The sequence below is a fragment of the Aegilops tauschii genome, chromosome 3 (assembly GCF_002575655.3).
Source record: "Aegilops tauschii subsp. strangulata cultivar AL8/78 chromosome 3, Aet v6.0, whole genome shotgun sequence".
Classification (NCBI taxonomy): Eukaryota; Viridiplantae; Streptophyta; class Magnoliopsida; order Poales; family Poaceae; genus Aegilops; species Aegilops tauschii.
The window spans coordinates 629,518,472-629,661,215 of record NC_053037.3 but is presented as its reverse complement, the minus strand read 5'-3'; the positions used below and the strand labels follow the sequence as shown (position 1 = coordinate 629,661,215).

General features: G+C 45.8%; 11 protein-coding genes across 12 annotated transcripts; 6 read left to right on the top strand and 5 right to left on the bottom strand.

The window, feature by feature from the left end:
• Positions 1 to 20,141: 20,141 nt before the first annotated feature.
• On the bottom strand, positions 20,142 to 23,690 carry LOC141020873 (uncharacterized). Its single transcript, XM_073495829.1, has 7 exons — positions 23,428 to 23,690; positions 22,775 to 23,345; positions 21,569 to 22,326; positions 21,162 to 21,279; positions 20,773 to 21,075; positions 20,369 to 20,667; positions 20,142 to 20,166 (listed from the first exon to the last, which is right to left on the bottom strand). The coding sequence occupies exons 1-7, from the start codon at positions 23,688 to 23,690 to the stop codon at positions 20,142 to 20,144; spliced, it is 2,337 nt and encodes a 778-aa protein (XP_073351930.1).
• Positions 23,691 to 60,434: 36,744 nt separating this feature from the next.
• LOC141020872 (protein FAR1-RELATED SEQUENCE 1-like) lies at positions 60,435 to 62,836 on the top strand. The gene is made up of 4 exons (XM_073495828.1): positions 60,435 to 60,963; positions 61,341 to 61,498; positions 62,096 to 62,365; positions 62,444 to 62,836. Exons 1-4 carry the CDS (start codon positions 60,435 to 60,437, stop codon positions 62,834 to 62,836), a joined length of 1,350 nt encoding a protein of 449 aa, XP_073351929.1.
• A 25,330-nt stretch (positions 62,837 to 88,166) lies between these two features.
• On the bottom strand, positions 88,167 to 90,098 carry LOC109777505 (uncharacterized). Its single transcript, XM_020336362.4, has one exon. The coding sequence runs from the start codon at positions 90,096 to 90,098 to the stop codon at positions 88,386 to 88,388; it is 1,713 nt and encodes a 570-aa protein (XP_020191951.3). The 3' UTR covers positions 88,167 to 88,385.
• A 2,849-nt stretch (positions 90,099 to 92,947) lies between these two features.
• LOC109736188 (dirigent protein 15-like) lies at positions 92,948 to 93,499 on the top strand. The gene has a single exon (XM_020295700.4). It carries the CDS (start codon positions 92,948 to 92,950, stop codon positions 93,497 to 93,499), a length of 552 nt encoding a protein of 183 aa, XP_020151289.1.
• Positions 93,500 to 96,841: 3,342 nt separating this feature from the next.
• LOC109744565 (gibberellin 2-beta-dioxygenase 8) lies at positions 96,842 to 98,098 on the bottom strand. Its single transcript, XM_020304008.4, has one exon. It carries the CDS (start codon positions 98,018 to 98,020, stop codon positions 97,004 to 97,006), a length of 1,017 nt encoding a protein of 338 aa, XP_020159597.1. The 5' UTR covers positions 98,021 to 98,098; the 3' UTR covers positions 96,842 to 97,003.
• A 2,757-nt stretch (positions 98,099 to 100,855) lies between these two features.
• Positions 100,856 to 101,510, top strand: LOC109735295 (dirigent protein 4-like). Its single transcript, XM_020294813.4, has one exon. The coding sequence runs from the start codon at positions 100,892 to 100,894 to the stop codon at positions 101,438 to 101,440; it is 549 nt and encodes a 182-aa protein (XP_020150402.1). The 5' UTR covers positions 100,856 to 100,891; the 3' UTR covers positions 101,441 to 101,510.
• A 2,569-nt stretch (positions 101,511 to 104,079) lies between these two features.
• Positions 104,080 to 104,607, bottom strand: LOC109734393 (uncharacterized). The gene has a single exon (XM_020293902.1). The coding sequence runs from the start codon at positions 104,605 to 104,607 to the stop codon at positions 104,080 to 104,082; it is 528 nt and encodes a 175-aa protein (XP_020149491.1).
• A 2,007-nt stretch (positions 104,608 to 106,614) lies between these two features.
• LOC109776618 (uncharacterized) lies at positions 106,615 to 112,089 on the top strand. Its single transcript, XM_045234015.2, has 3 exons — positions 106,615 to 106,759; positions 107,371 to 109,553; positions 111,757 to 112,089. Exons 1-3 carry the CDS (start codon positions 106,651 to 106,653, stop codon positions 111,775 to 111,777), a joined length of 2,313 nt encoding a protein of 770 aa, XP_045089950.2. The 5' UTR covers positions 106,615 to 106,650; the 3' UTR covers positions 111,778 to 112,089.
• A 4,771-nt stretch (positions 112,090 to 116,860) lies between these two features.
• Positions 116,861 to 121,541, top strand: LOC109775728 (dnaJ protein P58IPK homolog B). 2 transcript variants are annotated; one of them, XM_020334721.4, is made up of 9 exons: positions 116,861 to 117,237; positions 117,890 to 118,052; positions 118,453 to 118,654; positions 118,771 to 118,931; positions 119,037 to 119,130; positions 119,221 to 119,433; positions 120,105 to 120,185; positions 120,818 to 121,036; positions 121,160 to 121,541. In XM_020334721.4, exons 1-9 carry the CDS (start codon positions 117,171 to 117,173, stop codon positions 121,334 to 121,336), a joined length of 1,377 nt encoding a protein of 458 aa, XP_020190310.1. In that variant the 5' UTR covers positions 116,861 to 117,170; the 3' UTR covers positions 121,337 to 121,541. The 2 variants fall into 2 exon arrangements, with proteins under 2 accessions (XP_020190310.1, XP_073367512.1); XM_073511411.1 differs by having other exon boundaries at positions 117,042 to 117,336; positions 117,810 to 118,052.
• Positions 121,542 to 122,752: 1,211 nt separating this feature from the next.
• On the top strand, positions 122,753 to 124,799 carry LOC109774802 (zinc finger CCCH domain-containing protein 33). The gene has a single exon (XM_020333867.4). The coding sequence runs from the start codon at positions 123,055 to 123,057 to the stop codon at positions 124,615 to 124,617; it is 1,563 nt and encodes a 520-aa protein (XP_020189456.1). The 5' UTR covers positions 122,753 to 123,054; the 3' UTR covers positions 124,618 to 124,799.
• A 6,505-nt stretch (positions 124,800 to 131,304) lies between these two features.
• Positions 131,305 to 133,272, bottom strand: LOC141020871 (uncharacterized). Its single transcript, XM_073495827.1, has 5 exons — positions 132,970 to 133,272; positions 132,506 to 132,788; positions 132,164 to 132,378; positions 131,905 to 132,042; positions 131,305 to 131,310 (listed from the first exon to the last, which is right to left on the bottom strand). Exons 1-5 carry the CDS (start codon positions 133,270 to 133,272, stop codon positions 131,305 to 131,307), a joined length of 945 nt encoding a protein of 314 aa, XP_073351928.1.
• Between the last annotated feature and the right edge of the window lie 9,472 nt (positions 133,273 to 142,744).

The following is a 142,744-nucleotide window of genomic DNA, read 5'->3' as shown; positions in this document are numbered from 1 at the left end:
CTTTGCAACGGACGCCGGGTTGTTGGGTGGAGGAGTTGCCCTCCGTGTTATGGAGCATCAACACTACTCCTAACAGGTCTACGGGTTTTACGCCTTTTTCATGGTTTATGCGGCGGAAGCAGTCCTCCCCAGTGACATCCGTCATGATTCACCTCGAGTGGCGGCTTACGTTGAGGCGGATAATGAACAGGCGCGCCAAAATGCTCTTGACTTGTTGGACGAACAGCGTGATGTGGCGGCAGCCCGATCAGCGATTTACCAACAAGACCTGCGCCGTTATCATAGCCGCCGGGTTAAATCCCGGGTCTTCCAGGAAGGCGATCTCGTGCTCCGGCTCATCCAGGATCAAACAGATGCACACAAGCTATCCCCGCCTTGGGAAGGGCCCTTTTGTGGTCAGCAAGAACTTACACAACGGGTCATATTACCTCATTGACATTCGGGAGCACAAAGATTCACGTAAGTCGGAGGAAGAGACCCGTCGGCCGTGGAACATAGCTCAGCTTCGGCCTTACTACACTTGAGCCACCGGCTCTCATAATGTACATATTTCTCTCAGCCATGTATATATTATGATAAGCAATAAAGCAGGACCTCTGTCCTTTTTTCTCCTCCAAATATGCACGTGTTGTTTTCATTGCAAGATTACATGATGACTTGAAGGAGCATCCGGCTTATGATCGTATTCGAATCTAGCCGTAAGCAATAAGGTCACTTGGGGGCTTCCTGTTCAAACATGGGTCGTATTCGAACCAAAGAGAACATAGCTGTCGATACCCATTTGATTGGCAAGGTGCCGAGCTCATTGGGGAGTTCTCCTTGATCATATTTGAATCATGGTTTCACCCCTTTGGGAACCGACGTGGATCATATTCGAATCAGCGTCGTTAAACAATTCTTAAAATCACTTGGGGGCTTCCTGTTCAAACATGGGTCGTATTCGAACCAAAGAGAACATAGCTGTCGATACCCTCTTGATTGGCATCGCCACACCCACTGGGGGCTATATGATCGTATTCGAATCTTAGCATAACCCCTTTGGGCCGGGTCTCTGGTCGTATTCGAACCGGAAGCCCCTAAGTTCTTCTACTTTGTAGTCAGTCTTTGTCTGATTATTTCAACGTGTGTACGGCCGGGTCTCACTTTGCCGGCTTTGGCTTACAGTATTAGCTGAACACAATGGGTGTTATTAAGACAGGTAAACCGTACTTGCGGTACCCACCTTACCACCCGGGTTATTTGAGCCGGAAGTATGCTTGCAGGCCGCTAAGTATGTTCTTACGGCTGTATTAAGGATATAATTGAAGACCCGTCTTTTTTGATTCATATTCCGGGTTATATATCTAAAACTTATGATTCTCAGGGCAGTAAGCCGCCTCGAGACTTGTGATTTGCCCTTCTATGCAGGATAGTTAACGGCAACTATGTTGAGATTAAGGGAAACAAAGGATTGATTATGACCCAGAGAAACATAAAGGAGACAACTTCATCAGACTTTAACATTCAAGGTGTGCACGATGGCACGGCAAAGATAAGTGTTGGTCCTAATCTAATACAAAGACTCATTGAGTCCAAAAAGGTGAGGCATTGATTGATAAGCCGCCAGCTGAGTTACAACGCTTGCTGAGTTGAGGTCTCCGGCTCGTTCCTCTCTTCTCCTCCGGCTGATCCCAAGACCTGGAAAGTTGATGACTTCCAGTCGATGCCGCTGAGAGCTTCGAATTGGGCTTCCTCGTCAATTAACCCGGCCGGGTCAATCTCCGGGGCGAAAGTGTGCTGACGAGTTGGCGGGATCAAGTTGAGGGCTTCATAGCGCGGAGTAGGGATCCTCTGATTTTATGCGTCGTAGCCCGGCTGATACTTGGACAAATCTGTATCGTTGCCAATAAGAGTGGCCACCGGGCGTACGGCCTTCACACAAGCTGCGAAGTCCTTCTGATCAAAGGCGGTGCCGTCTTCCTTCAGACTTGGATAGCCGAGGGCGATGTCCGCCGGGTCTAACTCTGGCAAGAACGCCTTGGCCCGGCTCAGCGCAGTGATCGCTCCGGCTCTTGCAGAGGCCCGTCGCAGCTCTTGGATCCGTTGAGGCAGAACGGCGAGCCGGCGAAGGACTTCCGCCAGGTGAGTCGGCACCTCGTTGGAGAGGGCCACCACAGCCAAGGCACGTTGTGACCCGGTGTAGAGTTGCTCCACCAGGGTATATACGGCCTTCAGCTTGGTCACCACACTCTGATTCAGGTTGGCACTTCTGGGACCTGTTTAAACAAAGTCAGATAAGCCGCCGACAAGGATGAAATTATGAGATATAAACATTCTAAACTTGATGAAAGCCGGTGAGACGACTTACCGAAGATTGCGGCCACCATCTGGGACACTTGGCGCTTTAGGCCGGAGAGCTCGGCGATCTTCTCGGAGAGAGCCTTCTCCGCCTGTTCAGCCCGGTTCACCAATGCGGCCTTTTCTTCGGCCCACGCCTTCCGCTCAGCATCGAACTCCGTCTTCAGCTTCTCTTGCGCGGCGATGCTGGACACAAACTTGGCGTTTGCCTTCCGGGTCTCCATCTCTTGCATTTTCAGCCGGTTCTTGAGATCAGCAAGGTCAGCCTCAAGCCTCTTGCCAGCAGCCTGTATCAATTTCCGGGTTATGGCATGAACAATTACCCTACAAATTTAAAGTCCCAAGCGTTTTCCAAGCAAAGACACTTGGCACTTGGGGGCTAATGCATATTGAACGTTTCTATCTACACATATGGAGTAAGCCGGAACCTAAGTCTACAACATACTCAATCATAAGTCGTCGACTTGGGGGCTAGCATGGTACAGGTAACTAAGCAGTGAGTAAGAGGACAGAAGAATATTACCTCAGATTTCTGCTGGATCTGGGTCACCATAGCAATCTCTGCGTCCCGGCTCTTGTGCACTTGGCTGACAAAGCCGGAGACGATCTCTCCAATGTTCAAATTGGAGTAGTCGGTAAGATCCAGGTTAACCCGGCGCGACTCTAGCAGCCCCCCTTTGGCGGAGCACTTGGCCAGCACGGTAGGTCTCCCCGGCTCAACGAACTCCGTCCGGGCGATTACCACGTCCGGGTCATCAGCTGGGGGAGCCGAGCTGGAGGCCTCCGGGTTAACAGCAGCTTCTGTAGTTGTCTTGGTGGTTGGGGCAGCGGCCTCAGGTGCAGAGGCAGCTGGCGGCTCTTGAGCGGCTGCCTCTGGTTCAGGCAAATCCGGCTCTCCGGCTGACTTGGTCTTCTTCGCTCTCTTAGTGAGCTTTGCCTGGGCACTGAAAGGACAGAAACGTTAAGCACAAAAAGGGTAAGTAAAGACAAGTATAATACGAGATGGTTGTCATTACCCGGGCGCGGTCTTGAAAGCCGGCAGACTCGACTGCATAGAGTCGCCCGAAGAGGGGGAGGTCTCCTGATAATTTGAGTCAGAAGAATTGAGTGGCTGACGGATAACACCCGCCAACGGATGAAAAGGGTACAAGTGGGAAATAACCTCAGTTCGGCGCTTCCTCGATGCGTCAGGTAGCCCGGAGGAGAGGTCGGTGTCCTTATTGGTCCGGGTGTGACGCCGGCTCTCATGAACCTGTCGCTTCAAAATAAATTGAGGATCTTGATAAGCTAAAGGATGTGAAAAGCTTACTTTCCGGGTTACCCTTCGGACTTTCAGCCTTGGCAAGGGCTCCGAGTCGGAGGAAAGTGACATTACCTCTTCAACCACCGGGTTACTGGCTCCGGTGTCATCATGTTGATGAACAAGTATTGGTAAGGCGGACAAGAAATAAACAATAAGCACAATAAAGAGCTTACAGGTTCAGGGGTTACCTCTGACTCGGAGCTGTCGCTTAATTGCATCAGCTCCGAAGCAGTTGGCTTACTCCCCTTCTTACGGGGAGCGGCTTTCTTGGCGGCTTTCTTCGCCTTTCTGGCCTTCTTGGCCGCCTCATGGTCATATTTGACCCGCCAGAACTTATCATCAGCCTGAAAAATACAATGATGATTTCTTAAAATGATTCAGATGACAGTTATATACAGATAAGAGGTTTAGATCAGCGGCTTACCGCTGGGCCTGGGTTGGTCTTGCAGAAGGGGGCTAACCCGGTCCTTCCGCAGTCTGCCAGGCTCTCGTTCAAGAGAGCCTTGGTCATCTCTTCTGCAACATCTTCAGGAAGATCGTTGCAGCTGTGTCTCTGGGGGTCGTCCTTTCGGCCCGTATACTCACACATTAAGCCGGGGTGGCGGCTCAATGGGATCACCCGCCACGAGATCTAGACCCGGACCAGATCGATTCCGTTCAGACCATTGCCCAGGAGAGCCTTGATCTTGTTGATGGTGGGGAGCAGAGGTTGGCGCTCCGCTTGAGTCAGCCTGTCTGACAGTGGGTGAGTCGGCTCCAGACGCGAGGGGCGAAAGCCGGGCAACGGACTCTTATCAGCCGGTGACGTGTCTTGGCAGTAAAACCACGTCAGATTCCAGTCCTTGGGGTGGCTGGGCAGCTCTGCGTAAGGGAAAAGGCAGTCCCTCCGCCGCTGGATGGAGATGCCACCTAGCTCCAGACTTGGCCCATTGGCACACTCATTCTGACGGTTTAAATAGAAAAGCTCTTTGAAGAGCAGCAGACTGGGTTCTTCTCCAAGGTAAACCTCGCAGAACACTTGGAAGTTGCAGATATTGGACACTGAGTTGGGTCCTATGTCTTGAGGCCGCAGATCGAAGAAGTTCAGAACGTCTCTGAAAAACTTTGAGCCAGGCGGTGCGAAGCCCCGGCTCATATGATCCGCAAAAATCTACTTCCCCGTCCTTTAGCTGTGGTCTCTCTTCTGACGGGTCAGGGGCACGGTAGGACATGATGTCTTTCTTGGGCAGATAGCCGGACTTGACAAAATCTGCTAAGGTTTCATTGGTGACATTGGACCTCATCCAGTTGCAAGTGATGGAGACTTTAGGAGCCTTGGGAGGCATGGTGACTGTTGGAAACCTATGATACAGGGAAGAATATCCGGTTTAATAATGAGCCGGAAGAGACTTACAAAGTTAAGGTTTAAGGTGGTGGCTTATGGAGGGGACTAATGATATATGTCTAAGTACATCGGGTTATCTAAGCCGCTGATGTGCTTGAGGGTAATTCAAATTGTCTACAGCCTTGTTATAAGTGAGCCAGAAAAGTTCTACGGTGCGTGGCTTCTCTTAAGTCGAAAGGTTCTACGGCGCGTATTTTCTTTAAGCCGGAAATGTAAACCGCCATGGCTCAATGAGGGCAGTTTTTTTACTAAGTGTGGTAAAACAGATTTCACACATGGCAGTAACTATTTTGGATCAAAATGGTCGGGCAAAAGAAAAGTTTCTAGACCTAGAAACAGACGCTGGAGAAGTTCTTGGGCTCGAACAAGGTTCTTATGCAGTAAAAAGAGAGCTGCTTGCATGAAAAATGAATGCTAAACAGCCGCCGCACTAGTTCTACCCTATACTAAGATCAAAAAGAGGCAGTAAAATTCAAATCTACTGCGGGCCGCGAGGAACTACGAAGAACAGAGGAAGAACTATGAAGCCCTAGTGCGGATCTGCCCTATGGAGTGGTGAGGACTCACCGGAGCCGAAGAGGAGCGGAGGTTGCCGCCGTTTGTCTGGACCGAGTCAGGGTGATGCAGCGGCCAAGGTTGACGAAGTCCGGGGGCGCGACGGCGGTGGCAGTGGCAGAGCTCGGGCAGGGAAGCAGTAGCGCGAGGAAGAAGATGAAGGAGAGAGAAGTGGCTGAAAGCCCATCGGGCCGGCCTATTTATAAGGCGAGTTCATAAGTGGGCGCGAGAATCAAGGAGACCACGGCGTGATTATCTCCCCATGAAACGCCTCGATTCTCGGGATGACAGTAAAGAAAAAGATCCGTTGCGGATCTGGCGGAGTAAAAAACGGGCTTAATGGAAGATGATGTCACGGCGGATTATCCGGAGTCCAGAGGATGACGTCACGCCGGGTTATGGCCTTCACGCGATTGTAAGCCGGAGGTTTTCTGTCGAAGGAATGGAAGATTGACATGAGCCGGCTCAAATCAATCTGGGGCCTAATGTTGAGGATATAGACCTTAGAGTCACCCGCCAGGAGGGGCCGGGTTACTCGTATGGTCAATGCCAGAAGCCCGGTGTCAAGCTTGAAGACGGTGGGCCAAAGATGGGCTTAAGACCCGGATATAGCTTAAGGCCCGTAGTTGCAATCATTATCATGGTAGAACTTGTAGTGCAAGGCAAGGATAGCTGAGAGTCCGAGCCGGACACTCTTATGAGCCGGCCGGGACTCTCAGAGCTGCTGGGCGTCAGCCTCCCTACATAAAGGGACGACCCGGCAGCGGTTTAGGGACAAGAACAATCTCATCGAGAGCCGGGCATAGCGGTTTAGCTCCCTGGTTATCGAAACCCTAATCAATACCACCTCAAACTGGACGTAGGCTTTTACCTTCACCGTAAGGGGCCGAACCAGTATAAACCCTCGTATTCCTTGTCCCGCTTAACCCCTTTAAGCTTCCTAGCTGCAATGGCTCCACGACTAAGTCCTAGCTCGAGGACATCTGCCGTGACAATTCCACGACAGATCTTGACCGTAGTCGGTCTATGTGTGTATTTTGGATGATGTATGAATTATATTTATGTATTGTGTGAAGTGGCGATTGTAAGCCAACTCTTTATCCCATTCTTGTTCATTACATGGGATTGTGTGAAGATGACCCTTCTTGCGACAAAACCACTATGCGGTTATGCCTCTAAGTCATGCCTCGACACGTGGGAGATATAGCCGCATCGTGGGCGTTACACCCTCCCCCGTATATAAAGGAGTGGAGGAGGGGGAGGGCTGGCCCTCTACTATGGCGCGCCCTAGGGAGTCCTACTCCCACCGGGAGTAGGATTCCCCCCCCCCCCCTTCCAAGTAGGAGTAGGAGAGAAGGAAGGGGAGGAGAGAAGAGAAGGAAGGAGGGGGCGCCGCCCCTCCCCCCTAGTCCAATTCGGACTAGGCCTTGGGGGGCGCGCAGCCTGCCCTAGGCAGCCCCTCTCTCTTTCCCCTAAAGCCCAATAAGGCCCATATACTCCCCGGGGGGTTCCCGTAACTTCCCGGTACTCCGGAAAATGCCCGAACTCATCCGGAACCATTCTGATGTCCAAACATAGGCTTCCAATATATCAATCTTTACGTCTCGACCATTTCGAGGCTCCTCGTCATGTCCGTGATCAAATCCGGGACTCTGAACTACCTTTGGTTCATCAAAACACATAAACTCATAATACCGATCATCACCGAACGTTAAGCGTGCGGACCCTACGGGTTCGAGAACTATGTAGACATGACCGAGACATGTCTTCGGTCAATAACCAATAGCGGAACCTGGATGTTCATATTGGCTCCCACATATTCTACGAAGATCTTTATCGGTCAAATGATACGTCCATTTTGCATCATGCTTTTATATCAATATTTATTGCATTATGGGCTGTTATTACACATTGTATCACAATACTTATGACTATTCTCTCCTATTTTACAAGGTTTACATGAAGAGGGAGAATGCCGGTAGCTGGAATTCTGGGCTGGAAAAGGTGCAAATGTTAGAGACATATTCTGCACAGCTCCAAAAGTCCTGAAACTCCACGGAAGTCAGTTTTGGAATTAATAAAAAATACTGGTGAAAGAAACTACCAGAGGGGGGCCACACCCTGGCCATGAGGGTGGGAGGCGCGCCCTACCCACCTGGGCGCGCCCCCTGCCTCGTGGGCCCCCTGGCAGGCCTCCGGTGCCCATCTCAAGCTATATGAAGTCTTTCGTCCGAGAAAAAATCATAAGCAAGCTTTCAGGAAGAAACTCCGCCGCCACGAGGCGGAACCTTGGCGGAACCAATCTAGGGCTCCGGCAGAGCTGTTCTGCCGGGGACACTTCCCCCGGGAGGGGGAAATCATCACCATCGTCATCACCAAGGATCCTCTCATCGGGAGGGGGTCAATCTTCATCAACATCTTCACCAGCACCATCTCCTCTCAACCCCTGGTTCATCTCTTGTATCCAATCTTTGTTCTAAAACCTCAGATTGGTACCTGTAGGTTGCTAGTAGTGTTGATTACTCCTTGTAGTTGATGCTAGTTGGTTTACTTGGTGGAAGATTATATGTTCAGATCCATTATGCATATTAATACCCCTCTGATTATGAACATGAATATGATTTGTGAGTAGTTACGTTTGTTCCTGAGGACATGGGAGAAGTCTTGCTATAAGTAGTCATGTGAATTTGGTATTCGTTCGATATTTTGCTGAGATGTATGTTGTCTTTCCTCTAGTGGTGTTATGTGAACGTCGACTACATGACAGTTCACCATTGTTTGGGCCTAGAGGGCATTGGGAAGTAATAAGTAGATGATGGGTTGCTAGAGTGACAGAAGCTTAAACCCTAGTTTATGCGTTGCTTCGTAAGGGGCTGATTTGGATCCATATGTTTCATGCTATGGTTAGGTTTACCTTAATACTTCTTTTGTAGTTGCGGATGCTTGCAATAGGAGTTAATCATAAGTGGGATGCTAGTCCAAGTAAGGACAGTACCCAAGCACCGGTCCACCCACATATCAAATTATCAAAGTACCGAATGCGAATCACATGAGCGTGATGAAAACTAGCTTGACGATAATTCCCATGTGTCCTCGGGAGCGCTTTTCTCTATATAAGAGTTTGCAGGCTTGTCCTTTGCTACAAAAAGGATTGGGCCACCTTGCTGCACTTTATTTACACTCTTTACTTGTTACCCGTTACAAATTACCTTATCACAAAACTATTTGTTACCGATAATTTCAGTGCTTGCAGAGAATACCTTACTGAAAACCGCTTGTCATTTCCTTCTGCTCCTCGTTGGGTTCGACACTCTTACTTATCGAAAGACTATGATAGATCCCCTACACTTGTGGGTCATCAAGACTCTTTTCTGGCGCCTTTGCCGGGGAGTGAAGCGCCTTTGGTAAGTGGAATTTGGTAAGGAAATTTTTTTATAGTGTGCTGAAATTTATTGTCACTTGTCACTATGAAAAGTAATCCTTTGAGGGGCTTGTTCGGGGTATCTTCACCCCGACCAGTAGAGCAAATAGTTGCTCCTCAACCTACTGAATCTACTGAAAATGTCTACTTTGAAATTCCTTCGGGTATGATAGAGAAACTGCTGGCTAATCCTTTTACAGGAGATGGAACATTGCATCCCGATTTACACCTAATCTATGTGGATGAAGTTTGTGGATTATTTAAGTTTACAGATATGCCCGATGATGTTATCAAGAAGAAGGTTTTCCCTTTATCTTTGAAGGGAGAGGCATTGACATGGTATAGGCTATGTGATGATATGGGATCATGGAACTACAAACGATTGAAATTGGAATTTCATCAGAAGTTTTACCCTATGCATCTTGTTCATCGTGATCGTAATTATATATATAATTTTTGGCCTCGCGGAGGAGAAATCATCGCTCAAGCTTCGGGGAGGCTTAAGTCAATGTTATATTCATGCCCCAATCATGCCGTCTATTCTGCTCTTTGCCGTCAGCATTTCGTCGGGGCAGACGGCAAAGACCAACTTTGCCGACATCTGCAGACGGCAAAGAATGGCTGATGGCAAAGTATCTTTGCCATCTGTGATTTTTCTTACAAACGGCAAAGAGCTTATGTTGCTGTCCCTTAAAAAAATGCAGATGGCAAAATCTTTGCCGTCTACGTTTTTGTTTTACAGACGGCAAAGTGAGCTCTTTGCTGTCTGTAAGGAAAATCGCAGACGGCAAAGAGAAAACACAGCCCATGGTTAACTGTATAGACTTTTTAATTTTTTTGAAAATGTAAACAAGGTCTAAATGATATGAAATTTGGCGTGGTGCAACTTTACAAGTCCTAGAACGTGTGGAACAAATTTGGGAAATTTTACTATATTTTAACATGTTTATTTGGTTAACATTAATAGGCTGAACAAACACAAATGTTTTGCTGTGTTCCTATTGGCTGGAACCAACATCCCCTGGATCGATGACGTGGCGGGGCAGCAGCCCCCACCACGCATCGCATGCACCAGCTAGCCCCAACCAACCCCACGTGCACGTACAGCCCAACCCACTCCTCGACCTCTTTTTCTTCTCCACAGAAGCACTGCAGCGCCCCTCGTCGCTGCCTTGCCGGACTCCCACACCGCTGCCTCGCTGGACTCCCACGCTGCCGCCCCTCGTCGGGTCCCCGTTGAAGCCCCTTGCCGGACCCTGCCATGCATCTCCCCTCCTCCCTCTCTTTCTACCATCTCCTCTGTCTCCCTCTCTCCCTTCAGCGCCACCGAAGTAGCAACGGCACCGTCGGAGAAGTAGCAGTGTAGCACCCCTAGAGCAGCGGCGGCCGGCGATGACGACGGCTTCAGGTGCGGGTCCGGAGGCGACGCCGACGAGCTCCTGATGTTGTACATCCTCCTCTCCGCCCCTCGTCAGACTATGCCGCGGCCGTCACTCGCCGGACCCTGCCATGGACGCCCCTCGCCGATACACGCCGTGGCCGCCCCTCGCCGGACCCCGTCGCGCCTGAGCCTCCCCAGCCTCCTCCTCTCTTCCCCGAGTGCCAGAGCTCCTCCGCCAGAGGCAGCGGTTGCCGGAGTTGGCAACTCCGGCGACCACCGAAGCAGCAGCTGCCCTCCTCTCTGGTTCCCTTCTTCTCGAGCTCACCGGAGCAGCAACCGACCACCGAACACTTTGACTGGCGTCATTTTTCTTAAAAAAAATAAAAAAAACTATCTTTGCCGTCTGTGGGTTAGTCCGGATGACGGCGACAAACCCCGCATTCGAATGCTGTATGGTATTTTCACGCCAACCGGCAAATTTGTAGTTGGCTAACGACAAAGATTTTGCCGTCTTACCGATGAAAAGCTGACGGCAAAGTATTCTTTGCCGACTTATCTTTGCCGTCTGAGTTTGCCGTCTGCTTCCTGACGGCAAAATCCTTGCCGTCTGGATTTAGGTCTTTGCCGTCTGTGATCCACAGACAGCAAATTACCTGTTTCCTGTAGTGTATATAGGCTATGTGATGATATGGGATCATGGAACTACAAACGATTGAAATTGAAATTTCATTAGAAGTTTTTACCCTATGCATCTTGTTCATCGTGATCGTAATTATGTGTATAATTTTTGGCCTCGCGAAGGAGAAAGCATCGCTCAAGCTTCGGGGAGGCTTAAGTCAATGTTATATTCATGCCCCAATCATGAGCTCTCAAGAGAAATGATTATTCAAAAATTTTATGCTCGGCTTTCTCTCAATAATCGCTCCATGCTCGATACTTCTTATACTGTCTCTTTTATGATGAAGACTATTGAATTCAAATGGGATTTATTGGAAACATTAAATGCAACTCTGAAGATTGGGATCTCGACGAAAGTAAAGAGTCAGGTATAACACCTAAGTTTGATTGTGTTAAATCTTTTATGGATACCGATGCTTTCCGTGAATTTAGCACTAAATATGGACTTGACTCTGAGATAGTAGCTTCTTTCTGTGAATCATTTGCTACTCATGTTGATCTCCCTAAGGAGAAGTGGTTTAAATATAATCCTCCCATTAAAGTAAAAGTAGTTGCACCTATCAAAGTTGAAGAAAAGACTATCACTTACAATGATCCTATTGTTCCTACTGCCTATGTTGAGAAACCACATTTCCCTGTTAGAATAAAGGATCGTGCTAAAGCTTCACCTGTAGTCAACAAAAGTAATATTAGGACACACAAACCCCCTGAGCAAGTTAAAGTTGAACCTAATATTGATATGGTTAAAGATTTCTTGGCTGATAATATTGATGGGCATGTTATTTATTTCTGTGAGGAAACTGCTAGAATTGCTAAACCTAGTGCTAAAGATAAACATAGACCTGTTGTAGGCATGCCTGTTATTTCTGTCAAAATAGGAAATCATTGTTATCATGGCTTATGCGATATGGGTGCTAGTGCTAGTGCAATACCTCAATCTTTATATCAAGAAATTATGCATGATATTGCACCTGCTGAGATAGAAGAAATCGATGTTACCATTAAGCTTGCCAATAGAGATACTATTTCACCAATTGGGATTGTTAGAGATGTTGAAGTCTTGTGTGGGAAGGTTAAATATCCTGCTGATTTTCTTGTTCTTGGTTCCCCACAAGATAACTTTGTCCCATTATATTTGGTAGACCCTTCTTGAACACTGTTAATGCTAGGATAGACTGTGAAAAGGATATTGTTACTATTGGTTTGGGAGATATGTCTCATGAATTTAACTTTGCTAAATTTCGTAGACAACCCCACAATGAGGAATTGCCTAATAAGGATGAAATTATTGGTCTTGCTTCTATTGCCGTGCCTCCTAATGATCCTTTAGAACAATATTTGCTTGATCATGAAAATGATATGTTTATGAATGAAAGAAGGGAAATAGATGAAGTATTCTTTAAACAGGGGCCTATTCCGAAACACAACTTGCCTGTGGAAATCCTAGGGGATCCTCCTCCACCCAAGGGTGATCCCGTGTTCGAGCTTAAACCATTACTAGATACTCTTAAATATGCTTATCTTGATGAAAAGAAGATATATCCTGTTATTATTAGTGCTAACCTTTCAGAGAAGGAGGAAGAGAAATTATTGAAAACTCTGAAGAAGCACCGTGCTGCTATTGGATATACTCTTGATGATCTTAAGGGCATTAGTCCCACTCTGCGTCAACACAAAATAAATTTGGAGAAAGATGCCAAACCGGTTATTGATCACCAACGACGGCTAAATCCTAAGATGAAAGAAGTGGTAAGAAAGGAAGTATTAAAGCTCCTTGAGGCAGGTATAATTTATCCTGTTGCTGATAGTCAGTGGGTAAGTCCTGTCCATTGTGTCCCTAAGAAGGGAGGTATTACTGTCGTTCCTAATGATAAAGATGAATTGATCCGCAAAGAATTATCACAGGTTATAGGATGGTAATTGATTTCCGCAAATTTAATAAAGCTACTAAAAAAGATCAGTACCCTTTGCCTTTTATTGATCAAATGCTAGAAAGATTATCCAAACATACACATTTTTGCTTTCTAGATGGTTACTCTGGTTTGTCTCAAATACCTGTGTCAGCTGAGGATCAAGGAAAAACCACTTTTACTTGCCCTTTCGGTACTTTTGCTTATAGACGTATGCCTTTTGGATTATGTAATGCACCTGCTACCTTTCAAAGATGCATGATGGCTATATTCTCTGATTTTTGTGAAAAAATTTGTGAGGTTTTCATAGATGATTTCTCTGTTTATGGATCCTCTTTGGATGATTGCTTGAGCAACCTTGATCGAGTTTTGCAGAGATGTGAAGAAACTAATCTTGTCTTGAATTGGGAGAAATGCCACTTTATGGTTAATGAAGGTATTGTCTTGGGGCATAAAATTTCTGAAAGAGGTATTGAAGTTGATAAAGCTAAAGTTGATGCTATTGAAAAGATGTCGTGTCCTAAGGAGATCAAAGGTATAAGAAGTTTCCTTGGTCATGCCAGTTTTTATAGGAGGTTCATTAAGGACTTCTCAAAAATTTCTCGGCCTCTGACTAATCTATTACAAAAAGATATCCCTTTTGTCTTTGATGATGATTGTGTAGAAGCATTTGAAATACTTAAGAAAGCTTTGATTTCTGCACCTATCGTTCAGCCACCTGATTGGAATTTACCCTTCGAAATTATGTGTGATGCTAGTGATTATGCTGTAGGTGCTGTTCTAGGACAAAGAGTTGATAAGAAGCTAAATGTTATTCAATATGCTAGTAAAACTCTAGACAATGCCCAGAGAAATTATGCTACTACTGAAAAAGAATTCTTAGCAGTTGTATTTGCTTGTGATAAGTTCAGACCTTATATTGTTGATTCTAAAGTAACTATTCACACTGATCATGCTGCTATTAAATATCTTATGGAAAAGAAAGATGCTAAACCTATACTTATTAGATGGGTTCTCTTGCTACAAGAATTTGATTTACATATTATTGATACAAAGGGAGCTGAGAACCCAGTTGCAGACAACTTGTCTAGGTTAGAGAATGTTCTTGATGACCCACTACCTATTGATGATAGCTTTCGTGATGAACAATTAGCTGTCACAAATGCTTCTCGTACTGCTCCATGGTATGCTGACTATGCCAATTACATTGTTGCTCAACTTATACCACCTAGTTTCACATACCAGCAAAAGAAAAGGTTTTTCTATGATCTAAGACATTACTTCTGGGATGACCCGCATCTTTATAAAGAAGGAGTAGGTGGTGTTATTAGACGTTGTGTACCTGAGCATGAACAGGAACAGATCCTACGCAAGTGTCACTCCGAGGCTTATGGAGGGCACCACGCTGGAGACAGAACTGCACATAAGGCATTGCAATCCGGTTTTCATTGGCCTACTCTCTTCAAGGATGCTCGTAAGTTTGTCTTATCTTGTGATGAATGTCAAAGAATTGGTAATATCAGTAGACGTCAGGAAATGCCTATGAATTATTCACTTGTTATTGAACCATTTGATGTTTGGGGCTTTGATTATATGGGACCGTTTCCTTCCTCTAATGGGTATACACATATTTTAGTTGTTGTTGATTACGTTACTAAGTGGGTAGAAGCTATTCCAACTAGTAGTGCCGATCACAACACCTCTATTAAGATGCTTAAAGAAGTTATTTTTCTGAGGTTTGGAGTCCCTAGATATTTAATGACTGATGGCGGTTCACATTTTATTCATGGTGCTTTCCATAAAATGCTTGCTAAGTATGACGTTAATCATAGAATTGCATCTCCTTATCACCCACAGTCTAGTGGTCAAGTAGAATTGAGTAATAGAGAGCTCAAATTAATTTTGCAAAAGACTGTTAATAGATCTAGGAAGAATTGGTCTAAGAAACTTGATGATGCATTATGGGCCTATAGAACTGCGTATAAAAATCCTATGGGTATGTCTCCGTATAAAATGGTTTATGGAAAAGCATGTCGATCACTTACCTCTCGAACTAGAACATAAGGCATATTGAGCTATTAAAGAGCTCAATTATGATTTCAAACTTGCCGGTGAGAAGAGGTTTTTTGACATTAGCTCACTTGATGAATGGAGAACCCAGGCCTATGAGAATGCCAAGTTGTTCAAAGAAAAAGTTAAAAGATGGCATGACAAAAGGATACAAAAGCGTGAGTTTAATGTAGGTGATTATGTGTTGCTACTCAACTCTCATTTAAGATTTTTTGCAGGAAAGCTTCTCTCTAAATGGGAAGGTCCTTACATTATCGAGGAGGTCTATCGTTTCGATGCCATAAAAAATCAACAACTTCGAAGGCACAAATCCGAAGGTGGTAAACGGTCAAAGAATCAAACATTATATCTCAGGTATCCAATAAATGTTAAAACTAATGTTATCGAAACCGTAACCCCAGAGGAATACATAAGGGACACTTTCCAAAACGTTTCAGACTATGAAAAGGAATAGGTATGTGGTACGGTAAGTAAACCAACTCCGAAACAGTCCTAATGGCAATTTTTATCCGTTTTGGAATATTTAAGAAAATAGGAAAATAAGAAGCAGTCCGGGAAGGACACGAGGATTCCACGAGGGTGGCAGGCGCGCGCTACCCCCCTGGGCGCGCCCCCTGCCTCATGGGCACCTCGTGCGCTCTCCGGACTCCGTTTTCTTGCACGATACTTCTTTTGGTTGGTAAAAATTCATTATATAATCTCCCGAAGGTTTTTACCAACGTATCACGCACCTCTGTTTTTGTTTCGAGCTGTTTTCTGCCAGAGTTGTCAAGGCCAGGCATCATGTCGTCTCCCTCCTCCAACAATGAGGGTAAATATGCTTGGCTAATGAAGATAGAGTTGAAGAGAGAAGAATCCAAGGAGATCAATAAGGAGGATGGGATCAAGAAGGCCATGGAGGACCAAGCTCTAGGAACAGAAGAAGAAGACATCCTTCCACCTCATCAAAATCTTCTTACCCCAACTGAGGTTGAAGCTTTCAAGATGATTGAATTAGCTCGTATACAAAACAAGTATCTCACACGTGAAAATATTTTGTTGAAGGAGCATATTGTCGCACTCAAGGGCATTATCCGCAAGTTGGAAGATCTCCTACGCTCGATGTGCGATTATCCATCATCACCACCTTCTTCACCAGCAAAGGAGATATAATCACATGGGTATGGGCACTCCCCTTGGCAACTGCCAAGCTTGGGGGAGGTGCCCCGGTATCGTATCACCATCACACTCCTATCTTTACCGTTTTTCTTAGTTCGATCCTTTTGGTAATATCTTGATCTAGTGGAATAAAGTTTTAGTATGATTTAGTTTTGAGTTTTGTCTTATGATCCTTCTATGTAATCGAGTCTGTGAGCTATATATAATAAAGATTAGTGTTGAGTCAAGGGCTTGATTATCTTACTATGATCTTGAGGGAATAAAAGAAAAATAAAGAATAAAAAGAAACAAAGAGATCATATTGATCTTATGGAGAGTAATGACTTCACATATATTCTATGATGATTAAAAGTTGTTGACAGTTGACAAACATAGTTTTGGTCATCGTTGCAATTAATAGGAAGTAATAAAGGAAGAGAGGTTTCACATATAAATATACTATCTTGGACATCTTTTATGATTGTGAGCACTCATTAAAATATGACATGCTAAAGAGTTGATGTTGGACAAGGAAGACAACGTAATGGGTTATGTTTTCTTATATCCGAAATAAAGTATATTGTCATGGATCATCCAACATGTTGAGCTTGCCTTTCTCTCTCATGCTAGCCAAATTCTTTGCACCAAGTAGAGATACTACTTGTGCTTCCAATTACCCTTAAACCCAGTTTTGCCATGAGAGTCCACCATATCTACCTATGGATTGAGTAAGATCCTTCAAGTAAGTTGTCATCGGTGCAAGCAATAAAAATTGCTCTCTAAATATGTATGATTTATTAGTGTGGAGAAAATAAGCTTTATACGATTTTGTGATGTGGAAGAAATAAAAGCGACGGACTGCATAATAAAGGTTCATATCACAAGTGGCAATATAAAGTGATGTTCTTTTGCATTAAGATTTCGTGAATCCAACCATGAAAGCGCATGACAACCTCTGCTTCCCTCTGCGAAGGGCCTATCTTTCACTTTTATCTTCTACCCCTATGCAAAGAGTCAAGGTGATCTTCACCTTTCCTTTTCATTTTATCCTTTGGCAAGCACATTGTGTTGGAAAGATCCTGATATATATATCCAATTGGATGTAAGCTAGCATTAGCTATTATTGTTGACATTACCCTTGAGGTAAAAGGTTGGAAGGCGAAACTATAAGCCCCTATCTTTCTCTGTGTCCGATTAAAACTCCATACCCATAAGTATTGTGTGAGTGTTAGAAATTGTGAAAGACTAAATGATAGTTGAGTATGTGGACTTGCTGACAAGCTCTTACATAGACTCTTTCTGATGTTATGATAAATTGCAATTGCTTGAATGACTGAGATTATAGTTTGTTGGTTTTCAATGAAGTTTCTGATTCATACTTGACATTGTGAATAGATTGTTACTTTATCATAAGAAATCATATGACAATATTTATATATGTTGCTGTTATAAGAATGATCATGATGCCCTCATGTCCGTATTTTATTTTATCGACACCTCTATCTCTAAACATGCGGACATATTTTTCGTTATCGGCTACCGCTTGAGGACAAGCGAGGTCTAAGCTTGGGGGAGTTGATACGTCCATTTTGCATCATGCTTTTATATCAATATTTATTGCATCATGGGATGTTATTACACATTGTGTCACAATACTTATGCATATTCTCTCTTATTTTAAAAGGTTTACATGAAGAGGGAGAATGCCGGCAGCTGGAATTCTGGGCCGGAAAAGTAGCAAATATTATAGACCTATTCTGCACAGCTCCAAAAGTCCTGAAACTCCACGGAAGTCATTTTTGGAATTAATAAAAAATACCGGCGAAAGAAACTACCAGAGGGGGGCCACACCCTAGCCACGAGGGTGGGAGGCACGCCCTACCCCCTGGGCGCGCCCCCTGCCTCGTGGGCCCCCTGGCAGGCCTCTGGTGCCCATCTTCTGCTATATGAAGTCTTTTGTCCGAGAAAAAATCATAATCAAGCTTTCGGGAAGAAACTCCGCCGCCACGAGGCGGAACCTTGGTGGAACCAATCTAGGGCTCCGGCAGAGCTGTTCTGCCGGGGACACTTCCCTCCGAGAGGGGGAAATCGTCACCATCGTCATCACCAAGGATCCTCTCATCGGGAGGGGGTCAATCTTCATCAACATCTTCACCAGCACCATCTCCTCTCATACCCTAGTTCATCTCTTGTATCCAATCTTTGTTCTAAAACCTCAGATTGGTACCTGTAGGTTGCTAGTAGTGTTGATTACTCCTTGTAGTTGATGCTAGTTGGTTTACTTGGTGGAAGATTATATGTTTAGATCCATTATGCATATTAATACCCCTCTGATTATGAACATGAATATGATTTGTGAGTACTTACGTTTGTTCCTGAGGACATGGGAGAAGTCTTGCTATAAGTAGTCATGTGAATTTGGTATCCGTTCAATATTTTGATGAGATGTATGTTGTCTTTCCTCTAGTGGTATTATGTGAACATCGACTACATGACACTTCACCATTGTTTGGGCCTAGAGGAAGGCATTGGGAAGTAATAAGTAGATGATGGATTGCTAGAGTGACAGAAGCTTAAACCTAGTTTATGCGTTGCTTCGTAAGGGGCTGATTTGGATCCATATGTTTCATGCTATGGTTAGGTTTACCTTAATACTTCTTTTGTAGTTGTGGATGCTTGCAATAGGAGTTAATCATAAGTGGGATGCTTGTCCAAGTAAGGACAGCACCCAAGCACCGGTCCACCCACATATCAAATTATCAAAGTACCGAACGCGAATCATATGAGCGTGATGAAAACTAGCTTGACGATAATTCCCATGTGTCCTCGGGAGCTCTTTTCTCTATATAAGAGTTTGTCCAGGCTTGTCCTTTGCTACAAAAAGGATTGGGCCACCTTGCTGCACTTTATTACACTCGTTACTTATTACCCGTTACAAATTACCTTATCACAAAACTATTTGTTACCGATAATTTCAGTGCTTGCAGAGAATACCTTACTGAAAACCGCTTGTCATTTCCTTCTGCTCCTCGTTGGGTTCGACACTCTTACTTCTCGAAAGGAGTACGATAGATCCCCTACACTTGTGGGTCATCATCAAACCGCATAACGATATACGTTGTTCCCTTTGTCATCGGTATGTTACTTGCCCGAGATTCGATCGTCGGTATCTCAATACCTAGTTCAATCTCGTTACCGGCAAGTCTCTTTACTCGTTTCGTAATGCTACATCCCGTAACTAACTCATTAGCTACATTGCTTGCAAGGCTTATATTGATGTGCATTACAGAGAGGGCCTAGAGATACCTCTCCGACAATCGGAGTGACAAATCCTAATCTCGATCTATGCCAACTCAACAAACACCATCGGAGACACCTGTAGAGCACCTTTATAATCACCCAGTTACGTTGTGACATTTGGTAGCACACAAAGTGTTCCTCCAGTATTCGGGAGTTGCATGATCTCATAGTCATAGGAACATGTATAAGTTATGGAGAAAGCAATAGCAACAAACTAAACGATCATCGTGCTAAGCTAACAGATGGGTCAAGTCAATCACATCATTCTCTAATGATGTGATCCCGTTAATCAAATGACAACTCATGTCTATGGTTAGGAAACATAACCATCATTGATTCAATGAGCTAGTCAAGTAGAGGCAAACTAGTGACTCTCTGTTTGTCTATGTATTCACACATGTACTAAGTTTCCGGTTAATACAATTCTAGCATGAATAATAAACATTTATCATGATATGAGAAATATAAATAACAACTTTATTATTGCCTCTAGGGCATATTTCCTTCACTCCCCCCACCCCCTCCTCCTCTAGGGTCTCCTCCCCAGATCCCTCGGCCTCCCTATGAGGTGTCATCATCGCGTAGTCCGGGGGGGGGGGGGGGGAACCTTCTGGGCTCGTCCACTCCGAGTAAGTGATTTGAATTTGTTGAGGAAACCGGCGCCGCTAGACTTGCCCATGATTAGCAAACCTGAATTAACAAGAGAATAAACAATTAGTAAGGATATCAAATAAACAATCATATGGAAAAGAACATTAATAACAGAAGAGCACATACGAATCATCATTAAAAGAACTTACATTTTCTAGAACCCATATGAATCATCACTATTGTAATCTATTTGTCGACCGGTCTCATCATCACTATCACGCATATATTCTTCATGTCTGACGGAAGTGGAGGCTCTTCCTCATCGTCAGCGTCTTCATTTAAATTTTCAATCATAATTATGTCTCTTTGATTCACAACTGCCTCACCATCAAGCCGTGCGTCGTCGTCGTTTGGGTCCAGGTCAACATAACCCAAGTCATCATCCTCCTTGTTTCGGACCACATCATCATGTTCCTCTTGAAAGAACACTCCCTCATATGTCATGGGGTTTATGTTGTAGTAATCATCATCGTTCGGGTCCGGTAGCTTACCATGTGGCGACACCTTGAACACAACTTCCCAACCCTTTAGGTACTCTTTCTGGCATGGGTAAGGCAGATATTATACTTGTGTGGCCTGGGTAGCGGCGATAAAGAGATCAGCTCCGGCATAGACGGTTGATGGTTTAACTTCAACTAAACAGACAGAAGGCATATGTCTCAGACCATTTTTGGGGTCGAACCATCGGCATTTGAACACATTGAAACTTAGGTGTTCGCGGCCACATTTGAATGTAAGCTCTACCCTTCCGTAGTAATCTACTTTATTATCTCCTTCGGTGAAGACTCCGGTATTTATAGTTTTGGGATCAGGCCGACTGTTCTGGTGCTCCTCTGTATGGAAGCGATACCCATTCACATCATACTTTTCACATGTCATAACGGCAGGGTCAAAACCCATGGAAACCCATCTCAATTCTTCATCAATTGATTCGTTCGGATCATTTCCCTACAAGTTTAATTGAAATTATAGGGTGCATGAGTTTAATTGGAATTGTAGGGTGAAATGGGTAATAGGGAAGTGTGAAAATTTACTTTCTCCATGAACCACGCAATGAAATTTTTCCTTCCATCAGCACCCTTTCGGAGAAGAGCAAGTGCCTCCGCTTTAGTAGCAGGCAGCATTCCCGTCCACTCTTCATCAACGAATCGACTACAATAAGAAAAGCGGTATAAGAACTAGGCAAAGTGAACATAACGAATTGACTAAAAGAATGGTGCAAAGGTATTACCTCATCCACTCATCCTCAACTTCCTTGATGTTGTGCAAGATATAGAACATGACATCCTCCCACTCATCTCGTGGCATGATATAAGGTGTCAAGCATCCAGCACTGCCACCTTGCCCGATGAATAGAGGCAGCTTGGGTTTATACTTGGGTTCTTCTGTATTGTATCGAGACACCTTATTGTGCAGCGTGGGAAAATGGTCCGGATATTACGTTGTCCTGAGGTCTGCCACCTCCTCTAGGATAACTGCCTCAGCTAAGGAAGCTTCAATCTTAGCTTTGTTTCCACATTTCTGTCTCAGATGCTTGTTCTGTCTCTCAGGGCCGTATTGCCAATGATTCTGCACAGGGGCCCCCAACAATACCTCGTTCGCGAGGTGCAAAATGAGATGTGTCATCGGAGTAAAGAAGCCTGGCGGGAAGATCTTCTCTAGCTTGCATATCAACTCCGGCGCATTCTTATGCATTTCTTTTATCATCTCAGGACATACTTCTTTAGCACAAAGCGTGTGGAAGAAATGTCTTAACTCCGCAAGCACACGCCAGACACGCTTGGGAACATAGCCCCGAACCATCACCGGCATAATCCGCTCAATCCATACATGATAGTCATGACTCTTGAGACCGGTCACTTTGCCCGTTGAAAGATTGACCCCCTTACTTATATTCGGCGCATAACCATCAGTGAACTTCACGACGTGTTTCAGCCACTTGAATGCCTCCATCTTATGATCCTTTTTAAGTACGAAGTCAGCATCTGGCTTGAACCAAGATTTTTGACTGCCTGTGGGAGGCTGCATGTGTAGACGTGGTCTATCACAAATATTCTGTTGATCGACTCTAGCATTAACATTATCCTTTGTCTTATCAGGAATGTTGAGGATCGTGCGAAAAAGGGACTCTGCGACATTCTTTTCAGTGTGCATCACGTCGATGTTGTATTGAAGTTTGAAGTCCTTAAAATAAGGAAGCTACGTGAAGGGGGTAATGTGAGTCCAGTTGTGCGTCTCACCATATCCTTCAAAACATTTTCCCTTTACCTTTTCCTTTGCCATCGCCCTCGCCCTCGTCTTCGCCTATGGATTTGCCTTTGCCTTTGCCTTTACCTTTGCCTTTGCCTTCGCCAGCAGGCTTAAGAGCTTTCAGCTGAGCAAGCACATACGCACCATGAAACGTTGGAATCTCGTTTACTTCATGGACAACTTTGCCTTTTGTGAAGTTCTTCTTGTCTTCCCTATCAGGATGGTCTGGAGGGAGGAACTGTCGATGCAGGTCAAAGGCAACATACTTGCCACCCTTCTTCAGCCAAATGAAAATCAAGACCTGCATGCACACTGGGCAAGGCATCTTCCCACTTGTACACCATCCGCAGAACAAGGCATAGCCGAGAAAGTCATGCATGCAATACTGTAGCCAAACTTTCATCAAGAAATTTTTCTGCAGATGCCGGTCGTATGTCAACCTCGGGAAGTACCAAGAATGGTGCAAATCATCCACCAACGGCTGCATAAACATACTCAAATTCTTCCCCAGATATTCAGGCCCCGGAATTATAAGCGACAGGAACATGGTCTTGCGTTGCATTATGGCGCCGGGAGGGAGATTGAGCGGAATAACAAATACGGGCCAGCAGCTGTATGGACCAGACGACATACCATATGGATTGAACCCATCAATTGATATAGCAATTCTGACATTCCCAGCCTCGGCTGCTTCCTCCGGGTATTCTATATCGAATGACTTCCATGCTTCACCTTCTGATGGATGTACAATTTTATTTGGATTGTTCCTTTTCCCTTCCTTGTGCCACTTCATCATTTTGGCAGACTCCTCGGTGATGAAAAGGCGCTGCAGTCTTTTTATAAAATCAAGATAGCGAAGAACCTTCATAGGGATTTTTAGTTGCTGCTTCTGACCCTGCTCATCGACTACCTCAATATACCGAGAGGAACCGCACTTCCTACAGTAGTTGTCATTCGCATACTCATGCCTAAAAAAGGGAATTCTTTGGACAAACATTTATTTTCTCATAATCCATGGAGAGCGCCTTCATGATTTTCTTCGTAGCGTACATGGTTTTCTGCAGTTCATGGCCCTTAGGCAGGCTGTTAGCCCATACTCCCAGAAATGCTTCGGAGCAACCTCTGCTACAGCCGTACCCAGCCTTGACTGCCATCAGTTGCAAGATGGCATCCAACACAGACAGCTTGGCACCCTCATAAAGAGGTTTCTTTGACAAGGCCAAGATATCCAGGAAGGCCTTTCCGGTTTCCTCCGGTTCATTCGCTGAATGTGACGGAGGTGTCGGCTGTGCAGCAAAGACATCATCTAGCATGTCTCTAACCCCATCGTCCTCATAACCAGCAACGCGTTGTCGTATCACCTCCTCTCTACCACGGTCCCACTCGGCAAAGTTTATCGGCATATTAAAGTTGGGCATAAATCCATGCGTGTGAAGGTGTTTAGTCATCTCACTCTTATCTCTGCGCATACGTCTCTTACATTTGGCACACGGGCATTCTGGCACAATCCTCATTGGACTACGAAATATCTCTTTCAAAAACACATCGGTTTTCTCGACCCACTATATATGTTGTTACTTGATTCTGACGGAAAAACCCACTATACATCCACTGATTATCTGCCATCTCTGCTTTATTGGAGGCCAGACAACAAAATTAAGGATTCATTTAAATTACTCACATCAATATTTTATTTTTAAGGGTTGACTAGAAATGACATTTAATCCACCTACATCTCTAATAGGTAAAGATGGGTCCTAATATCACCCGAGAATGTGTAGATTGAGTACGTTGTCCATGCTCTATCCCATTCCGAGACAAAATTTCGGCAGCACCTCCCCGCTGTTCTCCAAATACACGTCTCGGCAAAATGCCGAGAGAATGTGCGTCTATTCATCTATATTTATCAAACTAAGTGTCTAAAACATTTGTTAACTTGACTAACATCCATTCACAAACTTAATAAAAAAACTATCTACTATGCATCTAAAAACCTAGCATACGCATCTAATATCCATTCATGCATCTAACAGTGGCATTCATCTAACAAATGAAATAAGTTAAAAAAACATATTTTCACCTCGCCGAAGAAGGAGCAAGCAGGGATTCGGGGGCGGGGCAGGGCGTCTGGGGCCGGGGCAGGGCGGCGGCAGGGGACGAGGTGGCAGGGCGGCCGCAGGGCGGCCGGCGCGTGCTGGTGGGGGCGAGTGGGGCGGCAGCGACGCAGGTGGGAGTCGGCGATGGTGAGGGGGCAGGGTGGAGTGGGCGGCGGCAGGGGGCGGGGGCGAGTGCGGCGGCGGCGGCAAGGGGCGGGGAGTCAGGGGAGTGGGGTTGTGGTGGGGTGGGGCGGCGGCGGTGGCAGGGGACGAGGTGGAGTGGGATGGGGCGGCGGCGACGCGGGTGGGGGCGGCAGGGGGCGGGGGCGAGTGCGGCGGCGACGAGTGGGCGGCGGCAGGGGGCGGGGGGCAGTGCGGCAGCGGCGACAAGGGGCGGGGAGTCGGCGGCGGCGGCGAGCAATTGGGGAAGTCGGGGTCGGGCGCTAGGGGATCGAAACGAGTGGACACGGGCAGCGGCGATAGGATAAGGCGATCTATGCCGACGACTGCCGTCGGCATACACGCCACGTCATCGATCCGCGTAACAACGTACCACTAGCCGCAGCTATGCCGATGGCTATGCCATCGGCATATTTTTGTTTTTCCTTTTTTTATTTCATATATAATTTTTTATGTTTTTATGTATTATTATTTTATTAACTTACATATAGCATGTGTAAATATAAATATACGGCGTCTCTGGAGTGTGCAAACGCCCGGCAGGCGTCTTCGGAGTGTGACCCCCTCACGTTCGGGGTTACCGCAGAATGTCTACTACTGTGTAGACCCGACGCGTCCGTTTCCCCTTCCAGGTGCCGGCAGCAACGCCGTCCGTGAGGGGGGGCACAACCCGGAGACGTGTGTCGCCTCTTCAGACATGCCACAACACCACCCCGCATGTATGAGGGGCCGGTGCGACGCTCCGGTGGCATTGCTACCCCCAGGGCCCCCGTCCGGCCTAACCGTGGAGCGGCTGACCACGAGATCTAGCCCTTTGACTTTCCACAGACGGGCTTTGACCAGTGGACCTCTCCACCCGATTGTGTTAGGTCAGCCCAGAGGGACACCTGGAAGCAACATGCGGGCGAAACCCACAGCTACATCCCCTCCGTGTAGACCCGACGCATCCGTTTCTGATGTCTACTACACAACCTTCTTCTTGTAGACGTTGTTGGGCCTCCAAGTGCAGAGGTTTGTAGGACAGTAGCAAATTTCCCTCAAGTGGACGACCTAAGGTTTATCAATCCGTGGGAGGCGTAGGATGAAGATGGTCTCTCTCAAGCAACCCTGCAACCAAATAACAAAGAGTCTCTTGTGTCCCCAACACACCCAATACAATGGTAAATTGTATAGGTGCACTAGTTCGGCAAAGAGATGGTGATACAAGTGCAATATGGATGATAGATATAGGTTTTTATAATCTGAAAATATAAAAACAGCAAGGTAACTAATGATAAAAGTGAGCGTAAACGGTATTGCAATGCTAGGAAACAAGGCCTAGGGTTCATACTTTCACTAGTGCAAGTTCTCTCAACAATAATAACATAATTGGATCATATAACTATCCCTCAACATGCAACAAAGAGTCACTCCAAAGTCACTAATAGCGGAGAACAAACGAAGAGATTATGGTAGGGTACGAAACCACCTCAAAGTTATTCTTTCTGATCAATCCATTAGGTTATTCCTATAAGTGTCACAAACAGCCCCAGAGTTCGTAGTAAAATAACACCTTAAGACACACATCAACCAAAACCCTAATGTCACCTAGATACTCCAATGTCACCTCAAGTATCCGTGGGAATGATTATACGATATGCATCACACAATCTCAGATTCATCTATTCAACGAACACATAGAACCTCAAAGACTGCCCCAAAGTTTCTACCGGAGAATAAAGACGAAAACGTGTGCCAACCCCTATGCATAGGTTCATGGGCGGAACCCGCAAGTTGATCACCAAAACATACATCAAGTGGATCAATAAAATACCCCATTGTCACCACGGGTATCCCACGCAAGACATACATCAAGTGTTCTCAAATCATTAAAAGACTCAATCCGATAAGATAACTTCGAAGGGGAAACTCAATCCATTACAAGAGAGTAGAGGGGGAGAAACATCATAAGATCCAACTATAATAGCAAGGCTCGCGATACATCAAGATCGTATCACCTCAAGAACACGAGAGAGAGAGAGAGATCAAACACATAGCTACTGGTACATACCCTCAGCCCCGAGGGTGAACTACTCCCTCCTCGTCATGGAGAGCGCCGGGATGATGAAGATGGCCACCGGTGAGGGATCCCCCCCTCCGGCAGGGTGCCGGAACAGGGTCCCGATTGGTTTTTGGTGGCTACAGAGGCTTGCGGCGGCGGAACTCCCGATCTATTCTGTTCCCCGATGGTTTTAGGGTATATGGATATATATAGGTGGAAGAAATACGTCAGGGGAGCCACGAGGGGCCCATGAGGGTGGAGGGCACGCCCAGGGGGGTGGGCGCCCCCTGCCTTGTGCCTCCCTTGTTGCTTTCCTGACGTGCACTCCAAGTCTCCCAGGTTGCTTTCTTTCCAAAACTTCTCCAGAAGGTTTCATTCCGTTTCGAATCCGTTTGATATTCCTTTTCTTCGAAACACTGAAACAAGGGAAAAACAGGAACTGGCACTGGGCTCTGGGTCAATAGGTTAGTCCCAAAAATAATATAAAAGTGTTTAATAAAGCCCATAATCATCCAAAACAGATAATATAATAGCATGGAACAATAAAAAATTATAGATAAGTTGGAGACGTATCAGCATCCCCAAGCTTAATTCCTGCTCGTCCTCGAGTAGGTAAATGACAAAAACAGAATTTTTGATGTGGAATGCTACTTGGAATAATTTCAATGTAATTCTTCGTATTTGTGGTATGAACATTCAGATCCGAAAGATTCAAGATAAAAGTTCATATTGACATAAAAATAATAATACTTCAAGCGTACTAACTAAGCAATTATGTCCTCTCAAAATAACATGGCCAAAGAAAGTTCATCCCTACAAAATCATATAGTTTAGTCATGCTCCATTTTCGTCACACAAGAATGCTCTCATCATGCACAACCCCGATGACAAGCCAAGCAATTGTTTCATACTTTAGTAATCTCAAACTTTTTCAACCTTCACGCAATACATGAGCGTGAGCCATGGATATAGCACTATGGGTGGAATAGAATATGATGATGGGGGTTATGTGGAGAAGACAAAAAGGGAGAAAGTCTCGCATCAACGAGGCTAATCAATGAGCTATGGAAATGCCCATCAATTGATGTTAATGCAAGGAGTAGGGATTGCCATGCAACGGATGCACTAGAGCTATAAATATATGAAAGCTCAACAAAAGAAACTAAGTGGGTGTGCATCCAACTTGCTTGCTCACGAAGACCTAGGGCACTTGAGGAAGCCCATTCTTGGAATATACAAGCCAAGTTCTATAATGAAAAATTCCCACTAGTATATGAAAGTGACAAAACAAGAGACTCTCTATCATGAAGATTATGGTGCTACTTTGAAGCACAGGTGTGGTAGAAAGGATAGTAACATTGTCCCTTCTCTCTTTTTCTCTCATATTTTTGGGCCTTCTTCTTTTTCTATGGCCTTTCTCTTTTTTTTATTCCTCACTTGGGACAATGCTCTAGAAAATGATGATCATCACACTTCTATTTATTTACAACTCAATGATTACAACTCGATACTAGAACAAAGTATGACTCAATATGAATGCCTCCGGCGGTGTACCGGGATATGCAATGAACCAAGAGTGACATGTATGAAAGAATTATGAATGGTGGCTTTGCCACAAATACTATGTCAACTACATGATCATGCAAAGTAATATGACAATGATGAGCGTGTCATGATAAACGGAACGGTGGAAAGTTGCATGGCAATATATCTCGGAATGGCTATGGAAATGCCATAATAGGTAGGTATGGTGGCTGTTTTGAGGAAGATATAAGGAGGTTTATGTGTGAAAGAGTGTATCATATCACGGGGTTTGGATGCACCGGCGAAGTTTGCACCAACTCTCAATGTGAGAAAGGGCAAGCACGGTACCGAAGAGGCTAGCAATGACGGAAAGGTGAGAGTGCGTATAATCCATGGACTCACCATTAGTCATAAAGAACTCACATAATTATTGCAAAAATCTACAAGTCATCAAAAACCAAGCATTATGCACATGCTCCTAGGGGGATAGATTGGTAGGAAAAGACCATCGCTCGTCCCCGACCGCCACTCATAAGGAAGACAATCAAATAACACCTCATGTTTCAAATTTGTTACACAACGTTTACCATACGTGCATGCTACGGGACTTGCAAAGTTCAACACAAGTATTTCTCAAATTCACAACTACTCAACTAGCACACCTTTAATATCACTATCTCCATATCTCAAAACAATCATCAAGTATCAAACTTCTCTTAGTATTCAATGCACTTATATGAAAGTTTTTATTATACCCATCTTGGATGCCCATCATATTAGGACTAGTTTCAAAACCAAAGCACACTACCAAGCTGTTCTAAAGACTCTCAAAATAATATAAGTGAAGCATGAGAGTTCATCTATTTCTTCAAAATAAAACCACCATTGTGCTCTAAAAGATATAAGTGAAGCACTAGAGCAAATGACAAACTACTCCGAAAGATATAAGTAAAGATCAATGAGTAGTCGAATAATTATACAACTATGTGAAGACTCTAACATTTAAGAATTTCAGATCTTGGGATTTTATTCAAACAGCAAGCAAAGCTAAAGAAAATGAAATGACGCTCCAAGCAAAACACATATCATGTGGTGAATAAAAATATAGCTCGAAGTAAAGTTACCGATGAACGAAGACGAAAGAGGGGATGCCTTCCGGGGCATCCCCAAGCATAGACGCTTGGTTATCCTTGAATTTTACCTTGGGGTGCCTTGGGCATCCCCAAGCTTAGGCTCTTTCCACTCCTTATTCCATAGTCCATCGAATCTTTACCCAAAACATGAAAACTTCACAACACAAAACTTAACAGAAAACTCGTGAGCTCCGTTAGCGAAAGAAAACAAAACACCTCTTCAAGGTATTGTAATGAACTCATTATTTATTTATATTGGTGTTAAACCTACTGTATTCCAACTTATCTATGGTTTATAAACTATTTTACTAACCATAGATTCATCAAAATAAGCAAACAACACACGAAAAACAGAATCTGTCAAAAACAGAACAGTCTGTAGTAATCTGTAACTAATGCATACTTCTGGAACTCAAACAAATTCTACCAAAATGGGAAGACCTAGATAATTTTATTATTGATCTGCTGCAATTGGAATCAGTATTTTATCACGTTCTGGTGATTTTAAACAATTGTTTTCGTGAACAGAAAGTTTCTGGAATTTTCAGCAAGATCAAATAACTATCATCCAAGAAGATCCTATAGGTCTTACTTGGCACAAACACTAATTAAACCACATCTAAACAGAAGCTAGATGGATTATTTATTCCTAAACAGAACCAAAAAGCAAGAAACTAAAATAAAATTGGGTTGCCTCCCAACAAGCGCTATTGTTTAATGCCCCTAGCTAGACATGATGATTTCAATGATGCTCACTTAAAAGATAAGAATTGAAACATAAAGGGAGCATCATGAAGAATATGACTAGCACATTTAAGTCTAACCCACTTCCTATGCATAGGTATTTTGTGAGCAAACAACTTATGGGAACAATAATCAACTAGCATAGGAAGGCAAAACAAGCAAAACTTTAAAACTTTAAGCACATAGAGAGGAAACTTGATATTATTGCAATTCCTACAAGCATATATTCCTCCCTCATAATAATTTTCAGTAGCATCATGAATGAATTCAACAATATAACCAGCACCTAAAGCATTCTTTTCATGATCTACTTGCATAGAAAATTTACTACTCTTCATATAAGCAAAATTCTTCTCATGAATAATAGTGGGAGCAAACTCAACAAAATAACTATCATGTGAGGCATAATCCAATCGAAAACTAAAATCATGATGACAAGTTTCATTGTTATCATTATTCTTTATAGCATACATGTCATCACAATAATCATCATAGATAGCAACTTTGTTCTCATAATCAATTGGAACCTCTTCCGAAATAGTGGATTCATCACTAAATAAAGTCATGACCTCTCCAAATCCACTTTCATAAATATAATCACCATAAATAGGAGGCATGCTATCATAATAATATATTTTCTCATCAAAACTTGGGGGACTAAAAATATCATCTTCATAAAACATAGCATCCCCAAGCTTGTGGCTTTGCATATCCTTAGCATCATGGGTATTCAAAGAATTCATACTAACAACATTGCAATCATGCTCATCATTCAAATATTTAGTGCCAAACATTCTAATGCATTCTTCTTCTAGCACTTGAGCACAATTTTCCTTCCCATCATTTTCATGAAAGACATTAAAAAAATGAAGCATATGAGGCAACCTTAATTCCATTTTTTTGTAGTTTTCTTTTATAGACTAAACTAGTGATAAAACAAGAAACAAAAAGATTCAATTGCAAGATCTAAAGATATACCTTCAAGCACTCACCTCCCCGGCAACGGCGCCAGAAAAGAGCTTAGTCGACGGGGTGTGAGTGCCGCTTACCTAGCCTCCCCGGCAACGGCGCCAGAAAAGAGCTTGATGTGTACTACACAACCTTCTTCTTGTAGACGTTGTTGGGCCTCCAAGTGCAGAGGTTTGTAGGACAGTAGCAAATTTCCCTCAAGTGGATGACCTAAGGTTTATCAATCCGTGGGAGGCATAGGATGAAGATGGTCTCTCTCAAGCAACCCTGCAACCAAATAAAAAAGAGTCTCTTGTGTCCTCAACACACCCAATACAATGGTAAATTGTATAGGCGCACTAGTTCGGCGAAGAGATGGTGATACAAGTGCAATATGGATGATAGATATAGGTTTTTGTAATCTGAAAATATAAAAACAGCAAGGTAACTAATGATAAAAGTGAGCGTAAACGGTATTGCAATGCTAGGAAACAAGGCCTAGGGTTCATACTTTCACTAGTGCAAGTTCTCTCAACAATAATAACATAATTGGATCATATAACTATCCCTCAACATGCAACAAAGAGTCACTCCAAAGTCACTAATAACGGAGAACAAACGAAGAGATTATGGTAGGGTATGAAACCACCTCAAAGTTATTCTTTCCGATCAATCCATCGGGCTATTCCTATAAGTGTCACAAACAGCCCTAGAGTTCGTAGTAAAATAACACCTTAAGACACACATCAACCAAAACCCTAATGTCACCTAGATACTCCAGTGTCACCTCAGGTATCCGTGGGAATGATTATACGATATGCATCACACAATTTCAGATTCATCTATTCAACCAACACATAGAACCTCAAAGAGTGCCCCAAAGTTTCTACCGGAGAATCAAGACGAAAACGTGTGCCAACCCCTATGCATAGGTTCATGGGCGGAACCCGCAAGTTGATCACCAAAACATACATCAAGTGGATCAATAAAATACCCCATTGTCACCACGGGTATCCCACGCAAGACATACATCAAGTGTTCTCAAATCATTAAAAGACTCAATCTGATAAGATAACTTCAAAGGGGAAACTCAATCCATTACAAGAGAGTAGAGGGGGAGAAACATCATAAGATCCAACTATAATAGCAAGGCTCGCGATACATCAAGATCGTATCACCTCAAGAACACGAGAGAGAGAGAGAGAGAGAGATCAAACACATAGCTATTGGTACATACCCTCAGCCCCGAGGGTGAACTACTCCCTCCTCGTCATGGAGAGCGCCGGGATGATGAAGATGGCCACCGGTGAGGGATCCCCCCCCCTCCGGCTGGGTGCCGGAGCAGGGTCCCCATTGGTTTTTGGTGGGTACAGAGGCTTGCGGCGGCGGAACTCCCGATCTATTCTGTTCCCCGATGGTTTTAGGGTATATGGATATATACAGGCGGAAGAAATACGTCAGGGGATTCACGAGGGGCCCACGTGGGTGGAGGGCGCGCCCAGGGGGGTGGGCGCGCCCCCTGCCTCGTGCCTCCCTTGTTGCTTTCCTGACGTGCACTCCAAGTCTCCTGGGTTGCTTTCTTTCCAAAAATAACTTCTCCAGAAGGTTTCATTCCATTTCGACTCCGTTTGATATTCCTTTTCTTCGAAACACTGAAACAAGGAAAAAACAGGAACTGGCACTGGGCTCTGGGTCAATAGGTTAGTCCCAAAAATAATATAAAAGTGTTTAATAAAGCCCATAGACATCAAAACAGATAATATAATAGCATGGAACAATCAAAAATTATAGATACATTGGAGACGTATCAGTTTCCCCCCTCCAGGTGCCGGCGGCGGCGCCGTCCGTGAGGGGGCCACACCCCGGAGACGCGTGCCGCCTCTTCAGACATGCCACCACACCACCCCGCATGTATGAGGGCCCGGTGCGACACTCCGGTGGCATTGCTATCCCCCCAGGGCCCCCATCCCGCCTAACCCTGGAGCGGTTGATCACGAGATCTAGCCCTTTGACTTCCCACGGACGGGCTTTGACCAGTGGACCTCTCCACCCGGTTGTCTTAGGTCATCCCATAGGAAAACCTGGGAGCAACATCCGGGCCAAACCCACAGCTACATCTCCTCTGTGTAGACCCAACGCATCCGTTTCCCCCCTCCAGGTGCCGGCGGCGGCGCTGTACGTGAGGGGGGGGACACACCCCGGAGACGCGTGCCACCTCTTCAGACATGCCACAACACAACCCCGCATGTATGAGGAGCCGGTGCAACGCGCCGGTGGCATTGCTACCCCCAGGGCCCCCGTCCCGCCAAACCCTGGAGCGGTTGACCATGAGATCTAGCCCTTTGACTTTCCACGGACGGGCTTTGACTAGTGGACCTCTCCACCCGGTTGTGTTAGGTCAGCCCAGAGGGACACCTGGGAGCAACATTCGGGCCAAACCCACAGCTACATCCCCTCCGTGTAGACCCGACGCGTCTGTCAGTGTCGAAGCTGGCGGATCTCGGGTAGGGGGTCCCGAACTGTGCGTCTAGGATCGATGGTAACAGGAGACGGGGGACACAATGTTTACCCAGGTTCGGGCCCTCTCTATGGAGGTAATACCCTACTTCCTGCTTGATTGATCTTTATGAATATGAGTGTTACAAGAGTTGATCTACCACGAGATCGTAATGGCTAAACCCTAGGAGTCTATGAGTATACGGTAATGAATCTGTCCTATCCGGACTATGCTCTCCGGTTTATATAGACACCGGAGAGATCTAGGGTTACATGAGGTCGGTTACATAGGAGGAAATCTTCATAATAGGTCGCCTAGCTTGCCTTCCACGCCAAGTAGAGTCCAACCCGGACAAGGGTGTTGTCTTCGGCCTTCGTATCTTCACAGCCCATCAGTCCGGCCCATGGATAACAGGTCGGACGCCCGTGGACCCCTTAGTCCAGGACTCCCTCAGTAGCCCTGAACCTGGCTTCAATGACGAGGAGTCCGGCGCGCAGATTGTCTTCGGCATTGCAAGGCGGGTTCCCTTCTTCCGAACTCCAGGATAGTCTTCGGATGTGATTATTGTATCCGGACCTGTAACGCACTGCACACACAACCGCAGAGAGAATATAATATTTGCACGAGTCTGATCTGCTGATAGCTTTTTACAACACGACGTATGCATGTCCGGCCATAATCGAACCGTTTTTTTATCTGCCATCCCACATTTCAAAACGCGGTTGCTACTGGCACATCTTGTGGAAGCAAAGATCGTGTCCCCCTATCGCGGGATTCTCATTAATGCGGGCATGGGTAACCCAACCGTGCCATTTGCACGGCCCTTGGGAATAGGCGAGTTTAAGGCGAGCGGGGAGGCGCTTGACATTCGCGGCCTCTATAAGGGGGTAAGGATTCCCCTCTTTTACCCACGCCCCTTTTCTTTCTCAGCCCTTTCGTCCTCAAGCTCCATCGCCCAAGCTTTAGCTTTTCCCTCGTTCGAGAAAGTACTCCAAAGATGTTCGGATCTGGAGCTGGAGGTAAGTGGATGGCCTCTTCCGTCAAGAAGAAGGATATCAGGGAGCTCCGAGAGGCCGGATATCTGGCCAAAGAGATCGCTCATCGACTCCCGGCCAAGGGACAGGTCGTCCCCACTCCCGAGCCCCATGAGAGGGTTCTGTTTCTCACACACTTCATCCGCGGGCTTGGGTTCCCTCTTCACCCATTCGTCCGTGGGTTAATGTTTTACTACGGGCTAGATTTCCATGACCTAGCCCCCAACTTCATCCTCAACATTTCGGCGTTTATCGTCGTTTGTGAGGCTTTTCTTCGCATCCCGCCTCACTTCGCCCTGTGGCTGAAGACCTTCAATGTGAGGCCAACAGTAGTGCGCAGTCAACAAGCCGAATGCGGAGGCGCTATGGTGGGCAAGATGCCCAACATCACCTGGCCCGAAGGTTCATTTGTGGAGACGGTAAAGGGGTAGCAATCGGGGTGGTTCTACATCACCGAGCTGCGCGACGCTGACTGGTTGGCGGCCCCCGAATTCCGATCCGGAATCCCGATGTGGCTCACCTCCTTGCAAGAGAGGGGCCTAACCTGGGCTTCCTCGGACGAGCTGATTGGGCTCCAGACGTGCATCCAAAACATGACAGAAAGGAAAATCAAGCTCGTCAACGTGGTCCAGGTCATGCTTGTTCTTCAGGTCCTTCCATGCCAACGCCGAACTTGTAATTTGTGGGAGTTCGAGCCGGCCAAGAACCAAACGCTACTGGAGCTCTTCGGCACGACGCACGAAGAAATCTGGAAGGTGCTCTTCAAGGCCGGCGAGGCGCCACCGCCTACGACCGAAGACCGCGGGCTTAGCTCGAAGCGCCAGCCCAACCCGGTAAGTTCCTTTAAAGTTTTTCAAGGAGTATCCCCTATTAGCACATTTTGAGAGGAATTTTAAGCTTCCTTCCCCTGTTTTCAGGCCTGGATTAATTTGGCCGAGGAGATTAACTGTCCGGCTCCGCTGCCCGAGGACCAAGAATTTCCATTACTGGAGAAGATGTTTTTCCCTGCACCTTATGAGGTGCCAGAGAAGACGGCTAAGAAGGCGGCCCAAGGGGCCAAGAAGAGCCTTCGCCGAAGACGCACTCCGGACGCGACGTCCGGAAGCGAGACTTCCTCCTCGTCCGCTGACGACGATGATGAAGAGGAAGAGGAAAATGACTCCCCACCCGAAGCGGGGAGGAAGAAGAGAGCGGCCCCCAGAAGCCCGGAGGCGAAAGCACCTAAGAGGGTTAAAGGCTCCCTCGCGGATAACTCCGCGTGGGATATTGACAGCAGTCCGGAACGACCTCGCCGGACCAAGCCTCGGGTCGCTTCGTAAGTACCAGAATTTGCAAATGTCTGGCTTTTCCAGTTTGTAATATTGACATATTGTAAACCTTGTCCTTGCAGTCCGGCGCGTGATAACTCCCCGCAAGCCACGACAGAGGATTCGCTGGACACAGAGGAGATGGCTAGCATATCTCCGCCGCCTGCTCATTCCGTCTCACCCAGGGGTGATGACGAGGTGGTGTCCTAAAAGGCCTTCCTGGGCCGGGGGGAGGTTCCGGAGATCATCGGGGTGACTTCCCAGGATGACCCCTCGGACGCCGGACACATGGGGGAAAAAGCCCCCATGGGGACTGATGATGGGGCCCGAATTCCCTTCGGCCCTCAGCCGGATACCATTCCGGAAATCTATACAGCTCCGGGGTCCAGCGAACGGCATTCCCCACCCGGAGGGGGTGTGCCTGTTCCACCGGTGACCTCTGTCCAACCAGAGGGACCGGATAATCTGCTGGAGGCGCTACGAGGCGCCTCTATCGTGGATGAACATCGTGTCCTTATGGACACGGTAATAGAGAAGGTTCAGTCTGTTAAAAGAGGACTGACCGAAGCCTGCACTAGCCTTCTAACGGGCTTTGAGGTAAGTAATGTGATTATGGGAAAAAATATCACAGTATAGACAGTAGCCCCTGATGCTCTGTTTGGTGTTCGGGAAGAAAAGTCGAACAAAGGATCAAAAAATCACAGGAGTCTAACATGAGTTGTCTATGTGAATAAGCAGGTATCGCTACAGGCTGCCACTGCTCATGCTGCGGAGGTTTCCGGACTAAAGCAGAAATTGGAGCGAGCCAAGGAGGAGCTCGGCCGCGTGAAGAAGCAGTTGGAGGATAGCCGAGGTATGCAATAACCTGTGTGTACATTTCGAAAAGAAATTAATAGTCCGACTGGACTAAAGTGTCATAAACTTTATTAGGGGCCATGGCCGAGGTGGCAGCCCTGAAGAAGGTGCTAGCCGAGGCCGAGGATAAAGCGGCCAAAGAGCATGTCTCACGCGAGAAACATGAGGCCCGGGTTTGCGAGGTGCGGTAACAGCTCCAGGGCGCGATAGAGAGCTTTGAGGCCCTGGAGCGCGATTGTAAGGCGCAAGAGTACGAATTGGTGAAGCCTCGCCAGAGCGCTCAGGATGCGCGAGCCGAAGCCCAGAGCGCCCTCCAGGAAGTCGAGATGGCCAAGAAGATTGCGGCAGGTAAGTTCTTCACCATGCAGAGCAAGCGTGTAGAGGCAACGTCCTTTGTACTTATCCTGAATTTTGGTTTTTCAGGGGCATTTACAGGTCTGCCGCACAGTGTGTTGGATGCGGCTGAGCATTATAGCGTCGAGGAAGGGATGTCTACGGAGAAGTTGTTCTGGTCCCAATATCTGGGATCCGAACATCCGGTGCCCTTCAGCGACCAGCTGAAGCAGTTGGTCGAGCTGCACAGGTTGGCGGAGTTAGCCATGAAGGACTTTATAGTCCGGCTGTGGCCTGCCGATCCTATACCGAGCAGCTACTTCAGACTTGTGCAGCGACTTGTGAGTGCTTGTCCGCGGCTCGAAGCCGTGAAGCGGTCAGTCTGTATTGAAGGTGCGCATATGGCCTTTGCCCGCGTCAAGACCCATTGGGCGAAGCTGGATGCCAAGAAGCTGATGACCGAGGGACCGCCGGAGGGCAAGGAGCATCGTCGACCCGAACACTATTTTGATGGTGTCCTGGAGGGGTCCCGTCTTGCGGCGGAGCAATGTTCAAAGGATATTATATTCCCATAAGAACATGTGTACTATCTTGCCCTGTAATATGGAACAAAGCTGTTATGTAGTATAATGTTTATGATTTGAAATTTTACCTCCTGTGCGGCCGTTTATTAAATCTGAGGGATGACCAGTCGTCGGCTTCTGCCCCCACGTAGATAGTACGGGGGTGTTCGGGATAAATCTAAACACCCTTTACTCCACATTCTGGTCCTTAAAGGAGGTGTTTAGCGCAACGAACGAGGCAATCCGACTATGCGGCCTTTACCACCCCCACTTAGCCATAGGAGTTTGACAATTAATAAAGTTGACGAAGCCCCTGGTGTTCGGAAGGCCAAATTAGGGGTGCTATACACGCCTAATCGGAAGAACCGATTCTTCGTAAGAAGCGGGAAAAATCTCCAACGATTTAGAACCTCACGAACAGCTGACCGGCTCTCGCCGCATCATGACAGTCAGTTTTCGGCTTTCTCTACTGAGTTGCTCGTCCGGAAGAACCGGGAAACAATCGCAGTAGTTCTCCCTTTACTACCCTAGCCGATATAGGGGAACGTAAGGTAGTAAGCACAGGAGCCGGGCAACCCAACTATTGACCAAAGACATGATTCGGAGCCGATGCATATAATGCTATAAGTTCGGGGTGCCGAACTATACTATAAAAGTGTTTGGACTTTTATTACCGTGATGCAGGGTGTTATTAAGCCCCTGGCGTATTAGTACGTACCATGGTGTACGTGTGCAATGAGTAATAAATACTGAGGTGAGGAAACAGAAAAAATGAAGTAATGGGCTGACGCCACCATTTATTCACCGTTGTGGTGTAATCAGTACGTTAAGGCGTACTTTGTACAAGTAATGCGATAAGCAAGTAAGGCTATTGGAAATGCTGTAACCAAGGGCGAGCTGTGTGCGGGTATGTAAAACAAGTATAGTAATCGTTTATTAGAAACCACCTGGGGGGTTCCCTTGTACGCCAGAGCTCCTTGCCTCCTTGGTGTGTTCTGCCAGCAGGTTGTCCGTATAGCCCTTGAAAAGAGAGGAAGACCTGTACAAAGAAAAAGCAGAAACGTGCGAATCCCAGGGTCTATCAAGCCGTACTGTGGATTGCGAGAGAGTTGTGCCTCCGTCAGCACCCCATGAGTGTGTAGTTTAAATGTGCGCGGTACTAATACCATTGCCTCGTCGGGGCTGGGACGGAGGCCGAATTTGCTAGACTAGCTCATGACGAGCCGAGCTATCCTGCTGCAGTGTAGTCCGGACCCTCTTAATGATGTCCAGGGGCTCGGCAACCGGATTATAGTTTTGCTTGAGAAGGCCACTTTGTACTTCTGCTGCTAGGGCGGTGGTGCGTTCCTCTATACGGATGGAGCATTCCGTGTTTCCATTTACTGTGATGACTCCATGTGGAGCGGGCATTTTTAGCTTGAGATAAGCATAATGTGGCACCGCGTTGAATCTAGCGAATGCGGTTCGTCCGAGCAGCGCATGATAGCCGCTGCGGAATGGGACGACACCGAAGATTAATTCTTCACTTCGGAAGTTATCCGGGGAACCGAATACTACCTCCAGCGTTATTGAGCCCGTACAACGGGGCTCTACGCCTGGTATGACTCCTTTAAAGGTAGTCTTCGTGGGCTTGACTCATGAGGGGTCAATGCTCATTTTACGTATTGTATCCTGATAGAGCAGGTTGAGGCTGCTACCGCCGTCCATTAGGACTCGAGTCAGGTGGAATCCGTCGATGATTGGGTCGAGGACCAGTGCGGCTGAACCGCCATGCCGGATGCTAATTGGATGGTCTCGGCGGTCGAATGTGATTGGGAATGATGACCATGGAGTAAATTTCGGGGCGACGGGCTCTACCGCATAGACGTCCCTGAGTGCGTGCTTGCGCTCCCTTTTGGGAATATGTGTAGCGTATATCATGTTTACCATTTTGACTTGAGGGGGAAATTTCTTTTGCCCCCCGGTGTCCGGCTGCCGGGGCTCTTCGTCATCATCCTCGCCCTGTGATTCCCCTTCTTTGTTTCTGTTATTTACCTTGCTGGCTTGTTTAAAGACCCGGCAATCTCTGTTAGTATGGTTGGCCGGTTTGTCTGGGGTGCCATGTATTTGGCAAGGACGATCGAGTATGCGGTCCAAGCTGGATGGTTTTCCACTGCTCCTTTTATAGGGCTTCTTTCGCTGGCCGGACTTGGAGCCACTGAATCCGGCATGAACTGTTGTGTCATCGGTGTTATCGCCATTGCTTCGGCGTTTGTTTCTGTTGCGCCGGAGTTTGCCGGTGCTATTTTTGGCCTTGGAGGGGCTTGTTTCGTTGGCCGTGTTTATACTTCAAGCCAGCCAACTATCTTCTCCCGTGCAAAAGCGGGTCATAAGTGCCATGAGGGCTGCCATGGACCTCGGCTTTTCTTGGCCGAGGTGGCGGGCGAGCCATTCGTCCCGGATGCTATGCTTGAAGGCTGCTAAGGCCTCGGCATCTGGACAGTCAACGATCTGGTTCATTTTGGTTAGGAACCTAGTCCAGAATTTTCTGGCTGATTCTCTAGGTTGTTGAACTATGTGGCTTAGATCATCGGCGTCTGGTGGCCGGACATATGTTCCTTCGAAGTTGTCTAGGAAAGCTTCTTCCAAGTCTTCCCAGCTGCCGATAGAATTTTCAGGCAGGCTGTTAAGCCATTGCCGAGCTGGCCCTTTGAGCTTGAGTGGGAGGTATTTAATGGCGTGGAGGTCATCTCCTCGAGCCATGTGGATGTGGAGGATGAAATCCTCGATCCACACTGCGGGATCGGTTGTGCCGTCGTATGATTCGATATTGACGGGCTTGAATCCCTCGGGGAATTCGTGATCCGGTACCTTGTCCGTGAAGCAGAGAGGGTGTGCGGCACCTCTGTATCGGGTCCGACTGCGGTGTTCGGCCCGGGCGTGGTTAGGTTTGTCACGTCCGAATAGGTAGCCGTCCTCGTGCCTTGAGGCACGTCCGCGCGATCCGTAGATCGATCTTGTATGTCCTGCTTTATTGTCCAGGGTCTGCCGAAGGTCGTACGTGTGACCCCAAACTCTTTCGTCTTTATTTTTTTGGGGCGGTGGGGCAGGCTGCTGTTCGGCCTGAGTTGCCGCTTTATCCCGACCACGGGGTGGCCGGTCGGCCACCCTGTCTCGACCACGCGGTGGTCATTCCGCATTACGCGAGGGAGATGTGTGCTCCGGTGCTTCCTCGTCGAATTGAGGTAGCAGTCTGCGTTTTGGGTAGCTCTTAGCTGGGCGCTTGAGGCCGTATTCTTTGGCAGTTAGGACGTCAGTCCATCTATCTACGAGCAGATCTTGTTCGGCTTGAAGCTGCTGCTGTTTCTTTTTCAGGCTCCTTGCAGTGGCTATGAAGCTTAAAGCGCTCCTGCTCCACAGGGTCCTCCGGCACGATGAAGTCTTCGTTGCCGAGGCTTGTCTCTTCCTTGGAGGGTGGATGGTAACTATCGTCCTCCGAGTTATCTTCTGTGGCCTGTTCATCAGGGTTGTCTTGCATGTTGTCATGTTCTTCCTGTTCGGATGCCGCACCGACGGGGTCTTCATTGTTTTCGGCATCACCCGGAGTGCTATTTTCTCCGGTACCAGTGTTTCCATCCTTTGAGCGACGAGGCGTAGAACGGCGTTTGGGGCGCTGACGCTTGGACTGCATCTCAGAGGGTTTGTTCTTATCTGGCTCTTCTTTGTCATCGCCAGATCCTTTGGGTGTATCAACCATGTACACGTCGTATGAGGAGGTGGCCGTCCAACGTCCAGTGAATGGCGGGTATTGGCCTTGCTCATTGTCGGCATCGTCGTCCATACCGGTGATGTCTTCGGAGCTGTAGTCAAGCACGTCGGTTAAGTCGTCGACGGTGGCTATGAAGTGGGTGGCGGGTGGGAAGCAAAACTCCTCGTCGTCCGTCTCTAGCTCAAACCGAATATAGTTCGGTTGTGAGTCTTCCTCCAAGGTCAAGTTCTTCAAAGAATTTAGTACGTCACCCAAAGGCGAATACTGGAAGGTGTCTGCGGTGCTAAATTCGAAAATCGACAACCGATCTAGCTCGGTGTCCGCAGGTGTATCCGGTCTGGAACGTGTAGTCGGAGACGAGTCCGGGGTTCCGTTGACGCAAGCATTGCAGGATGTCGAGTCCGTGTGCGGCTCCAACGCCGCGGACTTTATGGCCTCAGAGGGCGCGATCTGCTTCAGTTCTAAGGCCGTTACAGCAACAGGATCCATCTCCTGGATGTGCTCCGATGACAGATTTAAGTCATGTTCATCGGAGAGAAGGGGAGCGATCGCCGCGGTCTCAAATCCATCGAAGATCAAGTCTCTACGGATATCCACGACGTAGTTCGAGCTTCCAAATCCGACCTGATGGCCAGGGGCGTAGCTATCGACCTGCTTAAGATGGCCAAGTGAGTTGGCCCGCAGTACGAAGCCGCCGAACACAAAGATTTGTCCGGGGAGAAAGGTTTCTCCCTGGACCACGTCATGACTGACGATCGAAGGAGCCATCGGACCTTTCGTCGACGGCACAGCGGAACTCTCAATGAAAGCACCAATGTCGGTGTCAAAACCGGCGGATCTCGGGTAGGGGGTCCTGAACTGTGCGTCTAGGATCGATGGTAACAGGAGACAGGGACACAATGTTTACCCAGGTTCGGGCCCTCTCTATGGAGGTAATACCCTACTTCCTACTTGATTGATCTTGATGAATATGAGTGTTACAAGAGTTGATCTACCACGAGATCGTAATGGCTAAACCCTAGGAGACTAGCCTATGAGTATACCGTAATGAATATGCCCTATCCGGACTATGCTCTCCGGTTTATATAGACACCGGAGAGATTTAGGGTTACACGAGGTCGGTTACATAGGAGGAAATCTTCATAATAGGTCGCCTAGCTTGCCTTCCACGCCAAGTAGAGTCCAACCCGTACAAGGGTATTGTCTTCGGCCTTCGTATCTTCACAGCCCATCAGTCCGGCCCATGGATAACAGGCCAGACGCCCGAGGACCCCTTAGTCTAGGACTCCCTCAGTGTTCGTTTCCCCCCTCCAGGTGCCGGCGGCGGCGCCGTCCGTGCGGGGGGCCACACCCTGGAGACGCGTGCCACCTCTTCAGACATGCCACCACACCACCCCGCATGTATGAGGGGCCGGTGCGACGCTCCGGTGGCATTGCTACCCCCAGGGCCCCCGTCCCGCCTAACCTTGGAGCGGTTGACCACAAGATCTAGCCCTTTGACTTTCCAAATACGGGCTTTGACCAGTGGACCTCTCCACCCGGTTGTGATAGGTCAGCCCAGAGGGACACCTGGAGGCAACATCCGGGCCAAACCCACAACAAGATCCCCTCTGTGTAGACCTGACGCGTCCGTTTCCCCCCTCTAGGTGTCGGCGGTGCCGCCGTCCTTGAGTGGGGCCACACCCTGAAGACGCGTGCTGCCTCTTCAGACATACCACAACACCACCCCGCATGTATGAGGGCCCGGTGCGACGCTCCGGTGGCATTGCTTCCCCCCAGGGCCCCTGTCCGGCCTAACCCTGGAGCGGTTGACCACGAGATCTAGCCCTTTGACTTCCCACGGACGGGCTATGACCAGTGGACCTCTCCACCCGGTTGTGTTAGGTCATCCCATAGGAAAACCTGGGAGCAACATCCGGGCCAAACCCACAGCTACATCATCTCCGTGTAGACCCGACCCATCCGTTTCCCCCCTCCTAGTGCCGGCGGCGGCGCCGTCCATGAGGGGGGCTACACCCCGGAGACGCGTGCCGCCTCTTCAGACATGCCACAACACCACCCCGCATGTATGAGGGGCCGGTGCAACGTGCCGGTTGATAACCCACAAGTATAGGGGATCGCAACAGTTTTCGAGGGTAGAGTATTCAACCCAAATTTATTGATTCGGCACAAGGGGAGCCAAAGAATATTCTTAAGTATTAGCAGTTGAGTTGTCAATTCAACCACACCTGGATAACTTAATATCTGCAGCAAAGTATTTAGTAGCAAAGTAGTATGGAAGTAACGGTAACAGTGGCAAAGGCAACAGTAGCAGTTTTGTAGTTATTGTAACCGTGGCAACGGTAAAGTAACTAAGCAAAGATCAATATCTGAAAAGCTCGTAGGCATTGGATCGGTGATGGATAATTATGTCAAATGCGATTATTCATGCAATAGTTATAACATAGGGTGACACAGAACTAGCTCCAATTCATCAATGAAATGTAGGCATGTATTCCGAATATAGTCATGTGTGCTTATGGAAAAGAACTTGCATGACATCTTTTGTCCTACCCTCCCGTGGCAACGGGGTCCTATTGGAAACTAAGGGATATTAAGGCCTCCTTTTAATAGAGTACCAGACCAAAGCATTAACATAGTGAATACATGAACTCATCAAACTACGATCATCACCGGTAAGTATCCCGATTATTGTCACTTCGGGGTTAACGGATCATAACACATAATAGGTGACTATAGACTTGCAAGATAGGATCAAGAACTCACATATATTCATGAAAACATAAAGGTCCAGATCTGAAATCATGGCACTCGGGCCCTAGTGACAAGCATTAAGCATAGCAAAGTCATAGCAACATCAATCTCAGAATATAGTGGATACTAGGGATCAAACCCTAACAAAACTAACTCGATTACATGATAAATCTCATCCAACCCATCACCGTCCAGCAAGCCTACGATGGAATCACTCACGCACGGCGGTGAGCATCATGAAATTGGTGATGGAGGAAGGTTGATGATGATGACGGCGACAGATTCCCCTCTCTGGAGCCCCGAACGGACTCCAGATCAGCCCTCCCGACAGAGTTTAGGGCTTGGCGGCGGCTCCGTATCGTAAAACGCGATGAATCCTTCTCTCTGATTTTTTTTCTCCCCAGACGTGAATATATGGAGTTGGAGTTGAGGTCGGTGGAGCAACATGGGGCCCACGAGGCAGGGGGCGCGCCTCCCACCCTCGTGGACAGGGTGTGGGCCCCCTGGCCTTGATTCTTTCGCCAGTATTTTTTATATATTCCAAAAATATTCTCCGTGAAGTTTCAGGTCATTCCGAGAACTTTTATTTCTGCACAAAAATAACACCATGGCAATTCTGCTGAAAACACCGTCAGTCCGGGTTAGTTCCATTCAAATCATGCATGTTAGAGTCCAAAACAAGGGCAAAAGTGTTTGGAAAAGTAGATACGATGGAGACGTATCAACTCCCCCAAGCTTAAACCTTTGCTTGTCCTCAAGCAATTCAGTTGACAAACTGAAAGTGATAAAGAAAAACTTTTACAAACTCTGTTTGCTCTTGTAGTTGCAAATATGTAAAGCCAGCATTCAAGTTTTCAGCAAAGATTATGAACTAACCATATTCACAATAACACTTTCTCAAAACAATCATAATGTGATATAACAAGATAGTATGTCGCTAGCCCTTTCTGAGACCGCAAAACATAAATGCAAAGAACCTTTGAAGATCGAGGACTGACTAGACATTGTAATTCACGGTACAAGAGATCCAGTCACGGTCATACTCAATATAGATCAATAGTAATGGATGCAAATGACAGTGGTGCTCTCTAACTGGTGCTTTTTTAATAAGAGGATGATGACTCAACATAAAAGTAAATAGATAGGCCCTTCGCAGAGGGAAGCAGGGATTTGTAGAGGTGCCGGAGCTCGATTTTGAAATAGAGATAAATAATATTTTGAGTGGTATTCTTTCATTATCAACATAACAACTGAGAGATCTCGATATCTTCCATGCTACACACATTATAGGCGGTTCCCAAGCAGAATGGTAAAGTTTATACTCCCCCACCACCAACAAGCATCAATACATGGCTTGCTCGAAACAACGAGTGCCTCCAAATAGCAACAGCCCTGGGGGAGTTTTGTTTGCAATTATTTCGATTTGATTTTCTTATAGCATGGGACTGGGCATCCTGGTGACCAGCCATTTTCTCGTGAGTGAGGAGTGGAGTCCACTCCTCTTGAGAATAACCCACCTAGCATGGAAGATACAGACAGCCCTAGTTGATACATGAGCTATTCGAGCATACAAAACAGAATTTCATTTGAATGATTAGAGTTTGGCACATACAAATTTACTTGGAATGGCATGTAGATACTGCATATACGAAGGTATGGTGGACTCATATGGAATAACTTTGGGGTTTATGGAAGTGCATGCACAAGCAGTATTCCCGCTTAGTACAAGTGAAGGCTAGAAAAAGACTGGGAAGCAACCAACTAGAGAGCGACAACAGTCATGAACATGCATTAAGATTAATAAACATTGAGTGCAAGCATGAGTAGGATATAATCCACCATGAACATAAATATCATGGAGGTTATGTTGATTTTGTTTCAACTACATGTGTGAACATGTGCCAAGTCAAGTCATTCGAATCGTTCAAAGGAGGATACCACCCTATCATACCACATCACAACCATTCTAATAACATGTTGGCATGCAAGCTAAACCATTATAAGCTCCTAGCTAATTAAGCATGGCATAAGCAACTATAATCTCTTATTGACATTGCAAACATGTTTATTCATAATAGGCTGAATCAGGAATGATGAACTAATCATATTTACAAAAACAAGAGAGGTCGAGTTCATACCAGCTTCTCTCATCTCAATCAGTCCATCATATATCATCATTATTGCCTTTCACTTGCACGACCGAACGATGTGAATAATTATAATAGTAAACGTGCATTGGACTAAGCTAGAATCTGCAAGCATTCAATACAAAGGAGAAGACAAAGTAATATGGGCTCTTTGTTAAATCAACAATAATGCATATAAGAGCCACTTCAACATTTTCAATATGGTCTTCTCCTCTCGGCCCCCAAAGAAAAGAAATAAAATAAAACTATTTACACGGGAAAGCTCCCAACAAGCAAAAGAAGAACAAGAAATCTTTTTGGGTTTTCTTTAATTACTACTACAGGCATGAAAAGTAAACTAGCTAAAAGCTACAACTAATTTTTTCTGTTTTTTCTTAAGGTTTATCAAACACACAAGAAGAAAGCAAGAAAAAGAAAATAAACTAGCATGGATAGTACAATGAAAAAGTATGAGCACCGACAACTAGAATGAGTGTGTGAACATGAATGTAATGTCGGTGAGAAATACGTACTCCCCCAAGCTTAGGCTTTTGGTTGTCCTTGAATTTTACCTTAGGTGCCTTGGGCATCCCCAAGCTTAGGCTCTTGCCACTCCTTATTCCAAAATCCATCAAATCTTTACCCAAGGACTTGAAAACTTCACAACACAAAACTTTAACAGAAAATCTTATGAGCTCCGTTAGTATAAGAAAATAAATCACCACTTTTGGTACTGTTGTGAACTCATTCTAAATTCATATTGGTGTAATATCTACTGTATTCCAACTTCTCTATGGTTCATACCCTCCGATACTACTCATAGATTCATCAAAATAAGCAAACAACACATAGAAAACAGAATCTGTCAAAAACAGAATAGTCTGTAGTAATCTGTATCATTCTAATACTTCTGTAACTCCAAAAATTCTGAAAAACTAGGGCAACCTAGATAATTTGTATATTAATCTTCTGCAAAAATAATCAGTATTTTATCACGTTCTGGTGATTTTTAACAATTGTTTTCGTGAGCGCAAAGTTTCTGTCTTTTTCAGCAAGATCAAACAACTATCACCCAAGAAGATCCTATCGGTTCTACTTGGCACAAACACTAATTAAAACATAAAACCACATCTAACCAGAGGCTAGATAGATTATTTAGTACTAAACAGGAGCAAAAAGCAAGGAACAAAAATAAAATTGGGTTGCCTCCCAACAAGCGCTATCGTTTAACGCCCCTAGCTAGGCACTTGCTTTATTTAATCTAAATAACAGAAAGTAAAAAGGAGGGTACAGAGAGTTGTGCTTTCTAACTTCATCCATCTCATGCTCATCAAAAGGAATCCACTAACAAGGTTGATCAAGTCTTGTTAACAAACTCATTCCGAATCGCATGAAACCGGAGAATTTTCGAATGGCACTAGGTTAACTCAATGGGGATATGCACGTCCCCAACAATAAGAATATCATATTTCTTCTTGACAGTAGGAAGAGGAAATTCAAAACCTCCAAAAATAATCGATGGAATTTTTCCAATAGAATTGATACTGTGGACTTGAACTTGTTTCCTCGGAAAGTGTACCATATGCTCATTACCATTAACATTGAAAAGTGACGTTGCCTTTGTTGCAATCAATAACAGCCCTTGCAGTATTCAAAAAGGGTCTTCCAAGAATAATAGACATATTATCGTCCTTGGGAATATCAAGAATAACAAAGTCCTTTAAAATAGTAACATTTGCAACTACAACAGGCACATCCTCACAAATACCGACAGGTATAGCAGTTGATTTATCGGCCATTTGCAAAGATATTTCAATAGGTGTCAACTTATTCAAATCAAGTCTACGATATAAAGAGAGAGGCATAACACTAACACCGGCTCGAAGATCACATAAAGCAGTTTTAACATAGTTTGTTTTAATGGAGCATGGTATAGTTGGTACTCCTGGATCTCCTAGTTTCTTTGGTATTCCACCCTTAAAAGTATAATTAGCAAGCATGGTGGAAATTTCAGCTTTCGGTATCTTTCTTTTATTTGTAACAATTTCCTTCATATACTTAGCATAAGGATTCATTTTAAGCATATCAGTCAAATGCATATGCAAAAAGATAGGTCTAATCATTTCAGCAAAGCGCTCAAATTCCTCATCATCCTTTTCTTGGATGGTTTAGGAGGAAAAGGCATGGGTTTCTGAACCCATGGCTCCCTTTCTTTACCGTGCTTCAACGAAGTCTCTCTTATCATAACGTTGATTCTTTGATTGTGGGTTATCAAGATCAACAGCAGGTTCAATCTCCACATCATTGTTATTGCTAGGTTGAGCATCAACATGAACATCATCATTAACATTATCACTAGGTTCATGTTCATTACCAGATTGTGTTTCAGCATCAGAAATAGAAATATCATTGGGATTCTCAGGTGTGTCATCAACAAGTTCACTAGAAGCATGCAAAGTCTTATCATTTTTCTTTTTCTTCCTCTTAGAAGGACTAGGTGCATCAACATTAGTTCTCCGAGAATCTTGCTCAATTCCCTTAGGGTGGCCCTCAGGATACAAAGGTTCTTGAGTCATTTTACCCCCTCTAGTCATAACTCTAACAATATTATCATTCTTCTTATTATTTAATTCATTGAGCAAGTCATTTTGAGCTATAAGCACTTGTTCTACTTGAGTGGTAACCATAGAAGCATGTTTACTAATGACTTTAAGTTCACCTTTAACTCTAGACATATTATCACTCAAGTGTTCAATCATATAAGCATTATGTGTCAATTGTCTACCAACATAAGCATTGAAGTTTTCTTGTTTAATAATAAAATTATCAAGCTCATCTAAGCATTGGCTGGCAGACTTATAACGAGGAATATCACCTTCATCGAATCTATAGAGAGAAATTACCTTTACTACCTGTGTCGGGTTATCAAGACCATGTATTTCTTCAATAGGTGGAAAATTCTTAACATCTTCAGCTTTATTACCTTTTTCATTCATAGATTTCTTTGCCTCTTGCATATCTTCAGGACTGAGAAATAGAATACCCCTTTTCTTCGGAGTTGGTTTAGGAGTTGGTTCAGGAAGTGTCCAATTGTTTTCATTAGTGAACATATTATTCAATAGCAATTCAGCTTGATCAACAGTCCTTTCCCTGAAAACACAACCAGCACAACTATCCAGGTGGTCTCTGGAAGCACCAGTTAGTCCATTATAAAAGATATCAAGTATTTCATTTTTCTTGAGAGGATGATCAGGCAAAGCATTAAGTAATTGGAGAAGCCTCCCCCAAGCTTGTGGGAGACTCTCTTCTTCAATTTGCAAAAAATTATATATTTCCCTTAAAGCAGCTTGTTTCTTATGAGCGGGGAAATATTTAGCAGAGAAATAATAAATCATATCCTGGGGACTACGCACACAACCAGGATCAAGAGAATTAAACCATGTTTTAGCATCACCCTTTAGTGAGAACGGAAATAATTTAAGGATATAGTAGTAGTGAGTTTTCTCATCATTAGTGAATAGGGTGGCTATATCATTTAATTTAGTAAGATATGCCACAACAGTTTCAGATTCGTAGCCATAAAAAGGATCAGATTCAACCAAAGTAATTATCTCAGGATCGATAGAGAAATCATAATCCTTATCGGTAATACAGATAGGTGAAGTAGCAAAAGCAGGGTCATATTTCATTCTAGCATTCAGAGATTTTTCTTTCAGCTTAGCTAATAATTTCTTAAGATCATTTCTATCATTGCAAGCAAGAAAATCTCTAGCCGTTTCTTCATCCATAACATAACCCTCAGGCACAATAGGCAATTCATATCTAGGGGGAGAATCTTCATCATCACTTTCATCAATATTATCAGTTTCAATAATTTCATTCTCTCTAGCCCTAGCAAGTTGTTCATCAAGAAATTCACCTAATGGCACAATATTATCAAGCATAGAAGTAGTTTCATCATAAGTATCATGCATAGCTGAAGTGGCATCATCAATAACATGCGACATATCAGAATTAATAGCAGAAGCAGTTTAGGTGTCGCAAGTTTACTCAAAACAGAAAGAGAATCAAGTGCAGAGCTAGATGGCAGTTCCTTACCTCCCCTCGTAGTTGAGGGATAAATTTTGGTTTTCTCGTCTTTCAAGTTCCTCATAGTGACCAGCAGATATAAATCCCAAGTGACTCAAAGAATAGAGCTATGCTCCCCGGCAACGGCGCCAGAAAATAGTCTTGATAACCCACAAGTATAGGGGATCGCAATAGTTTTCGAGGGTAGAGTATTCAACCCAAAGTTATTGATTCGACACAAGGGGAACCAAAGAATATTCTCAAGTATTAGCAGTTGAGTTGTCAATTCAACCACACCTGGATAACTTAATATCTGCAGCAAAGTATTTAGTAGTAAAGTAGTATGGAAGTAACGGTAACAGTGGCAAAGGCAACAGTAGCAGTAGCAGTTTTGTAGTAATTGTAACAGTGGCAACGGTAAAGTAACTAAGCAAAGATCAATATGAGAAAAGCTCGTAGGCATTGGATCAGTGATGGATAATTATGTCGGATGCGATTATTCATGCAACAGTTATAACATAGGGTGACACAGAACTAGCTCCAATTCATCAATGTAATGTAGGCATGTATTCCGAATATAGTCATACGTGCTTATGGAAAAGAACTTGCATGACATATTTTGTCCTACCCTCCCATGGCAGCAGGGTCCTATTGGAAACTAAGGGATATTAAGGCCTCCTTTTAATTAGAGTACCGGACAAAAGCATTAACACATAGTGAATACATGAAGTCCTCAAACTACGGTCATCACCGGTAAGTGTCACGATTATTGTCACTTCAGGGTTAACGGATCATAAAACATAATAGGTGACTATAGACTTGCAAGATAGGATCAAGAACTCACATATATTCATGAAAACATAATAGGTTCAGATCTGAAATCATGGCACTCGGGCCCTAGTGACAAGCATTAAGCATAGCAAAGTCATAGCAACATCAATCTCAGAACATAGTGGATACTAGGGATCAAACCCTAACAAAACTAACTCAATTACATGATAAATCTCATCCAACCCATCACCGTCCAGCAAGCCTACGATGGAATTACTCACGCATGGCTGTGAGCATCATGAAATTGGTGATGGAGGAAGGTTGATGATGACGACGGCGACGGATTCCCCTCTCCAGAGCCCCGAACGGACTCTAGATCAGCCCTCCCGAGAGAGTTTAGGGCTTGGCGGCGGCTTCGTATCGTAAAACGCGATGAATCCTTCTCTCTGATTTTTTCTCCTCGAACGTGAATATATGGAGTTGGAGTTGAGGTCGGTGGAGCAACAGGGGGCCCACGAGGCAGGGGGCGCGCCTCCCACCCTCATGGACAGGGTGTGGGCCCCCTGGCCATGATTCTTTCGCCAGTATTTTTATATATTCCAAAAATATTCTCCGTGAAGTTTCAGGTCATTCCGAGAACTTTCATTTCTGCACAAAAATAACACCATGGCAATTCTGCTGAAAACAGCGTCAGTCAGGGTTAGTTCCATTCAAATCATGCAAGTTAGAGTCCAAAACAAGGGCAAAAGTGTTTGGAAAAGTAGATACGATGGAGACGTATCACCGGTGGCATTGCTACCCCCAGGGCCCCCATCCCGCCTAACCCTGGAGCGGTTGAGCACGAGATCTAGCCCTTTGACTTTCCACGGACGGGCTTTGACCAGTAGACCTCTCCACCCGGTTGTGTTAGGTCAGGCTAGAGGAACACCTGGGAGCAACATCCGGGCCAAACCCACAGCTACATCCCCTCCGTCTAGACCCGACGCGTCAGTTTCCCCCCTCCAGGTGCCGGCGGAGGCACCGTCCGTGAGGGGGGCCACACCCCGGAGATGCGTGCCGCCTCTTCAGACATGCCACCACACCACCCCTCATGTATGAGGGGCCGGTGCGACGCTCCGGTGGCATTGCTACCCCCCCAGGGCCCCCGTCCCGCCTAACCCTGGAGCGGTTGACCACAAGATCTAGCCCTTTGACTTTCGACGGACGGGCTTTGACTAGTGGACCTCTCCACCCGGTTGTGTTAGGTAAACCCAGAGGGACACCTGGAAGCAACATCCGGGCCAAACCCACAGCAAGATCCCCTCTGTGTAGACCCGACGCGTCCGTTTCCCCCCTCCAGGTGTCGGCGATGGCGCCGTCCTTGAGGGGGGCCACACCCCGGAGACACGTGCCGACTCTTCAGACATGCCACTACACCACCCGGCATGTATGAGGGCCCGGTGCAATGCTCCGGTGGCATTTCTTCCCCCCAGGGCCCCCGTCCCGCCTAACCCTGGAGCGGTTGACCACGAGATCTAGCCCTTTGACTTCCCACGGACGGGCTTTGACTAGTGGACCTCTCCACCCGGTTGTGTTAGGTCAGCCCAGAAGCAACATCCGGGCCAAACCCACAGCAAGATCCCCTCCGTGTAGACCCGACGCGTCCGTTTCCCCCCTCCAGGTGCCAGCGACGGCGCCGTCCTTGAGGGGGGCCACACCCCGGAGACGCGTGCCGCCTCTTTAGACATGCCACAACACCACCCCGCATGTATGAGGGCCCGGTGCGACGCTCCGGTGTCAGTGCTTCCCCCCAGGGCCCCCGTCCCGCCTAACCCTAGAACGGTTGACCACGAGATCTAGCCCTTTGACTTTCCACGGATGGGCTTTGACCAGTGGACCTCTCCACCCGGTTGTGTTAGGTCAGCCCAGAGGGACACCTGGAAGCAACATCCGGGCGAAACCCACAACTACATCCCCTCCGTGTAGTCCCGACACGGTCGTTTCCCCCCTCCAGGTGCCGGTGGTTGCGCCGTCCTTGAGGGGGGCACACCCCGAAGACGCGTGACACCTCTTCAGACATGCCACAACACCACCCCGCATGTATGAGGGCCCGGTGCGACGCTCCGGTGGCATTGCTTCACCCCAGGGCCCCCGTCCCGCCTAACCCTGGAGCGGTTGACCACGAGATATAGCCCTTTGACTTCCCACGGACGGGCATTGACCAGTGGACCTCTCCACCCGGTTGTGTTAGGTCATCCCATAGGAAAATCTGGGAGCAACGTTCGGGCCAAACTCACAGCTACATCCCCTCCGTGTAGACCTGACGCGGCCGTTTCCCCCCTCCAGGTGCCGGCGGCGACGCCGTCCGCGAGGGGGGCCACACCCCGGAGATGCGTGTCGCCTCTTCAGACATGCCACCACACCACCCGGTTGTGGTAGGTCATCCCATATATAGAAACACTTGGGAGCAACGTCCCCTTCGTATAGACCAGATGCAGCTGTTCCCCACTCCAGGTGCCGGCCAGCGGTGGCGCCGTCCGGGAGGGGGGTCACACCCCTTGTATAGAACCGAAAAATAATGTATGTATGCTTATATTAACACATGCTACATGTAAGTTAGTCAAATAATAATATGTAAGAAAACATAAAAATATAGCTATGAAAAAAAGGCAAAAAAAAGATATGCCGACGGCAAAGCTGCGGCCAGGGCGGATGGACGGCGTGCCGCGGATCGATGACGTGTCATCTATGCCGACGGTGGCCGTCGGCATAGGTCTTGGTCGGTGTGCTTTGGATCGATGACGTTTCACCCGTATCTATGCCGACGGCCGCCCCTCTCTGCCGTCGGCATAGATCCGACGCCGTTAGCCGCCCGTCACGAGCGTGGTCGGCGGGCCCACATCTATGCCGACGGCCCGTATATGCCGACGGCAGCTGTAGGCGTAGTCTGGGCTAAGCCGACGGCTATTCTTTGCCGATGGGGGCCGTCGGCTTAGACAGGGATAGCCCGACGGCCGTCGTACGCCGACGGCCTGGACCCAGCTGTCGGCATAGCGTGGAGTAGGCCGACGGGGGCCGTCGGCATACATTTGGCTATCGGCATCGAGCCCTGTTCCGGTAGTGTCTGTTCATGGCCAAGATGTCGAAGATATCGATCTGGTTGCTGATGCGGAACCGCTTGCCCTGATAGAGGTAATAAATCAATGATGAAAATTTCACCCCCCATTCGCTTTCTAAATGCACAAAATTCAACCAGAGTTTGCCCCACCAGGGTGCCCGACTTATAAACCCAACCAAAAGGGTAGCTAAAATGGCACCAACATCTTCTCAAATAATACTTCAACGTGTGTTGTTGACTTGTTAGTGATTGATTAATGTGGAGTCGATATGCTCCTAATCTTTATGACAACTCCTTGTTTTTCCTAACCCTAGCCGCTAGTAGGGGGTCTCTCAAGGCTACTGGGGAGTAAAGGCCTCTAACGGCTAAATCCGTCGGCCTCCCTCGCCTTGGATGGTGAGAGCAATATCGAAGTTTATTGAAAAGGAAAACTGAACAGGATAATAATGTCCGTATACACTGAACCATCCATTGTCTAGTGATAATAATAGCAATTGATGGGTTACATCTCCGAGAGAAACAAGTTGAGATGTACTATATGAAGTTGCTGATGATTTCAGAATAAAAAATGGACAAGTGGATGAGATGTACTATATGCAGTTGATGCAGGTGATTTCAGAATACAAAATGACAGCTGCACGAGAACATACGATGCCCTCTGTCCAGCTGAATGATAATTTTCCTTACTGTTCTGTGTTGGTCAGTTTTTACTATTAGTTTCTCGCAAAAAAAAGTTTTTACTATTAGTTAACAGTGGTGTAAAATGACCAACCACACAATCTAAAATATTAATGGGCAGTGCACAGGGACCTTTTCATTTCTTGACCACGTCGATTTTAAAGTTGTATAACCCAACAAATCGTATGCATCTATATATGATAAGTGCAAAAAACAGAAGCCTGTATAAACCCAATAGGATGAAGAAAAAAAACAAGTTAACATAGGTATATGCCCGATGGCAGCATACTAGCATACCAGTACGTACTCTCTATGTAAATAAAGAAATATAATAGCGTTTAGACCTACATGGTATGGCTAGCTAGTGATAACATAACACAAACTCAATTGCAGCATACATGAGCTAATTAATTAAGGAAACAAAAAAGATTGGGAGAGGAGAGACATTCAGACATAGCGGGTGAAAAAGCTTAGAGAGAGAGAGGGGATTAAGTGCGCACGCCCATGTGCAGCCCTCTGGCTCTTGCAGCGCGCTCTGGTCGGCGTGCCCGCGGCGCAGTCAGGGAGGACTGAGCCTTTCTCGTAGCCTGTGAAAATTAGTACTACGTAGTACATCGTGACATGTATCCTAGTACATGTTGTGTACAGTATTAGTTAATATTCCACTCTGACAGACTGCATATATATAACCGCAAAAAAAAACAGACTGCATATATATGTTGAGATACCACACCTTTATATATTATATGCAGAGATACAGGTGCAGGCCATGTGTGATTTGTCTGAACCGATGGATATGGCAGGGCATCCAAAGACTTCACGACAGGCCATTCATGCACATATTCTATATTTGCAACAGGTTTCACATTCAGAACCCAACTTGGTAGATCTATCATCGAAATCAAAATCTTCTTTCCCTCGAATTTATTTTTTCTTCTGTCCGGCTACACATCCACGCCCTAACTTTCTAGAATTGTCTCCCTAAAAAAAGGACTTTCTAGAATTGTCATGAGCTGATCAGTTAGTATGTAGATAAGGCCCACGCTTTGTGCAGTGGAATGAGAATATTGGAGGACCATATTTTAAATACTTTTAAAATCACATTTAATGTTTGAAAAAACTCGAAAATAATTGTACGTGATCATATGGATGTATATTACATATGTGTAAAGTTTGGTCATGAAATAAGTAAAGATGTAAGCTATACAAAAATGACAACAATGGTGATTTCTAAATAGTGAATAATACATGCACTATTCATCTTTCCAAATTAATGATTTTTTTTTCATTTTCGTGTAACTCACATGGTTACTTATTTCATCATCAAAATTTGCACATGTGCAATATAAGTAAAGATGTAAGCTATACAAAAATGACAAAAATGGTGATTTCTAAATAGTCAATAATACATGCACTATTCATCTTTCCATATAAACATGTTGATTTATTTTCAGAATTTGTTGAAACCCCAAAATAGCATTTTGGCACTACAGGGTTTTAGGAAGGTTCCTGGCCGTTCTTGGGAACCTTCCAGAACCAGTATCTTTTTAATTTTAACCTTCGGTACCTGTATCTTTCTTATTTTACTGTTTTATCTAAGGTTTCTTTTTTGCTTTTTTTTTCATAGTTTTGGTTTATTTTAATTTAATTATATTTTTTAATTTACAAGTTTCAAAAAATGATCTAAATCTTCAAAATTTGTTCATATTTTCAAGGGAGACTCTCTACTTAGCCGGCCCAGTAGAAAGTTCCACCCGTGTTGTTTGGTTATGTATCTCTATTTTGTTCGTTCTTTTTTCCTTTCTGTTTTTTTACACCTTTTTACTTTATTTATATTACAAAGTATTTCAACTGTACATATTTAGAAACGTTACTTACTCAATTACGAAAAATGTCACCACACATTGAGAAATGTGTACGAATTTTTTTTTTACAATTTTACAGAATATTCTTACCATTCAAAACTAATATGCATGACATCTACAATTTATTTCACACGATCAAAAACATGTCCATCATATATACGTAATTTTTTTTCATAATTGTTTTTAACTTTCAGGCCTCTTAAATAAATTTCACATGTTCAATAAATATGTTTAGGACGTTTCTGAAAAATGTTCAATGTGTGTTTAAAATTTGATCACCATGTATTTAAAAAATGTACTATGTGCTAAAAATTGAATGTGTATATGACAAACGTTCAACTTGAATACAAAAAAAATTCAAATTATATTAAAAAAAGTTGACATGTGTTTGAAAATAGAAAATAGGGAAAACAATGAAAAATGAAAGAGAAGAAAATTAAAAACAAATAGGGAAAAGCTAGGAAAAGCAATAAAACCATAGAGAAAAACACAGAAAGAAGTGGAAATTTAAAAAACGGTCAGAACCTTTTTAAAATAGGGTGAAATGTTCCCAAAAATGGGTGCCTAAATTTTCCTAGAATCAACGCTATCCGGCCAGCCTATTGGAGCCAACAATTTAGGCGAGTAATAAACAAAGGGAGAGGTTATACCTCGCTTGTAGCGTTGTGGATGATGTGCCCAAATCCTATTACGCGCCCTCAATGCTAGTTAAAGTACAATCCACGAACTGACGTACCCCCCCCCCCCCCTCCCACTTGGGCTCAGGCCCAATTACTTTTTTTTTGTTCTTTCTCGACCGCATATCTTCACTTGATGTCTTCCTTCTTAACAAGCCACCCCATATAGGAACCATTGGAGTTCAGTTTTTTAGAAGCCCCACCGGCTCTGGGATGCTTCTAGAGGTTTCCCAAGTGCTTTTTTCTTTTATGTGTTTTTGGCTTTTTGGTTTAAGTCGGTTTTTTCATTTTTTTTTTGTTTTTTTTCTTTTTTTTCTTTTTTCTCTCCTTTTTATTTTTATTTATTTTAATAATATTTATTTTATTTTTTTCAAACTCATTATCTTTTTCAAATTTTAGAATATTTCTTAATTTGTGGAGTTTTTTCTTAAATTCATGAACTTTTTCCAAATTCATGAAATTTTTCTTATATTCATAAAGTTTTTCGAATTCATTTTTTAATTCGTGAATTTATTTTCAAAATCATGCACTTTTTCCTTAAGTTAGTGAACTTTTTCAAATTCATCAACTTTTTCTCAAACTCATGAACTTTTTTTAACAAAAGAGGTGGAAGATTCCACTTGAAAACAACTCCAGCACATGTTCTATCTTATATGATTTCACATGAAAAAAAAGAAACATCACGAGCCATTGCCCACTAGTGCAACCGAGCGGCCGGCCGAAAAGGGTAACCCCCTGTCCCCAGCGGAAGAGAAAAGGAAGGGGCCACCAAACAGACCGATCGAGCGGCCACCAAACCGACCGATCGAGCGGCCACCAACAGAATCGCCCACCCACCCCCCCCCCCACGTGGCCAGCTATCCCCAGCTCGCCCCCACGCCCGCTCGCACCCACGCCCCAGCCCCTCCCACGCTGCCGGCTTCTTCTTCTGCACGCCAGAAGGAGATCCAACAAAATCGCCCCCAGCCCTTCTTCCTCCTCCTACACAGCCACCATGGGAGCCCCAAAGTAGAAGAAGGAACTGCTTCAAAAAAGAAGATCTAAGGACAGGGTGGTCAGAACCATACCAGGCAGCAACATCAAGTAGGTAAGCCCCCTCTGCCCCTCTTCACTTCCCTCTATATGTAGGCATATGTAAACCGCCTTCTCCATGGATCTAGCACAAATCCATGGAGAAGCTGCTTCAGAAAAGAGGTGAATCTGGCACATCACACCACCCTACCCCCCCCCCCCCCCATGAATGACATATCTGCAACTGAAAACAAGTACCACAAATTACTGTGCAACTAACCATGGATGGAAGCCTACTATTTCCTGGTTTGTGCAACTAAACACAAGTCATTTAAGTTTAGTTGCACAGCTGCCTAGTTGCACACTAAACATGGTTTGGGACCAACTTTACTGAATATGATGCATGCCAAACAAGTTTCTACCGCCTGGATGTGTTAAACAAGCCAACTAAAACAAGTTCTCTGGCCAATTAAAACATGATTAAAGCCAACTCAACAAGCATTGTAGCCAAAAACTAAACATGCATTCTACCAACTTGTAGTTATTGTTTGCAAATGAACAAATTGACTATCCAAAAGATATGTGCAACGAAAAATTCATAAATGTGCAACTGAAACATGCATCCCAGCCAACTGAACCTATATTCTGGCAACTCAGCATGCATGCTAGCCAAAACTAAAACATGCATTGTACCCCACGTGTACTGGATATTTGTGAGTGAATACTTTAGAAAACCTGTAGTATATGTGCAATACAAACATGTTTTCTGGCCAACTAAACATGCATGTTGGCCAAAACTAAAAAAATGTATCTTGGCCAGCTGAAACATCTATTCTAGCCAACTGAACACATTAACTGTCCAACTGAACATGCATGTTGGCCAAAACTGAAATAAATGCAACCTGGCCAACTGAGACATCTATTCTAGCCAACTAAACACATTGACTATCCAACTGAATATGTATGCTGGCCAACTGAAAAAATGCATCCTGGCAATTGAGACATCTATTCTAGCGAAAACCAGAAATCTGTAGTGCGACAGCAAAAACACAAGAACTTTTGTCCATAGCTAATGAAGCCACAAACCATATTAAAATATTCACGCATATAATCTTGTCCCACACATATATTCTGGTCCCACACCTATTGCAAAGCTATAGTGTAAAAATATGTTCAATATACCAGAACTAAAAACATAAACGGCGATAAAAACATATAACTATAATCTGTCATCCAATTCGTCTTTCTTCTTTCACCTGGATTTTCGTCTCAAATGTAACATCAAATTATGTGCAGAAAAATCTGAAACAGCTCCTTGCCAAACAGAAAACCTGCTGATCATTGCAACAAACAAAGGGAAAATGTCAGAAAACTCTTTAGTAAAAAGAAGTCATGTTCTTGCCAGCTATTTACTGCAAACTATGCAACTAACATAACAACTCTGTGCAAACAAAAAATGCATAACTGTTATAATAAAGATTATGGCACAGTCATGTTGCTTTTGGAACTAAGATTGTCATAAAATGGTGTGCAACTGCCTATTTACTAAAATTTTAGGTTGTTTGAAACACTCTTTTCTGTGGTTAACAACTAATGACATCACTTTCTTCTTTTTATATATGTGCAGGGAGTGTGTGGCAGCATCCAAAAAAGGAAAAAAAAATGCTTGATCTCAATGAGTTGCCTCCTGATCTCAATGAGCTTCCTCATGATATGGATCAGCAGCAACCCAGCATACAACAAGGAAATTGGACAGAAAATGGACAATCTATTTACTACACGCAGGCAAGTCGTGGTGGTAACCCTATGGGCCATGACAATGTGGCAGGCCAGTCATCAACCCGTGGTGCCCCTGTAGTGGTGTCTTTGCAGTCAGAGAGCCATACTCTTGATGACACGGGAACCGCGGCAAATGTTCCTGGTCCAACCAGGACTGAGCTAGGAGCTGGGGCTGTTGACGGAGCTGTGTAACTAGAAGAAGGAGAGGATGAGGCTGGTTCTCAACCTATGGAACCATATGTTGGCATGAGGTTTGACAGCCTTCAAATTGCTAAGGATCACTACAACAGTTACGCACTACGGATGGGTTTCTCTGTCAAGATGAACACCTCTAGGCGGACACCCCACACCAATGTATTGGTAAAACAACAGTTTTGCTGCAACAAGTTCAAGAAGCCCAAAGCTGATGATGGAGGAGCTGAGGCTCCTCCTATCCTGGACACTATTCCAGATCCAAAAACTGTTGACAGTGATGAGGAAATGGAAGATGAACCTCCAATCTTTGCTGAAGAGGAGGCTGGTCCAAGTAAGAAGAAGAAGAAACGGAAACGCGAGACAATAAAGCAGACTCAATGCAAGGCGAAAATGTTGGTGAAGCTGATAGATGGGCGATGGGAGGTGACACACTTTGTTCGTGACCACAATCATCCGCTCGTGAACAAACCTTCATTGTCCAAATACTTGAGATCCCACCAAGGCATCTCACCTGATGAAAAAGAGCTTTTGCGCATCTTGTATAACTGCAACTTGACTACAGGTGTGGTGTTTTCTATATCCCTTAAAGAATTAAGTTTCCCTCTAGGTAGTCCAGTGTGCAACTATTATGGTACTACTGTGCAACTGAAATGACTTAACTGTGCAACTGGTGTCCAACTTCCCATGTTGTTTGTATATCACTTTGGTGCTTGTTGTGCAACTAGATTGTCTTTACTGTGCAACTACACAATGTCCTGTATGCAAAAAGTGCAAAGTGTTTTTAAAAAGGTGCAGCTAGGTGTCCATTTCCTGCAATTATCTTATGTGCCAACACATGTCCTATTACTGTGCAGCTGGATGTGCGCATTCGTGCAACTAAAAAAAGGATATACTGTTTGTTTTTGTATTATGCATGACGTATGATGCATGTAATGGCAGAGTTCTACGGATCTGAGATGATGGTGCCGTTCGGACCAAAGGCAATAACAAATGTGTGTACAAGCTTCCGTAGAGATGACACAAAGGAGGGTGACATGATTGAGACAATTGCGCACTTCAAGGATATACAGAAAACCGATCCAGACTTCTTCTATAAGGTAAAATATGATGAAGAGGACAGAGTTGTCAACATATTTTGGGTGGATGGCTTAGCTCGAAAAGCTTATGCTGAGGCGTACCACGATTGCATATCGTTTGACACTACCTACATGACCAACATGTATAATATGCCGTTCGCACCCTTCATTGGAATAAACCGACATGGCCAATCTTTCATGCTCGGTTGCGCGTTTGTGAGGCAGGAGTTGGCATCAAGCTTTGATTGGGTCTTCCAAGCATTCCTAGAGGCTATGGGTGGCAAACCTCTTGACAACTTCATAACCGATCAAGATGGTCCAATGAGGCAGTCAATACAGAGCATCTTTCCAACCACCGTGCATCGATGTTGTCGATGGCACATCATGAAGAAGGCCCAGGAAAAAGTTGGTTGGCTGTTGTGCCGGAATCCAGGGCTCTCTGATGATTTCAACTACTATGTTGACTTCAGCTTCACTCCAGACGAGTTTGAACAGAATTGGGCTGGGTTAATGGTGAAGTACGAGGCTATGACATAGACACACTTTGAGAAGTTGTACGAATACATGTCAACTTGGGTGTCGTGCTACTTCAAACACAGGTTCTTCCCCTTTCTGCAGTCTACACAGCGTAGTGAGGGATTCAACGTTGTCCTAAAAAGATATGTGAACCCACACAACTCGATGCTGAACTTCGTCAAACAATATGAAAAAATTCAGAACCACATCCTTGCCAAGGAAGGCTGCAATGATTACAGGACAGAACACCTTGAGATTGAGATGTGGTCCAACTTCCCAATAGAGAAGCAAGCTTACAAAACCTACACTAGGGACCTTTACCGCAAGTTCAGAGAAGAGTTTGAGCTGATTGGACGTTATAATGCATTCCAAGTTGGTGCTTATATATTTGAGCTCAGACCAAACTAGGAATTTGTTGCCAAATATGGTTCTCGAAACTACTTGGTGCAGGCAAGGGTGGAGGAGGGTTCCTATTTGTGTGAGTGCTGTAAAATGGACAAGGACGACATCCTCTGTTGCCACATCCTCAAGGTGTTCACCCATATTGGAGTTGATGTCATACCGGAAAGGTACCTGCTAAGATGGTGGACACCTACTGCTCTACCTAGTGCGCCAGGGACTGGTTATGAGCAACCAAATGAAATGCCTCCTCAATCAAAGAAGCAGATAAGGGAGAGGATCATGATATACGATTTTCGGAAACTAGCAAAGTTTGCGAGTGGTTCTGATCTAGCACAAGCAATTGTATACAAGCATATGCGCGCAACACGTACCGAGATCGGCCACCTGAACAAGTCCAAGAAAAAGAAAAAAACCGACTGCTGCCACGGGGCCATCAAATGATGGCAACCCTCGAGGACCTCCTCCACCTCCAGGCCCTACACGGCATGGTCCTCCACCTCCTCCCCCGCCTGGCCCGACAAGCAGTGCCCCGCATGCTCCTCCCAATGGCCCTACAGGGAGTACTCACGGGCCTCACCATCCAGGTAATTACATGCCCAACACCCCCATCTAACTAGGTGTGTGATTTCAGTTGCACACATCATGGTGCCCAGTTGCACACATCATGGTGCCCAGTTGCACAGAACATGCTACCCAGTTGCGCACGCTATGAGCATCAAAATAAAACAACTAACTGGTTTTTCCTGTTCTAACTATAGCTGATGGCAACCCTCGAGGACCTCCTCCACCTCCAGGCCCTACACAACATGGTCCTCCACCTCCTCCCCCGCCTGGCCCAACAAGCAGTGCCCCGCGTGCTCCTCCTAATGGCCCTACAGGGAATACTCAGAGGGTTCATCATCCAGGTAATTACCTGCCCAACACCCCATCTAACTAGGTGTGTGATTTCAGTTGTGCACATCATGGTTCCCAGTTGCTCAGAACAGGCTACCCAGTTGCGCGCGCTCTGTTAGTTCAAGCATCAAGACAAACAAACTAACTTGCTCTTTCCTGTTCTGGCTATAGGTGATTACCGACCAAGTGGCATTACAGGCCGTGCTACTACAGATTTTTTTAACTTAATTTGCACAAAGCAACAAATTAGTTGCACAACATAAGCTGTGTGGTTGCAGAGAACATCAGTCATGGTTGCGTGAAAAAAAAACTAAACTTTTTATATGATTATTCCACAGGTGATCAAACACAAGCTCGTGATGGTCCTGCCAGTTGGAGGCTCCATCCCCAGCACAAGCCTATGATGATTTTGTGCCTAGGGATCCTCCAAGGTCTACTACAAAGGGTAGGGCAAAGAGTCGACGGTAAAAATCGGCGCTGGAGCTACACCCAAAGAAGAAAAACAAATACAGCCAATGCCAATCTACAGAGCACACTGCTGGTGTGTGTCCACTCAGGCTGCTGTGATTCTCTTGAATTGTCTGTATCAAAAATGGGAAAAAAGAAAAGAATGATGGTTTTTGAGCAATTTAGGGGGCAAAAAGTGGACAAATACAACAACTATGCTTTCTCCTCTCTAAGTTGTTTTCCTTGAATTAGTTAATGCACTGTGTAAAAATGGTTGCTATTTGTGCCTTTGTTGGCAAATCATTTAATATTTACTTGTCGAACAATTGTATGCCCAGTTCTCGTAATGTGTGAACAAAAGTGATGACATTTAGTTGCAAAAGAAATACTACTAGTATGCAACTACAAAATGTTTATAAAAATTGTGCAAACCTGCAAGGCATCGGAAAAAATGGCAAAAAAATAAAAAAAAAGTGTACCGACCTAGTCCTTTTCAAATCTCAGCACCTTCCCCCATGGGGCAGAGTTGTGCGGGCTGGTGACCCAATCATATGCCAGCTTCTTCCTAAGGTTGAGATCTTCCTTGGGCTCATAGTTGGGCAGTAGGCTCCCATTCCACTCAGTGGCGTTAAACAGTGCGAACAGACCACACTCATTGCTGCAGTGGGGAAAAAGAAAAAATGTTGGAGGCTTTTAAAACCAATAAGACAATATACTCTGTGGCACTGGGCAACTAATTATGTGTTCCTGTGCAACTACTTATGTGGCACTGTGCAACTAATTATGTGGCACTGTGCAACTACTGATGTTCAACTGAGAAAGTCATAAAAATGAAAAACAGATTGCAAACTAGTTTTGTGTCTTTAAAAACTAAATATTGTACAAGTAGGAAATTTTAAAAGACTACAGATTGATTGAAAAAAATAAAGAACAATGTAATGCTTCTTGTCTTACTTGCTAATCTGCTTTGGTACGTCGATGTCAATAAGCTGGAAGTGCTCGTGCTTTGGGTAATGCTTCCTCCATAGCTGGCATACTGCCCCCGCAATTGTAGAGGCGGTGTCCATCAACTCAATGTCTTCTACCTTTCTGTTTGAATCAAGGACTTCGAAATGTCCGTCCCTCAGGTTGATGTTGAAGAACCAATAATGCCTGCCTCCTTCGCGGTCGTTTACATTATCGCACTCAAGCACTGGCAGCATGACCTGCACGCGTGAACGATTCAGATACAGATACACCATAGGTAAGAAAAAACACTACAAAAATGAGATGTGAAAGTTGAAACAGGTTGGCAGAAGGTATTTGCCAACTAATAGATGTGTCATGTGCAAATGAACATGCTGTAGTGCCAAATATGAGATGGATCATGTGGGCACAGCACTCACCAAATCTTTCTTGTCGAGACGGTTCTTGTGTTCAAACTTCTTGTTTATCTCATTCGTATTGTAGATACCCTGCTGTAAATTGATCTGCATAAAAATTATAAACATGGCTCAAGCACTAGGGTATGAAAAGAATTCCTTGTTGGTCAACAAAAGTGGTACAAAAAAGGAACAGGGTATAAAGTTTTTGAAAAACTTACAGAAAATCTCAGTGGCATGACAACTTTCTTTGACCCTTCTGGTAAGTTATCCATGATGTGTATGATTCCAGTCTCAATAACAATTTTTGAAAGCCACTGCTTTGGCTTCATTGAATCAACTAACTCCTTCAAAGAAATGAAGAAATTACCATACCTGATTATCTCAGGGCTGCATAAAGAAAGACAAAGTTAGCTTGAAGGGTCACATAAAGAAAGAAAAAATGTGCAATTAAAAAAAACAATACTCTGCAATTTAAAGCACTGTTATGTGCAACATGCTCTGCTTGCTGTCCAACTAAGTGGGTGGTACTGTGCAAATGAAAAAAGATATGAATATAGGCTGTGGGGAGTTGGCTTGCCTGGTGTTCTCATCATCTAGTAGACTAAATAGACAGCCAACCCCCAACTAAGCAGAATAATAGACAAACGAACCTGGTACAAACAAGAAGCCAACTAGACAAACAGGAAACCAACCTAGTACTAATAGACAAACCAACTAGTGCAAAAAAGCAAAACATGTGGACAACCAACTAGTACATGGATGCAGCCAACTAATCAGGCAACTTGTGCAAACTGAACGACGCGTAGACAGCCAACCTAGCACAAAACAGCAAGCAAACTAAGCAGGGCAACTAGTGTCCAGTGTAGAACACATGGACAGCCAACTAGTATAGTGATGCAGCCAACTCAGTAGGCAAACTTGTGCGCCTGAACAGCGTGTAGACAACCGACTAGTACAAACAGTAAGACAACTAGTGCAACAGTAGAGCATATGGACAACCAACTTATATATGGTTGCAGCCAACTGGGAAGAACAACATAGAACTTGAACTCGACATAGAACTTGAAGAAGAACTAGGAGAAATCATGAACATATCTCAAACCCCCTGCCCTTGACAGCAACAGCCCTGGACAATGAACAACCGCTCTCCATCGCCCTTAAATGCCACAACGGGCGCCCTGGACGTGCATCACCTGCTAGCTTTCGAATACTGTAGCAATACAAGTGCCCGTGCCCTACCAAACTACACCACTCTGCTTTGCAATTAAAAAAACAAAAAGTGTGCAATTTAAAGCACTATTCTGTGCAACATGCTCTGCTTGCTGTGCAACTAAGTGGGTTGTACTGTGCAACTGAAAAAGATATGTACATAGGTTGTGGGGAGTTGGCTTGCCTAGTATTCTCATCATCTGCTCCTGGGATATGCTTGACCCAATACAACATGGCAGCGTAAAGCTTGTTGACTGCCTCGTTTGAGTTGAAGGTCTTCTTTTTGTTGTAATAAATGAAAGGAGACCTTTGAGATGCTCCGGGCCTTATTACCCTCCTCTGTCTTCTTGCAACAGGTGGTCCTGAAGAACTGCTCGTGCCAACTGCTGGTTCTCCGCATATCGGGGTGTGGCAGTTGTCTGGTGATCCAACATCTGGCTGGTGAGCTAATCCCTTGCCAGCATCAGCAGCAACGCATCCTTCATTCGTTGTTGCTGGGTCCAACTCATCCTCGTCTATGACAACCACATTTGCTTCCCCTGTTTGTGCTGCTGGAGCAAGTGCTGCAGCATGCCCAACATTATTCATCTATGCCCAGGTCGAAAGTTGGTGCATCGCAGTACCCGTCACCATGATAGCTGCAAGAATTTGATCTGCGTATGGGTTGAAGGCCAGGGGCATCTTCTTGCGGCACATTCACAGGTGCATCGTTCGCTGACTTGGTTCGCAGTAATGTTGTAGTTGGCGGCCTGGGAGGCTTGCACCTGCTTACAATGTTGAACACCTCCTCTTGTGTTAATCTGTTCTGAAAATCAGCTCTTGGTGATGCAGACTTGCTTGGATGCTCTGTGGTAGCTCTTGGACACGGCAGTTTGACAGATTGACAACCTCCTTCGGTGTTTGGCATTGAAGAATCTGTATGAATTGTCACCTTGGGGCTTGCGGTTGCAGTTGAGTCTTCCTTAACAACTCTGCTAGTTTTGACTGTGACCACTTCAGTTGGCACACTGGTATCTGCAGTTGGCACCTTTGCAGCCTGAGTTGGCACCAAACTAGCAGAACTTGGCAGTCCTGCAGAGTTGGATGTGGCACATTATTATGTCTCGTGTCTGGACCCCACACCTTCCCTGCCCTGTTCCTCCTTTGTGCACTTGGCAAACTTGACAATCTTTTGCTGCTTAGCTGGTTTAGGTGGGGCTGTTGACAGAGGAATCTTCCCCTTGATCTGTTGAACTCCTGTGATGGTTGTAGGCTCAATAGGTATTTCTGACACATCTTCAATGGTGGTTGGCTCTCTGATCACTACAGTTGGCACAACAGTTTGCGCCACAACTTCCTTGTCCACATTTATTTCTGCATCTACCCTCGGCGTCTGTTGCTTGGTTTGAGGCAACTTCAGATTCTTCTTCATTGTAACTCCTTTGCTCTTTTGGACCACATGAGGGTTTGCCACAGATGCTGCCTTGCTCTTGCTAGAGCTGATATCTGGAAGCTGCTTCAAATATTCCTTGTATTTCTCCTTCGAATGAACCCAATCAAGACCCTTCCCTGCTTCCTCCATGTCAATTGTATTCTTTTCAGCCTCACTCAAGAAGAACAGATTGTGGTCAACAGCAAAATCAATCTTGTCGCACATCTCTTGCTAGTGGAAATCTGGCACAGGGAAGGTGGTTGGCAAAGCTGGCTTCATGTTGCACAGCTTGAACATGTCAATGCTGCCCCGAGACTCCGCTTCATCATTTTTCTTTGACTTTGGTAGATTCTTGTCTTTCCAGCAAGTTTTGTCAATCAACATCTGTAGTGTGCTCCTGCTGCTCATTGAGTTGCTACTGCTGGCAGGGTTGGCAGATCTGGTTGTGTTGCCGCCTGTACCACCAGAACCAGGGGCATTGTCATCATCATCATCTGAACTGTCACTGCCTCCATTGGATCCCTCTTGATCATCAGGATCGGCATCCTCGTATTCCTCCCCGTCCTCTCCTTCCCCCTCACTACCATCGATTGCTGCAGCTTTGTTTCCATCTCCTTCTTTGGCTTCATTTTCTTGTTCCTCCTCCTCTGCCTCACTATCTTCTTCCTTGCCCTCCTCCTCTCCTTTGTCCTCCTCCTCCTCTTCCTCCTCTTCCTTCTCCTCTTCCTTCTCCTCCTCCTCCTCCTCATCATCCTCCTCCTCATCATCATCATCCTCTCCTTCTTTGTCCTCCTCCTCTGATTCATCCTCATCTGACTCCCCGTCGTCTTCAACATCTTGTGGTACTTCCATTTCATCATCTTCGTCTGACTCCTCCTCAATGAACTCTTCTTCTTCTGGTATAGGTGAAACCCGTCTCTTCCTTTTTGGAGCACGGCGTGACGGAGCGGTTCCCGTTGATGTCTACTGTACATATGGATCAACATCTGGTTCCTCATCATCGATCTTGGCAACTGCTTCAATGAAGGTGCCAACCTGTTCAGTTACTGCCTTGCACAAGTCATTGACCACTTTGGCAATCTTTGTCTTTTTCTGCATCAAAAAATTGAGTACTCATTCAATTATAAATAGTTTAAAAAAAAGAAATGTTGGTAAATGATCGAAACTGATTTATGCAAAAGACTTACCTGGGGATTGTACGTTAGTGGTAATTTGGATGCAACGAATGCTTGAGCTTGCAAAAGACCACCAAACAGCGGTGTCTGCTCCATGCCCCTATACTCCTCTTTAAGCTGGTGTGAAAAGGAGAAAAAGAAAAGGACAAGGTTATCAAAGCAGATATTGTGTTGAAGGAAAAACAGAATGTTATAACTTGTGCAACTACAACAAAATGTTGGGCAGACAGGATTCTACATGAATGCAACTGCACAAAACCAAAAAAAAAGAGCACCCCCAAGAGGTCACCTGAAAAGAATGTTTCTGCCAACTGTTGTCACACATCTGTGCAACAAGATAAGTAAAATTGTGCAACTTGAAACATATGATGTCTCATACAAAAATGAACATGTGACCACATGCCAAAAACTAGAGCTACAAGATGTGCAACTACAGGCATTATTGTGCCATCTAATTACAGTTTTTGCGCAACTACCAAAAAGTGTCTACCTAAATTTCTACCAACTTGTGCAACTGAACAACATACGCAAACAACTGAAGAGCATAAAGACAGCCAACCCCCAACTAAGCAGACTAATAGACAACCAACCTAGTATAAACAGGAAGACAACTAATGCAAAGTGCAGAACATGTGAACAGCCAACTAAAAAAAGGGATGCAACCAACTGGGTAGAATTTTGTTCAACTAAACCAAAAACTAGTTCAATCAGCAATTGAATTTTCTGCGAACTGTTGTCACACATCTGTGCAACAAAGATAAGTAAAACTGATTATAGTTTTACTTATGACCACATGCAACTTGAAACATGTGACCACATGCCAAACTAGAGCTACAAGCTGTGCAACTACAGGCATTATTGTGCCAACTGATTACAGTTTTTGCGCAACTCCAAGTGTCGAAAAGTTGGTCTCCAAATCGTATATGCACCTACCAAGGAATTAAAACTGGGCAGAAATGAATAGAACATAAAAATAGCCACTGTTGAAAAAAAACAAAAGGGAACTCACTTGTAATTTGCCGAACACACCAGGAGAGATCGTGTCCTTCTTGATCACCTTGGCAATTAGGTTACTGTCCCATGCATTCGATCGTATAGCACAGTTGCTTACTGGGATGTCATGAACGAGCACGTCAAGGTACAGGATCTGCCGCAGAACCAAAAAAGAAAAACCAAATTTCAGTTATTATGAGGGGTATTTTTCAGAAACTATGACTGCACAAAAAGAAGAAAAACACATTGAAGTGCTAGTTTCCACTCACCATCAAGTGATACAAGCAGCAGCAAACAGTTTGCTTCGCCTGGTCCATGTTCCGGAAAGCTTCATTGATGTGTTCTGCTACAAAAAGGCAGATGTTGAAGTTCTTGAGGTTTTCATGATCTAGCATGAGTCCGTAGCACTTTGGGCTCAGCCTCAGGGCCGTGGTTGGTGCTAGGAAAGTGCTGAATGCAACCGCAAGCCAAGCCATAAAGAATGTGTCATCCGTTCTTCCCCCATATCCTTAATCATCTTGGTCCATGTAATGATCTGGGGATGAGAACTTCCAGTTATGTTGAAAGTCTCTCTGAATCTCCTAGTTGTATCCTTGTCAATTTTATAACTGACTTTTAGACCCCTGTTAGGAAGATCAAATACCCTTTGAACACTGTCAGCATCGACACGGATACTTCCCCTGCTTGGGAACACCATTTCAGATGTCTTTGGCTGGTAGGACTGCACCAGGAATTTACTGAAGTCCCCTGGAAGTGTATCTCATAAGTTCAATAGGCCCCCAAACAACCTTGAAACTAGCTCTGACTTCTGTAGCGGGGATAGCGAGTTGTTGAACTTCGCAAACCGCCCTGGTGATGCCCTTAACCTGCCAGCTTGTGATGGTCGCTCCACATCTTCCCGGGCGGCCACCTTAACTCCTTCAATGCTGGTCTGATGATGAAAAAATAAAAAATAAAAACACAGGACAGAAAACTAAACTTTGAAAAAACTAGCAATGATCGTGTGGATCAGTATTGCAAAAATTGTATAAACATAAAATGGATCATGCCAACTGATATGGTGTTTTTGTGCAACTAAGAAAGCTCATCATGGCAACTGAAGACTACCAGTGTGCAAACAGCAGAAAACTAGGAAAACATACTAGACCTGACAACTACAGAAAGTTCTAGGGGATGTGCAATGATAAAGCATGATGTTGGAAAGAAGATAATAGCAACTAAAAAACGGTTTGCAAGAAACAGTTCAATAGCTCCTAAACACACGCAAAAAAACCACATACCTCAGCATCTGCTGCGGAAGATGAGGCAGCTCCTCCACCAACTACTGCCTGCACAAAAATGGTGAAAAATGATGTCAACTACAAGGATGTCAACTTCTGTGAAAACTATATGTACATCAAGATGACCAGTGATGTCAACTACAAGATGGTAATTGAGCAACTGGAACAAAAATAGTTGTGCCAAGAGCATCATAAATTCATCAGCCCCTAAAAACCCGAGAAACATTGATATTCAAAGATTTACTTACCCTAGTAGATGATTCAGCTCGCCTTGCTGCTACTGCACGTTTAGTCCGCTTTACAACCCGAAACCGATCAACATCCTAAGAAAATAAAAAAACATGGGTGTGGGAAAAAATTATTATATGACCCAAAATAAGGTGAATGTGTAATCAGCATGCCCTTACCTCAACTTCCTCTCCCTGCTCAACACTACGTTTTGGGCGTGGCTGGCGATTAGCAGCACGCTTTGTCCTCCGGCGAAGGGACTGACTTCCAGAACACTAATTATGCAACCAAAAAAACATGAAAAAAAGGACATAAGCATACATGGATAAGTTGAAAACAACTCAAATATGCAGAAAAAAATGAGAAAAATACATCTCCTTCATTGCCATCAGCTTCTCCTCCTATTATAACCATTTTTAGCCTGTGGGAAAATACAAGAAAAGAAAACATAGTTAGAAGATGCGCAAAATGAAGTACAGAACCAACTAGTACATGGATGCAGCCAACTAATCAGGCAACTTGTGCAACTGGACGACGCGTAGACAGACAACCTAGCACAAAACAGCACGCAAACTAAGCAGGGCAACTAGTATCCATTGTAAAACACATGGATAGCCAACTAGTATAGTGATGCAGCCAAATCAGTAGGCAACTTGTGCAACTGAACAGCATGTAGACAACCAACTAGTACAAACAGTTAGGAACAGTAAACCAACTAACCAAGACAACTAGTGCAACTGCAGAGCATATGGACAACCAACTAATATATGGATGCAGCCAACTGGGGAGAATTTTGTGCAACTACAAACATATACAACAAGTTCAATCAGCCATTGCATTGCACACAGCATGCGCACATCTAACGAACAGCAACATGAACTCAACATAAAACTTGAAGAAGGACTAGGAGAAATCATATAAACCAACTAAAGTTTAATTGTGGCAAAGTAATGACTAGGCAGAAAATAGTTAACTAAAGGCAACAAGCTCATTATGATAACTTGTGCAACTAGGACAAAACAGAACTTGTGCAACAAGAATAAACAATATTGGAAAATTGGTAGGCATTGTAACTAATTTGCATAAATAATGGACCCTGGTTGCACACAACAGGGGGAACACACATGAACAACCACATACACAACAAGACTGACAGATTGGGTAGACCATATTAGCAACTTGACCACGAAAGCAAAGCAACTTGTGCAACTGGGACAAAACAGAACTTGTGCAACAAGAATAAACAATATTGGAAAATTGGCAGGCATTGTAACTAATTTGCACAAATAATGGACCCTGGTTGCACACAGCAGGGGAAACACACATGAACAACCACATACACAACAAGACTGACAGATTGGGTAGACCATATTAGCAACTTGACCACGAAAGCAGAGCAACTTGTGCAACTCAAAAACAGCATATATACAGCCAACTAGTATATGGATGCAGCCAACTAATTGTGCAAATGAACAACATATAGACGGTCAACCTAGTGCAAAACAGCAAACCAACTAAGCGGGACAACTAGTGCAGGTGTAGAACATATGGACAGCCAACTAGTAAAAGTGATGCAGCCAACTGAGCAGGCAACTTGTGCAACTGAACAGTGTGTAGACACCCAACTAGCACAAACTGGTGCAACTGCAGAACATAGGGACAGCCAACTACTATATGAATGAAGCCAACTGGATAGAATTTTGTGCAACAAACAGAAAATCCTCTCTGCCTATATCTTTGTACAACAACTTCAAATCAGCCAATACATTGCGCACAGCATTACGCACATCTAACAATATCTGTGCAACAACTTCAAAATCAGCCAACTGGGTACATCAACTTGTGCAACCGGACTAACAATGAATACCAACTAGTTCAAACATATATCCAACTAAGAACGAACAACTTGTGCAACTGGAACACAAGTGTCTACCAACTACACATCAACTCTTGCAAACTCGAACACAACTAAGAGACAACAAGTTCACAGAATCGCAAATGCATAGCCAACCAGTTCATAAACTTCCCGCAGCGGCCATGAACAACGAATCAAGGACGAATCACGGGACAAAAACCACCACCACCACTACCGCACAAAAACGAAGCAAAACACAGCAAGGGCTCCCCCTCTATGCAGCCCGCCACATCCGCCACCCGTTGACCTAGACACCACCTCGCCACCGGCGACGAGACAGAGAGAGAGGGAGGATAGCAGAGGGCAGTCGCAGACGTCTGCCTCGAGCGCAAATCCAACAACCACCTGCACCAACAACAAACGCATTCCCCCCACGAATCCCCACCATTACAGATCCAATGACACTGTGACTAGTCGAACGGAAGCACACCCTTCCCACCCGAAAAGCGTCTACACCAAAACAACCGTGCGAGGAAGTTGATGCCACAGAAACCCTAGGAATCCCAGCCCGCCATTTCCGCCGCCGACGACCTCGAGACGACCTAGACCCCCGGCGATGAGACAGAGAAAGGAGAGATGCACTGGGTACCTGCAACGCCGACGAGGGCCAGCAGCGAATCCCCGCGCGGTCCACCGGAGATTTGGAGAGGCGCGGCACGATTTCGCCGCGGAGCGAGAGCGAGGGTGGAGGAGAGGAGCGGAGAATAGGGGAGGAACAGGAAAGAAAGGGGGAGAAAGGGCGAGAACGGCTCGCGTTTCGAAAACGGCCGCCCACGATCTAGACATGTGGGTACACGCTCGTCCGGATGAGGACAAACCGGCCACAAGCGCGCGGTTGGACGAAACCGACCAGGCGACACCTGGCGCTCGCGCGAGGCCGATTGCAAGCGATCGTGCGGTCGCGGGCCGACCGCCCGGTTCGTTTAGTTGGTGCGCGGCCATTTTTTAGATTTTAGGAAATAAAAACGCCTTTGTAGGAACCCAACCGCCGTGATGAAACTTCACTGCGCCTACCGCCGCCACCGGAAGCCGATCGATTCCGATAGTTTCTCATCACGCTCCTAGCCCCGCCATCGGCCCTCCAGCTGACACGTCCACCGCCGATTCTGGTGGCTAACCCACCCATCCAACGGCTGAAATGTTCATCGTCGCACCACCATCACGCAGAGGTCGAGACCTCCATTCCAATGAATTGGTAGGACCATAGCCTTGCCGATCAACTGGGCTGCACCCGTCGGGCCTCCGCCAGCTGGAAGTGAGCTTACTGTCCAACGACTGTTGGATCCACCCGTCAGCGACTGAGGCTAAACTTTTAGGGCACCTGTTTTTTGGTAGGAGATAATCTCTCTTTTGGTGCCCAAGAACGTCTCTGTTGGAAATGCTTTTGTAGGGTTTGAAGAAGCGCTCTAAGAAAAGAGTAAAAAGGCCCCAAAAAAGGCAAGCATTGCGCCGTTGGCCCTTCCTAGCCTAGTCTAGCCTAGCCAATTGAATCATTTCGTTTCATTCTTCAGGCATCGTGCTGCTGATCCATCATGATCATCTTTTTATTCTCATTTTCTGCAGGTGCTCTTCTCTCTGTGGTGAAGCTTCTTCATGCACTGATTTTGATTTGGTGGGAGAAAGCATATCTAATCATATCAAGAAGAAAAGAAGGAGTAAAACTGGAGTGATTATTAACACGCAGAATCTGCCATGCAGTTAAAGTTGTTGATTCTTAGCCTTTTCTCCTCCATTTGTTCCCGTTGGATGATCTACATACATAAAAGTAAGAACAGCACTGGTTAGCGAGTAACAAGTACAGGATGACTACATTTTTGGAAACAGGGTACACATTCAGTTATCATCAACATGTCACCCTGCAGCAAATTTTACTGGAAATTTTTTCAGAGAGTGGATGGAAACACGAGTACAGCAATCTGGAACGATACATTAAAAGTGTTCCGCTCGGAATAATTACCATATCAATTTTCCTTTTTCACAAGCCTCTCCATGGAGGCTGCTCCATGTCCTCCATATCAATTTTATTTTATCAATAGTCCACCGATTGACACTAGGTCTGGACATTTCGCAATTGACAGTTGCTCCAGTGATTTGAGACAACTTCTCCATACTTCTCCTGGAATGAATGTTATGCCCGGAAATGCCTCCGGCATCAGTGAGACAAGGAATGTCAGGTTCTTCAGGCAGTTGGGAACACATGCTCACATCTCCTCCATCTATGCGGACCACCAGTGGAAATATGAAGACACATAGCAACCTTTGTACAGAAGGTGAATACTAAAATCCTCTCTTCGATTACAAATAGTTTGACGGATCTCGAATCGACATGAGATCCCTAGGTTTAACCTGCTGTTGACTAGTAGTGGAAGAGGATTTCTCATCAATATGAGCCTCAGGATTGTGGAAACTTGGTTGTGTGGCTTCCTCTGCTCTGACATAAGATGAGATTGATTTGACGAAGACCATATGGAGAAGGGTCCTTAGTTGTTCTCGAGCTTCGTAAACCTACAAGCTTACAACAGATAATGCACAAATTTACATGGTCGCATCCTAATGCCCTCACAACCGTGAACCTTTTTTTTTTTGCAGGAGGTGCAAAATTTAAGTTGTTCAACAATAAGTCACTAGGTTGCTGTCCAGCTTTGATCTCCTTCAACAAGCATGAGTGCTAAAACTTGTCCCAAGAATGAGCTTTTAGTGTGGAGTTACTCGTCATGATCTAGAATCTCTCTCAATCACACGAATATATATGGCTCCTATTCCTAAAATGTATATGCATGTGTAGTGGCTTATGTGTGGTTTGGTGGGGTAATGGACTAAGCAAACCTGAAATTCAGTTATTGCAAAGTTAATTAAGTATCCAAAACTAGTACAATGAAGCCTTGTCATTCCAGTCACAGGGGAGAAATATCTCAAAAGAAAAAAGTGATGTCAAAAGGAAAAAGTGATCTGCGCGGGAGAATGATCTGATATCTAGAAATAATGATGCCATCATTATCGGATATCGGATACTGGGCAGCAGCTGATGATTGCACAAGGATATGAAGTATACGCTAATTGACTCCCCCCGCTAAAAAAAAATCAGAGCCTCTTAATTTTTGATTGCCAGCACTCTTTTTTTCTTTTTCTTTTGCCTCTTGATTGCGAGCGCACTCTTTTTCCTTTTTTTTCCTTTTCCCTTTTCCCTTTTTCTTTTTTGGCTCTAGATTGCCAGCACTCATTCTACCTCTTTCCAATAAGTATTTTCTTAAGACTTGCCCACTAGATGGATGGCTCTGTTTACAAAGGATTGTGGGGAGTAAATCAATGCACGCTGACCACCCTAAATATGAAAGAGCGGTATGCAAACTTTACATAACGACACACGGCGGGAAGAAGTGGCTTATACAAGGTGAACGAATACACTGATGGAGTACGCAAGATCGCGGTGTATGAATTCCAGTGCAAAGATACACAAACGGATGAAGTGGCTTATTGAAGGTGAATGGATACACCAACCAAGAATGCAAGATTGCACTGAAAAGTGTCGAAGAGGGTAGCAATCGAAGTAAAGAAAGAGAGTGACTGGCTTTCAAGAGCTTCTGACTAGATGGATACAGAGTTAACAAAGCTCACCAAATATTTAGATTGCACAAACGGTGGTTCAGTTTTTATTATGTATGGCTCTGGTGGGACAAAATAATAATCTAAACCAATCGAAGTGACACCAACTTATTGCACTCAACTCTTGGGATTTTGATTAGGAGTCATTCAGAAAAATAGCTACCTAGCTAGGTCAATCTTGGGATTATGTGAGGGCTAGAATGTGACCAAATAAATTATATGCACGATCCAAGGTAAACTAGCATTTGAATAAAGCGAGAAAACTGTATACCATACCTTGTCCCAGCATTCTTTCATTAACTTCATGCCCGCATTCTGCTCTTCAGCTCTTTCCTAACCTGCGTTGGTACAACATAATTTAAGTTTTAGTAATTTGCATTTTGTACATGACACCCAGACCTGACTCCAGGAATTAGTATAGAATTTTATTTTTACACTTTATCCTTGTGCCGTTTGGTTTAAAATCAACAAGATAGGAACGAACGATTACCTTAGCGGAAAATTTTGTTAGTTTGGAAATGGAAGCCTTTCTATTGATTCTTTGTCAACTGTCTAGGTTATACAAGCACCAAAGGGGAAGGCGTCTCGTTGTGGCGTCCACCAACATGCAAATCACCAAGTGACAATGCAGCTCTGAGAATTTCAGGTTCAGGACAAACGGCAGATTCATATAGCTTCCTTGACTGCAAATAAGCCAAAGGCCAATATTATTGACAGAAAGCATGCAAAGTAAAATCATGAGACAACCTTTGCAGAAAGCTTACCTTGTGCATCGTCGAGACAATTGACTAACTTGAGATCCGTTGAAGACTAGTCCATATATAACTTTCATTGCTTCGCGTGCAGTGAATAATACAATTTTGAATTTATGAAGTGCTAGATAACCAGGAACAAAAACTGAGAATATATTATGTTAGGACTTAATTAGGATCAATTAACAAAGTAGAAAATGATTTTAACATATATTTCTTTGGCAGGAATTCCCAAGGCTCCCAAGTCTATAGCAGGTCATTTACCATCTTAAAGTTCCTGACTGATCCATTACTCCTGCCTATGATGGCTTCAGGGTAAGGCGGCAAAAGACTAGCATTAATTCACATCTGTTGGAATAAGTATACCCAGGACGTACTGCATGACATTTTCTGCAAAGTTAAATTAGTAAGATTTGAAAAGATAAATGAAAAATGAGATGTGATTCTGAAATAAATGGTGAATACATGACAGAATTCCATGATTTCCTCAGAACATTTCTTTGTGGGGGTAAAGTTCCATTTTGGACGTACGTACTTACCAGATATATAGATTTATGTAGAGGGAGAAGATACCACACATGTCGTGTGCATGGCTAGAAGAATGTACATTGGAATCCCAAGAAGCCCTGTACGTGCAGTAGATGGAATGTACATACTGTTAAGATTAAAAGGTAACAACGAGGTAATTAAACCAAGCGAAAGAAAGTAGTAGCTTATTGTGTGTGTGGTCTTGGATCAGGAAAAGCAAGGAAGTGGTTGTTAATTACCTTGGATCAGGAAAAGTAGTCTATAGTCTGATTAATGGGATGCCCCCGATTAACCGTCTGCATTGCTGTGTTAGCTCCTCATTTTTGCAATCGCGGACATCTAACTCTTGCAGCGAGGTGGGAAGGCCATTCTTTGGCAGCGACCTCATGGCTGGACAGTACCAGATCTTCAGTATCCTGAGGTTGGTGAGCTTGTGCAGCCCTTCTGGGAGACACCGGAGGTTGGTGCATCTGAAGACCTCTAACTCTTGCAGCGAGGTGGGGAGGCCATTCTTTGGCAGCGACCTCATGGCTGGACAGTACCAGATCTTCAGTATCCTGAGGTTGGTGAGCTTGTGCAGCGACTTCATGGCTGGGAGGCACCGCAGCTTGGTGCACCACCCAAATTTGAGCCCCTGGAGGGAGGTGAGGAGAGAAAGAGCCTCCTCTTGCTCCTTGCTGAAGCGATCCACCTCTTTATCATGAAAGGATAATTTGGTGAGGGAGGAAGAGAGGAGGCGGCAGATGGGCGTAGTTAAGATTGTTGCGATATCATCCGTCATGAGTTCCTGCAGTTTGGAGACCGCCTGTGCGGGAGCGGGACCCTGAATGCCAGCAAAGAATTTGGGGCTGTCGCTGACACTTAATGCGGTGAGCTGACCATGGGTAAGGAGAGGCAGTGCTTATGCCGTAATTTCTTTATTGTGTAGAATAGGTTTGTTCTTAATGCCTACTAGTTACTGCCATCATTCGCTATCTGAACAAAAATCAGATGTAGTCGACCGGGCCGAAACATTTGCCTCTAACAGGCTTGGTTTTTAGCGGGCCACAATTGGGCCGGCCTGCATCTTTCTTGGGCCCGAATGGTTGGGGCCTTCACACTTTGCGCGAGGCCCACAACTTACACCGGCCTATATTTTAGTTGGGCCTTGTGTGGACCCAGCGCTTAGTTTGGCCCAGGTAGCGTTGGGCCATTAACAGGCTGAATATTGTACTGGCCTGTTACGGCCTAGATGAAACCATGGGCCTTTAGCAGGCCGAAATGCATGTTGGGCCTCAATTTTCACTAGTCGTCGATGGGCCTTTAGCACGCTGAAATGTAGACCGGGCCTTTTGGGCCCAGTTATATCACAGGCAGTTACCAGGCTGAAACATATCTCGGGTCTTAGTTGGCCCACTAATATCATGGGCCTTTAAGAGGCCGAAAGCTTAGTACAGACATCAACAGGCCGAATTATGCGATAGGCCTTTAACAGGCCCAAAGTCACGTTGGGCTTAACTGTTGCCACCTTTATCACGGGCCGTTAGTGGGCAGGATGTCCCGTCGGACCATATATGGCCCATGGGCAGCACGGGCCATTCCCAGGCCGAAAGTCACACCGGGCTGAAATGGGCCCATGTATACATCGGGCCTCTAACAGGCCGAAAGTCACTGGGCTGTAATTGGGCCCAAATATTCGGCGAACAATTAACGGGCCAGATCTGGCTTCGGGCCGTAAATGGGCCCAAATATTCGGCGAACAATTAACGGGTCAGATCTGGCTTCGGGCCGTAAATGGGCCTTTATTAAGCAGGTCATTATTGGGCTGGCCTACTAGCACCTGAGTAAGTACTACGGGCCTCTGACTGGGCGGCCTTTTTAACCTATACGGGCCTCTGTTGGGCCCAGCCACGTGTCGACGTATCGTAGGCATGTCTCCTCCAATGGACGGGCGACATCTGGCCCACTGACGAGCTAACAAGTGTTCCCTTCGGCCAATCAGAATTTTACATGTGGAAATTTCCCATTGGTCTCGGCTGTTAACGAGTTATCGGATCCAAAACCGGATCCGATAGCTTAACGGCGTTCCGTTACGGTGGATGCCACGTGTCGGTCATCCTTGACGAAAGCACTTCTGTGACGCGCGATTTATCGTCATGGAAGTGCACACTTCCGTGATGATAATTTTGGTAATGTCATGGAACACTTCTACGACAGCATAGGTATGACTATCTTAATTCTGTCATAAAATCGTCATGGATGTACATGCATGACAAAAAACGCGACCTACTGTGACAAACACGTATCATCACGGAAGTGTATTTTTTTGTAGTGTCTGCTTATGATGTGTGGTACATGGTTATGCCGAAGTGTGCTGGTAACCTCACCAACTAGCCAAAGAGATTACCACACATCAAATGTTGCATACAACCAAACACCATGCCTTTGGTTTGTCCACTAACATGTAGGCAACCAAACACCAGGCAATGTGGTTCTGCCCATGTAGGCAAAAGGGCATGCAGGTAAACCTGTGAATAGTTTGGTCTCAAACCATAGTTCTAATTTGGTTTTTCAATTGGGCTACTTTAGTTTGGTTGTAATGGGCTGAGCCGTTGTTGCAATTTGGTTTGGTCTGGGCTTTAGTAATTAGTAGATTGGTTTGGTTTGGTCTGGACTCAGACAAATCGGTCTCAGACTGGTTTCAGTCTACCTAGGAAAACTGGTCGAGTGAACAATTTGTACCTCACACGAGACGCCGGCCAATCACTAGTAGAAAAACTACTTTACGTGAGACATATTAGTCCCGGTTTGTAAATGAACCGGCATTAATGGTATCATTAGTCCCGGTTCGAACGGCTATGCATTAGTCCCGGTTCATTTGTGACCTATAGTACCGGTTGGTGGCTCCAACCGGTACTACCCCCCCCCCCCTTAGTACCGGTTGGAGCCACCAACCGGTACTAAAGGTGGTGCGCTGCCACCCGCAGTGCACAATGTTTAGTCCCACCTCGCTAGTTGAGAGGATCTCGCACCGGTTTATAAGCCCCGTCGCGGCTACCGTGTCGAGCTCCTCTCTAAGCATGCCTTTGTGGGCCTATTGCAAGTCTTCTGCCCTGTGGGGCCTACTGGGCCGTACAAGCTTGCATCCTGGCCCAACTAGAGGTTGGGTTTCTAGTCGTATGCAGGCCGTGCCGGCCCAGTAGGCGGGCTTTTTTCCTTTATTTTAATAAAAAATTCAAAAACAAATCCCTCAGACCACGACCTTTAGTGCCGGTTCCAGAACCGGTACTAAAGGTCCTTATGAACCGGTACTAAAAAGTCGTTTTTCTACAAGTGAATACTTCCCGCTTCCAGGCTTCCAGCTTGGGTTAGGGATCGCTGGCCGCCGCCGGCCGCTTCCCCCACCCATCTGCCGCTGTCGCGGCGCCTCCGGACTTCTCAATCACCATGCACGCCCACTCATAGTTGCCGCCGTCTCCCTGCCCGTGCGCCCTTCCGAATAGAAGCTGTTGCTGCCTCGTTGCCGGTACGTCGGCCGGAATCGTAGCTGCCAGCGCCTCCCCGTTCCCCGGATGCTCCATCCCACCTTCGTCCTCCTCCCTCCCTCCGTACCATGTTCTTCCCATTTTTTTCAGAAATTTGGGATTAGCCTGTACAAAATTGCATACAAGCTGTACCAATTTGTCCATGGTTTGATTTTGTGGATTCAATCCAAAATTGAGGAACGGTTTGGATTGGATTGGGTTCAAAAACCTACAGTTTGGTTTGGTTTGGGTTCTAGCTGAATTCTTCTGGATCGGTTTGATTTGGATCCTGTGTGTGTAGTCATTTGGACTGGGCTGGCTTTGGTCTGGATGTGAAACTATTCACAGGCTTACATGCAGGCAACCAAACAACTTGCAGATGGTGCATTTGAGGCTGCATTTGCATAGCCAGGCTGAGTTGAGAAGGCTATGCAATGCAGCTACTGTAGACTACGGCAACCAAACACACCCATAGCTGCTGATATATACTTGTTCCTACAGACGTAACCAAAATTTAGTTTGGCTGGCTGTAACATGTATTGATATAGTATCTTTTTGTTGATATGGATAAATTAAAAATCTTGACAGCATTTTCACAAAACTTTTTGGCATGACCTCTCTTTATTTTTGTACCATTTCATATGTCACAAAAATATAAATGATAATTCACATATTCAGCTCAGTAAGATGCAAATGTGCCCATAGACTTGACAATAATGAAAAGGTGAAGCTTTTCCCTTGTTTAAAAAACAATCCAGAAGAATAGGTATAAAAAAATTATTACAAGCATAAGGTGAGTTCTTGACTCACAAGTTGCATCCAAAAACATAAAGTGAGTCCTCATCTCACTACACACATGACAAGATCACAAGAGACACTGACTGTACGAACTCAATCCAAATGCATCGGCTTCGTGAAGAACTGACACAAATTTTATAAAGATTCAGTACACAGTAGGAGATCACAAAATGGCATGCTACACTCCTTTTCTCCTCTTTGGGGTGAGCTTCTTGGCGGGCTTAGGCCAACTTTTGGTGGAGAAGTGGGATTCCCCGTTTCCATAGAAAGTTGCCTACATAATACATCATTTTCATGCATTACAAATATAGCACCAATGTTATACACATTTGAAGAAAGACATTAGTTTTTCTCACCTCCTTGTGATTGGACCAGGGCTGCCTTGTAGGACAGCCAATGAAGATGTCGCTCCAAGAGGGCTATTAAGAGCTGATTGACTGCACAAAAAAACATTTTTATAATATATAAAGACATGGCACGTTTGGAAAGATATTGCAGAAAAGTGAAAAAGGTTACCTCCTGGTTATAGGGCGAGGGCTGGCTTGTAGGACAGCCAATGGAGACATCCCTCCAAGACGGCTACCAAGAGATGTTTGACTGCACAATATGCATTGTTTGAGAAAAAAAAATATCTCATGTACACTTGAGAAATTGAAGAGAAGCATAAATTGTTACCTCCTTGTGACGGGATGAGGGCTAGCTTGTATGAGAGCATCTCCTGGGATTGTACATTCAACATCAACTTCAGTGTTTGGTTTTATCTTTCTAGGTTTTGGTTTCCTGTCAACAAATTCAATTCAACCACTGTTACAAAACAAACAATAGAGTAAATGTGAAGCAATACAAAATACCTTTTCTTCATTCCATTAGTTGGGCAACCAGCTTGCCTATGCCCCAATTGCTTACACTTCTTGCACCTGTTTTGGCTTCCTAATTGACCTTTCGATGGTGGTTTCTTTGTGAAGGATTATTTGTGATATGGCCCAAGCAATTATAAAACAAAAGGTACACTATTTGTGAAGGATATAGATAATTGAAATTTACTTCTTAAGACTCTGTTTTGCTAAAAAAATAAGCCTTGCATTCTTACGTCTTGTCGTGTCTCTAATACGGGCCTCCACAAAACCGATGTAGAGCACTAAAAAAATAAATGCAGACATGAAAAAATTTAATCGATCGTCAGCCATTTGGGAAATACATACGGGAGCCAGTAGTTAACGAGCGCTCCTTCGGGAGCCTCGCAACGATCAGCGCCACTTGACGCGCTCTCAGCCATTTGCCATGTGTCGCATTCTGGGCGCTCCCTTCGGATTTTGTTTTTTTTTCCCACGCGTTTTTAGCTATTTAGACGGTTTTTTTTTTTGGTTTTTTCGACGTTTTGGTTTTCCACCGGTCTTCCTTAACTTTTCGACCAAAAAAATTTAAAAAAAAATTGCGCGAAAAAACGTGTTTTCGTTTTTTTCCTTCCACGAGAGTCACGGTTTTGCTTTCGCGAGAGTCACGGCCGTGCCTCTCGGAAATAGAAAAAACGCATTTTTTGTTTTTTTTCTTTCGCGAGAGTCACGGTTTTGCTTCTGCGAGAGGCACGGTTGTGCTTTCACGAGAGTCATGGCCGTGCCTCTCGAAAACGAAAGAAAATGTGTTTTCTGTTTTTTTTTCTTTTGCGAGAGTCACGGTTTTGCTTCCGCGAGAGGCACGGTTGTGCTTTCGCGAGAGTCACGGCCGTGCCTCTCAGAAACGGAAAAAACGCGTTTTTTGTTTTCTTTTTCTTTCGCGAGAGTCACGGTTTTGCTTCCGCGAGAGTCACGGCCGCGCCTCTCAGAAACGAAAAAAAAAGAACGCATTTTCTGTTTTTTTCTTTCGCGAGAGTCACGGTTTTGCTTCCGCGAGAGGCACAGTTGTGATTTCGTGAGAGGCACGGGCGTGCCTCTTTTGAAAAGGGAAAAAACCCGTGCTCCGGTTCGGTTTTTTCGTCTGGTTTTTTTGTGAAAAAAAGTTCGTCAAAATCTATCAACATGGGATCTAGTTTTGAAGATTTCGACGCGAGGAATCCAACAGTGAAAACGGTTTAAGATTTGAACGCACGGTTTAAGAGATAAAACGTTTTGAATAAACGGATCTATGAAAAAAAGGAAAAACTCTCAGGTTGCGATAAGTGGCGCACATGCGTGCCACTTGTCGCAACCTGAGGAGATGGAGTGATCTTTGCAACGAGTACAGAGAGAGATCTGGAGGGAGGAAGACATGGCAGGGGTGTGCTTGCCGGATTAAATATAGGTGTGGCAGCCCCAATCTGGTGATTACTAGGCAATTTAGGGAAAATTGAGGGCCATGTGCGGGTGCACATCCTGCACATGCCTACGATACAGGCCTGAGACGAAATTAGAGAGAGAGAGAGAGATAGATAGAGGGAGGGTGAGAGGTAACCTGTCAGTGGACTGTCGATGGGCGCGGCTGGAAGGAAGCATGGCGAGGCGGCGGCGCGGTGCTGGGGCCCTGTCGCCTGTGAGTGTTTTTTTGGATTGCTTACCATGTGTGTCATGTGGTGATCCGTCGCCTGTGTGTCGATCGCGGCTCGCTAGGTGAAAACAACAGGAGGGCAAAATCGTCCAAATAATTATGATGTGTGGGCCCGGATGTGGAAAGGGAGAAAAAAAACGTGTGTTAATCAGTCCAATAAACAGAAAGAGCAAAGTAGCACGAAACGTTGTCAAATTGGTCCTGTTCGTTGGACTTTGTCGACAGAAACATCAACCATGCGCCATGCGGCCGCGACCTCCCACCACCCGCCTCGTCGTTCTCCGCCCGCCGCCGCACCACCCTCGACGTACGCCCGGCACCCCGATCTGGAGCAGCAGCTTGGGCACCACATGACGCGTGGCCACCTTTTTTCACGCACGCCCGCGCGCGCCTACATGAGGGCCTACTCCTTGCGCCGACCTCTTGGTCTCCACAGCCCTCATTGACCTCTACATCAAGTGCGCCCGGCCGCTTCCCTCCCATATATATATGGCCGTTACTCCGCAGAGGGTTTCTTGAAGCTCCTCTTCTGGAGATGCCACCATGGCTTTCATTTCATTTCATTGAAGCACTGTTGTGCTGATCCATCATAATCTCTGTGCTTTTCTGCAGGTGCTCTCTTCTTCTTTTGGTGTCTGTGAGTTCAAACAGAAAGTATGCGCCTGATTGTCTTGTTAGTAGAAAAAACCCCATGTTGGCGAATGAGTTAATTCATCGACCAGAAGCTAGATGGAATGAGGAGTTGAGCGGGCAGGTGTTCTTACCACTATATATGACGCAGCAGCAATTATGAAAATCCCAATTTGTACTCGCAGCATAGAAGAATTTTGGTCTTGAAACTTTGACAAATTGGGGTGATTCTCTGTCCGGTCGGCATTTTTTTTTTCGAAAAAAAAGAGAAAGAAAGAAGGATAGAAGATTGGCTGGAGGAACGTCCCGGTTCGTCCAATTCAAAAGCAGATAAAAAGTCGCGGGACACCATTTGGGTGTTGAAAATGTTTTTATGGAGACTTGCTATTGTTGGAACACTCACTACTGGAAAAACCCGGCACTGCTATTTCTTTTGGAAAGAAACGCATCCAGGCCCTAACTTACTTACTTAAGAGGCCCAAATGGATAATCATGGGCCCTTTCTGTCCTAGCCCACACTAACTAGAGCAAAGTCTCTTGTCTTTTTTCTCTCTTCCCTGCTCCGTCCTCTCCTATGGCTCTCTCTCTCTCTCTCTGACTGACTGAGTTGGAAAGAAACATGATGTGCGATGCGGCCGCGACTTGCCGCCACCGCCGCACTGGCACTGCTCTGCTCTGCTCTCCACTGCCGAGCCTCCCTCCATGTGCAGCAGCAGCAGCAGCAGCAGCCCGAGCACCACATCGCGCGCGGGGGCGGCGACCTCAGGCACGCCCGCCACCTGTTCGACCGAATCCCCGACCCGGACCTCCCTCATCCTAAGCTCATTCATTCATTCCTTGTTCATAGATATCCTAAGCTCATTCATTCATTCCTTGTTCATAGATATCCTAAGCTCATTTTCTGTGTATTGGCAATTTGTTGTTGAGAGCTCGTCTCGACTGTTGTTGTTTATGCCTAGCCAGTGCTACTTCAGAGATATCTTTGCTCCATCGTTAGTTATTATGATGATCCAAACTGAAACTGTGAACCATGCTGGTGTATCGCAGATGCTGCTGTATGACTATGACTACTCTACTGTACGTGACCATCTTTCAGGTTACAACTTCAATTATGTACTCCCTCCGCTCCTAAATGTAAGTCTTTGTAAAGATTTCACTATGAACCACATAGGGATGTATGTAGATGCATTTTAAAGTGTAGATTCACTCATTTTGCTCCGTATGTAGTCTATAGTGGAATCTCTATAAAGACTTATATTTAGGAACGGAGGGAGTAGCTACTAAACCAGACTGCTCCTCAAAACTATACTCTATATTTAGTGGCACGTTGTTTATCCTGTCAGGCATGTGCCTCCCTTGTTTCATTATGCTTATCTTATCGAATGTTTACCCTGTCAGGCAGGCATGGGTAGGGTGTTTTTCATGTGCAAATATAATCCTGCTGTGCACTTGCGTGTCCTGGAGACTAGAAAGGCTAGCAATCAGCACATGAAGGTAGGCCCTTAACTTAAGCGTCATAATAATTTGTCCATTAAGTAGTACATCATTAGTGGCTTGCAGTTCAAAAACATCATTACCGGCTTAATGCTTGCTACCTTCTTACTGCATGCAGGAGACCATGGATCGGATTTCAGCAACTTGATCAGCCCAAACTATGAATATATACAAGGCGTCCATTTGATTTGAGACGCAACAAACAGGAAGAAGCTAGTAGAAAATCTGATCATCATCATGTATAAAATGCTTGAGGTTTTATTTGTCGGGGACCGGATAACCAGCTGGGGGCATAATTTTTTCTGTCTTGGACCTCTACCGGTCAAGGGTGTTCCTCTAGTAGATTCCATTCCATGGTCCTGGCTGAGTCTGAGCCTGAGCCTGAGCATCACTTCTCTTTCTTGTTTGAATCCTTTTGGTGACAAGCTTTCTCATATTACATATTCTAAAGATGCCGTCATGGCTTTCATTTCATTTTATTGAAGCAATGTGCTGCTGATCCATCATCATCTCATCTTCTTTTCCCTTCATTTCCTGCAGGTGCTCTCTCCTTTTGGTGCCTGTGAGTTCATAAAGGAAGTTGGTCTAGTGGGCTGTGGAATCACTCACCCAGTAAGCAAGCCCGTCTAGCTCAGTTGGTAGAGCGCAAGGCTCTTAACCTTGTGGTCGTGGTGGGCGGTAATTTTTCTTTTACTTTTACTGTGCCTGCTAACAGAACTATGCCCTGTTATCTGTTGCCAAACAAACTGCATTTCCATGTGAGCTGATTTCTTGACATATGCAAAATAATTAGGTGATTTTTCATTTCTCAAAATTCAGAAGGGAAAAGAGAGTGTCAGAACTGCCATGGCGGGCCTATTTACTTCAGTAATTTGTTTTAACCTTTACTGTGCCTGCTAACCAAACTCTGCCCTGGTATCTGTTGGCTGTTGCCTAACAAAATACCCTTTTCTCATGTTCTGCTAACAAACTGCATAACCATGTGTGCTTCTTGACATGTACAGCAATGCAAAAAAAAAAAGGAGGGTAAATTTAAATTTTCATTTCTCAAAATTCAGCAGGGAAAAATGGATCATAACTAGTACAACAGAATACTACTAGTATATTGACAGGGTATATATACTCTATTAATAGCATAGTTGCTTGTATCCTCCTTCTGCTATGTACGTACTTACAATGGATTGCTTGTTGTGAAAAAGATCTAGCCACAGTTAAGCCTACTCATCTAACCATACATCCATCATACTTACTGTTTCTGTATGCCAACAGGCACAGCAGGTGGTATTGTACTCGTACTCGTATCTGAAGCAAAAACACCTGCAAACCTCAGTGGCTGCTGCATCTGGACCCGGGAGCTGCTGCTGGCACCTTCTTCTTCATGGTCGTCGCCGTCTCCAGGTCGGCGGCTGTCGCGGCGACACACCATCCTGTGGTGCACAATGTCGTAGGCGTCGGCGGTTCTGACCTCCTGGGCGAGGGCGCAGGGGCAGCAGCACAGCCACTGGAAGCAGTCCGTCACGTCAGGCCTGCCGCAGCAAAAGCCGTTACCAGGGAGCCCGAACCTCCGGCGCATCTGGATCCTCCAGAACCCGCCGTACAGCAGGCCCAGGACGCAGAGCAGGGTGCCGCCGAGGCTGAGCGCCAGCCTGGCCGCCTCGTTGTCGATGTTGATGGCTGCCAGGGTGAAGATGAAGAAGGGCGCCAGGCACAGCAGGATGAAGGTGGCCGCATGCACGTACGCGTTGCCGAACCCCAGACGCCCGGCGTTCCACCCGAACACGCAGCAGCTGCAGAACAGGGACAGGTACGCCAGCGAGATGTCCTCCCACAGGTCCGCCACCAGCCCACCAGACCACTCCGGCGACATACCATCTTCTTCGGCAGCGACGGCGATGACAACAGCTCCCATTTCTCCTTGTCGCTGCGGCGGAGAGGGGGAGAAGGAGTACCTCCTCTCGACGGTCTTGTGCTGGAGCCGCTGCCGCGAGCCCGAAGAAGAAGACTCCTGCTCCTCGTCATCGGCGGCCTGGACCTCGTAGTCTTTCCCCAGGGGGCTGAGGTTGTTGTACATGCTGGCGACCGCGGGCGCGCAGATGGCGACTGACACGGTGAGGCCGACGCCCACCGGAGGCCGGCGGCTCCTGGGGAGCCCAAGGTTGAGGCCGCAGAGCGCGTACTGCGCCAAGCAGTTGAGGTGGAGCAGCAAGACCACAACCATCATGTGCCTCCTCTCGTTGGGCTTGACGGTGCCGCCCTTGCAGTAGACCTCCCGGAGCGCGGCCATGTCGGTGGCTCTCCACCGGCACAGCAGCGCCAGGTGGTAGAACCTCCTGGGGTGGTTGTAGAGGCACATAAGGGTGAAGAGCGCGTTGAGGATCTGGTTGTTGACCTCGAACCATGTGTCCTCCTGCGACTTGGTCCGCAGCACGGCGTTGAGCATCCCGGTCATCACCATGAAGAGGATGGCGCCTGAGATGCCCACGGCGACGATCCACACGAAGAGGGCCATGTTCATGGGGTTCTTGATCCACTCCTTGGACTTGCCCCAGAGGGACCCCCAGTCGATCTTCCTCACGAACGGCACCGCCGCTGCCAAGCGTCGCCTTGTGGACTGCCTTCTTCTTGGTGAGTGAGAAGAGCGTTCATGCTGCTGCTGCTGCTGCGAAGAAGAAGAAGAAGAAGAAGAAGGGGAGCCATTGTTGCTGTTGTAGTATCTTTGGTCAGCGCCGAGCATGTGGTCCGTGGAGTAGCAGGGTGGTGAGCTCGGTGTTTCCAGGTGTTGCTGGAAGGAGTAATCTTGGCCATTTGTTTTGTCACCCAGAACCCCTCTTTCTGTTTGTTGAGGTGAGTCGATGAAATAGATGGCAATGTGATCATTTTTTGCATCCGTGTTTGCAGGCTCCTCTTGGTGCATTATGTCATCAGCAGGTCTCTTTTGAGTGCCACCACCTGCAACCATATTTCGACGCACGGACGGACAGACTTGGAGGATATATATGAAATAACAGGTGCAACTGAAGATAACTTTTTCCCCCCTCTGATTGAACCAGTAAGTATAATGTTGCTTCTTTTTCGTAGAGCTAGATGTTCAGATAAGGACTGGACGAAGCCAAAAGGATGCTGATAAATAATCCACTTGTAGTAGCTAGGGTGCTTGATCTTCCCATTTGGTTAGGATTTGCTGCACACAAATTAAAGAGAAAGGTTTTGAAATTGCCACCACTAAGTAATACCAATAATGTTGGATGGTGCAAGTACAAAGCAACAATCTAATATATCGTCGTAACTTAAGAAGGAGAAAAAGTAAGTCGAGGCTTTAATTTGTACAAGAGTCTGAATGAAAGAAGAATGGGACTATATGATTGAAAGTTAAATCGGAAAGAAAAAAGAAGTTGAGTTTTTAGCTTGTTGCAGATAGCCCAGGTCTAGCTTATACTATATATTCTTAAAAGAAAAAAAAAGGAAAGGAAAAGGCCCCTTCTTTAGAATGAAGTGCATATGATGGATCGATCGATATTAAGTAGAGGGGGAAATGATTCATTCATATATACTCTTAGAGCACTGGCGCACGCATCAATCAATCACTACATACTATTGTTGTAGCAAGTTTGCAAAGGAAGCTAGAACAAATTAAAGGCAGCAGATATGAATCCAATCAAATCAAATCAATGATTTAGACGACGGTACATACCTTTGTTATTAGCTAGCCCTCCTAGGAGGCCTACTAATCGTGCGTGCGTGCGTGCGGCGGCTAACTCAGAGTCAGAGAGACGGACAGATGGTTGGATTGCCCTCTGCTCTGCTCTGCTCTGCTCTCCTCTTTTGATTGAGAGAGAGAGAGAGAGATGACAAGTGAGGAGGAGGATGGATGGATGGAGTTGAATTCTTGCTAGATAGGATTAAGAGATTTGATTTGATTTGATTTGATTGAGGACAAGCTTGAAGATAGATGGTGCAGGGGAAGAAAGTAAAGCAGCAGCAACTCAATAGAACCAACCGATGAGGAGCAAACTGATGAATGAATGGAACAAGAAGAAGAAGAAGAAGAAGAAACAAAGGTTGGGCCGGCGGATATTTTGTTGATTTGGCCTCTCCTCGCCGCCGCCAGGCACGCACAACACAAGACTGGACCTTCTTCTCTTCTGGAGTATTAGTAAATTCTATGCTATTTTTAAATTTCAATATTATTATGCTCTCTGAGTTGTACGCACAAGATGAGGAGACAAGGAACAAGAAAGAAAGAAAGAAAAGTAGTAAGTTGTCTTCGTCAAGTGCAAGGTCACACAAAACCAAAGAAAAAGAAAAAGAAAGGTCCATTCGTCCCTTCAGAGAGTTGGACTAGAAAATTCAACCAACTAAAACTCAGGCACCTTCCTTCCTTCCTTCCTTCCTTCCTTCCTTCACATGATTGACTTCTCTTTCCCTCCTGTATGTATGTATGTATGTATGTATGTATGTATGTATGTATGTATGTATTGAATTCATGCTCCAGCCAATTGCTTCAAAAGTCTCAACTGATGGAAAGAGGCGGGCAATATATTTTAATAGTATGGATGTTTGATTTCAGTTTCAGATAGATAGATACTCCTCTAGTACTGTATGAATTCCATCCATCTTCATACCTTGCTTGCTTGCTTGCTTGCTTGCTTGTTCAACAACTCTGACTATTGTATCTACTTGTATGTATGTATGTATGTACTGAAAGAAAAAGAAAATCAAAGCTTCAAGTGCAAGGCAGCTGCACCTTGTTTGTTTGTATGTATGTATGTCTCACTTGGCCGAATTACTTGTCTCAAAAATAGATGTATCTAGAACTAAAATACGTCTAGATACATTCATTTCTGCGACAAGTAATTCCGAACGGAGGGAGTACCTTCCACGAAAACCTTTCGGCAGCTTAATTACTTGATACGTGTGATTTGACATGTTTATTCTGCAAAACATAATCCAGCCACCGTCAAAGCTAGACAAACAAACAAGGAGTTACATTGAAAGGTCATGAATTCTCCATGGACGAAAAGACAAGCAAGACAAACGTGGACGGCGGCCACTGTCTATCTACTATATATGTGATCATCCATGTAATCAGGCCACAGAAATGGAAGGTGCTTAACTAGAAAGACCTCGTAGTGTGGTGACACGGGCAGGATCAAACGCGAGGTGCATCAATTCTCCATCAGTGAAGACGTCCTCCATGCGCAGCACGTCGGCGGGTAGGCGCTGCGTCAGGTCCTCCGTCGACTGTGCCATGGTCGCTTTGTTGCTAGTACACAAGTTTGTTTGTGCTGTTCGATCTAGAACCGTTCAATTTTATATTTATAATAAATAGTACGGAGAGTCAGAGATGTTCTACTATCTTTTCAATTTTGTCATGTCGGTCTTTACGTGACTTGTATTTTATTTTATTTTTATAAATGAGACACATATTACCATGAAAAAAATCAAACTAGTACTTGGATCGACCGACGGACGTATGCCGGCCGCTGACTCTCTCCATCGTATTCACGCGTTTGCCAATTGGGCTGGACTGGACTGCAGTCAGTACGTATGGCCTGTCAGGTACAAAGATATCCTCATCTCCAGCAATAAGTGCAGGTCGTTATTTACTTCCATGTATAGAATACAAATACGAAGTACTAGTAAAAGATATCCTCATCTACAGCAATAAATGCACGTCCTTATTTATTTCCATGTATAGAATACCAAACAATATCCTCCTCTTTATCAGCTACAAATACACACACCAAACCTTCTCACCGAACACATTCTCAATCGCAAACAAATTTTCAAAAGCCACAAGAACTCAAGATGAGAATTCCATTCTTGATCCTCACCATCCTTGTTCTCTCTCTCCAGTGCAACGCTTCCGTTGCCTCCCCGCTTGTAAGAGATAAGGAGACGAACATCCTCTTCTACCTCCACAACATCCATGCCGAGAAGGATTCATCCTCGGTCCTTGTCGCACAAAACGCCAATGCCATGGCCCATGCTCGTGGTATCGTGGCCTTTAGCTCTGTCTACGTGTTTGACGATGTGATCACCAAGGGGCCCTCGATCACATCTAAGGTGCTTGGGAATGCGCAGGGCATGTACGTCGGCACAGCAAAAGATGGATACACGATTTTGATGGTCATCGATGTTGAGATCACAACTGGCCCATTCAATGGCAGTTCGTTTGTATTGTTCTCAAGGAACCCGTTGAGATCAACCAGGGAGCTCCCCGTTATTGGAGGTCGGGGTGCATTCCGGATGGCCCAAGGGTACGGCATGCTCCGGATGGTGAGCGTTCACTGTCTCACCTCTACGAACCCTCCCAGTGGAGATGTGATAGAGTACAATGTGACGCTCTGGCACCATTAGTTGAGCTTATGTATTTTGGGTCGTTTGTAGCGCCATGATGATAATATAATGGATGATTGGGATTTCTAGTTATTGATTTGTTGTGCTTTGTAAAAATACCACGCAAAACTCCCTCGACTTATATATACTCAAATGATGGTTATTAATTTTAATTTACATTGATGGTTCCAAAATTAGGATGGGATGATTTTTAGCTAGCCGGAAATTTAGAAATAGTTATTTTGGATAGTAGGAACGAAAGAAGAACAAAATATGTCATCATCAAATCAAAGAAGAAGAAGAAGAAGAAGAAGAAGAAGAAGCATGGTAAAGGTCGGTCCGTGGAGGGGAAGGTGGTCAACGGCCCTGCTCCGTGACGACTAGTGCGACCACGAGCGTCAAGACGCTGCAGGCGGCGCCCAGGGGCGGACCCAGGACAAAAATTACCCGGTGTCCCATGTACAATAGAACAGACATACCATATTAAATAAAAGTGTATATTAATGCATATGATTCTACAACATTATATTTAAAACCAATGAACATTTTCATCATGTATTGATCTCTCTTGCATTTTTAGAAAATGTTTCCTTGTACATGTAATTTGTTAGTTATTATTTGATATTTGCGCTTGATAATTTATATTTGGGTAGAGAAGATTAAACCATGAAAGGATATATATATCTAACACTTGGGATTTTTTTTGCGGGTTAATACTTGAATTGCATGGTTATAAAAGTAAGCTTACTTTGGTGCATCTAGTCTTCCGAGAATCGTCCAGCACAAATGCCGATCACCTTCAAGGATTGTGATCTGACCTTCACTTTGTGAATAAATTTTGAATATTTCACGCAATTTTTTTTATAAATATATCAATGATCCAATCATTAACACAGTTACGAGCCCTTGCCATAACCCTCAATGGTTTTATGAACAAGAATTACAATCTAGAAGAAACACGGCGCATTGGGGTCCGTACTTGTTATGATTTACCTTATATTTTTCCTCCGCTGTTTCGGCCGGTCGACATGATCAGGGGACGACGGCGTCAAAGTGAGCATGCTGACCTGAGTGCCGAGCCAGTGATGGATTGATTTTATTTAGAGTGACATGGAGAGGCGTTTGATATTTTTTGTTGGTTTTAGATTTATTTTTTGGTTGAGAAATTGTTTGTTTTAGATGAAAGCCTTTTTTTTAGAATTACTAGATGAGAGCCTTTTTCTGAGAAATAATTAGATGAGAGCCTGGTCGATCAATTTAGCTCTTTTTTTTAGGGGTGGTCGATCGATTTAGCTGCATCGCGCCGTAGCTATTGAATGGGCCAGCTTGTTGTACCGGTGTGTCCCAGCCGTATATGGGCTATATATGTAAAGGTAAAACATTTTTCTACCCGATGTCCTGTGACACCCCCTGGCTCAACGTGGATACGCCCCTGGCGGCGCCGACGAACAAGAGCAACATCTGTCTTGTCCGAACACGCCATTTAAATATATATAAAAAGCATGAGAAAATGCATTTGAATATGTATTATCTTTCCTAGAATCGTATCGGACAAGATCCAACTTGGGGACGGCCAGTTCACCACGGAAAGGGATGCTAGTCGGCTTCTTACCTCTATAGAATCCAGATTGTTTTAGTCTCTTTTTATTAGAGTATCAGATAAGCATGTGAATAGATGCTTCTAGAACATATGATATGGTTGAGTTGGGGGTTCAATTAGAAGGCCACGTGGCAGAATCCTATGAGTTAAAAACTATATCCGACGGATGATAATGCTCGGATTTGCCTTCTCTTGATCGTTGAATTGGCATATCCAACGACCAATATTTGAAGCTATTAGCACACTATATAGTGGTATAGATACACTATGCTTCCTATTTTTTAAAACCTTGCAACTAATTGAAACCTTCAATTTATAATTGGGTCAGCACGATTTTGACCAAGTCAACAATTCTTCAAGGGCTCTTCCATTCAATTCTTTTAGTTCACTATAAAAAAGAAGAAAGATCTGATACGCCCCCGTCACGTTTTTTTATAATTAGAAAGAATCATCTACGTCTTAAATACGACTTGATATATTTGGCAGGCAATAAAAAGCATTAAAAATATATCCGTTTATATATATGCTGCATCGACATCCTAATTGCCAAGACACCTCAGTGAACGATCACTCACACATATCGATCAGCGATGGAGCCCATCATTGGAAACAATGCGCCGGCGATCCCTAACTTTTGGCAATTGTTTATACACATATTTTAGCCTATTAGACTATTATTTAGATTACAATTGTGCCACACCCCTAGCTTTTGTACCGATGAACAGTTCTCACTGCCTAATTTTGCAATGCAAATTAAAATGCATGATTAGCACGTAGTGCTGTCCTGATCATTTTTTTCAGTGAATTATTTAAGTGAACAAATTCAGTCACTGATGCCCCAATGAACTTGCCCGGCTTGTCCCTACACACCGCAGCTGATGCACCTCCATCTAAGTGGGCTGTGGCCCAATATCTCACCTCCCACTGGTTTTAGGCTGGGTTTTTTTGGGCGTTCTTTTGTTCACTGGTGTTTTTTTGTTTGGTTTTGGTGGTTTTTGGTGTTTTTTTTTCCTTTTTATTTTTGGTTTTTCTTTTTTCTTTTTTATTTTCCTTTTTGTTTTCAGTTTACATCAATGAAGTGTTCTCATTTTTGTGAAAAATTTTAATCCATGGAATTAGTTTAAAAATCAACTTTGTTAAAGTTTTTCAAATCCACAGAATTAGTGAATTTTTCTCAAATTCTTTTCAAATCCATGAACAATTTTCAAATCCACAAAATCTATGAACTTTTTTTAAGTTCTTGAAAGTTTTCCAAATCCATGAATTTTTTTCAGATTCGTCAAATTATTTCAATCATTGAACATTATTTAAAATTTATGAAAATTTCTTAAATTCAGAAGAAAAAAAATCAAATTTATGATTTTCTTTGAATCCAGAAACTATTTTTAAAATTTGTGAAATTTTCAAAATTCGTAAACTTTTCCCAAAATCTCCGCACGGTGTGTGTTCATTGTCTCAATTCTGTGTAGTTATCTTGTGTTGCGCAGCGTGCATACTAGTATATTTATGGAGAGTAGGAAACATGAGGAACAAAATAGTCATCATGTGCATACACGTATGGCGGTGCGTCCCAGATGGACAAGGCCGCCACAATCCGACTGCACTGGCTCCATATTCATATTCATAAGCCCGCCGCCGGCGGCCATCGTTCCGATCATGCCGTGCGTGCGTGCGCCAACTCGACCGACTGTGCCGCAACCAACTCGTGCGTACGGACGGAACCCAGCCAGATAAAAGGACTCTGATCTGATCTGATCGATCCAAACAAACAAAACAAAGAGCCCAGCCCACTAATTAGTAGGAGTAAAAGCTTTCTCGGCCCGCTACAACCATATACATATACAAAATGACAACAAGACAAGAAGAGAAGAATGGATCGATCAGGCTTGTTCCAAGGCGCCGTCCGTCCCGTCCAATGAACATGACTATGATTGACTCACGGGGACGCGGAATCGGGCGAGGCCGACCTTGGAGCCGCTGGCCTTCACGTCCGCCTGCACCTGCTCCCGGAACTCACGGTAGCTGAACGCCCTGTACAACTCCTCCTGACGACAAGCTGACGGCGGGCCGACGATGACGGCGTCCTCCTGCGGGAACGCGAAGTAGCAGAGCGACATCCTGTCCACCTCCGTCCAGCCCGGCGCCACCACCCGGTGCTCCGGGCTCCGGTACGCGCCCCCGCTCATCGCCTGCAGCATGTCGCCCACGTTCACCACCAGCGCGCCCTCCATAGGCCGCATCGCAAGCCACCTACCACCATAGAGCACCTGCAGGCCGCCCACCCTGTCCTGGTTCAGGATCGACAGCACCGAGCTGTCCGTGTGCGCCTCCATCCCCAGCTGCCGCCGCCCCGCGCCCGACGCAGTAGCCGGGTACCGGTACGCGCGGAAGATGCAGCCGCGCTCCGTCAGGTACGACGCGCGCTGCTCCTCGTCCAGGCCCAGCTCGCCGCAGGCCAGGGTGTCGAACAGCTTGCGAGCGATGCGCGCCATGTGCGCCACGTACTCCCCGCTCACCGCCTCCATGAACTCCGCCAAGGCACTGCCGCCTGCTTCACCGTCAGCAGCGTCAGCAGAAGAATGAGAACGGTCGCCGGTGTCGTCGGCCTCGACGTGCAGCCCCTCGAGCCAATTGAGCTGTTTGACAGGGAGCGCCGCCAGCGCCGGCGTGCCACAGAAGTAGCCGGGCAGCCGGGACTTGTTGGCCGCGTCCAGCTCAAGGAGCCCGCGCGCCAGCCCGAACAGGCGGGCGGTGAGGTCGCAGGGGACGCCGTGGTTGACCAGCCGGAACACGCCCGGGTCCCGGCACGCCGCCGCCAGCTGCTCCGTCAGGCTCGGCTCCTCCGCCTCGAGGTCTACAGTGGGCAGCTCCAGCTCCTCCAGCGCGCACTCGTCTGGCTGATGCTCCATGAATCGACGAAGATGGATCTCCTGCTGCTGCATCACGATTCACGCGGCAGTCCTGTTGATGGATCTAGATACAACAGAGGAGAGCAGAGCAGGCAAAGGGACAACCTTTACTCTTTTGTTTATATAATAAAGTGGACGCCTACAACTGATGATGAGCAGAGCAGAGCAGAGCAGATCAGACTTTGCTCTTTGTCTCTTAGCTTCTTTTGTCGGTTAGTGTGCGTCACTACTACTCCTCCGTCCTATAATATAAGAGTGTAAAAAACGCTCTTATATTATGGGACGGAGGAAGATGAATAAGTCATTCACGTAGTTCTAGGTTGACAATTTAACTATCTAAATATGTATTATACGTGATAAAAAATATATATTTAGAAACTACATCCATGTAGAAATCTAGTGATATATTTTTCATGACATATAAAATATATTTAATTCCTTAAATCGATGACTTAGAACTACGCGAATGACTTATTCACCTAGACAGAAGAGTATTTCTTCCTCCTTTTGTACCATGGTGGCTATGGACACAGATGCCCTATCATATAAAGTAGTTCGAGGCGTTCACATATATTTTTTCTCCTTAATGCAAGCTATCACTAATGAGCCTCATTAAGAAAATAGAAAATAAAGACTCTAGTACACGTGCATCTCTACTTTCTACTCCAAACTTTTCAGCTTTTGACACCGGACCACACTTTTTCTCTCCAAGCACCCGCCTCCTAGAGAGGATCCCGCTTTCCTACCCGAACCTACTTTATTTGATATCCGATCCTACATGGCATGTGAGGCTTCATCCTGGGGCTATGCATTGTACATGCCGTAAATAGCATCCCTAGCTACTATCCTAAATTTTAACTCCTACAAAAATGAAGCAGTTAACTTACAAAACTCATTTCAAATATTTTTTCCCCGTTACTATATAAAGAAAAAGGGAAATAAAAAATATTTTTGCGGTTTCATCAAAAACCTTGCACGGAAAGTTAAGTTTAAGGCACTCCTCAAAATTGAGCAGGGTGAGCTATACTGAAGGACTAACTCTTCAATTTTGAGGGGCTAAAGCTTTTAGAAGAAGGGCTAGTTTTAGGTTAACTTCTCAAAAAGAAATTTTTGACAAGTTAAACGTTTTTAAGGGAGGGGTTATAGATACTTTGAGTTGGCTTAGTTTTTCCAGGATGTCTTAGATGTACTATGCTTTCTAATTGTCATTTAATCTCGATTTTTTTGCCACCTCAATGTGAATCTCAACGCGGAGACAACAAACGACGACACAAAGCGAACTAGATGATACTCCACACGTTGTCATGGAAATTGTTTGCTATATATTTTGATGAAGTTGAAACATGAATATTTCATTATTGAATAATATATATGGTTTTGACATGCATGGCTGAATGGTTTGGTGGATCTTTTTCCATGCATCTTAGCATGTTGAGGTGGCACCTGGAAATATGGATATTTGATTATTGAATATATGTAAGATATTTGTTGAATACACGCACACTGCGTTTGGATGTCTCCATTGGGAGGCTTGTATTGGATTTGGTATTGCTAAGTTTCATTTCAGCTGTTTGGCTAGACACTGAATTGGCGGTCGGTAATGAAACAACATTTCAGGCCCACACAAACACAAGGCCTGCAATACGGAGGCCTCCGGCTCTGAATTGTGCTGAAATCGCCTCATCCCGCAAGTTCACTTCTTTTTCCACTCGCGAAAAAGAAGCTCGGCAGCGTCTTGGTGCGTTCCCTCCCCGGCCCCCTCCTCTTGCAGCATCTCCCCCGTCCCCTCCACTGACGCGCCGTGCACCGCCTCCAGCTCGGTGGCCATGGTCGTCCGCCGCAGGCCCATCTCCTCGACTGCCTCCGACGCGACGGCCATGGGTGTCCGCCGCCGGCCGGTCCCCTTCACCACCTGTGCGCTGCCTGCACCTCCTCCGATGTTGAAGAGAGGTCACGCTCGCCTGAGAAGCGCGACGCCTACCCCCTCACTTCCCCGATCTGCTCTGTCGAGTCACCGCGTGTGTAGTTGCTGTAGCTGCAGCTGCTGGACGCCTGGAGCAGTGGAGCTGGAGTAGATGACGAACGACTGTCGCTGCTGAAGCTTTCGTCCTGCTTGCCTTCTCTTCGGTTTCTATACGTGTGCGGATGTGGGCAAATTTGATTGATGATTCGTGTGTGTATGGTATGGGCCAATTTGATGATTCGCGTGTGTATGGTATGGGCAGAAAATCGTAAAAGCTTCCCAATCAATGTGAATATGCAATTTCAATGTTTGTCATCCAAACATTGTTTGATTTGGTATTGAAACCTCACTGACATTTCATGAGGCAATTCAGTGAACAACCAAACAGGCGAATTCGTATTCATGTTCATTTCAGTTTCCTTGCTGAATTGGTATTCCAACCAATTCATTACGGAGCCTTCCAATACGGACATCCAAACGCAGTGCTAGTGTAATGGTTTTGACATGCATGGCTGAATGGTTTGATTCATCTTTTCCATGCATCTTAGCATGTTGAAGTGGCACCTGTACTAATCCTCCGCCACTAGATGTGCCACCTGGATGCCACGTCCTGCTTGGGCCCTATTCCGTCCCGTGGTCGAGCCACATACGGCCAACCAAGGTGACTTGCAATGTCCTCGCTTCAAGTAGGCTATATTTCACCAAAAATTCTATAGATGGATCATATTAATTTCTTTCCAAAGATAGACACTACTTAAATATAATCATTAATTGCCTGTACATATCTTATACCCAAAAGATATCCTCCTATCTATATTCATTACTTTTTTTTTCCATATAACGAATACCAAATGATATGCTCTCCCCAACTATAAATACACAGACCAAACCTTCTCACCGATCATGTTCAATTCACAATCCAAAAACCACAAGAACACAAGATGAGAATTCGATTCTTACTCCTCACCGTCCTCCTTATATTTCTCCAATGCAATGCTCCTCTAGTTAGTGGAAGCGAGAAGGTGACAAACATCCGCTTCTACCTTCACAACACCCATAGCGTGAATGATCCATCTTCGGTCCTTGTCGCTGAAAACAAGAATGCCACGGCCCATGCTCATGGCTTAGTGCCCTTTAGCTCCGTCTATGTGTTTGACGATGTGCTCACCGAGGAGCCCGCAAGTACATCTAAGGTGGTTGGGAATGCACAGGGTATGTATGTTGAAACGGGGAAAGATGGGTACACGATATTGGAAAGTATTGATTGTGAGATGACAGATGGTCCATTCAAAGGCAGCTCGTTCGTGATGTTCTCAAGAAATCAATTCAGTAATCCAAGCAGGGAGCTTCCCGTTATTGGAGGTCGTGGTGCATTCCGTATGGCCAAAGGGTACGGCTTGCTCAGGACCGTATGCATTAACTGCATCAACTCCATGAACCCGTCCAAGGGAGATATCATCGAGTATAATGTGACTCTATATCTTCATTGAGTTTATATATGGTTGTCATGTGTTCCTTGTAGCGATAATAACATTAATGGATGATTGAGTTTCCTAGTTATTGTGCTTTGCAAAATTCCGGCTCAGATTATCATGTTAAGCTTGCAAGCCACTGCTTTACTATTTGCACCATCTATAAAATAGGACAATGAGCAAGCATGCATAATTAATCAACTACACATATGAGCTAACCATTGATCTTCAGGTACATCAAAGTGAAGAAAGATGATTAAAAAAACACACAATTGGATCGTCATCAGGAAATAAACAACAGAAACCACATAACGGATCTGGATTATGCATTATGAACCATTTCAAAATCACGTACAGAAAAACAGAGCAAGTAAACTACCCATATAATTCTGGTACATAAATCTGGATCATGTATGTACGAGCTACGAGGCCCAAGGGCTCCTGCACGTACAGTCCAGCCGTCGGCCCCTCAGTTCAGTTCACAGACACACGACAGGCGCAGTAAAAAAACAGTTCAGTTCAGTACAGAAGGGCTAGTAAATGGCCAGGATCGATCTGAGGAAGATCAAACGGCTATCAAAAATTTAAAATGCACCCAGCGCATGGCCATTACGGGTCGTGTATCGTGTATTAGTGTGATTTCTGTGCTAAAAAAGCACATTTGTGTGATGTGATGATAAACACTAGTAGTAGCTTATAGAAGGACGTATATTCGTGTGCTCAAATGCACCGATACGGATACGGGTATCAGTATCGGGCCCATACGGATACGTAAATTCGTCATTTTGAAAAAGTGCCAATATGGATACTTTTTACTATTTATTTATTTTTCAAAAAAAGAGATTCGGAATGTCAACCGTGACCTTTTTACATGCATGGATTCCATGGTTCTCTGTCTTCTTTAGCAAATGAGAAGAAACTCTAGAGTAGCTACTCAAAGCTTCATGACCACAGTAGTCGCATTTCCATTTAGTGTTGCCCTATCCAGGTGATTTCTCTATGATTTGAACATGGCTTCACAATGGTGGGTACAATAGGAGGTTCAGCCGGAGGAGCCATCTGGAGGAGATGAGAAAAATGAGATCTTCACAGATCAGAGGAGAAATAAGAGGGGATTAGCTTGGCTGGGCAGGAAAAAGGAGAAGAGGCGTTGGTGAGGAGTAGCAGCTCGTCGCCGGCTAGCCGCCGGCCCTGGGTGAGTAGCTGCTAGGTACGCAGCCACCAGCCGCCACCTGGTGTGAGCTCGGGAGGGAGGAAAGAAAACTGGGAGGGAAAGGAAGCGGGCATTGGGGTACTAGGGTTGCTGTCTGCCTCTTAACTGGGCTGAGTGGTCTCTTAGATAGGCTGGGCCGTATCCAAAACGAACTAAAAAAGTATCCTTCAAGTATCTGAATTGTTTTAAATCGTTTATTTATGGATACTCCTTGGATACGTATCGGGGGCGTATCGGAGGAGTATCGGTATCGGATATGGTATCCAATACCGATTCGTTAGTTGCCTGAAGTATCGGCGCATTCGAGTTCATGTGAGTTCAATTGGAACCAAATTTATCTTCAAGTTGCATTCCTTAATTAGATTGCACATTTTTCTTATCATGTAGTATAATGTAATTCGACCTGTTGGATTATACCGACCCATCCCGTCCCATCGGAATGACGATATTTTTCTGCATTAATTCCACACCAGCCTATGTACTCCCTTCATTTTTATTTACTTGGCATATTAGCTTTGTCTCAGATCAAAATTTCTAAACTTTAATCAAGTTTATTAAAAAAGTTAGAGTTTTTATCATTTATGCCACTAGTTGTGTCCCAGTACTTAGTTTGCCATTAGAAATTAAAAATTGTCAAAAATTCCATCGCCCCATGAGATGCTTGCTCAAAAATGCCATTATACACCTAAAAATGTCATCGTTTCTTAGATGTTTGCTCAAAATGACATTAGACATCGTTATTGTCGGGTCAAACACGTTGACCATGTTAGGGCATCTCTAACGGCAACCCACAAATTTTCTCTCGCATCCGTCCGCGGACAGAAGGGGACCAATCCGCGACACGGATGCGGGAGGTCGCCATCTAACCGTAGTCGCATACATCCGACCTTCCTCATGTTTTTAGTCCGCACAATCAAATAGCCGCACACAAAGGGCATAGACGTTCAAATTGCCGCATGCAACAGTAGTTCAAATTTGAAAAAGTTCAAATATTACATCCCAACATTGTTTTCCCGTTTAACCGCCCACTAATGCTCAATCAGATCTTCCTTCAGCTGCTCGTGAGTTGACCGATGCCAAATTTGTTGATGCATTTGAATAAACTCTTCAAATGTGGTCGGATTCTGGTCTAGAAGTTGGATAGGATCACCCATATTCTCAAATTCTAGAGTTGTGGCAGCATCGTCACCCTCATCCTCAACTATCATGTTAGGCATGATCACACAACATGTCATCACCTCCCACAAGGTCTCCAAATCCCATTGTTTAGCAGGTCCACAAACAACTGCGAAACGGTCCTGCAGAACTCCAAATACCCGGGCATGCCAAACCAAGCGTGCCAAATCTAAAGATCATGTGATGCAACTGCTTCAAGAATGATGGTGGGCTTCTTAAAATGACCCTGATATTGCCCTTGTAAAGCCTTCGGGGAGTTCTTCCATTTTCAATGCATGCAGTCAAGAGATCGAAGTAAACCTGGCCACCCTCTTGCTTCTGAGATTGCCAAGAGCCTCCCGATGTCTTCCACAGTTGGTTCTCTCAGATACCGAGGTCCGAACACCTCGACCATGGCGGTTGCAAACTTGACCATGTCATCTCCGCATGTGCTCTCAGACATCTCTAGGTACTTGTCCCACGAATCAACGGTCATGTCATATGCAAGCATCGAGGTGCGGGCGTGCACTTCTGGTAACCAGAGAAGCCTCGTTCGCATGGCGTCCTTCTTCAGAATGAAGTAGTCATCGTAGGACCAGACACCATGGTACAAACGATCGAAGACAGTCTTGCGCATCCGAAAATGCCGGTGAAAATGGTCAGTGAAGAGTGCATTGGGGGCAAAGTAGTCGGCCATCAGTGTCAAATGGTCGAGCGCCCTATTGCGGTTGAGCACTCGATGACCCTTGATCGAGCCCTTGAAATTGAGAACATGCTCCTCCTCTTGCTTCACGTCTTTAAGGATCACCTGCATCATCGTCGTCTCATCGAAGTACTCCTCCTCGTCCGACGAGCAATCGAACGACTCAACATACTACTCATATATGTACTCCAAATCGGAATCCATTGCTAGAAAGAAGAAGGGAAAACTTTTTTTTAGCTCCGGTGATTCATCAAATAGTTGCCGGGCATGGTGAGTACAACTATAGCGGATGGTACCTGGCGGGGCGGTCGAAGGACATAGATTGAATAGGGGCGAAGGAGAAGAGGGGTGGAGCCCTGCTGGAGCACTTGAGGTGACCGAGACGTAGAGTTCCGGCAGGGGTGTGGCGGCGGCCGGGGTGGTGGAGCGGCGGCGAAGGCAAGAGAGAAAGAAGGAAGAATGGAGTCGCGGGGTCCGAGAAGGGTTTTGGGTGGGCCGAGGTCGTCGGGGTCCTACGTTTCGCGTGTCCTGACTCCTGCAAAGCTCCCCCACGTTTGTCTGCGGTTTGCAGGAGAAAACGCGTCCGGACTGTCCCGCAGACTGATGCAGGCCCGCGTTTGATGGCTTCCACGGTCCGGACGGATATGGACGGTTTACGGGTGCACCTTAGAGATGCCCTTATATGACCAAAATACTCCTAGACACACATGCCAACTCTCTTTATCTCACAATGATAAGTGTGGCCCCAGTTATCAGGAGTAAGCAAGCAAATAATTTTAGAGGAAAATAAAAACGCTATTGGGGATCGAGTGGGACTCACACTTTTATCGTAGTGAGATAGAGGGAAACCTGACATGTTAGTCCATGGGTATTTTTGCCATATAACATGGTAAATGGGCTTTAGGCTGAAAGTAATGGTGTCTGGTGGCATTTTTTAGCATGCGCCTAATAGAGTGATGGCATTTTTGAGCAATTGAAACTCCTAGTGGCAAAACTGGGTAGTGACACACAAGTAGTGGCATAAATAATAAAAACCCCAAAAAATAACATCCACGGTACCAAGTCAATATCATTATAATCATCATGCAATCTCTTTTTATACCATATATTTTTTACTGTGAAAGTTTAGAGTGTTTTCAGTTAACTTGGTCAAATTTTATAAAGTTTGACTTAGGTCAAAGCTAATATGCAGAGTAAATAAAAATGAAGGGAGTATAATGCATGCCAAGATAAACCCAAACAATTAGTTGACACTCTTTCTACGTGTCTTCTAGCTTGAAAAGTGTTCCTTTCAGCATGAAAGAAGCAAAAATGAATTAGTTACATTGTTATAAGGTGGGCATGAGTACAAAAGGAGTGATTAAATTAGAGCAAGTCCAACAACTCCCTTATTCATAAAAAAAAATTGTTTACGGGAATTTGGGGCAAAAACCCTCTCAAATAGTTCTCGTAAATCATCCACATCTTAAGGGGATCCTGTAAACTAGGTCCTTTTTTCCCCTCGGGTTTACGGGAAGATAATCCTCCGGTGTAATTTTGGTGGGCTAGAAACAACCTGAAACTTTACTGTGCGCCCTGCTGGAAAGTTGACATGCCGCCACCTGGGCCACGCCCGCACCGCCCCTCGCCGGCGGCCGTCACACGTGTCACTGAATGGCAGGTCCTAGGCCATTATCTATTTTTTAAATTTAAAATAAAAAAAAATTTTAGGGGAAGAAGTTTGCGGGAACTAACAAAAGTAGCTCTTGAGCAACTTCCCCTGAATTTTAGGGTCATCCCATAAAACCAGTTTTACGGGAAGTTTTTTAAGAAAGTTGTTGGAGTTGCTCTTAAGGACTAAAGTAATACTAATATAAAATCCGATCGATTCCTCCAGTCAACAAAGACACTGATTGGGATCATGCAAATTAAGGCATAAGGATCATAGTTACCAAAACTCATGGAGACGTGGCAGGTAGAATGAGAGGAGGCTTCAGATGGAAAAAAAAAGGAAAAAAGAAAACGAAAAAAAGAGGCTATGATACACTCTGTGGGGTAGCTAAAGTTAGCTAAATAAAGTTATTCCAAACACATGGCTGGAGTAAGAGTAGCTTTATTATATTCCAAGCCCATCGTGTAAGCAAGAGGACCTTTGGCTAGCCAGCTGAAATCCCACACATGCACGGACAGACAGATCTCCATCGTCTGTCTTCTTCCTCCATCGTCTCCTGCCTGAAGCAAAGCCTAGGGAGGAGCAGCAGCAGCAGAAGAACAACAAGAATTCCTGGTACGTACATGGCAAATAAACTTGTACGCAGTAGCAGTTTTATAGTTAATTTTGGTCCTAAACCAACTCATGCGGTGATATTGGTGTGTTGTAATCTGTCCTTTTCAATGGATTTTTTTATCTACGTGCCAATCACTGGACTTGTCTGATACTAACAAACCTTTGTTTTTTCCTAGCATTGGACAAATTTGTCTAGTGATATAATCCTAGTCGCTAGGTGACCTCTTCTAAACAAATATGACCTTCTAAAGTTTACTGGCAACTCACTCGTGAGCACTACCAATGTACGGTGACCACAATAGTGCTTGCTAGTTTTAGTGAGCAACTATATATGTTTGTTTAGAAAGACAAGAGCGAATGGCTAGAATAGCAACTTCTTATGCACATAATTTGTTGTTTTTCCACAGGGCATACTCGCAAAAAAAAATCCACAGGGCAATGGAATGCGTGTTTTTGCATCAAAATTAAAGATCACATTTAGTATTCAGTCATGAAAATTGTCTAATGATGAGAATTTATGTTAAGCCATGGTCAAGCAATGTTAAGCTCACCTAGTAGTCATTCTACATTGGTGGGTAGTCTTACTATACCCACACATATGTTTCTTTCAGGGTGGATTACGGGGGGCGGAGAAGGAGGCATGGAGCACCATTTAGGCAATCTGAGTGAGTTGTGGAAGAGCCCTAGAGGAACAGTGGTTCGTATTGAGGTGCTTGCATTGGTGGCCATTGCCCTCTCCTTCTTTTATGTGGCTTTTGGGTCCAGCCGCCGCTGGTCCAACCACTGGATGGTTCAAAAAGGTGTCTTGGTTGCAAATGCATTATCATTGTCCCTCGGGACATACAGCATTGGCTTAATGCAGTCCTCGTCGGTGAAGAGTGAGATGTACCCCATCTGGGCCGTATCCTTGCTCACCCTCTTCGGCAGCATTGACTCAATCAGTGGGTACAACCTTGACCACAACAGCCAGTTCCTGAAGTTGCTATACCAGCTCTGCCTCTATTGTGGATATGTCCTACTAATTGGTATCTCCACCATCTCCACTGATGTAGGTAACATTGCAATTGGTGTTCTGTGTGCCATCACTTTCATTAAGGGCTTTCACAGATCACTAGCAAGTGTGTTGCCAAGCAGATTGCGGAATGTGAACAAATTGATTGCTGATTACATGGGAGAGAGCCATTCAAGAAGTCATGATGGTGACGTCATTATGAGAGATTACCCTAAGTACGTGGTCGACTGGCCCCTAGACCATTTCAGAAAAAGAAACAACATATTGGAGGGTAATAAAGTCATCACTACAAACAAGATATGGCTTCGCACCCTCACTTCATCAGGACGAAACACTGATTCTTACAGGGATGTTTGCCTCTCCTTCTCCCTATGCCATTTGTTGCAACGGCGTTTCTTTGGGTTCGCATGTGCTGAGTCCCGCCTTGATGAGACCGAGGATTTTGTCAACAAAGGCCTGCTTGTACAAAGGGATGATGGTACTGTTGACTATGAGAGGGCATTTAACGTCATCGAGGTTGAGTTGTATTTTCTCTATGACATATTTTTCACCAACAATGCCTTCCTTCATTACTATGAGTCGAAAGTTGCAACAATTTGGACATTTGCCTCAATCATTGGCATAATATTTGTGGGAGTTGTGACTATCATACCTGGGGCAAGAACAACACATATTTCTGGCGACACTATTGTTGTGACGACCACATCATATGACCTTGTCATCACTCTAGTAATACTGGTCTCCATTGCTTTGCTCCAAGTGATGCAGTTGGTACGGTGTTGGACATCCAACTGGTCTAAAGTTGCCCTTGTGTGTCAGTCTATCAGAAATGGAGACGGGGGCTGCCAAATGAGGTTTAAAGCGTTTATGACCAAGATTAATTTTTTCGCCGGCTATGTCTGGCAACGTAAGCTTGGACAATATTCATTTGTTGAAGCAATCAGCACAAAAGAGTGTGTGTTGGCCACGTTTGTGAAACGTGCGTTTAAGGAATGCATCACTTTTTCAAGGATATTTGGGTTGCGGTACATTGAGCAAGTTTATGAGGAAATGTTTGGCAGTCCTACAGGCAATCATGTTCTGTTGACCGCACACGTGAAGGAAGCCATTGTTGACTCTTATATGCGCCTCTGCCTTATTGACAATGGTGATCTAGGTACTTGGTCTTGGACTTGGCCGACAATTGGTGTCTTTTCGGAGAGGAAAAATGGACCGAGAACTATTATGGCTTGTCACATTGCGACTTGTTACCTGGAAATGGGGCAGTCAAAAAACAAGAAGTGGCTTGATGAGCACCCTGTAGAAGAAGAGAGGGAGAAGCTAGCAGTGTATTTTGATGTTGCCACAACGTTGTCCAAGTTGATTGTCTCCGCGCCACAGTTGCTTCCTCCGAACCCCTTGGAGACAAAATCTGCTTATAGTGCAGCTGCACGGGAAGCAAGACATTTACTACGTGGGGCGGAAGACAAATATGAGGCAATGAAACATATGGACTCAACAACAGGGGTGATTACTAATGAAGAAGAATCAGATTTCTCCAAGGAAGAATCAGTTTTCCGGAAGGGCATGGACCTAGGGAGGAGTCTCGAAAACCAGCCTGTGTTTGTTCTGTGGGAGGAGCTGGCAAGATTCTGGGCCAATAGGTTGCTCTATGCCGCGCCTTCCGATAATGTGAAGGAGCACATTGATCATCTCTCACGGGGTGGTGAGTTCATCACGCATCTCTGGGCTCTGCTGTTTCATGCCGGCATAGTCAATGCCGACCAATTCGAGCAAAAGCAGGTAACACCTTCCTTCTGAAATGTCTTAATTAGTAGTATCACTTATGTTTCACGTATACTAATGCTCGATCATTCATTCATTCAATCAAACTTTTAACCAAGTGTGGCCACATATATTGTATTACTACCAGTATATATCATATATTAGGTTAGACTATATTTTGTTTAGGCGGGTAGAGTACAAATGAGAGTGATGAAATTAAGAACTAAGATCAAGTCTAGTTGATCCCCCAAAAGTTATATCTGGGGCATAAATTTTTGTTTCGAGGAATTAACACCCATCTAGCAGATCCCTCATTTCCTTTAGTCCCTCAAAAAAATAGCTTTTTATCTCTCAAACATTTTCCCTCTACCTCATTTTTGCTCCAAGAAGAGCAATTCTCAGTAAAAAAATATGGGGAGGCCGCTCCCCTCCCGCATTCATGTTGTGGCGGATGGGGCACCGACCAAGATTTTGTTCCATGGAGTCCCATGAAGGTTGGAAATCCAACTTGCCCGATGCATTTTTGGCCAAATAAATACTCCCTCCGTTTCTAAATATAAGTCTTTTTAGAGATTTCAAATGGACTACCACATACGGATGTATGTAGACATATTTTAAAGTGTAGATTCACTCATTTTACTCCGTATGTAGTCACTTTTTGAGATCTCTAGAAAGACCTATATTTAGGAACGGAGGGAGTAGAAAAGTGGGACCAACACAATGAGCAAGAGATGTGTGGAAAACCCCTTCTTTTTGGGTTTCGCAACAACTTGGGTGAAATGGGTTTCTACCGGGAAACCATGGTCGAGTTTTCGACCTTGCTTACTGGTCGAGCCAATGTAATGTATTGAGATTGGCTAGCCTCCGGCTATAAAACCCGGTGCCGCCGACCGCAAAACCTAGCCCACCCCACCACCCATCCATTTTCGTCGTTGCCGCCCCCAATTTGGGTTGCTGCCGCCGGGCTCTAGGTCATGTCCACCGCTTGACTATGGACACCGCCGAGCTCGACCTCGTGGTCGTGGCCGCCGCTCGACATCTGTCGCCTCCCGATCCCCGCGCCGCCACCACCTCCCCCGTCATCGTCGTCGACGAGCACCCGCGGCGCCTCACATCACATGTCGCAGCCGCCACTGAAGTACCATGATGTGAGGCTCCGTCCGTGGGGAAAGTGGGCGCATATATAAGATATGTAACCCGGAGTACCCAGACGCGTCGACATGTGTGTGAATTGGCATGTTTGCCAATGTAGAAGAAGCAGTGCACGCCTATGATACCTCCACGCTCAGCTTCTTCTGGAGCAGGGCGAAGCTAAACTTCCTCATCGACACCTCGGCAGCGGCCGCCATCTCGCCTCCAGCTATGAGGGTCGCCTCCTGGGCTGAGGAGAAGGAGCATCGAGCGGCCGAGCTGTAGCTTGCGGCCAAGCGCGCTCATGTCGTCTTCGTGGCCACTCTCCTTTTGAGGAGCATCCGTAGATCCTCACTCAGAACAACGCGTTCTTTGAGTCCGTAGGGAACGCACACACGATTTTCCGCCTCAAAGCCGAGCGTGAGGAGATGTTGGAGGGTCTTCACGAGCTCGTAAACGACGAGGAGGAGAAGGACAACTTAATGCCATGGAGTCGGTCCACCGCCAACTACCACGAGGCCGGCCCCTTGGAGCTCCGAGTCGGACTTCTCTGAGGAGTAGAGCTCCTTTGTACTGTACTTCTATTTAGTTTATTATCTCGATGATTAGCTAGTTCAGTGTCGAGATAGTGTTAGTAGGTAATAGACTATTCAATTATGTTAGGTATGATATTAATGTGCTACCATTGTTTAATTATGCAATGGAGTTGTTTAAATTTGTGTTTGAAATGAACTTGTGTGACAAAATTGTTTTGGGATCTTTTTTTTGAGGCATTAAGCTTTGAGGATCAACTAGATGGACGAAAAGTTAATCCTTCAAAAAATGAGGAATTGAAGAATGGTGGATTAAGTTTTGAGGGATCGGCTAAAGTAATCTAAGAATAAATTTGAATCCACTCAACAAGTACTGAACATTTTTCTAAAAATATCCCCATTTCAGTCGAACAAGTTTGGTAGAGAGAAAAATATGACGAATGACATAACTTTCCTTCTTTTTCCTTACATACTAGACGAGTGTCAGTGTGTTACTTAATTATTCAGCTAGAAATATAACTTGTAATGTGAATTAATTGGGCAACCATGTGCTCCAGGTCCTACGGGAACACTGGTGACCACCAAGATCGATGTTGCCGCCACTGAGCTCATTGAAAGTCACACACATCCTATTATGTGGTCGATTAATTGCTTGCTCGGATTTTACTCATATTGTTGTAATATCTCGTAATGTAATGTAATGCAAGCCTGTGGGAGGCTGGGTTGGCCGTTTTTTTTTCCTTTAATTATGTGTATGTGTGGATTTGGGGTTTGTGCAAGTATACAAACAAGTACTATGTAATATGTGTATAAATTATACTAGAGTGGGAAAATATACATTATATGTTTATTCTTTCATATATTATTAAAAAGTGCAATTACTGTGCAAATTGTGTGCATGTTTTCGTCATCATTTGTTATAAGTTTTTTTATTTTCTTTCTTCTGCAAGGGTAATAGCAAGGCCACCAATTCATTCCTTTTTTAGGAAACTTTTTTAGTTTTTATTTTGCTTTATTATAGGGGGCAAGAAGAAGGCTGGATGAAGAAGAAGGCAGCTGGGCCTTTGGATCTCGATCGGACAGTGGAGAGCGATTTGACTAAACGCAAGGAAAAAAAAATTCAGGCGTCTATTTATTAGTTGGCCCTATATAACCGGAATGAATGAATTATTGTCCACCGTGAGCTGCAACTTTTAAACACAACTAGTTGGTACTTCGTATGCAAATTTAGAATTTGTTAGAACAAGAAGAACTGTACTGGGTGCAATGTGGCAGAGTTAACTAGCTACGCCACAAAGACTGTAATACTGCACTTTTTCATGGATTCGCCTCTGCCAGAAGGAGGGGGAACTTTATCAAGAAACTGAGAAACGATAGTGGTGACTAGGTAGAGGATCCAGATGATTTAAAGAACCTGGCGGTGGAGTACTTCAAAACACTGTTCACGTCAGGCGTCCTACATGCTGATCTGGACGTGCTAGCAAAGGGGCCAATGGCTCCTGTGCGACGTTCTTCATGCGAATTGGAAGGAGGATGTAGTTCGAATGAATGGCTGTGATGCGACGTTTTTGAAGCCAACAGTAGCTCCAATGCGACATGGCTCTGTTTAACCATGAAATGAAAAACACGAGGGGTTAGCGATTTGAGTTATGACACGTGGGACCCGCCAGTTACTCGCATGCGGGTGGGACCCACAACTTATCCACACAAGCATGCCCGTGCTCATCAGCGTGCCCCGACCCGAGCCAGCCATGAGCCCGACCCAGCCCCCCCTCCATTGCTTGCCCTGCCCCTTTCCTTTCCCACCTTCTTCTTCCTCTGCTCCGGCAACGAAGCGCGCCGCCGGCGAGTGCTGTCTAGCTCGACTTCGGCCTCCCGCCAATCATGGACGCACTACGGTCCACTGCCGTTGACAAGATGCCCCGATTGCCCGCGCATGGAGCCTCTGAAGCGTTTGACTTGTGTGAGGGAAGAAAATGGCAACCGTGGGCGCGAGTTTGTGAAATGCTTGAGCAAGCCACAGCCGGGGCAGGTTAGATCTGTGTTCTTGACCAATCGTATGGTCTAATTTCTCCTGATTTCTTTCTTTTTTCCTCGAATTAGGGCAGTGGATCTGGGTGGTGGATTTAGGATTCATGCGCCGCCGGCCCCCTGTTTTTCAGGTTCTGAAGAAATGTGGGCATTTTGAGTGGCTCGATGACTATGTAGAAAGGTTGAAATTGGAGGCATCAACCCCAACCCAAGAGCTCAATTTTGGGGGGCGGCTTGCCGTGGAACAAGCCCCCAATTTGGCGGACAGAGCCGATCCGATGATGCACAGTGCAGAACTGAAGTGTGAATTGAAGAAAATGGGCAAGCAACTAAAGCATCTGATCGATTTAAAGCAGCAAGCAAATATGATGGCTGGAGCATTTTATTGTTGTGTCATTGTTATGGGTTTATTTTACTTGATGTTCATCAATCGCTAGAATTTGTTAGAGTTTCAATTAGTGTGTCAGCTAGTTTTAGGGGTTCTCTAATTTCAGTTATTGTGTCTATAGCTAGTAGTGCCCAGTAGTTTGAGTTAGCCAGGGATCATTTGTTAGATGAATTTGAATTTGTGTGAAGCAAAACTTTCTTGAATTATTGTAATGATATTCTCAAGGGCCCTATTCAGTGTTCATGCTCTGTTCTGTTTTTGTTCTTCAGTTAACAGAGTACACACCCAAATTCAGTTTCTAGTAAAAAAACAAAACTGGGCTGCCGAATAGATGTTGGGCCGTGAGAAAATAACCATGCCCAAATAGAGACCAGCCCACCCGCGTAGGGGCACCAGCCCACCTCTAACTTCGGCAAATAAAACACCAAATTAGTTTTACTTTGGCCTTTTTCTTGCAAATAAAATGTTACTTGTTTTTACTTTGGCCTTTGTGTAAAGCATCCTAAATGTATTTTCCCAATCACCATATAAATTTTTCATTGCCCTTTGTTTTGCCTTCCACACTGTGGTATATTTCAGTTTAATGGGGTACATCTTTTCCAAGTCTACTTTGAGTTTCTTGGCAGTAGTGTTTGGTGTTTTGGCTAAAATTGAGGTGATCTTTTCTGCAACTCAAAGTTGTGATGTCATGGTTGATACTCTCTGTGAACTTGTAATACAAGTATGTTGATTGGGGATTTGGTTAACCCTGACAGTACTTCCATCAGGTTGCAGTCTAGCAGATATGTACCACTTGCAAGGCTTGACACTACCATCAAATCCTCTGCACCTCGCATAAAACTTCTTTCTATCAGTCCAAACAGTCTTGGCATCAAACTCATGTTTCACTGCATAAGTCTTGAAACACATCCTAAACTCCTTCATGCTTGGGAACAACTTGCCTACTTCAATGACAGGGTTTTCTTTGTCATACACATGCGCCAGCTCATCATCATGTGCATCATCTACTTCATCTGCAGCTTGTTCCATCAACTGTCCATCTACATCTTCATCAGCATTAGCAGGCAAACTAGATTCGCCCCTCTCCTGCTTATCTCTGTCATCGACTGGAATGCCAAAAAGTTTGGCCATCTCAATGTCAGGCATTGGTGCAATGACCAAATCAGTAGGCTCATCTAATTCAACTACATTCCAATCAACAGTTGCTGCAGTTTCAGTTCCAGTTCCAGTCACCTGTCCCTCTTCGACTATTACTGTAAGTTCAGTACACATGGGAACAATGGCCTCTGTGTAGCCCAATCATCATCTACCATCTGCGCAGCCAAGTGTGATGACACATATCCAACCTTCAAAAAAATATTCACATCAAAATTAGCCCGTTTGCTTGTCCAGCCGTTTTGCCGATCGATTTCTTCAACAATCTGTTCACCATCTTCTATTCTCACATACTCTCCTTTCCAATCATCAAACCGCAACAGTGATACTTCTTGCTCTGGACCCCAAACAATATTCTCCCCAATTTTTTCCACCCATTTCTTCACTGCCTTCTCTCCCATGTTCTGTAGAACTTGTGGATCAATCTCTGTATACTCAACCTCCCATTTAACAATTGTGTCTCTCTGAATGTCCTGTATGCTACCATCAACTAATTTTGCCTTTGATGGAAAGAAATTGACCGTCAATTCGAAGGTCCGAGCGGCAGCATCCCCTCTGTCAGTGGCGGACAGTGTGAGCCCGTGAGAAAGAGCAAACGAGGCCCTAATTGCATGCAAAATTGGATCGGAGAGAGGCGCATTACCTATTCGAAGTTGAATCTGGCGGCTCCATCTCAGTATGCCCACGGGCTCCCCTCACAACCTATCGATTCAACAAGCGAAAAAAGATGAAACGAGCTGAGATCTACGGGCCCGAGAGAGGAACTGGACTAGGGTTCGAATTCACTCACCATTTTCTAAGGACGAAGGCTCCGCCGCCGTTGAGAACGAGGGCTCCGCCGCCGCCGCCGAGAACGCAAGATCCGCCGCCACCGGAGAAGAAGGGGGGGGGCAGAGTGGCGGGCCCGGCACGGTCGGGCGGCAGGGCACGGTCAGCTGTTTTGAGGACCAATTAAGTTGGACCCACATGTCCTAACATAAACGGGCTTGGTTGACGACCAATTTAACCCCATTTAACACCCCATGTGGCCCTGGGCTATTTACACGCTCAAATGTGTCGCATCACAGCCATTCATTCGAACAACGTCGCACTCCTTCCAATTCACATCAAAGATGTCGCACAGGAGCTATTGGCCCGCTAGCAAAGGTAAAACCAAAGGTGAGCCGGGCCATGAATGACATGTTAACAACAGAATATACTCGAGATGAAGTTAAGAATACCCTTTTTAGCATGGGGATTTCAAAGCCCCCGGTCCGGATGGATTACACGCAGTTTTCTATACAAGATTCTGACACATCTTATTGGGGATGATCTTATTGATGAAGTCTTATTGGCAGTTAACTCAAAGAAGATTCCGGATGGGTGGAATGAAACTACAATAGTCATGATTCCAAAAAATGACAGCCCCGATCATATCATGTAGTGTCCAATAAGTTTATGCAACGTCGAGTATAAGGTGATTTCAAAATTCCTTGCGAACCGACTCCAGGTATTTTTTGCCTGAGCTAATTTCTCCGATGCAAAGTGCTTTTGTATCGGAAAGGTTGATTACTGATAATTTCCTTGTCGCTTATGAGAGCTATCATACCATTAAAAATAATAGGCATGGAAAGTCTGGAAATTGTGGGGTAAAATTGGACACGCACAAGGCATATGACAGAGTGGAATGGTGTTTTCTTGAAAGGGATTTTAATTCAGCTCGGTTTTGATTTGGAATGAGTAAAACTTATCATGGAGTGTCTAACATCGGTCACTTAATTATAGGGTGAGACTGAATAATGATGTTTCTGGTAGCTTTGCTCCTTCGACGGGACTCCGCTAGGGAGACCCCCTCTCATCATACCTATTCTTATTGTGTGCTGAAGGCCTTACTAGTCTCCTGATGCATGAAGAGGAGACTGGAAATTTGACAGGGGTGAAACTTTGTAGAGGGGCTCCTAGTATGTCACATTTGCTATTTGTCGATGTCTCGTTCATTCTTATGAAAGCAGATGAAAACAATGTTGCCAATCTGTGAAGGGCTTTGGATGAATATTCTGCGGCGTCGGGTCAATTGGTAAGCGAGGCAAAATCCTTGTTCCTCTGTTGAATCTAAAGCTTAGGCAGGAGGCGTATCGCCTGAGTTTCCGTGTCCGAGGGGGCGTTACGGAGGGGAGGGCGTAACACGCAGGCAGCAAAGAAAGGCCACGCGGCGGCAAGCCATTGGCCAGGCTACGTGTTCCCCGTCTTGGTCTTCTTCTTCTTCTTCTTCCTCCCTCCCCCTTGGCTGGATTGGAATTGGATGGGAGGCAAATCAAATCGAATCGAATCCAACGGGACGGGTGGGCTGAGATCTACCCTCACCTCGTAGGAAGGAAGTGGCCGCCGGCGAGCGGTACCTCGAAAGACGGACAAGAGATGGCGTGGCGGCTGGCGCTGCCGCTGCTGCTCTTCTACTCCCCCATCCTCCTCTGCTCCTCCCAAGGTAAATCCTCTTGTCTTGTCTTGTCTTCTCCTCCGATCCATGCCCCCGACCCAACTAGCTAGCGCTCTTCAGTACATACATACATACATACATAGATTCGCTCTGCTCCGCTCCGCTCCTAGTTTTCGTTTTACCTTACCTATGTCATTAGATTATCTATGTATGCAAGGGGACTATTAGCGGTAGCGCCCCCATAACATTAGAATTTAGAATGCTGATGGGATCTTGCTTGGTTGGGGTTGGTTGGTATGCAAGGGGAGGGTACACTCACCTCACCTCCCCTCCCCTCCATGGCCTGCCCATGCTCTTCCTCTTCTTGTGAGTGCAACACCTCCCCCATCCTTGGGAACGAGGAGCACAAGCAGAGAGAGGATTCTAACCAATTACTGATGAAAACCAACTTATCGTCTTGTCAGACTTCTTACCAACTCCTCATCTACTTACTCCACCAATTAACATACATGTTCGTTTTCACACATCAACCCTGTGTGTAGATTCTTCACCCTTCTCTTCTCTTCTTCTGTTACCTACAACACCAGTGTTTCTTCTTCTTCTTTCTTTTTTTACAATAGAAAATCCTTGCTCCAGAACAGAGCGCTGCAACGACACTAAATCATAACCTGTATTCTTTTTCCTTCCCATTCTCCACAAGTCCAAGACAATGATCCCTCCAAACTGTTCAAGAGCGCCTCCGAGATGATGAGCCTAAGGAAATACGACGGGGCGCTCGGTCTGCTCAACGCTATCCTCGAGCTCGACCCCAACCATTCCGAAGCTTACAGGCAGCGCGCAACAGTGCTTCGTCACAGATGCAGGTAATCATTTTTTTGTCCACTAATCAAGACCTACTTTACTTGTTATTTCTAATTCCGGCTGCCATGTCCGCACTTGTAAGTTGCATATATGCTCCCTCCGTTTTTATTTACTCCGCGTATTAGGTTTGTACACTTTCAACAAGATTTGTTATTGTAAATGTTCATACTGTTCTCTACAAACTTGGTCAAACTTTATACAAAGTTTGACTTCAGTTGAGTAAATAAAAACGGAGGGAGTACAAACATGAGGATGGCTACAAAGGTAGAACTAGTACATCTTCCAAACTGCTCCTTTCTACTGCCCGCCCCCACAAGTAGCTGAGTTTAATGGCGTTCATTTCATATTTTCACTGCTCCTTCTTCCTCAAATCCCTAAATAATGTGCTTTTCTGAACTCTAGACACAAGGAAGCTGAGAGTGACTATAACAAATTCCTGGAGCTCAAGCCCGGGACTGCTTCAGTGGAGAAGGAACTAGCTCAGCTGCTGCAGGCTCAAAACGCATTGGAATCCGCTTATACCCAGTCTGATGCTGGAGAATTCTCAAAAGTCCTGGAGTACGTCAACAAAATCGTGCTCGTCTTTTCTCCAGGTTGCTTAAAGGTATGTTTTAAGGAGTATGTATACTCCACCTATTAATCATGTGCAACCACAAATACTCCGTGCCCTCATGTCTCATTCAGTAAGCCACAGTAACACGACAACTGTTGTTTTTTCAGGCAAAGCTTCTCAAGGCTAAAGCGTTGCTAGCACTGAAAGACTATTCGAATGTTATTTCGGAGACAGGATTTATTCTCAAGGAAGATGAAGATAACTTGGATGCGCTGTTACTTCGTGGTCGAGCATACTATTACCTTGCTGATCATGATGTTGCCAACAGGTAAAGTATTGTCTGCTGCTTTTCATTTGAAAAGGTGCCAGTACGGGCACATAACGCCGGTAAGATTAAGTATTCGCTACACCAATAACAACACTTTCTGTTTAGGCACTATCAGAAAGGCCTACGTCTAGACCCCGAGCATTCAGAATTGAAGAAGGCATATTTTGGGTTGAAAAAACTTCTAAAGAAGACCAAAAGCGTGAGCTTTATTTGATAACTTCTTTATATTGGTTAAACTCTGAGTTCACGACACCGTAACAAGAAAATAAATAAAGTGGTGGGCATGCAGGCTGAAGAAAATGCTGCTAAGAGCAAGTTTCGCGTGGCTGTTGAGGACTACAAGGCAGCACTAGCAATGGATCCAGACCATACTTTGTACAACGTACAACTTCATCTTGGGCTCTGTAAGACTCTGGTTAAACTTGGAAGAGGCAAGGAGGCAATCAGCACCTGTACGGAAGCACTCAGCATAGATGAAGAACTTGTTGAAGCTTTGTCACAGGTAACATTGCTTGCCTGGATTACACACAACCATGCATTCATGTTTAGAATGCAAATATAGAATGTTTCAGATCTTGGTATGCCATGTTTCGGATGCTAGGAACTACCTGCTGGCACAGATACCTGTCATACATGCATCTTGGCTCCTATTGCCTTTTGCGGCTACTTGTCCATATTGGACTATAGCATCAAGGAAATTGTTTGCTGTCAATAGAATTGCAATATCTTGCACTTTCCATATGCTTAGCTTATTATATCTCTAGAGTGCACAAGTAAATTACAACAGATATGGTATTCAGTTTTTCGTTACTGGTGTTATTTCAGGAAATTGAAATTATGCACTATACAACAGAATGAACTTACTCATTATGCCAGATTTTGTAAACCTTTTTTTTGCATCAAAGTACTCTTTATTGCAAGGTAATCACCATATTATCTTTTACAAGAGTATCAACAATCTCTACGGGTGGATCTTCCATCCACCCCGCACGCACCTTACTTCTAGCTAGTTTTGCTAAATCATGGGCAACACAATTAGTCTCTCTAGGAGCATGCTCAAAAATAATATGCGGGAAATCACACGCAAGGTGATATATATCATCAAAAACTGCCGCCGATAGACTGAAAGAGCGGTGAACCTGTTAATTGAACTGTTTCTCATACTTGCTGCAGAGAGGTGAGGCTAAACTTCTAACGGAAGATTGGGAAGGTGCAGTTGAGGATCTAAAAGAGGCTGCCCAAAAATCCCCACAGGTGAATTTTATGCAATATTGCTTTGCTGTCCTGAATTTATCACAGCTGTCCCAAGTATATCACAGCTAAGCTCATTTGTGAGCATATCTTTTTTTTTTTCTGTTCTAACTGAAGAAGCCTAAGCTCTCAGTCTGTCAGAGCATGCCAATTTCCTTTTAATACTTGCATCTTGCTGTATTTGATTTACTCTCGGATGATGTGCTTCTGTTGGCGTGCATCTTGTTACTCCCATTTCCATTAGGCTGAATACAATTGTCATCTGACGAAATAGGTTTGTTATGCTCAATGAGTAGCCTACATAAGTAAATATCGTTCTCAGTGGACAAATCATGTGTTTTAACTGCTTGGATGGATGACGTACACAGCAATAGATCCTGCATTAGCTACACTTTGGTATAATACGGGGTGCAACTTGTGGTTAAAAGTTAACTCTCTGGCTGAGGTTACACGCACAGTAGAAACTCTGCTGTCATGCTCTGTTTCCTGTCCCTGTCCCCTTTATTATCTTTTGAAATTCCAAAATAAGGATCACGCATCTCCAGTGGATAGTTTTACTTGCAAGCTTGGTTTATGGCTCGTGTGAACAAATGAAGTGTGGTCTGACAGCGAGTTTTCTGTTGACGCTGACTCAGGACATGGCAATCCGAGAAGCGCTCATGAAAGCCGAAAGGCAGCTGAAGCTGAGCAAAAGGAAAGACTGGTACAAGATCCTGGGCATCTCGAAGACAGCGTCGGCCGCGGACATCAAGCGCGCGTACAAGAGGCTGGCGCTGCAGTGGCACCCGGACAAGAACGTGGAGAACCGCGAGGAGGCGGAGAACATGTTCCGAGAGATCGCCTCTGCATACGAGGTACTGTTTTAAGTGATGAAAAGGGAAAGAGAAAAACAAATAGACACAGCAAGATTGATTGAACTAGGTGCGCGGCTTTGATATGATGTTGTTTCTAACTGTATGTGCGTCGTGTATGTGCAGGTGCTTAGCGACGAGGACAAGCGTGTGAGGTACGACCGGGGAGAGGACCTGGAGGAGATGGGCATGGGGGGAGGCGGCGGCGGTGGCTTCGACCCGTTCGGCGGAGGCGGTGGGCAGCAGTACACGTTCCACCACGGCGGTGGGTTCCCCGGCGGCTTCCAGTTCAACTTCGGTTAAAAGCAGGCCAGGCTTACTGTTTAGTTTTCCTGTCCCGGTCTTTGGTTTAGGAGGGAGAGCTTAACGACAACATGTGTTAATTATATATATCTAGCTAAGAGCTTTTACTGTCTTGGCTCTTACTCTGGTTAAAGAAAGTTTTGCTTAAGCACCAATTATACAACAAATTTTCCCTGAGATTAATTGTACTACTGTATTATGATTATAGCTGGTGATTCTGTGATGCATCGACCAGTTGATTGGAAATAAGCTACTCCACTACCATTAGCAATTTGCGGCCTCCTTTTTCCGAAGGAACAAAAAGGAAAAGCGGCTGTTTTGTGGATTGGTTGGCATCAGCTGTTAGTAAGAGTAACGGGGTGGTTGTTCTACGGACAAAGAAATTAACTAATTAATCAATGCTGCTAGTGCTAGGTACGTTAAGATCCAGTAGAGGGTAGTGATCGAGGGAATGGGCTTGAGACAGTGAACTTGAAGAATTGAGGAAGGGACTCGTTTTCTCCCACTCTCTCCCTCGCAAGCGGATAGGGGAACCCTAGGCCGCTGGTCCCCTCCCTTCCTCTTCCAGCAGCTCTCCCCCGCCACCGCCAAGCGGCAGGGCCGTTTCTTCCTCTTAGCTTGGGATCTGGGTTGGCGTGGGACGGCCCACCGGCGGATGCGTCGGGTTGGTGCGGCGCTCAGTGTTCGAGTACGTGCCCTTTATCTGCTATGTTGTACTCCCTCCGTCTCATAATATAAGAACGTTTTTGACACTAGTATAGTGTTAAAAACGTTCTTATATTTTGGGATCGACAACGATGGCCACAAGTGTGGCAGCGTGTGAGTTTGACTCGGCCAAGGTCAAGGACCAGTGTAAGGCTGTGCGGTGACCGTCGACAGCTACTAGGTTGTGTCTCCCTCGATGCACGGGGATTGACTGGGGACGCAGGCGTGGACACCTCCTACCGTGGAGGCTAGGTGTCCTAGATCGTGTCGTGGTGCTGCATTCTGGTCATCCTACTAGGTTTGAAGCAAGTCTGTGAATTGATGAGTAATATGAGTCTTGTGGTTGTTGAAGATAGTTAGAGCTAGGAAGATACTATTCTAATTAGTTATGGAATGAATGAATGTTGTTGGTGTGCTGAAGAGGATGGAATTAGTAAGATGCCGTTGGTAGCTCAAGAGATCCAGTACTAGTGAGCCTGCCTGCCTGCCTGCCTGCTCCTTGTTAGTTACTCCATTAGTGGTAGGCTTGACCGTTGACTGGTGAATTGAATGGAGTTGAATTCAAGCTCCCTCATGAAAGAAAGAAACGAGGTAGGTCTGGTCGTATGGAAGAGCGAGTCAAGGAGTCAAAGGGTCAAAGAGCTTGCAACTTGAAGCAAGATGATGAGAAGAGGGGGAAGAAGAAAGGAAGCTGCCGTCTCCTCTAGTGGTAGTGGGTGAGAGTGACCCCCCGTGCCACTGAGAGAGCAGCAGCAGGTGCAGGTGCCGGGAAGCATCACGCACGCGCAAAATGAGCACCCATCCGCACACGCACACGCGCTCAAGGGAAGCTTCGCCTCCCTCCCTCCACTAGGGTCTAGGGCAGGCCACCCGTGTCCGTGCGCGTCCTGCCGTCTATATAACCTCCACCCCATCCATGGCTTCCCGGCATCCTCAACCGCATCCACTCATCCATCATCACCGAATCTCACCTCCTCCACCAAGCAAACCAAAGGAAGCGAAGCGAAGCAAGCATGTGCCCGGGCCTCCGCAACGCCATGGCCTCGCCCTCCGCCCGCGCCGCGCACGACCACCCCTCCTCCTACCTGCTCGAGCTCGCCGCCGCCGACGACCTGCCCGCCTTCCGCCGGGCCGTCCAGGAGGACAACCTCTCCCTCGTCGCCGCATCCCCGTGGTACGGCCCTTCCCCCAAGCCCGCCGGCGCCAGCAGCAACAGGAGAACCACCCAGCAGCTGGCGCTCCACCTGCGCACGCCCGCCATGGTCGCCGCGCTCTACGGTAGCACCACCGTCCTCTCCTACGTCCTCTCCATCGCCCCCTCCGAGGCCGCCCGCGCCTCCGCCTCCGACGGCGCCACCCCGCTCCTCCTCGCCCATGCTGGCCGCGCACCCTCCGCGCCCCACGCCGCCCGCCTCCTCCTCAGCGCCGGCGCCTCCTCCTCCTCCCTCCTCGCCCTCGACCACCACCAAAACAGACTCCCCTCCAGCCCCACAAAGAAAGACACGGACACCGCGGTCACCACCAGGAAGACGGCCAAGAAGGACTACTCCTCCTCCGCCGCACACGCCCATTCGGACGCCGCCCAGACGGAGGACATCAACGCGGGCGTGTTCGCCACCGACGACTTCCGCATGTACAGCTTCAAGGTGAACCCGTGCTCCCGCGCCTACACGCACGACTGGACCGAGTGCCCCTTCGCCCACCCCGGCGAGAACGCGCGCCGCCGCGACCCGCGCCGCGTGCCCTACTCCTGCGTCCCCTGCCCCGACTTCCGCCGCGACCCGCAAGCATGCCGCAAGGGCGACGCCTGCGAGTACGCGCACGGCGTCTTCGAGTCATGGCTCCACCCGGCGCAGTACCGCACCAGGCTCTGCAAGGACGAGGTCGGATGCCCACGCCGCATCTGCTTCTTCGCCCACGGCCCCCGCCAGCTCCGCGCCGTCAACCCCTCCGCCGCATCCATGGCATCGCCGTCGCCCTCCTCGACAACCTCGTCGCCGCCGCGCTCCTCCTCCAGGCCGGCGCTCACGGCGTCGCTCAGCTCGCGGGAGCTGGACTTCGACGCCGACAGCCAGTACGCGCGCAGGATGATGATGGCCAGGGCCAGCTCACCGCCGGACAACTACTCGCCCGACCTCGTCGCCGCCTACGTGCAGGCGCTCTCCTCCCTGCAGCACCAGCAGCAGCACCAGCAACAGCAGCAGAGCAGCGCGCGCGGCAGCACCAAGCCGCCCATGGGGATGGGGGGGCTGAGCGCCCGCGCCGCCGCCTTCACCAACCGGAGCCAGACCTTCGTGCACCGCTCTCCGTCCCCGGCTCCGTCTCTGGCTCCGGCGCGGTCGTTCAAGTCCCCGGCGCCGTCGTCCATGCTGGCGGACTGGGGGTCGCCGGACGGGAAGCTGGACTGGGGCGTGCAGGGCGCGGAGCTGCGCAAGTCCACGTCTTTCGGGGTCAGAAGCAGCAGCAGGACGCATGATGCGACGAGGCAGGAGGACATGTACTCGTCGTGGATGAACGACGGCGGCAGCGACATGCTGGCGGCGCGGTGGTCGGACCTGGAGCAGATGGTCGCCTAGTTAATTAATTCACATTTTCGTTACAGTTTTTGTAGCTGAAGAAGAAATTAAGAAATACTACTCCACTCCACTCCACTCCAGTATATAAGGAGAAACAAAAAGATGGAAGATATGTAATCGTTCTTTGTTTTTTTCAAACATGTTCTGCTCGAACAGTGATAAAAAGAAAATTTCACGCCCAATGATTCATGTGTCGTCTTTGGCTCATTCCAATTTTCTATATGCAGCCGCCCTGGATACAAAGCTGCTCAAAAAAAGTTGAATGAATGAATGATTGAGCACACTTTTAATATTAAAAAATGACAAAACATATACTCTACTAGTAGAGGATGTCGACACGAGGAGGAGACTTTTCCTAATGGATGGGATCGGATGGGATCGGCATTGAGTGAGTAGTGGATGATGAAGGTGAGGTGATGCATCGCTGTCGTTCATTCAACACCATACATACAAAAGCATCATCATATTGCTTTTGCTTCTCCCTTTTCTCAAAACAAATCAAATACATAAAAGGCACATCCTCTAACCAATTCATCGTCATCATAATTTTTCTCTTCTTCAATTCAATGACGAGCGTCACCTTTGCCTTTTCTCTGCAAACTACCTTTCTCTTGCGCCCTCATCCACCCTCTCTTTATAGACTTCGTATTCAATAATGCTAAACATACAAAGAGTTACACGCAATTACATGCTGACTAGGATTTTTTTCATCTACTAACCAATCACAACCTTGCCCCCCCCCCCCCCCCCCCCCCCCCCCTGATTTTCAGGGGATGGGCCGCCTCCCCACATATTAACCAATCAAATTAACCCTCTTTGTAAAACCTTGTAACTCGTTTGTACGTGTTGTTGTCGCTTTCGGTGCCATCAAGCCGGAGGGAGCGCTTCAACGCCTTGACCAGACATGCCTCTATGCCCGACTCAGACACACGGTACTCGTAATGCATCGTCTGTACCGTTTGCCATTGACCTCGTCTCACCTATCCTTCTTCATGTTTCCTTCCTTGTCTTGCCCCACCCATCTGTCCATCGTGACGATTGTTTGTGTGCATCCGATCGTTTGCACTAGTTTGTGTTTGATGGGAGTTATTATGAAAATTGACACATGGAGTTCAACGTCGCACTGGGCTATAGAACCTGCTAGTAGCTAAGCTTGTGTGGATATGTGTGTGTATGATCTAACAACATGTCCTTTTGTCTGGACTTCCACTTTCTATGAATTTCCTTTCATATTTAGTTGCCCGTGTGTTTCTTCTACTTTTCTCTTGCAACGTACTAATTATATTCAGTATTGCTATTTCACATCTAGATGTGAGACTAGACGTGAGATACTATCTCACATCTAAACCATTGTCTTGTCGTGTACGTCCTAAACCAATCTCCCTGTCCGCCTCTGTCCACTCCATTTCATTATTTTGGGCTGTGTATCAGCGTTGGATGGGCTGCTTTGTTTGTTTTTTCTTTTTCTATTGTTTTTTCTTTATTTTTTGTTTCAAAATCATGAAAAAAATCAAATTCATGTTTTATTATTATTTTTTACTTTTTATTTATTTTTCTCTTTTTTTATTTTATATTTTAAATTTATGCTTTTTTTGACTTGCAAGTCCCTCCTCGACTCGCAACTCTGGCCTGACTTTTTTTTATCCTAGTCGCAAATTCATTCTCGACTCACAACCCTGTATCAACCTTTTTATGTCCCAATTGCAAGTCCATCCTCAACTTGCAACTAGGGCCGACACTTTTTTTTGTCCCAATTGCAAGTTCACCCCGACTCACGAGAGGGCTCCGACTTTTTTTGTGTCCTAGTTTCAAGTCCACCCTTGACTCGCAACTAGGGCCCGATCATTTTTTTTTCCTAGTTGCAATCCCACTCACGACTCGCAACTACGACCCAGCCTTTTTTTGTCTCAATTGCAAGTCCACTCTCGTCACGGAACTGAGGACCGGCCTTTTTTTTTGTCTCAGTTGCAAGTCCACCCTCAACTCGCAACTCTGATATGACATTTTTTTTGCCTCAGTTGCAATTCCACCCCCGTCTCGCAACTGGGTTTGTAGTTGTGTTTCCTTCAAGTTGCAGGTCCATTCACGACTCGCAACTGGGACACGTAGTTATTTTTGTCCCAGTTGCAATTTTGCCCACGACTCGCAATTGGGCTCGTAGTTGTGTTTTGGTCAGTTGCAAGCTCACCCTCCAACTCGAGCATTTTTCTTCATGCATGCAATACATGACCATATTTCCAAATTTTACTTTTTTGTAAATGGTTAACATAAAATTAGTGTAGTAGTATATAGAAAAAAAAAGCATGCATGTCTTTTAGCTCATGCATGCACAATTTTTTTTCAAAACATACTAGGGACTTTATTGATTAATGATCAATGGTAGACAATACAATCTTGTACATATACATGTACGCGTTCGAGGATGACCCAGAGATGCATTACATATGAAGCTTAACTAGCTAGCATTGGTGAGTGGGCGAGTGCACATACCCTGTCTCCATGCATGCATGCACGGTTGAACTATAGAGAACGAAAGCAACTAGCATGGCCATGTGCGTGTGTGTGACACCCAGAAGAAAGACTGGACAATGCGTACAAATACAGGTGCATGTACATGTATAAATACATGTGCGCGTGTACGAACAAGTGCTGCCGGCCCAGATCTGTCCGTCAAAAACATTTTTTATTGCCTTTTTGCCTTTGTTGTGTTTGTTCAAAATGTATAATAGGTAACAACAGCGAGAAAAAAAAAACATACAAGGCCGGCCCAAGGAATGAGAGTGCCGTTTATGGCGGGGCTGGAGGATAGACAAAAAAAGAGACAAACAAACAAATTCAAAGACAAAGAACGGGGCGGGATTTGTTTTGAGTGAGTTGGCGCTGACATAGGATGACATCATGTTAGATGTGACATATTATCTCACATCTAAATAAGATATAGACGGACCCAATTATATTTGCAAACTATTGTAGGCTTTTAAAATCCATATGCAATTCGTTTCATTTTGTGCAATACCTTCATCTATATGAATACAAGTTGTTGAGAGCACTCCAAAGGGAGGTGGCGCACACACGGGTGGGACACGGCCCACTTTTGTGCAATGGCCGCTACTACAAATCAATTGACTGATTTTGGTAGAAAATAAGTCGGGTTGACAGCCGTCTGATTACCCCACTGATGGACGTCGGATCAAGCCCCTCCAAGTGTCTCTGTCCCTCGCCTTTCTGGGCAGCAACGCCGCCTTCCAGCAGCCGCTGCGGCAAAGCTCAATTCCCGCGGGTCATAGCCACCGTCGTCGCTGTACGCTGCACTGCAGCTCTCGTCGCTGTACGCTGCACTGCAGCTCCCGTCGCTGGTGAGGTACGCCGCACTTCAGCTCCCGCCGCCGGTGAGGTCGGCTGCACTGCAGCTCCCGCCGCCGGTGAGGGCCCTCCCACGCCAGCGATGTGCTGCACTGCCGCTCCCGCCGTCGGTGAGGTCCACCGGTCGCAGTACGACGTGTCGCAATGCAGCTCCGCCGCGCCAGTAATGTCCGCCGCACTGCAGCTCCCGTCGCCGGTGAGGTCCACCGGTCGCAGCACGACGCGCTGCACTGCAGCTCCGCCGTGTGCCGGCCATGAGACGGACGCAGCACCATGAACGCCGCACTGCAGCTCCGCCGCCGGCGAGGTCCGCCAGCGAGTACAACATCACATGTTGCATTGCAGCTCCGCCATGCCCGCTGCGCCGTGCTGCGCTGCAACTACCCCGCCCGCCGAGATCTGCAGAGGATGCAGCACCACGCGTGCTGCGTGGAAGCATCCCCGCTGCCGGCGAGATCCACGGGCGCAGCGCTACTTCCTCCACAGCACCGGCCATGCTGCCCCGATATGCTTGGCAACACTAACACATCAACGAGTCGATGATGGTCGGCAACTCCTACCGCAACAATGGCCTACGCGGGGATGGAGCGCCAGCCCACCACCGGCGATGACAAGAGCAGTTTTGGAACGGAGCATGGAGCTTGGGCAGCAGCATTTGGATTGTCCATGGGTCGCGGTGGTCAACGAAGAGAAACAGGAAGAGGCGAGAGGTGGAAGACGGAAGGGGATTGACCCGGAGGGAAAATGAGTGGCTCGTGACGTGCCTAGGAGATGAGGAGATAAGGCCCCGTCGGTGTCTGCCCCACAGGGACACGTGGTGAGCGTAGGGGACGGTTTACACCAGCGATTTTATCATCCGGCTGAATCTGAACGTTTTCCTTGTGCAATACCTTCATCTATATTTGCAAACTATTGCAGGCTTTTAAGAGCATGTCCAACAGCCGCGGCGCGCTGAAAGTCAGGATACAGCGCCGGGTGAGCCAGGTTTTGCGCGCGGGAGTGCGCGGGCTCCAGCGGCCGCCGCAAAATAAAGCTGTCCGCTTCTGCCTAGAACTACTACTCCACTCAGGTTCATCCACAGATCCACTTCTGCCTCGGCTACGGCTGTCCGCTACAGCATCAGGCTCCGTCGACGTCGCGCAGTGCCTCGGTAAGCCGTGTGAGCAGACTGCCCTCTCTGTATCTCTCTCAATCTTTCCCCTATGGAATTTTTGGGAAGTTGAAATATTGTGACCTCCGTAGCTTTGTAGTGGAGGAAAATTCTAATTAGATGTGGTCTTTTCATCTTGCCATTGTTGGAGATGCAGCTCCCTGTATAATTTTCTGCATCTCCCAGATTTTGTAGCTTTGTTACCTTAGTGGAGGAACCTTTGGTGAGAGAAAAATTAGTGGTCATCTGGTCATTGATTTTGTAAATTAGATGTTGTCAATTGGATTTTGTACTGAAATAGAAAATGTCCTTTACAGATTAAGAGGGACCGAGGGAGGCAGTGATGCTTAAGGGGAAAACCATTGATGGTTATATAGTATTTTGGGTATAGTTTCTTTTGGAGTCAATTACACTGGTGGTGCCACAACTTGGCGTAAATGATCACTTTGATGCTAGAAGTTGTGCCGTACATTAAAGTGGTGCAAAAACTTGACCCGGACATGCAAATATGGTTATTATCCTGTTTGTATACTGAATCTGTGCTGACTAGGCGTGTGGACCCCGCTGTCAGCGACTAGACCAAGGACAAGGGGCATGTGGCCTGTTTTTTCAAAAAAAAGAATCCGAATATTGTTTTTTTAATTAAAAATGGTGGAGCGCCCAGGTTTCGAACCTGCAACCATCTGCAAAAAAAGATGTGTATCTAACCACTACGCCATATGTTTCATACTTCTAATTGTGGTTAACAATATTTATATATACACTTGATACGCAGGTGGAGCTTAAATGGGCTGCAAATATTGCGGCTCATTTGCACCAACTATTTTTTAAAGATATTTATAAAACGTAAGTAATAAAACTTATATTCAAACATTTATGTGTTATAAATATTATACAAACAAACGATGATTTGTAAATATACACCCCGTATTATATTAAAAACATATAATTGATATGGATATTTCTGTGTTATAAATTTTGATAATACAAACATTTTAATAATAATATAATTAACATGATGAATTATAAATGTGCATATCTGTATTAACTTAAATAGTATACATGATTGAATATTCAAATCAAAATTTTAAATGTTAGAATATGAATATTTTTAATTATAGAGACATTGAACTATACAAATGTGCATATAATTATTAAAATGCTTGTATAATTGAAACAATATTTTTAGTTGTAGTTTATGAAATATTTGTACTATATAAAATTTTAAATTTTTTATACTTCACAATGTCAATTATATAATAGTTAGTTGAAAATGTATGGTAGAGTGGTTTGGCCCGTACATGATGTAGCAAGTGGTTTTGGGTTCAAATCCTGGCGGCACCTACTTTTTTGTTATTTATTTTTAACAGGCAGAACCCGCTGGTCACTGAGGTGAAGAATGCCACGTCTACATGGACCTTTTTTTAAAAATCAAAATTCCGAGGTTTATTTTGTGAAAATCAGGCCACACGCTCTTAGGGTCCACATGCCTAGTCAGTGCACATTTCGTATACAAACGGGATAAGCAACCGTATTCGCACGTCCGAGCCAAGTTTTTGAATCACTTCAATGTACACCACAACTTGTAGTACTAAAGTGACCGTTCGCGCCAAGTTATAGCACCATCAGTGTAATTGACTCTTTCTTTTGTTCTGGAGCTGATCCGTAGTGAACTGAATGCTCCATGTTAAATAGCACTTTGTAGTGAACTGAATTCTCTACTGATTATAAATGTATTTTGCAAGCTAATCTGGAGAAGATCAATATAATTATCTGTACTTGATATTTGCAATATCTAACTTTCTAACTTGTTGTATTCGTATGATTTAGTATTTGTTTTTTATAGCTTCGCCCCTCCAAAGATTTCTTTCAAGCTCCGCCACTGCGCTCAGTGGTGTGCTGTGCTGCCTGGGTCACTCTCACCCACTGGACGAGTGTTAGGGTCACACAGCGGCAGCAGCTGCTTTGCTTCCTTTCTTCCTTACGACCAGAAGATCCACAATGCAAGTATATATATAGTTGTCAAGACCCACAATGCCACAACACTTATCTATACTATGTATATGCATATTGATCTATGCTGATTTCATGCTCTTGCAAACCATATTTTTTTTATGAACAAAAAGCTCACAGTACCTCCAATTACATTTCGTGAAATCCTCTCACATAACGCCTTACATCTAATACAAAATTATGTTACATCTAAAACAAAATTATGTAACGCCTTACATCTTCTAATTGAAGGAGTACCACAACTATACAAACAACTAATATGTGGCCTCCATCGACGCCATACCTTCTCACAGCAAGAGGCGTGTATGTTTTCCGATAACCTTAAACATATTAGGCCTCTCTCTTCTCGGCACATATGTCCAACCAACTATTACCTCCAACACCGCACAACCCATCTTGCGAATAAGCACTTGATCGGAATGTCCTAGAGTGAGAGCAAGGTGTTCACACGCGTCACCACCAACAAGGAAGAGCGCCAACTTTTGATCTAGAGAGATAGCTACCACGCTCCGAGTTAACGGGATGGAGTCACCATCGCCGACTACCGTCGGACTGCCCGCTGATTCGTATAGAACGACATGATCCTTGAAGTTTCCGGGAGCCGAAGCGGCTACTCTTGAGATATTACATGGCCCCTTCAAAACATTGATTGCAATGGTGGCTTCCACGGGTTCGTGTACCAGTGCACATAAAAACTCCATGTCACTCAGGAAACTATACACACTGACCGCCATGGTTTGCTTGTATGTAGGGATGCAAACCCAATTGAATTCCGTTATGCCTTTACTGAAAACTCTATCTGCCCCTCCATCACACTTGATCTTTAAATCAGTCTCAAAATAAACGTTGTCTATCGGAACAAGTGCTCGACATGGATCTACCAAAGATAACATATCATCCTGCAAAAGGGTTCAAGGAAAGAAAAGATGTCAAACACGCCTTACATTTCCGAGCAAAAACGGTGGAATGATATAATAAGCAGCAATTAACAAGGCGAGGAACAAAGATCAAGGTACATACGGGAGAGCTGATGAGCTGGGGATCATCCCTTTCACGCCTAAACAGATAGACGCATCTATAGTCGACATAGTCCCTCGCTATAACGGTTCCAAACACACTGATCGGATAGCCAACATCCGATTCGCGCGCCTTGACAGAAATGACATTGAGGCAATATCGCTGGATCGACTCGGGTGAAGGTAACTTGTGGAGCGGCGGACCACGTTGGAAGCTGGCTGCACATGATCACAAATCAAAACCAACATGTATCACGTGCGTACTTATGTATTAATATTGTGTCGCGCAGTGAAGACCTAGAAGAAGAAGAAGTTTGGTGATGGTGACCGAAAATTGAACACTCACATTCTTTGTCGAAGTCGAAGAAGGCTAGGTTCTCAAAGTTGTGGTATCGACTACACTTGAAAGCATTGAGCTTGGGTTCGTATTGGGTGAAGTCCTGGCAACGGACTATGTTAAGAGCCGCCAACGCCTTCTCCACCAACTTGAGGTCATGATTGGCGTCGTCGAAGACGCCCCTGACGTCGAGGATATGGCAGGTCTCGCGTGGCGACTTCCCCTTGATCTTGCCGGCGAGGGCCCGGCAGGCCAGACCAAGGAGCCCTCGGACCTCGAGCTTCTCCGAAGCCTGCGATTTAACGGTGACTAACACGATCAATATATGCTTCAAAGCTCAAAAATTGAATTGTCTCAAAAAAAAAAAACTCAAAAGTTGAAGAAAAAAATACGGTGCAAGCAAGCACATGATTAGTTGCTGGTTGTGTGATGGGAGAAGAGATGGAGAGGAAACAAATTGATTAATGAATCACCAGGATGAGATCGTAGAGGGTGTCGAGGTCGACACTGCCGACGAACTCCGCGTCCCAGTCGCCGAGGTCCCGGTCGTCGTCGGTGGCAATGGCGTGCCTCTTGCAGTAGTGCAGAACCTTGGGCAGGACGTCCGCTCGGATGGAGCGGAGCAAGATGTGGGTATACTTGGTCTCGTCGCCGTCGGCGGGGACGATGTAGTTTTCGCGGTCGAGCTCCATCCTACGACGTAAGAACATGGACACCCTGGCCTCCTCCGCGGGAACCACGAAATCCACGCCCTCCTGGCTCCGCAGCGCCACCATCTCCATCCTCCTCCTCGTCGTCGTCGTCGTCCTCGATTCCTTGGATTCCTTGGATTCGCTTCTGCCTGCAAATTAAGTGCAGGGCTGCCTACGGACGAGGTGGTACCGATTGCATCATACCTAGCTAGCTGGGCTCCTACAATTCAATTCCATCTCGGACAAGGCCTCCGGTGTCCGCTCTGAATCCAATTACAGTACGGCCTAGCAAGGACTCCTAAATAAAAATAACTTACACTAGCCTTGTACTACAAATATAGAAAGTTTACACACACACAATCTGCCCAAATAATAAGTGCCAAATTTCAGAAACTTTGATGGAGTCAAATGATGATGGTGGTAATTTTGTGAGATGCATTGGGGGTGTCAATAGCTACAAAACGAGCTAAAGAACGTCAAAATCGGACTCCGGATGAATTAGTTATGGCCAAAACAAAATTTCAGCGAAGTCAGTTTTCTGGGCTACTGGACATCCGAGAATTCGGCTCTTTTTTTGGGCGGTCGGATTTCCAGTAAATACCGGACATCTGGTGGTTCCGAAGGCTCCATATGTCTGATGAGTCTGGGTCAACTCGGGATTTCATATCCGGGACGCGATTTTGGGCGGAAATTTGGGATTTCGGGGTCAAAATTGATGGAGAAAAGGAAAAAAAAATGAATGGATTTCGTGGTGGGGGGTTGGGAATGCCAAGATCCACTTGCCAAACAACAAAATCATGGATCAAACACAACAAAATCTCAAAAGAACCAACAAAATGCAAAAGATTTGGGAGGGCTACTTTTGGTGGGGATTTTGGAATTGGGACAAAAGCACACAAAATTAGGCTAGAAAATGAAGGGGGGACTCCAAATTCGTGATCAATATGGCTCATGATACCAAGATGATATAGGGTGGAACTCTATGGGGCCGGTCTTTCATGAATTGGAGGGGGTCCCGCGAAGAACAAGGAGAAAACACAAGAACGAGTCCAATCACACATCTACTAGACTAACAAACACATGGATCCACAAGGTACATGAACAACAAAGGAAAAGATACAAGGTAGAGTTCATCAAAATTCAAAGGAGATGAGGTCTTGATGATCTAGGTAGATCCTTCCCACGATGGGGGTCTTGAATCCCTCGGGGTCTTCTCACATGCTCACATGGAAGTCTTGAACTCCATGGGAGTGGTCTCTCTATCTCAAGAGGAGTAGGTAAGGAGAAAAGCTCAACTAAGATGAGCTATCACATTGCTAACCCTAGAAGTGAGGAGGGGGAGGTCTGTTTATAGTCTAAGCCATGAAGGGGTAAGTGGGAGAGAGATGCATGGGTAAAAACCTGTGGGTCTGCACGTAGGCAATGTCGGATGTTAGATGGTTGTCGGTCGTCCGGCCGCTCGCGAGGGTCCGGTCGTCCGGAGGGCGCCGAACATCCCACATTTCTTCTTTGGACAGGTGTCACCGGATTTCCGGTAGCGGACGGTCGTCCGGGCACTGTAGTGTGTCGGACGTCCGGTGACACTTCGGTCGTCCGGCCGCTGTAGCGTGCATTGGTTGCGGTTCTTTGGCTGGCCTGGGTGTGGTCGCGTCGGACGTCCAACTTTGCTGCAGCTTCGTCTTCTTCCGTCTCCGCTTCCAAGCTTCCCTCACGATGGTGTAGGTGTTCCTTGGCGCTTGCACTCCTCATCAGCATCCGTGAAGCTCCGGCAATATCTATGCATGCACACGAGAGGAATGTCAAGTAGTATACCGTACTCGAAGGGGTCAACTGAGCACGTGTAAAGGAGATGATTCACCTTTATGTATGTGAAGTAGATGTCGCACATGTCACTTGTCAAACGGACTTTTGACATGATGATGTCCGTAGGATGCTCCGCATCAGGAGACCATATGGATCTAAGTGAACTTCTTCTCTCCTGGATCTCTTCTCTAGTGATCTGATGGCGATTGCAATATATTCCTCATCTTTATCATACTGGCTCCCTTTACGAAACTTGTTTGTATAGATGAGAGGGACGTATCTTATACTCGTACCAGGCGCCGTCTTCTCTCCTGGTGCGCCAAATGGAATTTCTCTTAATAGAGAAATTGTCCCCCGCTGCCCCATTTGTTGGATATTGATTCATTCCCTTCCAAAAGTGTTTGGATGTGCACAACAAGAAACACGGATTGTTCTTTCTCGAAGTGTTATTTTTAGTAAAAAGGTGAGAACCGTTAAAAAACGATCAATATACCCAATTAGAAGTGCCAAATTATGGAGCCATCAGCTCTCACCCTGATTTATAGATAAAGTAACGACCATACAACCCACCACATACAACTCGACACCACAACACACACACCGCCCTCCATGGAACGCCCCTTCCACCACTAGCTTGCCACCAACGCAGCGTGCATTGACCCGCACAAGCATAGGAGGGGAAGTCCACCATCGCTGCTGCGCCTCCACCTCCAACGGCTGAGAGCCACGGTGGGGGTGGACGCCTGCAACCCGTGCCGCCCTCGAGCTGCACCTCACGGGTGGCCAGATCAGGCCGTTTCGGCGCCACATCGACCACTGTTGTTGTCCTTGGCCACCGCCTGCCTCGCCGCCCGTCACACCATCGCCACGTCACCAATGCCAACCCGCGTTGGCGTGCCACCATGCCGCAGCGCCTGATGCCCAGTGCCACACCTAGGAAACGGATGCATTACCCCGTGCCGAGAGCCCGCGCGTGGAGACATGAGAACCCTGCCGCCGGGGCTGACCGAGCTTTGCCCGGTCGTGCCCTCTGGCGGCAGCAAGGAGGGGTGGAGAGGCATAGGGGGGAGACAACGGCGACACCAAGGGATCTCTCGTAGTTTCATGCGGGGCAACTCAGTATATGGGTAGGGGAAAAGAGAGAATTGATGTCTGCTAGGACTACGTCGGTATTTCCCCAAAGAGGAAGGGATGATGCAGCACAGTGACGGTAGGTATTTCCCTCAGTGAAGAAACCAAGGTTATTGAACCAGTAGGAGAACCAAGCAACAGAATGTAAACAGCCCCTGCACACAAATAACAACCACTCGCAACCCGACGTGTTAAAGGGGTTGTCAGTCCCTTTCGGGTAACGGCGCCTCAAATTGGTGCATGGACGGGAGAAAGTTGTAATAGGTTGAATAAATAGATCGCAAATAAAATAAAACGCAGCAAGGTATTTTTGTATTTTTGGTTTAATAGATCTGAAAATAAAAGCAAAGAAAAAGTAGATCGCAAAGGCAAATATATGAGTAAGAGACCCGGGGGCTGTAGGTTTCACTAGTGGCTTCTCTCGAGAAAAATAACAAACGGTGGGTGAACAAATTATTGTTGGGCAATTGATGGAGCTTCAAATAATCATGACGATATCCAGGAAATGATCATTATATAGGCATCACGTCCAAGATTAGTAGACCGACTCCTGCCTGCATCTACTACTATTAATCCACACATCGACCGCTATCCAGCATGCATCTAGTGTATTAAGTTCATGGAGAAACGGAGTAATGCAATAAGAACGATGACATGATGTAGACAAGATCTATCTATGTAGAGATAGACCCCATCGTTTTATCCTTAGTAGCAACGATACATACGTGTCGGTTCCCCTTCTGTCACTGGGATCAAGCACCGTAAGATCGAACCCACTACAAAGCACTTCTTCCCATTGCAAGATAAATAGATCAAGTTGGCCAAAAAAACCCAAATATCGAAGAAGAAATACGAGGCTATAAGAGATCATGCATAAAAGAGATCAAAGAAACTCAAATACTTTCATGGATATAAAAAGATATAACTGATCATAAACTCAAAGTTCATCAGATCCCAAGAAACACACCGCAAAAGAGTTACATCATATGGATCTCCAAGAGACCATTGTATTGAGAATTCAGCAAGAGAGAGGAAGCCATCTAGATACTAACTACGGACCCGAAGGTCTACAAAGAACTACTCACGCATCATCGGAGAGGTACCAATGGAGGTGGTGAACCCCATCCGTGATGGTGTCTAGATTGGATCTTGTTGGGGATATAACTACTGGAGTCACCCGCCCGGGAAGGGCCGGGTTATGTCATGACGATCATCACATGAAGCCCAATATCAAGCTTGAGGATGGCGGTTCAATAATGGGCCTAAGGCCTAGAGGCGGTTTAAGGCCCGTAGTGATAAACCGCCGTTAAGGCATGACTTATAGTGTAAGGCAAGAATAGTTAGGAGTCCGAGCCGGACACTGTTTATAAGCCGGCCGGGTCTCTGAGAGCCGCTGGGTGTTAACCTCTCTATATAAAGGGACGACCCAGCGGCGGTTCAGGACAAGTAAGATCAGATCGATAGACAGGCATAGCGGTTTAGCTCCTTGGTCATCGAAACCCTAAGTAATCCAACCTCAACTGGAGTAGGCTTTTACCGTCACCGTAAGGGGTCGAACCAGTATAATCCTCATGTCCTTTGTCCCGTTTAACCCCTTTAAGCTTCCTAGTTGCGATGGCTCCACGACTAAGTCCTTGCACGAGGACATCTGCCGTGACAATTCCACGACAGTTGGCGCCCACCGTGGGGCCAGCGCACGGTGGATTTGAGTTCTTGAAGGGCAGCTTCGAAGGGCTCAAGGGATACGCTGTGGGCCGGATGACCAAGAGTCGTCGCGGCAAGCTCTACATCGACGACGCAGGCTGGGGCCCCGACGCTGGCTCAATCGAGTACGGGTACCGGGTCCCCTTCGGCGGAATCCACGTTTTCATTGGCAAGATTGGCGAGCCGGGCCCTGAGCCGGACCTCTGCACCGACCTCGTCGAGACGGCTCAGCGTGCGAGACCCGCCCGGACTCTGCCTGCCTTGAAGCGTGCTTTCGTGGGATGCGTCCATGGAGGACTCTCTGAAGGATCTGGATCTGGCGATGAGACGGCCGCCCGCTCTGACGGCGAGTCGTCCACAGATGAGACCAACTTGTTGTATCAACTTCAAGATGGCAGGCTCAAGGGTTGTTCCGATGGCGACAATATTCCGGACCCCTTTGAGCCGCCAAGCCGGGTTGGAATATTCATGGCCGACACACAACCTGTTCAAAACCCCGCCGCTGGGGCAGGAGGCCCTGTGCACTCGCCGGCTCAGGTGCTAATGGATCTCACAGATAAGATGACGGCCCTCTTAACTGCCACGGTCATCCCGGCGGATCAAGCTCAACATGATGCAGAAGTAGCACAACTAAAATTGGACATAGCGCAGGCCAAGGAAGACCTGGCAGCGGAAGGAGTTAGGATGGCTGCAGAGCGGGCGACTCTGGACGCCCAGGCTCAGTTTATTCAGGCGCAGTCTTTCCGGCTCACGATGGATCAGAACGCATCCAATGAGGTCATGAGAAGGAGGTATCAGAAAGTTCAATCTCGGCTCCCTCCGGTTTATGACCCTCGCAACCTCTTCAACACACCCGGTGCAGGGCCTAGCAACCCGCCAGAGATGAATCAGATCACAGCACCCGGGGTGGGAACGCTGGTTCAGCCACCAGTGATGGGGCCTCCCCGTGTGAATACTGCACCGCCTCCATACATGCCAACACCACCGGGTCATTATTCTAACCCGTTGGAAAACATGATCGCTGCAGCAGCGCGACTAGCGGCTCTTCCGGTTGAGGGTGACTCCCCAACGGCGGTCGAAACCCGCAGAGTCAGAGAACTTCTTCAGACGGCTTTGGCGCAGCAGGAGGCATATTCATATAGCCGGGACAGGATTCATTCGACCCCTCGACAGGCAATTCGTCAAAACCGGAGTCCGAGTTATAGCAGACACATGGCGTCGGCGACCGGCTCTAGCAACGTCCGGCGCCATGACTTTCCTGGGGGGTATGGCCCGGCACATAATGGAGCCTTTAATGCGGTAGATCAAGACAGAGCGCGTCAGGAAGCTGAGCAGGCGGCTCAGGTGACGGCTTACCAGCCTTTTCCGGGTCACCCGACGGCTTCTGTTGAGGCAGGCATGGCTACAAGAGCCGGTGGCGTCCCTTGCCTGGTGCCGGCTCTCCGTAATGAATGTCTGCCCAAGGATTTCAAAGGACCTAGGAAGGTACCTAATTACACGGCTGATTTATAGCCCGAAGCATGGGTTGAGAGCTACGAGATGGCTATGGAGTTGCTGGAGGTCAGCGAAGCGGCAATGGCCAAATACTTCACCATGATGTTGGATGGGACTGCCCGCACTTGGTTGAAGGGACTGCCGCCCAATTCCATCGGGTCATGGGCTGAGCTAAAAGCCCGGTTCATCCAAAACTTTAAAGATACATGTAGGCAATCTATGTCAATTGTGGATTTGACTAACTGCAAACAGCAAGAAGGCGAGTCTACAACCCATTGGGTACGCCGGGTCAAAGAGATAATACATTCGTCTGATAAGATGGATGCCGGCTCTGCGGTCTTGATGTTGGAGCAAAATTGTCGTTTTGTGCCCCTGAAGATGAAGCTTGGGCGGCTCAAGCACGATTGCAACGATATGGGTACGCTGATGGCGGCTCTGGTCAAGTACGCCGACTCTGATAGTACCAAGGATCCCGCGTCTGATGAGGAAAAGACAGGGAAGGGAAAGAAGAACGGCAACGGCAAGGGCCCTCAGCATAACCCGGCGAACTAGGGAAGTAATAAACGTAAGGCTGATGGCAGTATGGAATTTGTGGCCAACACCAATGCGCAAGGTAACAACCACCGACGTAAGGGGAGACCACCTCCCCGATCTGCCGGATCAGGCCCGACGCTTGAGCAATTGTTGAATGAGCCCTGTCCAAGGCACGGTTCTAGGGAGAAGCCAACCACTCATCTATGGAAGGACTGTGCAATCATGAAAGCTTTCAAAAATTCCAACACTTTCAATGGCAACAATGGGCAGGGCGGCGGCTCAGGCGGCGGCGGCTTTCATGGCCCGAGCGGCGGCTCAAATTCCAATTTTCAGAATTTTCAAGGTAATCAAGGGGGGTTCAACCAGCAATCTGGCCAGGGTAATCAGCAGCAGCAGGGGGGATATCAGACCAATCCAAAGCAGCTCAACAGTGGACAGTATCATGTGTTTACTACCAGTTTGTGCAAGCGAGACCAGAAGCTTCATAAAAGGGCTGTGAACGCTGTTGAGCCGGCGGTTCCACGTTACTTGCGATGGTCTGAGCAACCTATTGTATGGAGTAGGGAGGATCACCCTCCCCGGGTTGATAATCCGGGTCACCTGGCTTTGGTGGTGGCTCCTCAGGTTGGTGGGTATAAATTCACTAAGGTGCTCATGGACGGGGGCAGCAGCATCAACATCCTCTATTATGAGACTTCGGTCGTATGGGATTAACCGATAAAAACCTCAGCCAGTCCAATACTGTTTTCCACGGCGTGGTGCCTGGTAAGTCGGCGTATCCAGTTGGTAAGATCGAGTTGGAAGTAGCCTTTGGAGATGAGAACAACTCTAGGGCGGAAAAACTGACTTTTGAGGTGGTCAAGATCAGAAGCCCGTACCATGCTCTATTTGGGCGGCCGGCTTACGCCAAGTTCATGGCACGGCCGTGTTATGTATACTTGCAGCTCAAGATGCCGGGTCACAACGGGACCATTACGGTTCATGGCAGCCGAACAGTAGCTTTGGAGTGCGAGGAAGGTGACGCTGCTTACGCTGAATCTGTTTGTGCGACAGAGGAGTTGAAGTTTTATAAGGATAATGTTGACCCGGCAGATATGACGTCTCTGAAAAAGCCAACCACGGAGCATGAGCCGGTAATGAAATTTAAGTCGGCCGATGAGACTAAGCTTGTTGACTTTGTTCCAGGTGACTCATCTAAGCAGTTCACCATCAGCGCCAATCTGGATCCTAAATAGGAAGGCGCGCTCATCGAGTTCATCCGTGAGAACCGGGACATCTTTGCATGGAAACCTTCTGACATGCCGGGTGTACCGAGAGAGCTCGCTGAGCACACTCTTAATATTGATCCAAAATTTAAGCCAGTCAGGCAATTCCTCCGCCGGTTTAATGAGGAGAGGCGGAAGGCCATTGGTGAGGAAGTAGCTCGGCTCTTGGCGGCCGGGTTCATTGTGGAAGTCTTTCATCCAGAATGGTTAGCTAACCCGGTGCTCGTACTAAAAAAGAACGGCACCTGGCGTATGTGTGTGGATTATACGGATTTACACAAGCACTAGTAGAAAACTGGGCTTTGGTCACAGGGCAATATCCACATTAGTCCCGGTTCAGTCAGGAACCGGGACTAATGCGAGCATTGGTCCCGGTTCGTGCGGCCAGGGGCCTGCCGGGCCTCGTGGGGGCATTGGTCCCGGTTCGTCCGGCCCCTTTGGTCCCGGTTGGTGGGACAAACCGGGACCAATGGGCCATGCTCCTGGCCCACCACCCTTTAGTCCCGGTTCATACCACAAACCGGGACTAAAGGGCTGGTCCTAGTTGCGGCCAGTGTTTAGTCCCACCTCGCCAACCGAAGGGCGCTCACACCAGTTTATAAGCCCGTCCCTCTCTGCCTTGTTGAGCTCCTCTCAAAGTGAAAATAGATGCCCTTATACAGGGAATTTGACCTAAATTCACAGTAAATTTCTTTGAATTTCATAGAAATTTATTATGAATTTAGGTTGAATTTTCTCTATAGGCGCATCTATGTTCATTTTGTATAGTAAATAAAATAAATAAACCTTAATAAAATAAATAAAAATGAATAAACCTTAATAAAATAAACTATAATAACTAAAATAAATAAACCTTAATAAATTAAATAAAAATAGCAGCAGTAAAATAAATAAAAATAAAATAATTAAAGTAAAATACATAAGTAATTAGAAATAAAATAAATAAGTTTTTTGTTGTAAGTAGAAACAAAACAAAACAAATAAAGCAAAAGAGAAAAAAAAACAGAGAAAAAAATTATGCCACCTACTGGGCCACCACGGCCTGAATACGACTTGAAACCCATCCATGGGCCAGGATTCAGGCCCGCAGAAGGCCCAGTAGGCCCCACAGGCAAAGAGAACAGTTAGGCCCGAAAGCCTGCAGTTGAGAGGAGCTCGAGAGGGTGGGCGCAGCAACGCTTATAAACCACTCTCGAGCCCTCTCAACTAGCGAGGTGGGACTAAACTTTTGATGCGGGGCAGCACAAGGCCTTTGGTCCCGGTTGGTGGCACCAACCGGGACTAAAGGGGGTCATTGGTCCCGGTTCATGGCACCAACCGGGACCAAAGGCCTTTAGTCCCGGTTGGTGCCACGAACCGAAACCAATGAGTTCTCTATATATACCCCATTGCCACAGCAGAGCACTCCACAGTGCTCTGTTTTTTCTGGCCGACAAGGGGAGGGCATTTGGGTGCTCTAGCTCACCTCCTATGCACATGAGGTGTTCGATGAAATGTCTGAGCCACACTAGTTAATCTTTCTCCTCTCGAAACTCGACCTCCGAGCTCCATTTTCCCCATGATTTGTCTAGGTTTAGCGGTCCGCCACGTCCCGTCCTCGTCTTCACCGCCGTCGATCGCCCGCG

Excerpts from the sequence above, each read along its gene's own strand:
- LOC141020873 (XM_073495829.1), bottom strand. The coding sequence starts at position 23,690 with ATGCTAGATGATGTCTTTGCTGCACAGCCGACACCTCCGTCACATTCA. Across the intron at positions 22,327-22,774 it reads AGAAAAATTTCTTGATGAAA|CTTCCTTATTTTAAGGACTT; the intron begins GTTTGGCTACAG and ends CCCTTCACGTAG. Across the intron at positions 20,167-20,368 it reads GAGGAAGAGCCTCCACTTCC|GTTTGCTAATCATGGGCAAG; the intron begins GTCAGACATGAA and ends TTGTTAATTCAG.
- LOC141020872 (XM_073495828.1), top strand. The coding sequence starts at position 60,435 with ATGGAACCATATGTTGGCATGAGGTTTGACAGCCTTCAAATTGCTAAG. Across the intron at positions 61,499-62,095 it reads ATCCAGACTTCTTCTATAAG|TCTACACAGCGTAGTGAGGG; the intron begins GTAAAATATGAT and ends CCCTTTCTGCAG. Across the intron at positions 62,366-62,443 it reads GACGTTATAATGCATTCCAA|GCAAGGGTGGAGGAGGGTTC; the intron begins GTTGGTGCTTAT and ends TACTTGGTGCAG.
- LOC109777505 (XM_020336362.4), bottom strand. The coding sequence starts at position 90,098 with ATGGTTGCAGGTGGTGGCACTCAAAAGAGACCTGCTGATGACATAATG.
- LOC109736188 (XM_020295700.4), top strand. The coding sequence starts at position 92,948 with ATGAGAATTCCATTCTTGATCCTCACCATCCTTGTTCTCTCTCTCCAG.
- LOC109744565 (XM_020304008.4), bottom strand. The coding sequence starts at position 98,020 with ATGCAGCAGCAGGAGATCCATCTTCGTCGATTCATGGAGCATCAGCCA.
- LOC109735295 (XM_020294813.4), top strand. The coding sequence starts at position 100,892 with ATGAGAATTCGATTCTTACTCCTCACCGTCCTCCTTATATTTCTCCAA.
- LOC109734393 (XM_020293902.1), bottom strand. The coding sequence starts at position 104,607 with ATGATGCAGGTGATCCTTAAAGACGTGAAGCAAGAGGAGGAGCATGTT.
- LOC109776618 (XM_045234015.2), top strand. The coding sequence starts at position 106,651 with ATGCACGGACAGACAGATCTCCATCGTCTGTCTTCTTCCTCCATCGTC. Across the intron at positions 106,760-107,370 it reads AAGAACAACAAGAATTCCTG|GGTGGATTACGGGGGGCGGA; the intron begins GTACGTACATGG and ends TGTTTCTTTCAG. Across the intron at positions 109,554-111,756 it reads ACCAATTCGAGCAAAAGCAG|GTCCTACGGGAACACTGGTG; the intron begins GTAACACCTTCC and ends CATGTGCTCCAG.
- LOC109775728 (XM_020334721.4), top strand. The coding sequence starts at position 117,171 with ATGGCGTGGCGGCTGGCGCTGCCGCTGCTGCTCTTCTACTCCCCCATC. Across the intron at positions 118,932-119,036 it reads GATCATGATGTTGCCAACAG|GCACTATCAGAAAGGCCTAC; the intron begins GTAAAGTATTGT and ends CTTTCTGTTTAG. Across the intron at positions 120,186-120,817 it reads CTGCCCAAAAATCCCCACAG|GACATGGCAATCCGAGAAGC; the intron begins GTGAATTTTATG and ends ACGCTGACTCAG.
- LOC109774802 (XM_020333867.4), top strand. The coding sequence starts at position 123,055 with ATGTGCCCGGGCCTCCGCAACGCCATGGCCTCGCCCTCCGCCCGCGCC.
- LOC141020871 (XM_073495827.1), bottom strand. The coding sequence starts at position 133,272 with ATGGTGGCGCTGCGGAGCCAGGAGGGCGTGGATTTCGTGGTTCCCGCG. Across the intron at positions 132,379-132,505 it reads CTTCGACTTCGACAAAGAAT|CCAGCTTCCAACGTGGTCCG; the intron begins GTGAGTGTTCAA and ends GATCATGTGCAG. Across the intron at positions 132,043-132,163 it reads CCCAGCTCATCAGCTCTCCC|GATGATATGTTATCTTTGGT; the intron begins GTATGTACCTTG and ends ACCCTTTTGCAG.